At 43.6% G+C, this 144,179-nt stretch overlaps 3 protein-coding genes across 3 annotated transcripts; 1 reads left to right on the forward strand and 2 right to left on the reverse strand.

The window, feature by feature from the left end:
- Window positions 1-35,498: 35,498 nt before the first annotated feature.
- MOGAT1 (monoacylglycerol O-acyltransferase 1) lies at window positions 35,499-58,909 on the reverse strand. The gene is made up of 6 exons (XM_074153328.1): window positions 58,816-58,909; window positions 45,880-46,058; window positions 45,259-45,460; window positions 42,594-42,768; window positions 38,788-38,987; window positions 35,499-35,653 (listed from the first exon to the last, which is right to left on the reverse strand). Exons 1-6 carry the CDS (start codon window positions 58,907-58,909, stop codon window positions 35,499-35,501), a joined length of 1,005 nt encoding a protein of 334 aa, XP_074009429.1.
- Window positions 58,910-59,926: 1,017 nt separating this feature from the next.
- FARSB (phenylalanyl-tRNA synthetase subunit beta) lies at window positions 59,927-99,093 on the forward strand. Its single transcript, XM_074153073.1, has 17 exons — window positions 59,927-60,008; window positions 60,890-60,945; window positions 62,048-62,202; window positions 62,745-62,817; window positions 63,294-63,409; window positions 63,732-63,882; window positions 65,097-65,205; window positions 67,422-67,492; window positions 68,807-68,868; window positions 68,956-69,007; window positions 70,558-70,619; window positions 71,027-71,234; window positions 71,661-71,741; window positions 74,648-74,740; window positions 75,708-75,825; window positions 82,415-82,567; window positions 98,411-99,093. Exons 1-17 carry the CDS (start codon window positions 59,951-59,953, stop codon window positions 98,560-98,562), a joined length of 1,770 nt encoding a protein of 589 aa, XP_074009174.1. The 5' UTR covers window positions 59,927-59,950; the 3' UTR covers window positions 98,563-99,093.
- Window positions 99,094-105,770: 6,677 nt separating this feature from the next.
- Window positions 105,771-141,756, reverse strand: SGPP2 (sphingosine-1-phosphate phosphatase 2). Its single transcript, XM_074153820.1, has 5 exons — window positions 141,538-141,756; window positions 127,072-127,230; window positions 115,630-115,809; window positions 112,722-112,811; window positions 105,771-106,316 (listed from the first exon to the last, which is right to left on the reverse strand). The coding sequence occupies exons 1-5, from the start codon at window positions 141,754-141,756 to the stop codon at window positions 105,771-105,773; spliced, it is 1,194 nt and encodes a 397-aa protein (XP_074009921.1).
- Window positions 141,757-144,179: the final 2,423 nt, after the last annotated feature.

Genomic DNA, 144,179 nt, shown 5'->3' on the forward strand with positions numbered 1-144,179 from the left:
ATTAGAAGCCATTTTATTCTATGTGAAGAAGCATTAAAGAAGCATGGTTCTCTGCTCCGAGTCCTTATGTGTCACCCTTAAAAATAAAGCTTACAAACGCAGGTGTTGAAAATCAGAGGACAACATCCAGTGCCCACAGATACAGGCTGGAGGGGATGAAGATGAGGAGGTTCTTAAGTCCTCACAGGAGAGAATTCAAGTCAGTAGTTCAGAATCAGTACACAAATACTATGTAGGCAGATGGAATTTTTGGCAGAAGGCAATCCTGTTTTTCTATTCAGAGAAAACAAACACACCCTTAGACTCTAATTATGTAAACATGACCAAATTGTTGAAGTACCTGCCTGGGTAGAGCTTCACCGCTAAGTTTTTAAAACAAGAACATCGACCTTTTAAAAAAAAAAAAAAAAAAAAAAAAAAAAAAAAAAAAGAAAGGTGCCATAGTACCAACAGCATTTGCAGGAATTTTGTGAATATTCTCAGGCAAAATTATTTTGCCTGTGTTATACAGATGGTCAGATTAGATTAATAGAAGTAAGTCCAGAACAAACAATTAAACATGGACAGAATGTTGGTTTTTTTTTTTAATAAAACTTATTTTATTGGTAAATAACAGATTTCTGAAAACCAAAGTTGTCACAAGTTTCTTTATGATTGTCTATTTAGTTAGCATTCCTGAGCAAAATCCTTCACACCACCTTCCAACACCCCCTAACCTTTGTGCCTGGGACACTCACAGCAGCTCACAGCCCTGCTACGCTTCACTGGGAAGTGGATTCGTACCTTGTTCTTCAAAGTACTGGATGTTATCAGGTTAAGCTATTTGTACAGACTGTAAGAGAACTAGATAAAAATCTCCATAAGCATCTTTCCCCCCATGGGGGAGGAACAAAAATAATAAATAAAATCTACACAGTTATCAGCAATACAGAACTAGAAAATGTTTTCTAGGCATCTCAGAACTGTCCATTAGGAAAATAATTTCTCTATTCATAGCTTCCCTAGAACAACACAGTGCAGCAATACTTCATCAGAACAACTAAACTGCAGCTATAAATGACTGATAAGCCCTGGCAAGAGAACTTTCTGAGTAGTTTGTGGACTTAACGCTGCAGAACAGACTGAACCTGCATTTTGCCACCTAGACAATCAACCTCCCTGCCCCAGCATTTCTGGGACCGCTGTCACCCTCCAATGCCTGTTGCCTTACCTCTCTCCTCTTCAGCACCCACCAAACTTTGAGATCCTTACAAAATCTAGAGACAAAAAGAGCAGATGTATCTCTCTGTGTAATCACTTCAATCCTCCTGCGCGCTGTCACCTCGTGCTTCTCCTGTTCCCTTCTGCATTTCTCCATATCCACATAATTAAAACACAGACTATAGACATCCTCTTTACCAAACACAAATTACATCTAATTTTTAAAAACTAACCACAGATGCTCCACTTTCCACATTTTTCATAGGTTCTCTCAGAATGAGCCCATAAACATCAATTTTAATAATGGTTTGGTGAAACAACTGCAGACCGTGCTCTACTGTTTCACAGACTATATTCTGATATTATCTTAAAACTTCAGCTGGTAGAAATCACACACTACGTCTGTTCCAATATACCTAGAAAGTCAATCGTATCCTGGGCTACTTCTTAAGAATTGTGGCCAGCTGGTCAAGGGAGGTGATTCTGCTCCTCTACTCCCCTCTGGTGAGACCCCACCTGGAGTACTGCATCCAGCTCTCGGGCCCTCAGCACAGGAAAGACAGTGACCTGTTCAAGCGGGTCCAGAGGAGGGTCACAAAGATGATCAGAGGGATGGAGCACCTCTCCTATGAAGACAGGCTGAGAGAGTTGGGGTTGTTCAACCTGGAGAAGAGAAGGCTCCAGGGAGACCTTATAGCCCCTTCCAGTACAGGAGAGATGGGGAGGGACTCTTTATCAGGGAGTGCAGTGATAGGACGAGGGATAACATTTTTCAAGTAAGAGGGTAGATTTAGATTAGATACTAGGAAGAAATTCTTTACAGTGGGGAGACACTGGCACAGGTTGCCCAGAGAAGTTGTGGATGCCCCATCCATGGAAGAGTTCAAGGGTTGGATGGGGCTTTGAGCAACCTGGTCTAGTGGAAGATGTCCTTGACCATGGCAGGGACTTGGAACTCTTTAAGGTCTTTAAGGTCCCTTCCAATCCAAACCATTCTATGACCATACACACTAATGTATGATACTGCACTAATTGCTCTGAAGTCTTCTGGTCAAGAAGCAAAGAACCCACACAAAACCTTCCTGCAGATGGTCGAGGTTTCTCACATGTCTCAGTAGTTAACCTGAACAAAATGAGGCATGTTCCATACCCTGTCCTGGACAGCAGTAAGAGAAAGGCAGAAAAGTTTTTCCTCTAAAGATGCAGAAAAACTGTTTATATATAGTTTTCAGTTCATAGTATCCTTATAAATTTATCACAGGAGGAGAAAGCGTCCTACACGGACAGTAATGTAACACAGCAAATAGACGGGGAAGTCGATCTGGCAGTGCAGTACTACTGCTATTCTGCTGCTTAATCTTCAGCAAGTCACTTCTAATCTCTATTATCTATTTTCCCCTTCCTGGTCTCATACTGGTTTCATCTAGTAGATACAAGCATTCAGCGTAAGGATATTTACACAGTACCTAAAAAACCAAAGCACTAGGTTTCCAATTTTTAAGCAAAATGGGAAAAGGTTCGCAGTTTGTTATTGCTGTTTTCCACTACCAACCACGAAAATCCGTAACTCAATAATTTTCAGTAATCCTATCTTCCCTGTTTTTCAGGAAACTCATAAAACCGAGAAGCCAGCTTGCTTCATTTCACATACTGTAATTAACTAGCACATCTTCATAATTAACACGACTAATGACCACTGAGGGAAACATGACTTCCCATTGCACCTACGATGACAAACAGTCGCCGCCACCGCCTCCTCTTCCTACAGGATTATAGACACTAAGTCAGCACCTTGGCTTCCCGTGAGCTGCAGGCTCACTTAAGGAACAAGAGGACACACGTGTGAGTAATTCCTTCCCCAGGATCGGTAAAGACTGTTGCAAGTTTTGAACAGTCTGGTTCTAAAACCATTTTGAATTTTGCACAACTTTTCTCTAATTGACTTAGAAGGTAATACAGAATAAGATATGAGCTTACTTTAGAGCCATTCAGGAGGTGTGATTAGGATATGGCCTTGTCCAGGTGATTTCCATCAACATCCTCAAAATTGTTAGATCCCAAACTGTATCTCGAAGCAGAGTACTGAAACCTTTGAGAGCCCTTCGGGCCTTACTACACGGCAAACCCTGATGCACATCAGGATCTCAGAATAAATAGCAGTTCTTCCAACTCTAACTGTATAATTAAACAAATAAAGTCCTGCCATTTGAGAGCTGCTTAAGATTGGCTTGAGTGCTTGCTATATTCCTCCAAGTGTGATGAGTAAACCTGCACTGCCAGACCACATGCAGTCCCAAACAGGCTGGCTCAGAAACTTGCACTGCAACTGCTCCGTGCGCAGACACTAAATAGAGCCACGGGACAACTCAGGTGGCCTCTGGTTCAACCTCCAGGGTCACTCATGAGATCACACCTGCATTCTCAGGGCTTTACCCAGTTGGATTTTGAAAACCTCCGTGGAAGAACACACAGCCTCTCCAGGCAGCAAATCCCACTGCTTGACTGACCTCATGGTGGAAAATGCCTTATAGACATGGACTGCTCTGAATTCAATTCACACCTGCTCTCTCTTGTCCCCCCACCACGCAGCACTGAAGAACCTGGCTTCACTCTCTTGGAAACCTCCTCATAGGTGCTGGAAGGGCCCCTCAAGCCTTCTCTTCTCCACGCTCAACAAGAGGCCCAGCTCCTCTGCCCTTCCTCACACAGCAAAAGCTCACACCTCAAGACAATCTTGGTAGCTCTCCACTGAACTCACCCCAGTTTACCCATGTTTCTTTTGTCCTGAGGGACAGTACATCTGGATGCTGTATTCTAGATGTGGCCTAACGAGTGCCGAACGGAAGGGGATAATCGCTTCACTTGACCTACTGGCTGTGCTCCTGTTAATACAGGGCACACGGCTGCCCCGTGCGCAGCTTGCTGTCCACCACGACCCCCAGGGCCCTCTCAGCAGAGCTGCACCCCAGACAGGCTGGCCCCAGGGGCTACTGCTGCCAGGAAACAAAGCCAGGAAGTCCCCACCCTTAAAAAGCTGTTTAAATGGTAAATTTGCTTAGTAATCAGCAGCAGATGAAATGGATAGAAATTGAAGCCAAGTCTTCTTAGTGTTAATACACCTTACTTAGCAGTACTAAGTCTCATCTTAGGGCCATATTCAGATGGCCTAAATTCCACATAAATCCTTCTGCCTCCTATTTCTTATTAGCTGGCTTTCAGGCAGCTCCCCATTCAGCATCTTACGTAAATTCTCCGAATTGCTCTCCAAAACCACCTCAATTTCTCCACTGACTGAGAAAAGGGGCTTGAGTGGAATTCAGGCCACCTGAACTTAGTCTTTACAGGCTGCTAAGGCTGCAGCATCAGACTGCATTATTCCTTTGGTTTTGTCACCGTGGCAGTAAGTATCAGCTTGTTTGTCAGGACAAATTTTAGTTTAGTTACTCGTCCACTAGTCCAAATGGAACACATATTTTTCAAAGAAAACGTGGATTTCTAAACAACTCAGGATTCATTTCTTCCTGCTGCAGCCTTGAAGTTTACTCCATAGCTGGACCTCCTTGAACAAGGATGCTTTATCCACAGTTTTCTCACATTTTGTCTTGAGCCATGTGTGCTGCTTTGTTCCAGATGTCTTGACAATTCACTTATACAAATGTGGGCTTTAATATAATTGTGGCTCAAACCATTCACTGGTCTACAGAAAGGAAGAATAAAAGCCCTGCACTGTCATTAAATGTAGGCTGGGGGGATCACTGGCTTAAATGCTCACCAGTGCAGCAAGAGCACACCATGCTTTAAATCAAGCATGAAGACATTTCTTCTAGTTCTTCAAAGATTACCAGTTTTCCACTAAATACCATCCTGATTTTCTTAGGCTTCAGGCTGGACCAGACCTCTTGATTTGAGACATCATAACAGCATCATAAATCGAAAAGTTACCCCAATCAGCTTACTCAGCCCAACTTGCTCTCCTCAGTGGTCCTACGTCATGAGGATCCTCCAAGCAAGGGAGATGGAGCGGGGAAGACGGGAACTACCCACCAACACTTCTGAAAAGAGGAAGCAGATTCAACACACCACAGTCCTGATGCCTATTTTGTCAAAGCCCCAGAGCGCTCCAGATGCACAGGTATGGAATAGACAGCCTACCCTAAACCACAGCTGTAATCTATCCCTCTCTTAAACTGTCACAGTACAGCAACAGATACAACACTATGAAATATACCAAATAATACTGAAACTGAGATTTAGCATATTCACACTTACTCTGAGTGGAATGGGACACTTGGTAACGGCACAACTTTCAGAACCAAGGGACAGATCACTGAGGATCAAACAGGCTATTTTAGAATAAATTTGGTAAGTTTGCTTCTCTACGAAGGATTCTGTTACCGTTAGTAAGAAGCTTGCTTTCCTGACCAGCCAATAGGGACTGGATCCGTACCACAGGCTGAGCGCATTGTATGTTTCACAAGTCTTGACCACACAGATCAGCAGATCCATCAGTTTCACTCAAGTCTGTCAGAGAGCCCTCAAAAATGAACACACAAAGCAGAAAATTTGGACCTACCTCCTGTTTCTAGGGACTGACAATAACAAACATGCTGAACAAAGAAAAATAAGTCTTTCAGTCAGAATGTTTAGCTTCAACCATTCCTGAGGCATAAATCCACAGGACAAGGAGGAATTACCAGGCTTAACAATGTCTTTCTTAAATTTTTCAAAGCACACAGGACAGGTAAATACGATGAGATGTGCTTGTTCTCTCAGTGCTGCAGACAGTTATGAGTATGAAGTCTTACAAGTTCACCTAGATGACTATCATCTTTCTCTTGCGACATAGTTCAGGCCTGATAATGTATCTACCATGTCTGACTTCCACTTTTTACTCCTGGTGAAAAAAAAAAAAGTCCTATGCCACAGTGAATTTTTGCACAATGAGATGCTAAGTGCACTCTGGAAAAAGATTATTTCTACAGCAGAACGTAACCAGACAAAAATTCCATTAAGCCTTTTTGGTTTCATTTTGTGCTTTTTCTTTACAGGATGCTTAGAACAATATAGTGTAAAAACCTCATATCAACTCATATATTCTTTAAGACTTCTATAATATTCTAAAACATTTGAGTAAAAACGAGTGCCCCTAACAGACTTTTAGAAGTATTCAAAATCATTTATCACTGGTTTTGCTCTTTTTCACAAATTCTGTATTGATAACAGCACTTTCAAAGTTAGAGAGTAAGGCGATTTAAATACAAGGATTTCACATTTGGTGATATCAAATCCATTTCATAGGCAAAAAAAGCCAGGTTCTAGAATCTGGTGCTTCTAAACAAAATGCAGTACTTCTCATTAAAAAAAAAAAATAAAATACATATATACCAGTTGTTGTACATAATTATTGTGTGTTTTCTGGGGGTTATTTCTTCAGCAAATTAAATAAAAAAAAAAAAATCTAGCTGTGCTCATAAACTAGCTTACAACTACTTTTATTCAAGCCATCGTTTAAATTTTTCTGAAGCTTACTGTTTGCTTATTTCCCAGAGGTTCTGCAGGGGTGCCACAAACTGAACCTCGGGCTCTTTAAGGAACCATCCGATGTGATCTTTTAACGCTTGCTCCTCTCCCATACACTTCGAGTGAAGAACATCCCCCCCCGCTGCCTCTCCCGAGCGTGTCCGCAAAGGGGACGTACCCCAGCACTAAAAACCAGCACCAAACCCGCAGAAATCAGAACGAAACCGGTAAAACACGACTGGGAATTCAGATCCGCACCTCCGCCGCCCGTGCCGGTTTCTCACTGATCGCACACACAGACCACCAGCCGCACGCCGAGACCCAGCCCGGGCGCAGAGGCACTGTCGGTACCCAAGCCCCCAGCCCGGGAGACTCGGGGGAAGCGGCTGGGACACACCGCGTCCCCGGGTCCCCCCGCCCCGCCGGGCGGTTACCTGCCGGGCAGGCCCCGGCCCCCCGGCCCCAGCCGCCTCGGTGACTCACGCCGTGCTTTCCCCACCTCCTCGTACGTAAGAGCCGAAACACAAAGAAGAACAGAAAGACAAAAAAAAAAAAAACAAACCACCCAAACCCGCCTATTTTTGCCTATTATTTCACTAATTAGCCGGCAAGCCGCTCCCGTGCGCCCCGGGAAGGAGGTAATCGCCTGAGCACAGGGGCTGCCCCTCATGACCAGCCGGGCCGAGGCCGGCTCCCGCTGCCCCCCCTCCCCACCATCCCGGCCCGGATGGCGGCCGCACCCGCACTCGCCTCCGCTGAGGAGAGGGGAGGCCGCGAGGCCCCGCACCACCGCGCGGCCGGGCGCGGTGCCGGCGGCGCAGGGCCGCGCGGAGCTCCCCCCGTCCCCGCGCCCCGCAGCCCCCGCACTCACCGGGCCCCGTCCCCAAAGGAGGCCCGTTGCCGGCCGCACCCGCCGCCGCGGCCCGAGTGCGCGCCCCCGGGCCCGCCGCGCCGCTCCCGTGGCTGGGGCTCAGCCACGGCCCGGCCGCCCGCCGCCGCCGCCGCCGCCGCGCGCCCTCATTCCGTATGCGGCACGGCGCCTCCTGGTTGGCCGGAGCCGGGTGGCGCGCGGGGCCGGGCTCGCCGGGAGTGGTGAGGCGGCACGGGGTTACTACAGGTCACCCGCGGCGGTGGGCGGGGCCGAGCGTCGGGAGGGGCGGGGCCGGGCCCCCGCCGAGCCTCCGCCTCACTGCGCCTGCGCGCCCGCCGACCCGGGGCTGGGGGCACCGGGGCCGGGGGCACCGGGACCGCGGGGCTGGGGACGGCACGGCCACCCCTGGGCGGGGGCTGCCGGGTCACCGCCACTAGAAATTACCCGGCCTCCCCCTGCCTGGATCTGGGCGTCTGACATCTCTGTTACAACGCCTGTTAATTAACTCCCGTCCACCGTTAATTTCATTACTTCCACAGGAGCTCCCGCGGCGCCGGGCACCTGTGGAAATGCGTGGATGGTGCAAAATATTCATTTTGCCTGGGGTGCAGGAGTGTGCTCTGTTACCTGATTCTGGCTGGAGCCCTAAAATACACATAGTTTTGACCAACCTCCCCATTACCTTATTTTTATGTAAAGTGCTGAGCTTCTAGAGCCCCTCCTGAAGGGTCAGTGGGGACCGCAGTGGTAGTGGGTGGCTAGAGGGGTGGGCCGGGGCTGGGTCACCCATGGTGGTAGGAGGTTGGACCCCATCTGCGACGGTGGGGAGCTCCGGGGGACACTGGCCATGGCAGGGCCACATCCCTACCCCATGTGCCAGGGAGAGTTGTCCCCCTGGCCCCTGCCCGGCTGCTCGGGGCCCTGGTTTAACATCCAGAGCTGCCGCAGGAACTCCAGGGTCTGAGGGTGCCATTGAGATTTTACAGCGTCTGAGGTTTTAAAGGAAGGTGTCATTAGCGGCAGCCACTGCCGAGGCTTGTGACGTGGATCTCCGCTGACAACTGAACAGAGACCGCGCATTTCACATCGGCTGTCATCGAAGCTGGTGTCTCTCGGAGCAAGTTTTGGTTAGTACTGCTGGAGGCTAGGTTCCTATTTAGCAATTACTCAGGGCCTCTTTTATCAATATTGACTCATCCAGATCCTGCAAATCTTCTTCCAGAATTAAAGGTTTTAATTTAACCAGCATAATACAATAATGAAAGACAAAGTAAATGAGCACCTGCCAAAGATAAGCAAAATAAAAACAACATATGGGGAGAGGGTTTCAAAAGCCCAGAAGAAAGATTTAATTACAGGGGTTTGTGTCTGCGATGGTAGCAGCCAGGGTTGGGTTTGTTGTCCCACTGTGCGTGCTCCTCTCGCGCAGCCCTTGGGGCTGAACGGGCCGGTGGTGTCAGCTGCATGGCACAAGGAAGGGGAGAGTGGGGCTGAAAAGCTAAGGGCAGTAGTCTGAACACAACCTTTCCTACAGATCCTGGGGCACTGAGTGACTGTACCATTTATAAACTACGGAGCCCACCACTGCACACGGCGTGTGTCCCGCAAACTGTCCTTCCTCCTTTCCCCTCACAGGTAACGACACTTAGAGGAAGAAGCAGCGGTTGCATCTGTGGTCTTCTGCTGAGCCCTGGAGTGGCACTGACTCTTACTGGACGCAAATTAACAAGGTACGTACCTCTAATCCAAAGACCAAGTCAGTCACCTCGGTTACTGGAATAAACACTTCCAAGCGTTTAGAGCTGGAACAGAAGAGATTGCCACTGGCAGTTCTGGAAAGCAGGAAAACATTATCCACAGGAGTTATCTGAGCTATAAAGGTCATGAGATACCCAAGCAGAAGTGACGGTAACTGAAATATGGGTAGGAGTATCGAGAGCTTGTATTTAAAACAGTTTCACACTCACTGGAAGAAGTGAAAAAGAATAAGCACACTTGGAAGGAGAAGAAACTCATTTTTCAAAGATGGAAAATATGGGCATTTCTGCAACAGAAGAGAACTCAGATAGCTTTCTGCCAAAGGATTTACTTACATCGGTAGAGACAGAGTAAACTTAATAAATACGATGTGAAAATTATCACAAGGAAAGGAGCCCTCGATTTGCATCATGCAATCTTTCACATTTCATTCAAGACAAGAAAGGTTCAGGATAAAACTAGATAAAATTGTACATAAAGGAAGATGGGAGGTAAAGCACTGGGTAGCGCAGAGCTCATATGCTCAGCATCAGATCTCATGTTGAACTCCCTGTTCTTATTTGCTCCCGGGCAATCACCAGCAACTGAGCAGTAAATACCTTGGCAAAAGCCTCACTTTGAGAAATCCATGGAATCCACAACTTGAAATTAAATGTGACCCTTATTAAACTGCTAGATCTGAATACTATCAAGTTTTACGAGAAGATTCCAAAGAAACTTCAATTCCAAATATGGATTTGTTGTAAACTTTTTATTTCAGCTTTACCTTTATTGCTGAGTACATCACTGTGCATGCTTTAAGGTTGCCTGAACTTCTGAGTTACTTGAAATCCAAAAGCTAACCGTGTAACTAGCTATATTTATTCCAAACAGACATTTTGGTGGGTGCTGGACTGCAAGTCAGACATTCATCACAGAGCATTTGTTATGTCCCAAAAAGCTGTCCAGGTCATATCATATCTTAAGATAATTTAGTTAGGAGTAAGCCATTTAAATAACAACAAAAATACTGAGAACTAACTAGTAAATCCCAACAGGTTCTGAAGCTTTCATTTATTAGTGTTTAAAGCAATTTCTAAGGAGGAGCTAAGACTAAAAAGACTAAACTGTGTCTAATCCATTAGTCTACAATGACACTTCTTAAACGTTCCCCTGTACCGTTTGGTGCTGGTGGCTGCTGGAGTTGGGACTCCAGGCTGGATACCCTCATCCCTGGCAAGCCCTGTGGCTCCTAATTCAGCTCAGCATCAGAGGTGAAAGATTATCTGTAGCCTGCACTGATTAAGCAACCTCAAATTTAGAGACACCTAAGGTTTAAAAATGTATACATATATACACAAACAACAACATCTTGATTTAAACTGAGTATAGTATAGGCAAAGCTTTTCATGATATCATGGATTTTACCACATCCTTTTGCTTAAATATAGTTTTTTACAGAGCAGGGCTTTGAAAGATACTGGTATAATGTGTTATTTCCACTGTAACACTGCTCTTGTACAAGTCTATGCTGAGTATCCCATAAGGAAACTAAAGAATTTGGGGATTTACAGTAGACACAACAGTCACCTATATAATGATTGATAACTTTTGTTTATTATTGGAAATTCAAACTGCACAAGACAAATACAGTAGTGACTGTGGGAGACAGTGACCTTTCCTAACAAGCTACACACAACAATAGGAAATCACGAGTTAAAATAGTAGCTGATTTGTATTTTAAATAAAAAGGCACAATAGCACAATAAAGTCAGGAAAGAAGTTCCTGTATCACCCTAGAGCATTCAGGCAGGGAAGCAGTGTCTGTGAAAACATTCATGGCTCCTACCAAGCACTTTCAGGTATTCACAAATGCTTGTTTATTATTTTTTTTTAATTTCCAGAAGGAAAAGCTCATTAACTATTCTCACTTTCCCTTTTAAAAAAGTTTCAGGCATCCAGTCAAGGGGAAAAAAAACACTGCCATATGTTTTGATCAGCAATAGAAAATGAATAGCAAGTAGTAAATAGCAGGGAAGATTGCAAGTGATCTTATGAAAATAGGGATTTGGAAGTACAGTCAACTGACTCATCAGGAAAGAGAACAGAAAGCCAATGTTATATTTGGCCAATTCTAACTAATATCCACGGGGAAATAATAAAAACAAAACCACGAGCCATACTGAAAGAGGAGAGTCTATGAACGGGTAAATACGTGTGGAAGGTTGGCATTAATCTTTGATGAGCAGGCTGCTGCCTGCTGATACTCGGGAAGAAGCAAGAGGGGAAAAAAAACAACAGTGTCACAGATATAACAGATGTGAGAGCTTTTAGCTAAAAATCCCTGGAGGGACACAAACAAAATTAAGCACTTCAAGAAGGTACATATGGTTAAACTAAAACCAAATTGACTTCTTATGTGAAATAAGAGAGGCAATTAAAGATGGGCTTGGGTAGGACAAAGCTCACAGTCTGGATAGAATATATTTCATTGTAGCCTTCAAACTTGTGAAAAATAAATGACTCTATAATTAGCAAACTTTCTCCATGACTCATTAAATAATTGATCATTACAAACTAATACAGTATTACTCTAAATTAAATTAATTTTAACTAAAAAGAATGTAATGTTTTTAAACTGTCTACTTCGAACTTATTTTGCTTTAGCTACAAACAATAACCAGTTTAACAAAGGGACTCGTTTCCCTGGACATTTTTAATTAAACAATCAAGCTGGCATTGTAATATTCTATTTCTAAAGATATCCTGGCAGGGTGGCATGCCCTCTTAAAACGTAGAGAGAGCTGAGCTAATACTGAAGGGGCAGGGAGAGCCAGCTGGGATGCGGGTGCTGGCAGCAGAGACAGCTTGTGTTCCCGAAGTGATCATTCCCAGAACTGTTAATTTGGGGGTGTTGTTTTAAAAGATGGAAAAACATTTCTAGAGCAAGCAGCATGCAGTTCCAATGCTAAACAGTCTCCACGTACATATCAGTACATTTGACTCATTTTTGTCCGTGAAGCTTTTTGTTTCCAAATATAGGAACGAATGAGTAAGTTGCTAAGATTAAATTGGAAAGTAGCAAACTCTGGCAACATCCCCCAAATGATTAATTATTTGGTAGAACATTTGGTAACATGGGCATGCCCAGAGCCACTTTTCACAGAGAGAGATTGATGGCATTAATAATAAGGTGATCAAGGGTATAGTGTAAAATTTATCACCACTTGACACGGCTCAGCTTTGTTAATGCTTGAGTACTTCTTTAAATTTCTCGCTTCTATTTTCTCATACCACAGATACATTGCCAACCTACTGCGAGAAATCAGAGTGCCATTCAGGTATTAATAGTGTGACAACCCCCAAAAAACCTGAAATTTCCAACCAGGGGAAAGCATGTAAATGCGTTAGGATCTGTAAAACAAGCTGGAAGGCGCACTCTGCAACACTGCCGCACCCTGGAACCGCCGTGCTATGAGAAATTGTGTCGCCCACGGAAAATCAGAGGCAGGATTAAAAATAGAATTTATTTCTGCTCTTGAACTTTGTTGCTCAGAAGCCGCCTGTCATTTTCTAGGCCAGCGAAACGTTACAGTAGAGCTGACAGCATCAAAGGCAGCCAGGAGGAATCAAAAGCATCAAACAATGAACAGTGACTCCAGCCTGCAGGAACAAGGTGATCCTTACGGGCTCCAAAGACAGCAATGTCCTGAGTGACCAGTGTCTTACAAGACAAGTAAATCATCAAATAGACCACAAAAACATCCAAGCCCATGTCCAAGGTCCATGCCTGAGCCCTCCACACTGCTTGTACACCAGCGGCCACCCAGGCTGGGCTTGCCGGCACCTACCTTGCTGTGCACCCGGCCTTTGCTCCATGGGCATGGATGCTTCAGATGCTTTGGGCACACCGCAGCCCAGTCCACCAACACCACTTCCAGCCCTGGCTCTCCCGGGAACAGCACAGGTTTAAGATTGCTTCTTCATGAAAGCAGAACTGGCCACAGAGCCCTTTTGCTTTTTAGACCACCATAGTAAGACTCACCAGATTTGTCTAAATTACCCTGGGTCCTGATACTTGAGAAGGAAGAAGGAAAAAAGCCACTTCCCGGGACAGACTTGATTTCTTCTGCAATGCTGAATAAACAAACATGGTAAAGAATCATAGAATGGTTAGAGTTGGAAGGGACCTTAAAGATCATCGAGTTCCAACCCCCCCGCCATGGGCAGGGACACCTCCCACTAGACCAGGTTGCTTAAAGCCCCATCCAGCCTGGCCTTGAACACCTCCAGGGATGGGGCATCCACAACCTCTCTGGGCAACCTGTTGCAGTTTCTCACCACCTTCAGAGTAAAGAATTTCTTCCTAATATCTAATCTAAATCTCCCCTCTTTGAGTTTGAAACCAAGAAGTGCTGTTACAGACAGGTTCGGTAGTTATAAACCCTGGAATGCAACAGCGAGTGGCTAAAACAATCCAAGAGCACTTTCCTGTTGTAGCAGGTGAACACTGCAAAGGTTTCAGATATTTTGCTTTTATTTAATGGGTTTTGTTCAGTCAACTACTGTGCAATGTTCACATAAAACCGTTTTACAGTCTAAGACTTCAACCAGGAAACAAACGTGGCCCAGGGTTTCCAAAACAGAAGCTTAAATTCAGGCTGTTGTGCAAGTCAGATGCTTGGGGTTATTTGAGAAAAATGAGGTAAACTACCAAGTATTTGGCAGTTTGGGAAACACCATGACTTAATCAGGTGCCCGAATGTACCGGAGACATGTTCTGGGAAAAGGTCCCCTATTTACCCGTCTCCTGTGCAAACCACATTCATGATGGAACTTCTCCCTCACTTTTGCAATGTGCTTTTTTTTGTCTTGGCTGTTTAACAATTTCATGAAACAGTCACTAGTACCCCATCGTATTTGTATAACATTACTTCCAATATTTAAATCTGAGAATCCCAACCAACACGAAAAGTTCCAGGCGGAGAAGCAGAAAGAGGGCAAATGAATGCATTTTCTTTCTCTGGGGTATTAGGTAGAGATAAATAAAAAAGAGCAGACTAAATTTCAGACACAAGGTTGTGACTAAAAGTAACAGTACTGAATTAATTTATATTGAACTTGGCTATACTGGAAATTAATAAAGAGTTATAAAGGTAGGAGTGAAAGGATTTAGAAAGAAAGCTGTGAAATCGTTCAAGCAATGGGTGCATACGGTGCAGGTTCATCAGAAGATGAGCCTCTAACTACAGAGAAGTTATTCCTGGAAAAAAACAAAGGCGACTTCTGTATACAAGCAGGTAGTTGTGCTGTCTATCTTTTGATGTGAAAGAACCAAAAGTATAGTATATATTTTGGAGAAGAAAGCCATTGTAATAAGTCCCAGGTCTGGTGTGTAAAATTCGAATGGTTTGTGACTCACAGACACTAAGGTGCTGCTGATCGATACACTCAGAGTCTGATTATTCAAACTGCATTATGAATTTATATATTAAACTGATTTTGAATCCTAACACCTGCATCTGATCTCATTTTGGCATAACAAATCAATCATTTTAATACCCATGAAATTTAGTCCGCAAAAATTAAGTTCATGGAACATACTTGGATTTCCTTTGTAGTGCAGTACAGCAGTGCTTCGATGGAACTGTGACACTTCAAAAGAATGGCTTTCAGTGTGCTTTGTACATGAGGGACTGACTCCTTTCCCCTTCCAGAGCTATGGAAAGGAAGCCATCCCACTGATTTAACTAAGCTGAAATAGTGAATCCTTCAAAAAGTGATGGATATCACAAAGGTGTCAGATTTTGCAGGCCATGCTCGCCACTGCCAGGCGTCTGCTGCTTGACACCTGCAAGGCAAGGGCTGCTTGTATTTAGTGCAGTCTGTCCATCACACTTCTGTACAGCACTTTGGAGACACTGCAGCTCCACAGCAGTGGAGTAGTAGACCTGAGACAGGCTGGTAGCGGATGGGAGGGGGAAAAAAGTTAACTATTTCCTTAAAGCCTCATTTATGACATTTGTACACGTGTAAAAAGAGGCATTATTCAGGGGCTTATAGGACGTATAAGGGTTCTTCTGGGCAATGCTGAGCAGAATGTCAGATCAGCTCAATTATACATTTACATTGTTCCTTTCTGATTGCCTCAGACAATCCATACAACCTACTGCTTAAGGGAACCTTCGCTCTTCAAGTTACTCCTCTGTAATGATAAGAGGAGGTTTATTTAAGTTTTGACTGGTGGACATACTCCTTTGCTGCATAGCAATTACTTAGATATCGAAAATCTGGTCTCAGAAACAGCAGGCAAAGAAACAGAACTTTGCTAGCAGCTAGATTATATATGGCTGATAAAGAGTAATTGCAAAAGTCAGTACATTTTAACGCTATCTCACTGCAATACCAGACAAAGGGATCACTGGTTTTAAAACAAAGAAAAATAAATTCTAAATAAAATACTAATATACTTAAATACAAACTAACATTCTATTTTATATTATAAAAGCATATCAGAAATCATTTTAGAAAGCACAAAAAGCATGTAGAAAGCTTAAGAAAGCACATAGAACTTAGCACTCACAATAACAAGTAAAATCAGAAAATATACAGAAAATAAAAAGAAAATATGCAGAGAATAAAGACAGGAGGATTTAAGAGAAAGGTCTCATTTAAGAATTCATAGCTGGAGGTGCAATAATGAAAATATGATTTTAAAATCCTCCTACATCTTGGCATTAATCTGAAATAAATATAAGAAGGCATAAGTATCTGAAGACAGTGTGATCTCTTTGATGATTAAAGTGATACAGCACTCAAGTTCAGATACGGGGTGGTTTGGGTTTAGGGAAAATAGGCCAGTAATATCTGGGAGCACATGGACCATTCATCCTCACCTGACACAGGAAAGGTCTAGGGATTAGAAGGATTAAGATTAAGGAAGACAGTTCATGTGTGAGGAAGACTATTTCACAGCACATAAAGAGGACATCTGCATACCCTCTTCTGCATCACTGCAAAATGTTTGCTTCGTCAGCTAATGGATCATACGCATGTCTCCAAAACACTGCCTTCGGTACCTCTTCTCTCCTCTGATATTTCTAAGACATGAGCATTTCTAAGAAATGAAAGTAAAATATATGCAAATGTCTATAAAAATCAGAAACAACAAATACTTTGTATGTGCAGTGCATATTTTTAAGGGATTGTTCCCCTAAATCTTTCCTTTAGGAGACCAAAACTCTATTACATTTGCAGGTGAACATCATAATTCAAAGAAATCTTAAATCCTGAAAGAGTGATCCAGCTTGAACACGAGCAGTGTTTCCTCCTGAATTCTGTATGCTGGACCTTTCTGGAGAAGCCCATGCCAAGAAGTTCTAACCCCAGTCCAAACAGCCATTACCTTTGGCAAGACGACAACGAACATGAATTTATCATCTCAAACTATATAACCAAAACTATATAACTCACAGAAATAACTCACAAAATACAGTTTGGGGTGGTCTTTGCTATCCAGTTAAGCATAAGAAGGGCATAGTGTGCTCAGTACTCGGTGTGGACAAGGACCATTGCGTTCTTGTGAGCCAGCTGTCAGCCGACAACACGATAGCCCAGGTATTCGCAGACCTCCTATAAGCATAAACGCGGGGTGTTAATATATTAAGCTTTCATGCTTATGCCAGCTTGGGAAAAAATGGGCATACTTTAGCTGTTGATCACCTAGTTACTGTACATTTTTTAAACTGTATCTGCACATTGTTTAGTGCTATTTGGGTTGTTTTTAAAGGCATTTTGTCTCATCTATTTCTCTAGTTGAGACAAAACCCTGGAATTTTAAATCATCGTCATTAGCACAGCTCACCGAGGTCATGTTCTCACATAACCTGTTTTGCTCCTGGGAGATAGTTCTGAGAGCTCAATTGCATATACTGAGTCAGCTGCCTTTTCTTCCAGAATGGGATGTTAACACAGGCAACAGCTTTATTTTCGCTTGTAGCAAGGTGTTGCTGTTTACCATGGGAGGGTTTGGCAATAAATGCCTCTTATGTAAACAAGTAGAAATGAACCATGTTTTCTGGAGGCCTAAATAAAAGTCTTGTTAATTTATTGAAAATTTGCCTAGATGTAAAGTCTTGCACCTGATAAATATTGAGTCATTATATACCTAAAGTTCTATTTCATCTCTTAAGTTAAAGCAATAAGAGCAATTAGTTTTGTCGTATGCTGATGTGTTAGAAATATCTGCAAACAATGGGGCTAGTTTAGTGTACAGTATTTTTAGAATAAATTAGAGCACTATTTTTTTCAAGATTTTAAGTCTGTAATAGACAACCAGACTGCTCTGGTGATACTGTAATTAACAGTGATGTAAATGTAATAGTGAATAATGAATGTAATTACTGAAAGTATATTGTGAAATATCTAATCAATGTTTGAAATCTGGATGCCTTTAGGATATGATCGGCTGGAAGAAATGTCATTCGGTGTCATTTACTTTGTCCTGTCGAGGCAAAGAAAGCATGATACAAACCATTGAGAACTAACATTTATTAAGAAACCTATTTTAAAAGCTTTAAGCTCTTCTTCTTCTTCTTGTGCAAGGGATAACATATTTTATAGCAATATTAAGTTTCCTCTGATTATCTCAAAGGACAAAACTCCTGGAAAAAAAGATGCTTAACTGATCCATCTTTATTTCTATCTTTAACAGTTTGCAACACCAATTCATGTAGCCCTTTATACTTTTTTATTACTCTACCCATCTCCTCCTCAGCACACAGCACTGGAGGTAATGATCAACATCATAGTCATTACTCCATGAAAAAAGCAGTTATTTTTTAAGCAAGAAAAAAAAATGCAGCTTGCAGTTTGATTTTAGAAATTCACGAGTACTATTCTGCAAATATGCAAAGAATCATGTGGCGTGGAACACATTACATCCCATCAACCATATTTAAAAGTTTGATCTGATATTTAGTAATATCTGTTCCCTGGAGGAATACCAAATAGCCATGCTCTTAATTCTAAGGCACCAAATGATCTCCCAACCTGCTGAAAAGCATCACTCCCAAAGTGCTTCTAGCCCTCACAGTCAGCCTGGGGGAAACCTGTGCTTTTCTTGTTTCATTTACCAGAGTCAAGTACAAAAGAAAAACTACTCTTTATCTAAAAAAACCCTAGCAAATAAGACATCAGTGCTTGTATAAACAAAGCCTGAAATCTGGACAGGCTCCGAATCCAGAATGTAAAGGATGCAATCTTAGATTTGTTATTAGCATTTTTTAGATTTTCTGTGGTGCAAGTAAAGGGTTTTCTTTAAGCAATTTAGGCTTACAATGTGGCTTTCAGGAGACACTTAGTGCCTAGAGAACCCAGTTCTTTATTTAGGAAATATATATATGCTATGATATCATGGGAATTGGCTAATGTAAGTCCCAAAGAAGTCATGTTTGAAGTGCCGGCTGTGGAGCAGCCCAGCTGTGCCCAGCTGGAAATACAGGCAGGAGAACTGCCACTGGCATGTCAAGAAGAGGGTGTTTATATTTCAACAACATCTCTTTTAAAGGAGCACAACAAAACTGGTGCTGAGGAAGGAGAGGCCAACACAGGCAATCCTCCTGTTGAACTAAACATTTGGGTCCCCTGAAAATTCTGATTTTTCCCTTCCTGCAAGAACTGTAGTCCTCATGTACAACTTCGTCTGGAGCAGGCTGTTCCCAGGACGTAACTCACATGCTCTGACTCAGCTGCCATAACCCCTGCTCTCCATCACCTTTCTCTTCCTCTTCATGCCTTGTTGTGGTAGGTGGAACGTAGCCCTCGATCTTACACCAGTTGCACTAGACTAGGATCAAAGTTTAGAGGCTGGCAAATTAGCACGGGAGACTCCAGCCACAAGGAAAATGCCTTTTCATACTTCAAAAACAACACACATACTTCTGCTGCCATGTAACTGAAAACATAGTTATGGTTAGACACGTGATGATGAGTAACAAGGATACAGATTACTAGCTCTTGAGTGCACGGAGATGTGTTCATGCCATCCAAAATGCTGACTCTGTCAGGATTCATCACTTGCTTTTAGTGACACCTCCACCTACGTGCTTTTATTTTTTCCATCATGAGCTAAACTTTCAAGATGTGACAGTAAGAGCTAGTTATGGATGTCCTGAACTGACAAACAAGTGGTTATCCACAGAAAGCCGGATATATTTTAGAAAAAATGGGAAGTTCATGCATCTGTATCCTATCTCATCAGCACTAATTGTAGTAATAGCCCCTCTTCATGACAGGTTTAACGACCATGTCTCAACGGCTGCATTCCCTGCCCCTTAGCTGGGCTAACTGGTGGCTGACCGCTTGTACTGAAATGAGACTTACAAACCGAGCCCCATTTTCCAGCTCTTGGTGGCTCCGAGCAGCTCCTGCTGTTGGTGTTCATTCAGTCCTTCAAAGGGCGACAGAAAAGGCGGGATAGTAGGGCTTTGATGTCATTCTCGGTGGTAATTCTGGGACCTGCAGCCCATGTTGGCAGGAGGACAATTCTCACTGGGATCAGTGGAGGCACTGCTGCTCCCCAAAGCCAGCTATTTTAAGTCACATCTAAACAAGGAATTATCAGCTTAAGATCAGCCTTTCTCCCCTGCAGCAGGTTCAATTAAATGCAATACTTGGTAACTAAAAAGCAAAATTACATCCCTCGCTTGAGCCAGCCTCCTGTTGCCTTCTGTGGGAGTTGGCTCCTGCTGAATTGAAGAACTCACAGCCTGGCTGGAGGTACCTGGGAGGGTGAGGTGCCCTGTGCGCCTGTTTGCATACCTGGACACCAGCCAGGGAGGCAGGGCAGCCTCATTCCAGACAATACGCTGCTGCTGCCTGCTAATTACTGGCATCCTTGCCTGCAGGAGGGTAGGTGACTCCACACCATTTCTTGTACCACCTGCCTGGCACCACCTTGCTTTCTGGTGGTAGTTAAAATTTGCCTTCTCTCCAGCTCTCCCCAAGCAAAGATAAACAAACACGACAACAAAAACTATTGCTGGACTCTTTTCACTTCACAGCCTACCCCACGCATCCTCATTTCCTTCCTTGCTCTCCATACCCTGCATTTTCAGTGAGTATTTGCTGCTCCGGCCATCCTCTATTTAGTGGCAGCACGTCTGCATGGGTGGTTCACATTAGGTGCACTGCTATAACCCAAGCAGAGGCTAAAAGCCCCTTGCAGACAATGTCTTAGAAACATGAAGAGGCTTGCAATAAGGAAAACAAAACCAAAACGTTCTTAACACATCTGTGGCTTTTTCCTATGAAGCTATTTTATGGTGGTTTTTTTAATCCACCACTAGGTCACCTATATGGCATTATTGCATATTAAATACAAATATTTATATAGAAAACCAAAAAGACATATTGTATTTGCTAACAACCAAATCCCAACATCTTTATTTTTGCCAGGCCCAGCTCAGGAAACGTCTTACTGGTCTGAACAGCTAAGCACCAAACCAGGGTCCCAACAGACATTTATACTGGAGATACCACCAGATGGTGACAGCCAGCTCCAAAGAGTGAAGCCAGGCCCTCTTCTTCTCACTGCTGAATTACGAAAAGTATGGGCAAACCCCCTTCCCCTCACAAGTCAGAGCATTTCTATTAACACCAGTTGGGTGAGGACTTCACTCTATATTAAAATACCTCTGGAGTTCAGGTGGGTGCAGATCCAGGGCTGACACTCATGTCTTATTGACATCCATGATGTTGCTCCTCAGCTTGCTTGCAGCTTCACCAGCCCATGTCTATGGCTGCGGCTCCATGGAGCATCTCCTGCCACAAGCCAAGCCTGCTCACCTGCAGCCCCCTTCTCCGCTGCCGTGCCCTCGGCGCCGAGAACCCCCTCAGCTCCTCCAGCTCACTCTGCCTGCGTCTGTCGTCTTGGCCAGATTTCTGAAATGATTCCGTTTAGGAAATAAACAAAACGGAGCTCCCCCCCGGGGGAGAGGCACAAGCAGCAGGTGAGCAGTGAGAATGCCAGCAACCTGCCGTCACAGCCTCAGAATCCCATTACCTTACACTGCATATAATTAAGGCTGTGACTTAGCATCCTTGAATTAATTTGTTCAATCACTGCATTCAACTACATGTGGGCTTCGGCCGTGAAATCAGGTTCCAGATTTGCACTCCTCAAACTTAAAAGGAGAAAACTGCAGCTCAGACTCCTCTAGTTCTTTGTGCCCATTTCTTTAGGTGCAAAGTCTTGTTTGAAATCAATGATGAATCTGACCAGAACAGAAATCCAGATGAACTTTGTGTGTGTGTGTATATATACATATATATAAATTTTGAAAGATTTCACTAATTTCATCATTATTGCTCTACTAAGCACAATACTTTTGAGAATCCAGGTATGCCCTTCATATAAAAAGGTGGAAGACATCTAGGACTGATGGTGGGAGTGCTGATGGAGCTAATGCACATTTGAGACATAAACCCCTTCCCTTCAGTATTCAGTTGATCTGGGATCTGGTAGAGCAATGGCAACCTTCAGATTGCTTTATACACCACTGAATTAGGCTCCAAGTGCTTTATGAGACAACTAATAAAGCTCATGATGAGAAAAGTCATCATTCAAATTTTCTAAGAGCTATTAGGAGTGGAAATTAGCTACAGAAAGTTCTATCATTTTAGTGCATGCATACATGTACGTGTATATGTGTGTGTGCATTTGGAACTGCTTTTTTACTCATTAATTGACTTTTTACATCTGCCATCCATGGTAGCTCCTTTGCTGCGAGCCCCTAACCAAAATCTAGGGGTAGCTGCAAAGCCCTTTTCAAACATTAACAGGACCTGGACATTATGTTCTAGTTCTCTTTAAAATGTTTATAGATTATTAAAATAGGAGATGTAGCTAACTGTGCTGTGGAGAAATCATGTTATATCGAAACTCAGCCTGCTCTTTTAACAATACCGCTTCTTTCAATAGCTGATAAGTTAAAATGTATTGCCAGTGAACACACAACAGAAAGTTATTTTTCTGCTGACAATTTAATTGAAAGTTATCCCAAGTAATAATGGAAAACCATAGCAGCATTGGCATTACATCAAACATCAGTCCTGGTGCATTAAAAATGTACCTCTGTACCTTTGGTGCTCAGAGAAAAGATTAAACGATACAGAGGGGTGGCTGGTGGGTTTTTAGTAAGTTCTGGCAACCAGGTTACAATTCTGGACAGTGGCCAAGAGCACGGTTTTCTCTTGCAATCAAGGCTATAGCTTACAACAGAGAAGGAATCAAAGCCCCCTCTCTGCGGTCAGGGCTGGAGCCAGCAGGTGGTCATGGTGGAGCCCAGGAACCATGGCTGGGGACGGCTGTACGTTACACTCCAATTCATTTTCTTTTTTTTTTTTTTTTTTTAATGCAAGCGATTAAAAATTCAGCTGCCCATCTGCACTCCCCGATGACAGCTGGTTTTGCCTTCTCACAGATTAAGTCAAACTCCGTCAGCCTCCACAACCCATGGAGACCACTGCCTATTGATGTCAGTGCCTGGTTCAGCCTCGTTCTCCCTCCACCCATTGACTGTAAGCAACAGGTGACTCCAGTGGGCCACCACCATGACAAGTGCCTTCGTAGATAGGTCAGGCTGGGGTGGCTGTGCCTGACCGCTTCTCAACCACCACGGGTCAGATCAGCCCTCCTGCTGCGTAGATGGGGTCGGGAGTGGCATCAAGCTGGACAGGAATTGCCAATGAGGCTGAGAACATTGAACGCAACAGCCTCACCTTCGGGGAGCATCTTAAATCTCAGCACACAGCTAATGTCATGCCCTTTTACGAACACCTCTTTGCCTTAAGCAAAGGAGTTGCATTTATATCAGAAGGTGTCAAGAGGGTCTTGTGATATAAAACTTCATTGGAAGCAGAATCAGATTGCTTTTGGTGCAACTGCACAAGAAGTGCAATGGCATGTGATTAGCAATTTTACATGGAAAGAGCCAGTTTTATGGTCTTCTCTATTTTCTCCAGCTCTTGCTATCTTGCACTGTGAAATCCTACACAGCAAACATCGCAATATAGTCAAACAATATTAGAAGAATATCCTTCCAATACTGAGGAGGATCCATCACATATAACATCAGCAAAATTGACAGTACTGCCATATAAATACTAAGGATGTCAGCACTAATATCCAGCTGCCACTGCAAAGGACCATAGACAAATAGTATAATATTTGCGTACCATGCAGATACCCAAATCAGTAACCTTTTTCCCAAAGGTTTAGAGTGCCAGGCTATTATCATACACAATCAGGTGAAGAGATTCTTGTCGAAACAAGACATGGGGTTTAGGATTCCAGTTAGTAAAACAATTAGTTGCACTTCAAAGTAATTTTATGTTTACATTCATATTTTTGGTTTTATTCTTTCAAGTGTGGATCATTTTCTTACGTACTTTGGTTTTTACCAACAGTTTCACTATAAATACTGTGATGGTTTCATTTTCCCATCTTTTATAGAAAAGATCAATTATGGAGTTTATACCAACTTTTAAAACAAAAATTATTGTCTAAAGGAAGAACGTAGGAACTGTCTCTTCTGTGAGGGTAAACTTCAATGCTTAAAAAAGAAGACCCAAGTTGGTGACAGTATCATTTACTAGTTTTACCTCCACTGACAGCGTGTCCAGGCTGAGGTAAAGATCAGAGCTTTTCACACCCACCAGCGGTTTTCTTCAGAGGGAGACGAGCTTCTCAAGATACTCCTGGTAGGGCTACCCACCTTGCAGTGAGGGTCAAGTTTACAGCACTGGATTTTGAGAGACAAGGAAATTTAGCATTCACTGGGATCAGGCCACTAAAATACCTTATTCTCTTCTACTTTTTATGCCAGTCTGTGTACAGCAGGGTTATTGGAAGCGGGGGTCCCGGGTGCTGTGGGGGAACAAGGAAAGCAGCCTGTGACAGAGCCGTACCCACCGGTGAGTGCCAGCAGGCTTTGGTGTCCAGCAACACTGAGCAGTTTGCAACGGTGGACACCTGGGAAGCAGTAATGATGCTGTGGCCAAAGAGGTAAACTGAGGCACAGAGGATGAGGGCCTGGTCGGAATCCCAATGCAATCAATGAATGAACTCCAATTTGTTTATTACAAAATGGCCAGCCCTTTGTGAACCTGTTCCCTATTTGCCAACCCACTGTCCTGACTTCTGGACCACATTCAGGCTACTGCATCAGACCCACTTTTACCTGGGTAAGCGGACTGAGAAGCCAGCAGAAGATCCATATTTCCATTTGACTTTGATTTTAAACACATAAGGGAAGTTGTTGCACCATCAGTACTTATAAGTGGGATGTTCTTGAGCTGATTATCCATTAGTAGCTTCTCCCAAGGTTACTACAAGTTTTTAAGGCTGAATTAGGACTCTCTGAGGTGCTTCAATCCCATAGGGTTTGTGGCATAGCGCTGAAGTCCATCATACCTAAGGCTTCTGTTTACTTCAGCAGTTTGCATTCTCTCAACGCTGCCTAAGACATCTGGAGTCATGTGGGACTATCTGGGCGATAAGAAAACTTCAAGTGCTTTGCTCTGAAATGTCCAGTCTCTGAAGACAACGCTTCCTGAAAGGCAAAAAGGTCTTGAGAACACGTTCCTGCAAGGCGTGCAAGAGGACCCCGAGTCTGAAAGCCAAACAAACAAGAAGCCCACATGGTCTACAAGGCAGACCGGATCAGCCCATTTTCCTTGAGCTTTGAAAACTTCAGCTGACCTGCTGGTGACTCCTCACTTTTGCCTCATGTAAAACCAAAACAAGCTTCACAGGTAAGACCCAGGATAACGTGCTATCTGCTGGGGGAGTGAAACCTTCTCAAGTTTTCCTGCTGACTTCAAGACCTCTCCCCTGGCACCACATGTTTTCAAAGAAAGAGAAAATGCTTCAGTTAAATGCATTTCAGCCTCCCCTGCTGTTCAGCTGATTCAAAGCAGGACTGAATTAGCCGCATCAGACAGATTTAAGAGTTGCCGTACACCGGTGAGAAGTCACCCTGTTTTGGACTTATTTCTGTAGTGCTTCTTGGGATGGACACCTTGAAGGCTACAAGATGCTTGGTCACTGAGCAAAATCCAGAACCTGAGGATAGCGGCAGGAGGAAATTATTGACATGCCCACACTAGCATTTTATTTCACCTTAGGGATGCACATTTGAACTGAATCTCCCAAACATAAAAGTTAGAATTAGTTAAGGTTATGATTTGTGATGAGTAAACACCATAGGAATAAATTCCTAGGTACAGCTTCACTTCTCACCTGGGAACAACGTAAAATAGGACTAGAAATAGAACCATTTCTTCCACAGTAGTTTGGATTCAGTGAGAGCTGTGGATACCAGTGCCCATACTGCCCTTCCAACACACCTGTGAGATATACAGCATAGTTTGACTACTCAAAAATGACAACAGTTATTTGGGCTTGGCTGTGTGCATTTTCTTTTTCCCTCTCACTGTTGTTTGCAGCTGAAATTTCAGCTTCGTTTTCTTCTCCCCAGCTTCCCACCGTGCTGTCCCCACCTTACAGAGGCTCTGCACCGCAATATACAGGACACGCTGCAATTCAAAGGCCAAAAGTTGCTAAAGCGCTTATGCAAGTTAATTACTGTGCCTGTTTAATCCCACATAATGCAGATTAGCGCTGTCAGCTACTGTTCGGAGAGCAGTTGATGTAACAGGCTGGCCCATCAGCAGGGAAACCACTCTCTTCAAGAGCAGCAGAGTCACCTGAAGTGAGGAGATGTCGATCAGTGCTGGGAGCAGAAACCTCTCATGCTGTTCCCCGGTTGCTGTCAGGATGTAGGAGGCAGACACAAATCATAGCATCATAGAATGGTTAGAGTTTGAAGGGACCTTAAAGATCATCTAGTTCCAACCCCCCTGCCATGGGCAGGGACACCTCCACTAGACCAGGTTGCTCAAAGCCCCATCCAGCCTGGCCTTAAACACTTCCAGGGATGGGGCATCCACAGCTTCTCTGGGCAACCTGGGCCAGTGCTTCACCACTCTCACAGTAAAGAATTTCCTCCTAATATCTAATCTAAATCTCCCCTCTTCCAATTTAAAACCATTACCCCTTGTCCTGTCACTACATTTCCTGACAAAGAGTCCCTCTCCAGCTCTCCTGTAGGCTCCCTTCAGACATTGGAAGGCTGCTATGAGGTCTCCCCAGAGCCTACTCTTCTCCAGGCTGAACAACCCCAGCTCTCTCAGCCTGTCTTCATAGGGGAGGTGCTCCATCCCTCTGATCATCTTCGTGGCCCTCCGCTGGACCCGTTCTAACAGGTCCATGTCCTTCCTGTGTTGAGGACTCCAAAGCTGGACACAGTATTCCAGGTGGGGTCTCATGAGTGCAGAGTAGAGGGGTAGAATCACCTCCTGCGACCTGCTGGCCACACTTTTGATGCAGCTCAGGATGCAGTTGGCTTTCTGGGCTGCCAGTGCACATTGCCAGCTCATGTTGAGCTTCTCATCCACCACAAAAGCTGGATATGACAAACAGGTGGGTTTGAAGAAGGTATTGCACCCCTCATTTCAAAAGAAAATTGTCAGCTTTGACCCTGTGCCCCACTTCTGCATGTTCAAACGAAAAGCTTAGAAGCTTCAGAGAACAGCACCATGAAAGACATCCATATGTCAAGACATGAGCCAGAATGAAGTCAAGCCATTAGCCACTATCTTCATATCAAACTAAAAATCCCAACACGTGTTTCAATCAAAATGAATACTGATAGGCTAAAGAAAGCCATCCAGTTTGAATGGCAAGTCATCCCTACGGGCAAAAGGTGGAAAGATGTCCTGGAAACTGCAGCTTCTCTCAATTGGAGTCCAATCTAATTGGATTAATTTGCAATCATTACTCAGGTAAAACGCCCTTTGGCAGCAACGTGTGTTTTCATAGGTCCTGCTTATTTCCCAGAAGAGTGCAAATACAATGTGTTAAGATGGCTCATTCTAGAAATTAATGGCATGTAATATTTCAGGATTTCCAACAATGCTTTTCCTGTTCTGAAGGGGTAAATAATACCAGTTATCTTGATTTGTAAGTGGTAGCCAGGACTACAACATTTCATACGACACCATTGGTAACCCAGCTACGGTAATAACACCCATTTCTTCCACCCATGCATTATGTGACAGTTAAGCAAATATTTTCCATCTCAGCAGATTTTACGGTCAAATTACAGACTTTTCCCTCTCCAGTTCCCAGTTGATGGAACTTTGTTTGATGGAGGTAATAATGACAGAATATGTGATAAGGCTCTCTACCACTGGCTGAGAATCAAGGCACAGGATACTGAACTTTCATGTTTTTAAAAGACTTTCTTATTCCACATGACTTATAGGTGCAGTAAAACCAAACCATTATTCAAAAAAAAGAATAATTAAATGTAAATCACATCAATAACTTTTTTGCATTAGTTATCTAAGTCTTTTGTATTCTCATAAGTGAGATTTTGCAAGCAAAAGAGACATGGGATAAAAAGGTGAATAAGTGTCTAGAAATTGTTAATGTTGCACTCAGCGTGCTTCAGCTGTTAGCCCCGATGCCCGAGGATGGACAAAAGCTTCTCTGAAACCTGCAGCCACCTACCTCAAACTTTAAGGAATCTTGTTGCCTTAAAATCTGCCCCCATCTGTGGCATCACAGTGCTGTTCTCCCGGGATGCTGCTCAGGGGTGAACGTGCATGAGTCTTGGTGGCAGCCAGAGACATTCCTGCCCACACCTGCCTCTTCCTCACACCTCTGCCACTTGCTGCCAGCCTGAGTTTCAGTGGTGGCTTGAGGTGAGATGCCAGGCTGAGATGTGGACGTGCATCTTGTTCTACCAGCTCTGCTAAGGGAGCGCTGACGTCCATCAGGGAGATGGGGCAGGCAGCAGAGGGGTGATGTCTCAGCCACCACAGCAAGCCCTGCAGCAGCACAGGTACCAGACACCCCACTTCTCTCTGCCTATCCCCAAGGACAGTGTGAATCCAAAGAGAGGGGTTACCTCTGACTTAGCAGGAAGGCAGGCAAACGTTTCGGTTAATTGTTAGCCAAGTCACTCACTCCATGCAGCACTGGAACAGAAAGTCACAAATGAGGGAGGCAAAAGCATCCTGCAGAGACAGCGTGGCAAGTACAGGATTGCACAGCACAGGTTGGGAGAAAGGCTCAGGGATGAACACACCAAAAAAATAAACCCTGCTATAATGTAAAAAAGTTTCTAGCTACTTTTTTCACAGAGTCTTTTTTCCTTTTGCTGAAGATCAAAAAGCAGTGATATAATTCAAATAGCTTTCAGAGCAGTAACAGTTGAGATATCTTTTCTTTGCCTTCCTTCCTTTTCCCAGCCTCAGGAAGAAAAAATCTCAAACTACAAAGTCATATATAGAGAAAAAATTTTCAGTCAAAACACTGAACCTGACGGAAGAAGATGAGGTTGTAACAGGGAATGAACGCACCGGAGCAGCAGCACCCTCCTCGGCAGAGGAGCACAAACATGCCAAGCCTGGAGCGCTCCAGAGGCGGTCGCTGCATTTAACCCTATGAAGCAAAAGCCCCTGCCTTTGGTGGATGCCGCAGGCCGCCCGGGGCACGGCCGCGCCGACGCTGAGCTCCCCGCGGTGCGCCCGGCGGAGAGAGCCGTCACCCGGGACGGCAGGCTCCCCGCGGATGGGGCGGCACTGCCCGCATCCCGCCCCGGGTGTCCCCGGTCCCCGCAGCCGGGATCCCCCGCTTCCTCCCGCCCCTCCGGGCCGCGGCGCAGCGGCGCCACCTGGCGGTGCGGGCCGTGCCTCGCCGGTGCCCGCCCCCCGCCGCCGCACCGGCAGCGCCTTCCCTCGGTGCCACGGGCTTCCTCCGGGTCCTGGAACTGGTGAAAAAGGCGATGCTGTGTGACTACGGAAGGCTGCGGGGAGACCTTACAGCCCCTTCCGCTACCTAAAGGGCCTGCAGGGAAGGTGGGGAGGGACTCTTGATCAGGGAGTGTAGTGAGAGAACAAGGGGTAACAGTTTTAAACTGAAAGATGGGATCTGTAGATTACATACTTGGAAGAAATTCTTCACTACAAGGGTGGTGAGACACTGGCACAGGTTGCCCAGAGAAGTTGTGGATGCCCCATCCCTGGAAGTGTTCAAGAATCTTTGAGCAACCTGGTGTAGCAGGAGGTGTCCCCAGCCATGGCAGGGGGGTTGGAACTAGATGATCTTTAAGGTCCCTTCCAACCCAAACAATTCTATGAGTCTATGACTTACAAAAAAAAAAAAAATGCTACTTTTAAACAGCAGAGCCTCAGGCCTTTGTTTATCAGAGCACATGCATCTGGTGTATCAATCAAAGTCCCCTGAGGTGGCAGGGTAAGGTTCACCACCCACCACCTGTGAAGCTGAGCCCTCTCCTGCAGCCAAGGGCAGTCCGGCACCCAGCTGCTCTGTGCCGGCTACTGGAACTGTGGCCACCAATTCCCCCTCAGAGTCCAGCCCCTAGGGTAGGGAGTAACTTCCTCACCTGGAAGGTGTTCTTCTAGAGCTGAACCGAGGTCACGCCTAAGTCACGACAAAGTGATGCTCTGCACAAGCAAACGGGCACGGTCCAGGCCAGCCTGTTGCTCATCTTCTGTTAAGAACTACAGTGGTACAGAGTACGAGGCTGCCTTGTTTTAACTGGACTCGTGGTTTAGATTGGCCTCTGATAGGCAGGAATAGTGTGAGAAAAATAATGAAAAAATGCTTGCTTTAAATAGAAAAATTAGGTTCCACCTTGTACATATGCAGCAAACATACGTACATACTTAGAGAAACAGCACAAATTTTAGCAACAAATAAAACACCTAGGTTCTCTTTTAATGTGGACTCTTACTTCAGTGCATTTTAAAGCACGTATATGCCCATATTATTATGTCTAAGAATTAGTCCTAAACAAACTTCCCAGGAAAACACTATAATTCATGTCTTCAGAGGACAGTCTCTGCCCTGCAAATAGTAAGCGAGAATGCCAGTTTTCCAGTCAACAAACCTATTCTCTCTATTTAAATATTGCTTGCTGACTGCAGAAGGAAAAGATTAGACCACCGTGGATTCATATTAGCCAAGAAAAGCTCACAGCCAATGTGCCGGGCTCGCTTTTTGTCTGCTTATTAAATTTCGTCATAGCCACTCAAAAAGCAATGGGGCTCCATTCATATCAGTAGGAAGTTTGACTGAAAATAAACTGCACAAACAGAAGGTGTTGTCTGGCCAACAGCTGTAATTGCTACTGCTGTCCAAGACAGAAAAGGACCCAGATTAGATGTTGGCCAAACCAAGCATATACAGGCACCAAATATTTCTTGATCCCAGCACACTTTAAGGGAATCTCTTCCTCTTTGCGATGCAAAAGGCTCTGCCCAAGCTTGTGTTGTTTGTGAAAATTAGTGTTAGAGTATGGAAGACAACCATAAAGCATAGGGTTCCTCACCTTCTGTCAGTTACTTTTTTAGATGGATATACTTTTCTGGCACACGACTACATTAAGTAAATTAATTTCCTCCTTTTTCTCTTCTCTTCCTTTCTATAGCTCTATTCAGTCAGTTGCACTAAGAATAGGCAAGGGGCTGCTGGGGTCTGGAATGCAGGCACTGCTCCAGCAGTTCAGCTGATACGAAATTGATAATAACTTTAAAAAACATCAGCTGGAAAGCCATCTTACATCTTTCCGTTCACCTGATTCCCTCCAGAGTCAGCTGCTTGGGTATGGAGGTAACATCACTTACCTATCACAAGCAGTGGCGATCAGGATTAGCGTTGCCAGAGCGCTTCAAGAAGCATAAAGATTCAGTTGCTCTCCATTCCTCATTCTTCTCCACTTCTTGCTTTACCGGTATAACTTGCTCCTTTTTAGTATTTCAGCAAAAACAGGATATGATGTTGAGCCATTGATGAGCCATGACACACCTCCCACTTACAGACACGGGGGTATAATGAGACTACTTCAAACCAATCCAAGGCCACTTCATTTCTTATCCATTTCCCCCTTTATAGTATGCTGAGATGCAAGGTGGGATTGTTCCATGAGGAAAGTATTAAAACAGTAACAAAACACATACCTGTCAGTGCAGCTGTTGGTATAAACATTGCTGTACTTTTTGAAAAAAACCCAAAATACATCACTGTTTTAAGGTGGCTGATTTTCCTCTTCCCAACAGACAAACGCAACACTTTTTTACTCCAAGCAGCGATCTAGTTTCTCAGTTCCCAGAGTTCAGCAGAGCCGCTACAGGGTTTGTTCTTCTTTTTAGGCTACAGATACGAAGACTTGGACTTCTTGATGCAAGTTTCACTTAAAATTCAAACGTATCCTTTAACTTAAGTTGAATTCCACTCCAAAAGCTAATATTTCACCAGTTCCTCAGAAGAGTCTCCCACCCTCCAGTGCTCCAGCTTCCCTGCTGCGTTCCCTTGGGAGAGCGTTCCTGGCTGTGAGCTGCTGCAGCCCAGCCCTTCCCTACCACGAGTCCCTCCTTCCTCAGACCCTGGGGGGCTGCCAGCAGGAACCTGGCTCCAGGTAAGCAGCGAGCAATCCATCCATCTTCCCTGGCCCCTGATTTCTCAGCATGTTATGACCATGGCCTTCTAGCTAGTCTAACAGGACCTCTTCAGTTGAGTCAGGCTCCAAAGGTCCAAGGGATGAAGGCCTTACACAACAGCAGTGATGTGTGTTTGAATTCCAGTCAATAAAAGCACACATTGGTACAAACCTTTATTATCTCACACCTCCTTGCCACAGCCATCATTGAAACAACTGACATTCATATTTTACAGGTACCATAAAAAGTTACAAAGTGTAAAATGTGCTTTATAGTTCACAAGGGACAAATTCTTGAGGACTGATGTGTAAAGAGTTTCTGTAAACAGAATTTGGCAGAGAGACATTCACCCACACAGGAAGAGGCAGGCACCGTCAGCTTGAGCACTCCAGGGAGGCAGTGTTTGCCTGGCAGAGAGGCTTGAGCATCTACACCTCGTTGACAGATGACTAGCATCCCAGGGACTACCTGTGTCCTTAAAAGGCACAAAGAGAAACACTCCACAAAGCAGGCCCCAGTAAGTGCGGACATCCCACCAGAAATCTGAGCACTACCTGGCTCGTCTCATCGCAGCTGGTGGAGGCAGGTGTCACCATTCCTACCAGCTGCTTGCTCCTGCTTTGTCAGGCATGAATCACGACTGAAGACTGCGTCGGTGCTTACTCTAACAAACTTGGGAAGCCTCCTCGTGGCTGCAGCAATGGTCAGACTGGTGCCTGCACTAGCCACAATTGGTCTACTTGCAGGGCTGTTTTACAAATTGACATACTAACACAGATGACACTGTGCCTATCAGGTTTAGAGACTGATATTCTACTTTAAAACACTCCCAGATACACTAGACAATTTGTTAACAAGAGGCAGTTCGGAATAACCATCATAAGCAACATGCAGAACTTACTGAGCAACAATATATATTTACACACTTGGAGATTTTCTTTTTTCTCCATCTTCCTGTGTTACAAAGCAATTAAAATTTCAGTAGTCAGAGTAACACAATCCCTTCTTGTTCTGCCTGTGTCAGTTATGGATGGTACTCAGAGCCCACAAATAATTTTCTCATGGAATTCAGAGACAAGCCTGTTTGTTGGGTACCCTCTGGACCAGATATTGCCCCAGAATCAGTATCTACATGTTCCCTAGAAGTTTTAGCTAATTTGATCAACAAAAATCCATTGTTACTTCCCATCCTCAACCCAATGCTAATGCTTTCAAATTTACATTCTGAGGTCCTATATCATTAAGGTAATAGGTAAAGAGCAGGCTGAGAATGAGAGGAAATATCTCATTAGAGCAAGTGATCTAGGAGAGAGCGGTCTGACAGACTCCAAATTCCTCTTTCATGAATAATCAGCGCTACTTACCAGGGCAGGCAGCAAAATAACAAATCCAAAGGAAATTTCACACAGCTGGATAAACAAAAATGACTACTCAGGGCTCATCACTTAGTACAGTCCTCAGGACCCTAGAGACCTCTTCCCAGGTATCAAACCTGCTGTGTTTGACCTCCCTACATGCATGCCCTTCCAAGATCTGAAACAATCCTGATCTTAAGCTCATGTTAAACACAGTCACAGTCATTCCTCTTCTCAAGCCCTGCTCCTAAAACCCATTTCTGCTGAACAGTAAGCCAGCACTCAATATTTTGAATGTATACACAAGTCCTTCAGAGATCTTAACCTGGGGAAAGATGAACAGAGAGTGAGGAAGTAAGATGTCCACACCACAGTAGTCATCAGGCAGCAAAAGCATGGGAAGGGAGGGCAAGCACACCTGGAGCTGAGCAAGCTCAAGCACAGCAGAGGTGAATTGTGGGCACATTGAGCAGTTTTTCAGGGAGGAGGGGGCTACTTCTTCAGGCATCATGAATTCCAGCCATGGCTCTCAGAAAGACATCTGCATTCTAGAGAAAGTGAGAGCAGTGCTGGTCACCTCTGAAAGACAGATAGGCACTGGAAGGAACAGCCCTCCTAAGGAAACCAACCTGTTGTTGGAGGTACATCCGCTCTGTCTGGCAAGTATTTACTCAGCTTTGGGGCTTTGGTTCACTAGGAGTCCACTTCTCAGGAGTTGAGATATTTCCATCCATTTCTTTAAAGGATCTTTATCTCGTGAAAACCTTTTCTTTCCAGGGTTTTAACTTTTCCCCAAAACTCCAACTGCATTCCTTCTGAGGAAGCTGCAGCCCAGCAAGCACATGGTGTGTCCAGTGCCTCTGTGGAACCAGCACTGCTGTCCCCAGGGCACGCCAGTGCCGAATTGACCCAGCTGCGGTTAACCCAGGCTGCCCTACAAGCCTGCGCATATCCTGTCAGAGCACGTAACTGATGAAACATTCAGGCTCCAGAATTGCTTAAGGCATGTCACTTTTCAATAAAAACAGATCTACAAAGTCCTTGTGCAGATACAAAGCATTTACAAATACAAGAATTTATCTTGTAAAAAAAAAAAATGCAATAATATACTACCATTCTCTTCACATGCACCATCATCTCAGAGATCTAAGTATTTTAACCGGAGAAGAGGCTACACCTTCTCTCAAGCTTAGGCACTTGGTTTGAACACAAAGCATCCTCTGAACCTGCTGCACCCCAGAGCTGTGCTGATGTCACCTTGGCAAGCACAGCTGTGTCACATTGCAGCACAGCTTGCCACATACATCCCCACACCTATCAGTGGAGCAGAAGGCAGCATTTATCAAGTATGCTTTTCTTGGTGAAGTTTCAGAACTAGACTGAACAGACTGGGCTCCTCTTCCTTCTGTGAAAGTGCTCGGCGTACAATCATTTTTAATTTGCACAAGATGTAAAGTTCACATGATTCCCCCACTAGCTTCCTCGGTAAGCTCCTCCTGTCCTCTGCCTGCCATCCCCTCTGAGGCTGGAACTACCCAACGAAGCCACTTCATCTTCCAAACTGACACTCCAAAGCACAGCTTGTCCAAAAAAAAGTCACATCATTCAGTGCTTCCCACCACCCAGCATACACATGCACACAGAAAACTTCACATGCTGTGCTTGCTCCAAACAGAGGGTTTGCTATTTAGGGCAGAAAGCTCCTATTTATTCTTGCATTTATATGTAAATGACTTATAATACCTGAAAACACACACCTTCATTTCTGTGGAAGAGCAGCATGGTTTTTTTGATATTCAGAGAACAAGCTGATGTCATTTTTAATACATGCCTTTAAGTCTCTCAACTTCTAATCACTGATTTCTCAGATTTTTACTTTTCCTGCTCATGATCTCATGCCAGGGCAATTTCCTCTGCTCAAGCTATGGCTTGGTACCATGGTGGTAAGAACACACGTGCTGAATTTCTCACTAGCATTTCTGGTATGGATGAACCTAAAAGGACAACTCAAAACAGCTCACAGCTTTGAGGCTCACACCCTAAGGATTTTTTTTTTCCCCCCAAGGGTAAGATAAAAATCAATAAATCATCTAATAATCCCTTCTTAAAATTATTCCTTACACAAGGATAATTACAGATTGCAAAATACCGATTGCAAGAAAGAAATCTTTCAGCATACACTGTTTTTTTCCACAAAATTTGGAATTACAAATTATAATTTGCTACTCGAAGATGAGAGACTTATGCTCAGGGATCCCATAATTTCTTTTGTGCTCTTCAAATAATTTTCTTAGTTTCTGTAGGTACAATGCATGCAGCTGTTCAATCTCTTCAGCGGTGGGGTTCAAGTTCTGTTTTACAGGGATGGGGCTTCCCACTGTAAATCAAACAAAAGAGCAGCATTAGCTTCATTAACATCTCTTTTGAGGTGGGACTGCTCTCCCTCCTGTAGCAGCTCCACCACAGCTCCCAGTGAGGCAGTAGAACCACAACACAATTCTCTCGCTCCGGGGCCTGATCCTGCCTTTCACAAACCTGAGCCCTGGCTCTGGTTCTCCACTTCCTTTCGCTCAAGTTCAGATCAAATGAATTTAAACCCCCCATCGTTTCAGTTTGGCAGCAAAAGAGCTAATGAGGAAGGGGTTAAGCTCTAATTTGAAGGAGCAGTTTACACTTCAACATACAGTCCCATGGGACATGTGCTGTCTTGCCAACAGGGTAGTACTCCACAAGTTCAAAATAGCATCTGAAAAAAAAAAACCCAAAATGTACCTTCTCACCATTTTCTGTTCTGATCTGAATACTAATGGCATCCAACGTGAGGGACATGCCTAAGAGGACAGTGGTGCCCTCAAACACACAGCCACATGAACAGGACTGAAGGAAATACAGGTAAATTATGATTTAATTCAAAATGGGTATCACCGCACCAGCGCCAGAAATGTTGTTGGCTACCTCAGCCAAGGGAGCGGTAGCACGTAAAACCCCCAAACTCTGGAAGATGTCTCTGAACCATCCATTGCCCCCAAGCCTCATTCCAACTGAGGTTTTCTCCAGGCACGAGGCACGGTGCAGAGCCTGCTACCTCCTCTGTCGGAGGGAGAGCAAGAGGGAGCATGGGAGGCAATTCCACAGAAGTCCAGAGGGCAGTCTCCTCCTCCACAAAAAGCTATGGCTGAAAAGCCTACAATATGCTAAGAGAAGCTTCCCATGATCTCAGACTTCCTTGTGTTGTTCAATCGCCACAGATTTTGACAGCTGTTATTGCACTGGAGGCAGCGAGAGCTTAATAGACCCAACCGAGATTACAGAGGAAATCTGTAGAGAAACAGAGTTAAGAGCACCCTCCAGGAGCTTTTACAAAGGCACCTGAAAACCCCTTTCAGCAGATGTTGCCACTTCAAATTGGATGGTGTTGACTAAAGGGAAGGGAAGCCTGGCCAGAACCACAAAGGGGCTGATTCTGCATTTTCCTGCTGCAGCTTCAGCTGCCAACAGCTCTCGGGCCCTACACGGTGCTGAAATTCAGACTTTACATGGCTGGGGGTGGGAACCCAGCCCTGCACTGAGCAACACCTTAGTGGGGGTGGAATCCATACACATCCGATACAGGATTTCGAGAAGCATGACTAGAAACACCAAACAACCCCCAAGCCCTTCTGCAGTGGTCTCTTCTCCTAAGAATGGAGACTTCTTGTGGAATTAAGAACTACACTCACCTCTAACTTTCTGCGCAGCTTTAAGCAACCTGCTTAATTTAGTATTTTAGAGTTGATTCCATCATTTTCAGTAATAATTTTCAGGAAAACCAGAAGTATTCCACTTGTCAAGCTCAAAACCCTCAGACTTCACAGACCTTGGTTTTGCTGAATTGCATCTCCTTGCTTTAGGAATCACGGCTTCTGAACCAGTAGGAAGCTCACTGATACCCAGCCACGTTGTCACCATGGCTAATTGGCTCGGGTGGAGACCAACATGACTCTGAAGCTTTCAGGAGCTGAGCTGACACTTTCAAAGCCGCATTGAGCCATACCGAGACCCTCCCCAAGAGTCCAGGAACATAGTGATAGTTTTCAAACATGAAGAAACGGAGACATCAAAGGTAAGGGACTTCTTGAGATCATACAACAAATTCTGTTGCATGACTCTGATCTTGCTGATTTGAAGCGCTCCCGGATTTATCCATGGACCACTTCTGTCCTTGCAGTAAATACTATGAAGATTTGCCTCAAAGTGAAAGACTTTTTAAGCTTCAGAACAGTCTTGATGTCATCAGCCCAAGGAAAACTGCAGAAAATACATTGCTCTCATTCCAATGCTTTGAAAGCTTTTGGGCTTTAAAATAACTGGTATTTTTAGCCTGCCTGTGCACAATGTGGGCTTCAAAAATTAAATCTTTCCTGAAACATCTAGCTATATGCACTGATAAGATACAGAGCTGCATGAAATTTAACATTAAAATAGCTACATTTTGGTCTTAAATATTTTTATTTGATCCATACTAAAATCAAATCATCCCTCTATTAAAGGGAGGGCCTTCTTAAATGTCCCTTGGGGATTATCAGAAAAGCTTAATGTACTTTTCTGTAGAAACACACTTCATTAGTTCACTTAGTACAGAACCTAAAAGTTATTTATCCAGAATATATAGACAGCCAGCTATTCCCTTTGCATGACGCCGAGCACCTTTTTTAAAGGCGGGGTTGTCAATAGCACTAGTTAAAGTCATTAAAAATCAAAAAGACATTCAGTACTATACTCCAGTGAGAGCAGACAATCAGGGATGAAAGCTTTGGGGGAAAAAAGTCTCTTCCAAACTGCCTGTCGACATGGCATGCATGCTCTCGATTAAACATGAATGGATCTTTCCTTGGGGAAAAAAAGCTAAAGGGGAAGGAAACACTCCAGGGAGCTGTGATGCCACCTAAGCAGCAGCCTGCCGAAGGGCTGTGGCAGAGCTACCACAAGGCGCCCTCTCCCTTCCCTCCTCCATCTCTCCCCTGTCCCGATGGGCACCAGGTCAGGACTGCATCAGCTCCTTCCAGTAGCCTTGCTCTGGAGCACCACTGTGGTGGCTGTGTATCAGCTGAGACGCCCGACTGCTGCTTCTCTGCAGGGCTAGGAAATGAAGGTGCTGGGCATCTTAACTGCAGCATCCAAAATCCGCAGCAGCAGCTCCAGAGCTGTGGCAGCCCTCTGGTACAGACCGGATAAACTCTCAGGTTTCCTTGAGGACTGGTGAGGATAGAAGCCTGTGAATAACTGCAAATGAAGAATAAGATTTGGCCTGGGACAGAAAGGGGAAAGGGAGAAGAGAATCCCTCCTTTTAATTGGGGAAGGGCAGGAATTTAAAAAAAAAAAGGAAATATTTAAACTCTACATACTTGCTTTAGATGCACAGTAACCAATTGTTTCTGTTGGAACAGATGTATAAATTTGCACAGATATTAGTAGCACACATGCATTTTTAAACATTTGCAAAAGCATTAGAAAAGGTACAGGGAACTTACCAACAGTATGAATTGGTTGCCTGTAAGGTATTAAGCCAAAACTGTATTGAAATACTCCTCTAGCATGAAATAGTGGTAAGGCAAAGCCCATTATCCTTTGCAACTTCTCCTGTATGTTTCTGAGCCGTGAACCTTTGGGGTTTGCAACTTGCTTGAATAGTTCATTTTCACCAAAGGAAAACACTGGGACCAGATGAGCTCTGTAAAACAATGAACACACCGAGAACCCCGCATCAGCCTGCACTTGCGCTGTGGTTCACAGCAGCAGCGTGGAAATGGTTTCACAATAACCAACACAGAAAGCTTCGGCAGCTCTAGACTGCATCAGCAACAGGCATTCAGCTCTTCTGATATGCAGCTGCTTTGGGGGCTTGGGGTTTAAAAAAAACAAAACAAAAAAAACAAACAAAAAACAAACCCCACAAAACCCACAAGTGATTGGCACATAACTAGCAACGAGCTTTTGAACAGCATTTAGCTGGGTGCTACCCATCACAACTTTTTATTACTGTTCATAGTCATAAAAATGAATAATTGTATACATCATATTTACGATTATGATCTTATCCACCACTATTTCAGCAAGTCCACCACTGCATTTTTCTTCCTTGGCAAGCAAAGAAGCCTAACTGCTAACCTTAGAAAGCTCCCAGCTGGGTGGCGTCAAAACCAGGTCTTGGCTTTCTCCTGCCTTTTGACCGGGGTAATGCACACACTTGATTTCAGCACAAAAACCGTGATAAAAACCAGACATCCTTACAGAAACGAGTGCAATGCCAAATTGCTCTGCTGTCCAGTTCCCAGTGAAATCCCGCTTCCTCCAGACTTCTTCGAAAACACGAGCCTTAATCCTTTATTACCAGAGGTCAAATCCTACCCACAGAAATTACACTAACTCACTTTAGCTCCTGCGCAGCCTAATGAATTCCCATTCAGTTCATGAATTGGCTCGGGAGGAAAGGCCCTGACTAGCTCCTGGACAAATTGCTTCGGTGGCTGGAATCAGTGCAGTCGTCTCCACTGGGCAAAACCAACACTGTATTTAAAACTGTGACTGCAGTATGCTTTTTGATTAATGCTTAGTTTCATTAAATCGTACTCTACAGAGTTTAAAGGCGAAAAGAGCACGGTAATCCTAAGCAGTCTCTGAAGGATAGACAGGTGGTTTATTTGCTTTAAGTCTTAGCTTCTAAATCTTAGCTTCATTCAGCCCACACTATCTTTGAGAAAACCCTTACTACAAAATAGTGGCATTGCTGTAATATTGTCAGGATTAATTACTGCAGAGCTCCGAATGCCTGAGGAGGATGCATTGAGGACAGAGCTGGCTGTAAAGTACTGTGGACAATCAAAATCCACCTGTATGGAGGAAACAACTACTTCTACAGCTTCTTAAGCCTGAGGAACTCCAAAGACTATCATTCCCACTCACTACTCTGACTGGCGTCTGCTCAAAGGTTCTTTCTCAAACAGAGCATATATCACCCAGCCACCTGTAAAGGAAATATCAGAAAGCCTGGTACATACTGTGGCTGTGTAAATACTCCACATTTTACTACAACACTAAGACAAACAGGAACATCTTGTGGTGCAATAGCACCCTGAGACTGTGGGATTTAGTTTTAATCTGGCGAAGGCTTTTGCAAGATGCTATGTAGGAGGTTGGGACAGAGAAATAAGTAACTTACTATTGTGAAACTAAAGATAAGTCAGCTGATTCATCATTTCTTTCATGTCTTTAGGATTTCTTCACTTCACATCAGATAGCTGTACTACCTTGGACCAAAATGTCTCTTCCAGAAACGCAGAGGACTTTTGCTGACATATTCAGACCACATTTGACAGGCTCTTAGTTGAGGAACAACAGCTTCTCTGTGCCAGCAGTAGAGGAGCCAGGGCCAGAGAGCACAGGTCTCCGCATTACCCCTTCCCCTCTTGCTATTTGATGCTGCAGATGAGGAGCACCAGAAACACATGCAGGCACCAATGGCAGGTGGTTCTTCTCACCCGCCTCCCACAAACCTCCCTCACCCCTTTCACTTCCACCCGAGTTGGAAGCTTGTTTCACATTTTGTTAATTCTTAGAAACAAAATGTTAAAACCAGAAGCAATTACTGGATGCGGAGTCTTTGGACAAGGGGTCAGGACTGCCAACAGTGTTGCAAGAGCTGTAATGGCTGGAGTCATACTGTCCTACTGCCCCACAGCCCTGCTGGGTAGAAATGAAATCAGGATCCCTATGCTTCACATAGAAGTGGTTTTTCTTACTGGTGCTCAGACCCAGAATGACTTGTAGCCTGGTGGTTAAGGTGACCATGTGCGAGCTGTACATTTCAATACCCGCCTCTGCTCCAGTGACTTATCACCCTAGTGGAGGGCTCTTAGACAACTAAGCCTCCTCAAAGAAAGAGGCTTAGTTGTCTAGAAAAGCCTCATCTTTAAGAGGAGGAGGGCCATAATTTGAAACAAAGGATATCATTAGGAAAGAAGTGGCCATTCCTGTGTTTTGTAAGTGTCCTGATCTTGTTGTTGTGTGTTGGGGATGCTTTTGAAATCAAGACCATGAGAGGCACAAGGTGTATCTAGTTTCTCAATCCAAATCAGTTTAGATGAGAGATAAACAACAACCTTAGTGATCTGACAGATCAGACATTTATGGACATGCTCAAAAAAGGCACCTAAATATTCTCCCAAACTTTATGGTTAAAAAATAAAAACTACCAATAGTGTTAAGGATCTCACTTGAGTAAAGACTCACTTAGGCACTAAAGTCCTAATTTAAATACACAAGTGTTGTTTCCAGGTGCAAATTAGACTAAAATGTTACCTTCCATTGGAGAAGAGGTCCTTTATGAGTCTCCTAATGATGTGTGTGAGAAACCACCTTGGAATTTTGACACAGAAGAGTTTCTAGGCAAAAGAAACTTAGCATGCTGTGTGAAAAGAGAGCTCTTCTTCTCAGACTACCTTTTTTCCAGTTAATAGCTTATAAAACTGTTACAAATTTCTCAAGACTAGTGGGTTTTTTTCTCATTGCTTTGCGTGTCATTATACCATCCTGGGAGCTGCTCAGAAAGTTTTTGCAGGAAAGAGTCATTGATTCCAATATTTCCAGTATACAAGACACCTAGACCAGTTCAGCACAAATACAATAGCTTCTACTGTGTAAATTGCTCAAAAGATACTAATACCATCTCTTTGTAGTTACGCACTGATGGCTATTTGATAGTAAAAAGTAAGCTAGTCTTTCTTGAGATTTTCACAAAAAAAAAAAAATCCCAGAAACTTACTTTTGCAAATAACGGTCTTCAAAAGAAAGTAATTAGAATAAAGAAAACAAATCTTCCTAGACCACCATTTTCAGTGATTTAATAAAACAGGGCCTGGCTTTCTAAAATTTTTTTTTTGTTTGCTTAAAATGGTAAGAAAATTCTATCTTATTATAACTTCAATTTACAGAACAGAAAACAGAATGTCTGCTCCACTCAGTAATATCAGCCAAGGTTTACTGATATAATTTCATAATTCTTACACTTTGCTAGGGGAAAAAACAATTGAAACATAACACCAAGATATGCTAATAACACCTACTGCTTACCAGTTATGAAAGTCAAAGGGAGTTTTCAACACTCCCAGATTGGATCTAGGTGGACAGACTGGCTCCCATGCCAGACATCTGCACATTCTTAGACAAATAATTCTTTCAAATTCTAATTATATGAGTTTACTATATATAATCTGAACTATTTAAGAACCAATCTGTATTCAAAACACGCTTACTACAGCAGCCCAGATAAGAAACTTACCCATGTTTCAAGGCCATTTTAATAAAACCCTTCCTCTTGAGGATATTCAAAGTTAAGCTTCCAGGATGTGCATTGAGAGATTCCTCTGCTCCTCCGATTACAATGATGGATGCGTGGCCGCCTCCTTTGTTATTCAGCACGTACGAGACACTCTCCTTGGATGCAGAAACCATTCCTTTAGGAGCAAACATTGTAAGAGTGACTGCTGGATCTTCATGCGCAAGTACAGTGGTATTTAAGAAATATTTTTAAACATCTAAATGATGTTTCAAAATTATTACAGCACAGGTCAGGGTTCAAAGATTTGGGTTCAGCCCCCTCACTCTGCAACAGATTTGGTCTTCGGTAAGTCTTTTGATTTCACACTGATGAGATAAATGCTGTTTGCCTATCACAGGAGTTTTGAGATCTCGAGGGAAGACTGTGCTCTTCTACCAACTTAACTCCGCCTCAGAGAGATTCTGTGCCCGAGAACAGAAGAGCTGAATGGCAGTAGATACTGCTGAGAGGCAGCAGCTAAAGCCATACAGCAGGTGCATATAAACACAGGCACGGAGGGTTTAACAGAATGAATAGAGGACTTGTTAACTCAAACACGGATGTACGGTGCCAGGCTGATCCCCTTTACTCTTCTCAAAGCGATAAAGCAGCAGCTCCATCTAAGGCAGTGGCACGGCAGCATCAGAAGGAGCAGAAAAGGCTCACTTGTACCACTCCCAATGACTGCATCAGCTCATTCTCCAGTAACCAGGGCCTGGCACTCATCAATCTATTTAGGATAAAATAGCAGAATATATGAAGCTTTCCTGGTACTGCTGCTGATTCCAGTACTTCTAATCAGAGGGACAATGCTCTACGAGCCTTTAACCTCAACTTACACCTTGCTCTGAACTTGCTCCTCTCAAAAATCCCCTTTCTAGCCCCTCTGGAGTCCTTTGTGTCCTAAGTTTTACTTCAAAGGCTGCTTTATTTCAAAGTGGTACCATTTACCCAGGAGCCACATTATGTTGAATTAATATAGTCTAAATGACAATCTAGAGAGCAAGCCCAGTTTGTGTTGTTGGTGGTTTTTTTTACAGGGCTACTATCAAGGTGCACTCTTTTGGATACTAAGCAAAGACTTCATCCCCTGTTACCTGTTTGCATTTTTTCCCCCCTATTAGGGACATTACGATATGGATCATGAAAATCTCACAAGAAAGGGAAGATGATTGTGATCTAGTTTTGAGAGCTGGCCACCAAGAGAAATAGCTTGCTACTGGAACAAGTTCACACCTCAGTAACAAAACTACTTCCATTTGCCATATATGTCTTCACAGTCACTGTTACTCTGAAAAATGCAGCTGACCCGAGACTCACAAGTAATTTGAGTGATGCTTGTTCACCGGTTGGCCTGCATTTTCTCTGGAAGAGAAAGCAAGAGCCGCTGCCTTCCCACAGGACAACTTTACCTCCTGCTGCAGCCCAGATGTCAGCCCAGGGGCAGGGCACGGCTCAGGAGTGCTGCGACCGCTCTGCCCGATGGGGACAGCCGCAGCCCGGCAGGCTTCGGGGACAAAGGCTGGGAGACAAAACGGTGTGCTAGCAGCACGGCTTTCAGTACAGGGAAGATTTGGCAAGTGTTTTATTATACCAAAGGTACATCTGTTTTATCAGCTACATACCTGTGAAAAACGAGCTACAGTTCTGACTATTCTTTAGCATGCTTTTTACTCAAGTTATTTCTCATCTAAAAGATAAATACTTGTTCCTATGGGTCAAGCGTGTAAAGCTGACTTCCAGGCTATGCAAGGTTTAAAACTGCCATCTTCCACCACTGCCAATCCCTAAACTTTGCAAGCCTGAAAGAATCCCCTCAGAAATAACATATGCATGGAAGGGCATTCTCTGGTATGTTGAAATACACATGGATATACTATTCTGATATTAATCTGAACAACATCCTAGGCATGTTTCTGCAAATGGAGCAGTTGAATAGTGTCTGTGTTGCAGTCAGGAATAAGAGCTAGATCTCTGTCTCCCAAACCTAGTCTTGTGCACCAGAACGTACTTACTCAATGCGAATTTATTTATCTTTTATTACTGCAGTACCAGTCGTGAATATCACCCCTTTATGACAAGTGCTACTCAGAACAGAGGAAAAAAAGGATCCTGTCTTTAGAGTTTACATCTCCATTGAAAGTACATAAATTTGCAATACGGGACCTCAGTCCAGTACCTACCCCAGTAGGTAACTAACTTCTGACTAGAAAGCTATTCGGAATGAGTAGGACTTCAAGCCTTTCAGGTAAGAGATTATCCTCAATTTTTTTTTTTTTACAAGTGTCTGTGCAGTGACTAAATAACGTTATAAATGAAAATGTCCTTCTCTTCTTGTAAATAACTGTAAATAAACTCAGTACTGCTGTCTCATAGTTGACTGGAAAACCAGCAACCTTTTTTCAGAAAAAAAAAGCTCAGTGATATAGTTTAACAAAACTATTAATAAAATCTTTCAAACTGTTTTGCAAAAACAGTTCATCGTAAAACAGAGGTTTAATTTAGCACCAAAGCTGATCCTTCTGAAATGAAGTTACTTACCATTTATAGTTACAGGAATAGACCCTACATTTGAAGCAGAAGCTATAACACAGAGCAACAGCTGAGACATTCTGCTTTTACCTACCAGCACTCATTATGTATTCTCTGAAGAAGGGACAGCTGAACCAGATGGGCATGATATGAAGATATGGAGTAAGCCCAGGAAATAAATTTTTGAAACCTGAACCAGTACAGAAGTTTCCAAAGGCTCCAGCTACGAGGACCCCGTGGGGGTGAAAGCCAAGTAAGTAGTTGTGTTTTGGACTCAGATCTGAAGTTTTTATAAGCTGAAAAACAGAGACAATGGAGGACATTATAATACTTACCTCAGAAGGATTGTCAAAAACAAGTATGGAGATTGCACATTGACAAGACACAGAACTGATGACAATTCATTTCCTTCCGAGCCCTTGAAACTACTGTCCCATTTTACAGCTGGACAAAGTTTAAATAGATGTGTCTCAAGATATCATGTCCAGCATTTACTGTGCTGAGGCCCTACCTTGTGACCCAACACTCCAAGTTGAAAACCAGCCACTGCCCCTTTTTGTCACTAAATCTCAGACTTCCCACGTTGTAAAAAGAAGTTAAGTTCACCCGGGAGTAAGTATTAGAATTTTACCAAAGATGAGTCTTAGACATTTATCCATGCTCATGGCTGTCTCTGTTCCAATATTTACAGTTCTGTGAGAAACTGTTTACTCACGTGAATGGGAAAGTATTCCCTAAAGTACTTCCAAACAGTCCAGCTTCTGACCCACTGGTACCGCCTGCCCCCTGTGCATGGCGTGTCCCAGTCGAGGTAGAGCCACAGCAGGTACAGAACAGCAAGGAACCAGAAGTTACCCAGGATCAGGATCACAAAGAATCCACAGCAAAACTCTGCTACAAGAGACAAAAAAGCAACACATAGTGAGCGTGAATCCCACCTGTTTCCTTTTAAGACCTTGACTTTCAAGCCCCGATACTTTTATTAGAGATGCTACTCAAAATGCATACAAATTCAAGTTAGCTTATTCCACATTGTGTGAATGTTGTTACGCTGAGGGTGAAACACCTACAAGGGTGTATCACCTCAGTCTATATTCTTACTCTACTGCACAACTGGACAAATAAGCCTGAAATCATGCTGGTTTACTTTAATAAAACAAAAGCATAAGCTGAGAACCAACACACTTGCCTTCTCCCCATGGTGAGGGTGAACACTAATGTTTGGTAAAGAGCGTCTGGTTTACCTAAGGCAGAATGAATGGAGACAGCAGGAGTTAACAAAGATGCGATGCTCCAGTGAGCGGAAGAAGGGAGGAGAGCTAGGAAAGAGGGGAAAGGGACGCACAGCAAGGTCTTTTTTCTATTGGAAGTGGTTTCAGGCAATCATTTTCCCTTTCTGTTTCTTAATTTCTCTAGCTGTAAAATAGGGATGGGAGTTCTACTCTCTGTGACTGGCACTAGACAAGACCAAAACATTAAGAAGTTCCATTTCAGCCTCTAAACATGTCGCTATAAGTGGAAACTCACCATTGCTATGGGAAAACAACAGCAGTTTTAAGTTCTGATACTTTCAGACCCAGGTTAGTAAGAACTGTAACATCCTACCATAATAACAGTACATTGAGCTGTGTATAATAAACCCTAAAAGCCAGAAAAGGATGTTTGATTAAACAGAATATGTTACTTTGGGGCTCAACCCTGAAATAATTACGCAGAGAAACTCCCTATGGAAACGTTACCTTGGTAGCACTTGCAGAATTTTGCGCTCTTGCAGCAACTCAAGCAGCACTGGCTGGAGCTGCTCTGAGGCAACAAAGCTCTTAAGGCAACAAAGACGATTGAGGGATTGGAGCATCTCCCTTATGAGGAAAGGCTGAGAGAGCTGGGACTCTTCAGCCTGGAGAAGAGAAGGCTGAGGGGAGACCTTATTAATGCTTACAAGTATCTAAAGGGTGGGTTGAAGGAGGATGGAGCTGGACTCTTTTCAGTGGTTCCCAGTGACAGGATGAGGGGCAATGGGCACAAGCTGGAACACGGGAAGTTCCATTCAAATAGGAGGAAAAACTTCTTTACGGTGAGGGTGCCAGAGCACTGGAACAGGCTGCCCAGGGAGGTCATGGAGTCCCCTTCTCTGGAGATCTTCAAGACCTGCCTGGATGCAGTCCTGGGTAATGTGCTCTAGGCAATCCTGCTTTAGCAGGGGAGTTGGACTGGATGATCTCTAGAGGTCCCTTCCAACTCTGACAACCCTGTGAGTTGGCTGAAGAGCCATACGGCAGCACCCACTGCCCTCCCTGCCGCACACCCTCAGCAGCCTGCACCTGCCCTCCCTGGCATCAGGCTCACATATCAGAGTAATTCAGAAGGCGCTGAATTCCAGGTTTGCAAGGGAGCCGAGGGTTTAGCATCAGAGACCATCCCTGAGGAGGACTTTGGGGTGTTGGTAGATGAGAAGCTCAACATGAGCCGGCAGCACGTACTGGCAGCCCAGAAAGCCAACTGCATCCTGGGCTGCATAAAAGAAGTGTGGCCAGCAGGTCAAGGGAGGTGATTCTACCCCTCTGCTCTGCTCTGGTAGGACCCCACCTGGAGTATTACGTCCAGCTCTGGTGCCCTCGGCACAGGAAGGACATGGATCTGTTTGTACAGGTCCAGTGGAGGGACACAAAGATGATCAGAGGGATGGAGCACCTCTCCTATAAGGACAGGCTGAGAGAGTTGGGGTTGTTCAGCCTGGAGAAGAGAAGGCTCCGGGGAGACCTTATAGCCCCTTCCAGTTCCTGACAGGGGCCTACAGAAGAGATTGGGAGGTACTCTGTATCAGGGAGTGCAGGGATAGGACAAGGGGTAATGGTTTTAAACTGAAAGAGGGGAGATTTAAATTAGATATCAGGAAGAAATTCCTTACTGCAAGGGTGGTGAGACACTGGCCCAGGTTGCCCAGAGAAGCTGTGGATGCCCCATCCCTGGAAGTGTTCAAGACCAGGCTGGATGGGGCTTTGAGCAACCTGGTCTAGTGGGAGGTGTCCCTGCCCATGGCAGGGGAGTTGGAACTAGATGGTCTCTCAGATCCCTTCCAATGCAAACCATTCCATGATTCTATGATCATGTATTTATACAATGGCAAGCAAAACAGCACTTGGTCCTCACTAGAAGTCTCCATAGGCGGAGTTGTATGAAACAGGTGGTTTTCTGTGATATTTTACAAAGCAGAAGTAGTACTTTGTATGACCCACAATTGACTGGCTTTCATGAAGGCAATGTCCTATTAGGTCCTAAAAGGAGTTACATGAGCACAAGTGAAACATATTGAGCTAAATACGTAAGTAAATAGAACAAGAGTAAAACAATAACAGAAGTACATCAGGCAATAATTTGGTAAACACAATGTAAATATTCCCAGAACTGAAGACTCTGAAATAAGCAAATGGACCAACAGTAAAAACCATTCATCCTAGTTAAGATCAGCTTCATTCAAGAGAGATTTCTTGGGCGTTGAAAACTCACAGCAGATTCCCTATATCAAGCAAGTTTGAAGCTGCTGAAATCCAGAGCTTAACTTGGCCGAGGAGCACTCTTGTGTTTCCTCCAACCTGAATACTTATTTCTTCTGAACTTCACACAACTTTCCTGTGTACCTAGTTTGACTGTGCCTTCAGAGTAGAAATAAATATATTGTCATGGGATAACTGAGAACTACTGCAGAACCCAGAAGCAGACAGAGCAAGCAAAGCTGCTGGTTGGATTGAGTAGGAAAGAAAGGGATGAACAGTCCCATTTCTGGCTGTGAATAAGCAGAAAAATAGGGATTTTTATTTGCTCCGGTGAAGGGAGAAGGGAACAGCCATAAACAAACCCAGATGTAGGATCAAATCTCCTGTTTTGAAGGATACTCTGTTCTTCAGTACTATCAATACAGAAGCTCATTGCTTCCTCCTTAAACAGGCAACCCTGGTCTTGCACAGAGAAGCACCTCAGTAAGAGCTCTAGAAAAACACCAGAGCTAACTGAGGCCCACAGATCTACAAAGTCAATGTGGAAAACTCCCAAAAGCTGCAACGAGTCCTGGGGAACATCATTTTTAATGCAGGACAAGTAACAAAGGTGTAAGATGATGCTCAATTCCACTGCTCTGGAGAGAGAACTCACTGGGAACCCCAAACCAGCAACACTTCAAAATAGGGTACTGAAATATTTTGAGGAAAAGTCACTACCTGTTCTTTGAAGAAGAGATCCTGAAACTATAGAAATTTCTAGGAATGTTAATCTGGGCAGGATTCCAAGGTTCACAGTCCACATTTAAATAATCATGAGAAGATTTTAATTGCCATAAATCAATTAATTTCAAATTGTTATGCAAAAGTTGGTAAGTATTCATATTTCCTACCCTTCCTTTCAGAAGGACTTTTGGCTCAATGCAGAATCACATGTCTTTTTACTATCAGTTTTCTAGACAAATACCTGAAAAGTGCTTTGGAACAAAGCATCCTTGCTGTGAGAGCTAATGAAATTAGCAGCAGTTAAGTGCCAGATAGCACTATTTATTACTATGCAGACAAACAAACATGAGATTAACAAGCTCACTGCTTTGCTTTAGCCAGAACACGTTCCTGCATGCACATAAGATATGGGGAGATAAGTATGCTTTCAGCGTGTCCTAAGGGGAGTTCAGCATCTTGTAGGACTAAGCTGATTTATTATTGCATTTTCAATGAGACACACAAAGCAGATTCCTTTTATCATACTTCCTTATTATTTCAATGCATTAACAGCCTGCAAGAAGAGTTAAACACCAATGACTTAAAACCAATAAGTCTATAGAAGCAAAACCAGTGTTTCCTTCTTCAGAGAAGACAGTGAGCAAATAAGTGGCAACCATCTTACCTAATTCATAAACAAATTCCAGGCAAAAGGTGAATAACTGGGAATTCATCACTTTACTATATCATGGCCTCCTTGGATGTAGCTCCAGTGTGCAGTGTAAGCAAGTTTTTTTTGCTTGAACTTGAATTAAAGCTTTGAAAATACATCTGTGGTGTATTGGAACAGTGGGGATGAAAAGGAAGCAATATGAATTCACTGGTACGTGATCACCTAAGGAATCTAAAGATATACAAGTCCATGGGACCTGATGAAATCCATCCCAGAGTCCTGAAGGAACTGGCTGATGAAGTTGCAAAACCACTTTCCATGATATTCGAAAAGTCATGGCAGTCAGGTGAAGTCCCTGCAGACTGGAAGAAAGGAAACATCACACCCATTTTTAAAAAGGGAAGAAAGAAGGACCCTGGGAACTACTGACCTGTCAGCCTCACCTCTGTGCCTGGGAAGATCATGGAACAGATCCTTCTGGATGCCATGCTTGGGCACATGGAGGACAGGGGGATGATTCAGGACAGCCAACATGGCTTTACTAGGGGCAAGTCCTGCCTGACTAACCTAGTGGCCTTCTATGATGAAGTGACTAGGTCAGTAGACAAAGGGCGACCTATGGATGTAATCTATCTGGACTTCTGTAAGGCCTTTGACACAGTTCCTCACAACATTCTACTTGCCAAATTGGGGGGGATACGGATTTGATGGGTGGACGGTTCGGTGGATAAGGAATTGGCTGAATGGTCGCACCCAGAGGGTGGTACTCAATGGCTTTAAGTCCAGATGGAGAGCAGTGACTAGTGGTGTCCCTCAAGGGTCCATCCTGGGACCAGTACTGTTTAACATTTTTATCAAAGACATAGACAGAGGGATTGAGAGCACCATCAGCAAGTTTGCAGATGACACCAAGCTGTGTGGTGTTGTCGATACACCGGAGGGACGGGATGTCATTCAGAGGGACCTGGACAGGCTGGGGAGGTGCGCCCAGATGAACCTCATGAGGTTCAACAAAAGCAAGTGCAGGATTCTGCACCTGGGAAGAAACAATCCTCAGTATAAATACAGACTGGGGGATGAGGTATTAGAAAGCAGCCCTGAGGAAAGGGACTTGGGGGTGCTGATGGACGAGAAGCTGGACATGAGCAGGCAATGTGCTCTCGCAGCCCAGAAGGCCAATCACATCCTGGGCTGCATCAAAAGAAGTGTTGCCAGCAGATGCAGAGAGGTGATTCTGCCACTTTACTCTGCTCTGGTGAGACCTCACCTGGAGTGCTGTGTGCAGGTCTGGAGCCCTCAATATAGAAAGGACATGGACCTGATGGAGTGGGTCCAGAGGAGGGCCACCAAAATGATCAGGGGGCTGGAGCACCTCTCCTATGAGGACAGACTGAGGGAGCTGGGGTTGTTCAGCTTGGAGAAAAGGAGGCTCCGGGGAGACCTCATAGCGGCCTTCCAGTACCTGAGGGGGGCCTACAGGAAGGCTGGGGAGGGTCTGTTTACAAAGGCCTGCAGTGACAGGACGAGGGGCAATGGTTTTAAGTTGGAGAGGGGAGATTTAGATTGGATATTAGGAAAAAATTCTTTACCATGAGGGTGGTGGAACACTGGAACAGGTTGCCCAGGGAGGTGGTTGAGGCCCCTTCCCTTGAGATATTCAAGGTGAAGCTCGACGAGGCCCTGGGCAACCTGGTCTAGTTGGGGGTGTCCCTGCTGACTGCGGGGAGGTCGGACTAGATGACCTTTGGAGGTCCCTTCCGGCCTGGACCAATCTATGAATCTATGAATTAAAAGACAAATCACTGCCATGGGACTCTGAACATCTGATTTGCCAGCCAACATTGGCAAGTCCGTTTTCCTTCATTTCCCCATTTGCAACATGTGGATACTCATCTGTTGCAAGAAATGGATGAAAAATATTATATATAGTGTTAGCTAGCAGCACTGGCAGCCACCCTGCCCAATGCCATTTGATGCTTTGCTCATTACATAGGCTCTGAGTTTGCAGCCGTGGGCAGCAAATTCATAAAATGTTAAATACCACAGAGATAGGAAGTAGGAAACCAGCAAACTGGATAGGGAAATACAGGTGATCCCAGAAATCGGGAGCTCTGAACGCATTCGCAGTTACTAAGGAGTCAAAAATATTTAATATCTACTGTGAGAGCTGCCAAAGCTAAGACCGTCCACTAGAAGAAAAGCCTCCCGTTACTGGACAACACCTTAGTCATTTGTTTTAGTTTTAGGTAGTCTTGCGAGGAGCAGGGAGTTGGACTCTGATCCTTCTGGGTCCCTTCCAACTTGAGATATTCTATGATTTTATGATTCTATTCTCAGAGCAGCCACAAACCTTGTCTGGCCAGTGCAGATCTATCCTAAGTGGTCAGAGTACTCATCTTAATCCAATGAGCATGACCCATAGGGCCCTGCAGAGCCAAGCAAAGCAGCTCACGCTGCTTTGGAACAGAACATTGGAGGGAACACACAAAGAGAATTGCACAGTGACATTTTCATCCCTAATGAACATTTGCTCCTCTGTATTACCCCTCGAGGTACTACTGTTAAGTTCATTTTGGCATTAAAAAAAAAAAAAAAAAAACCACATTTCCCCTGCTTAGTGGATTCTTTCATTAGGAAAAAAAAAATAAAATCAACCTTAATTTCTGGAAATACTTTCTAAATTATTCATAAATGGCAAAAAATTGCATAGAAGTGTAAATGAAATAACATATACAGCAAATGAACTCGAACAGTCCCACCAACGGAAGACCTGAGATGACAGACAGCACCTGAGAGGAGGCAATCTGCAAAGGCAGGAGTAAGCAAGTTCACGCCTTTGCAGAGTACTCCTCTGCAGCTTTTACACAGAAAACCTCTTTTTTAAAAAAAAAAAAAAAATTGAGTCATGTTAGTACTATCCTGTTTAGATCCTACTAGTCTGTGCAATTCTGCCAATATACAGATTTCCACCAGAACCAGGGGAACTTGTTGCCACTTTCTACCCATGGCACATAGTAACTCCCCAGCAAAAATTATATCACCAGCAAATAACAAACTGGGACTTTATTTAAACTAACTGCATTGGAAAATTGTTAAAGTCCACGTGCATTTGGTAGCCATCCCCAAGACCAAAGCTGCAAGAAGGTCATTATTTGTTGAATACCTATCAGTCTCCTCTAGCAGAGGTCCTTTCCTAATTTATTGGTCACAACTGGGAGCCCCAACCACAAGCATTCCTACCAAAGGAGCTGTATTTCAACACTACGATGATAACAAATGCAAACCCTCAGATGCCAAGGTTTGGAAGCTGGTTTATAGGCTTGTTTACTCTGGAATTTGGTTGCAGTTCCCAAGCAAGCAGACCTTCCATTGACAAATACTGATAAACTAGAGATACGGAGTGTTAGGCACTATTGACTTGTAGAGTGGTCTGGACACAGCAAACCCCCGAGTTACTAATTACCGAATTCTGAGACAGCATGCCAAATGTAGTCTACATATTTCCCGTTTCTTTTATTTCTCCTTAGGCATCCACTATCTGCTATGTTCACATGCAGGTTGCCAAGCCAGGGCCTGATGCAGCACAGCCATTTCTCTGTTCTTGTTCTTCGGAGATACAAACATATATGGAGACATGGCTAAATTCCTCTCCCTAAGATGTAGGTAACATAGGTAGAATTCCTAGAAATACTAGTCAGTCAAGCATCAGTAAGTACCCTGTTATTCTCTGTGATTACACAGGAGTCCCTGCCCATGAGCCAGCAATCGGCTTCAGGGATAGATGAGTACAGGCTGACAAAAACAAGCAGCAACGCCAGCCAGCCTGCTAGCAAAGGCTCACAGAGCTTAGCTGAGTTTTCTTAGGTATCAAAAGAGAGGTTTTTTTTTTTTTTAAAAAAAGGCTTTGAGGAAGAACGAGACCCTTTCAGTTAGCCAGCTACAGCTGATGAATTAAATTGGCACCAGATAACAAAACATCATCATCACATTAGGCGAAAAGGTTATTTTTTGCTGTAGCATGTTACACTGACACCTGCTTTCTCAACGCTTAAATCACTTACTATTCCAGCAGCAATATTTCACTTTGTGGCAAATGTTTCATCTTTTCTATTCTTTTGTGGAAGCCAGATCCACAACTCCAAACTGTCTCCAGCCAAGTTAAATTAACAGAGCACTTCATCCTACACGCTACATGCACAGAAGCTTAATCACTAGAGAACAGGATGTACTTTAATATACACCGATGTCTTTAGCATATTATTTTGTGGCTTCATGCATATTCAAGTATACCTTTTATTATGCACTGATATCGTATTATTAAGTATTTTGTAAATAAACAGAGGGGTGCATGCACAATAGTCACTTCCTAGGTCCCCGGTAAGGAGAAGACCAGCATGCCGCTGATGAATCTAGAAAGTGAGCCACAGGAGATGCACCATTCTCCCCTACCAGCACCTTGTCTCAAAACAAAATCCTGGTATCCTTGTCGTAGGGCTAAACACTCTCATTTCCATCTCTCTTTGCCTGGACCAGGACAACACCTCCCCGCTGCCAAGTTACCTAGTTCTGTATTTGATTTTGTACATGCTCAAATTCCACTGTCCCTTTTCACATCAAATGCAGGGAAGTTGGCAGAGGAGAAGCTCACCCACTCACCTTCTAGCTTTTTCTCCAAAACACTGTAATTTGATTTGTGTACATTAGAGAGGAAGAAAAACAAAAGGCAAAAGCACCTGCAAAGCGGCATTTAAAACCAAATCTCATCGATTTTTCTTTGTTTAAATTGTTTTGCCTTGAAACGAACCCTTTGATCTACCCCCTGCCTGATATAACTGAACCTCGCCCCCAGATGCGCAGTAGGGAGGCACACACACAGCTCACCCCTGCAGGGAACTTACCAACCTAGGGGAAATCACTGCTCCGTGACTGTGCAAGAGACAGAAAACCTACGCTGGGTCCGACCAGGAGGGTATCAGACATACTATTAATGGCAGCAAAACTAATTCAGTCAAAGTTTTTACAAAAATTATTTCCAAGCTTAAAATCAAAGATTTCATGCTAAACACCGGTGACACCTGTTGCATTCATTGACGGTGACAGTTTGTATATATGTACCGTCAAACCTACAGGACAAAAATGGGAGTGATGTCACCTCTTGATCCCAGTTGGTCCAGCAGCACTTACAGGCTTGGAGATTTCATTTCTCCAGGTGACTTTCTGCCTGGGGTTGGGCTGGACAACGGCACAGAGATCCCAGAAGCAGGTATCACCTCACAGCTTGACACAACGAGGGTGCCACACGAGGGTGGAACGGGGCCAGATCTGCCCCGGGACTGTCTTCAAGCTGATGAACCTCTAATAACAGTAATTACAGGCACAAAACTACATCTATCAAAATTGTCTGCTTCAACTTTTTTTCCCCCAAAGTAGGTACTCTGAAATTGCAAAATTTTGTGTAATTGCTGTTTCAGCAGCGAAATGCTAATGACTTGAAATTATGCTTCAGCCTCAAGCTGTTCTGGATTTCTGCTTAACACAGCAAGAAACAGCATCATTTTAGTGTTTCCTGTTTTTCAGTTCTCATAGCTTTAGTTTTCTAGACTCCAGCCTGGTACCGCTCTTCTTTTAAGAGAAAGAATTGCATTTAAAACGCTTTTTCATGGAACTTTACCTAAGCTGGTTTAGCCTGCTGCACTTAGCACATCAGTAAGGAAACCATAGGGCAGTTTCAGCTGTCACAGGGTGGGAAACTGTTAGATGGGCATTTCTCTCATCTAATCCAGAAGCTCTTAAACACAGATCACAGTATTTCAGAGCTCATTTTTTGTTTCTGGTGTCGTGCCCCTGGATAACTAACAGAAGAACCACTGCTACAATTGAAAACTTGTCTTTTCTGCTGGAGGGCGACCTTTGGCAGCTTGCAGTACAGAGCAGGGAAGCACAAGAACTTACACCCAGAATCTTAAAGAGGTTCCTTTTGTATGTAATGAAATTCTGCGCGCATCTGTACAGCTTTTCTGAGGCAGAGGCATGTTTATTCTGCCTACGCTCTACTGCGGAAGCAATGTATCTGTAGTGCAGACCCAGCCCAAGCCAGGACACTGTGCAAAGAAGCCAAACTTTCTTGTTTGTAGGCTGCTACTGCAGCTATTTGTTCACTGTTTGTTGACTGATTTGCTCTTTCTTCAAGTGGTGATGAGATCCACAGTCTTTAACAGCTATTGCATATATGTATTTAGGGCCAACTTGGGAGTAGGCTTCAGTCACACAAGCAGGAGGGCACTTTCAATCAGCAATTCCACAGTCTCAGTCACCCAGCATTACAACAACACAAGCCTGGAGAGCAAGGGGCAAAGACCAACACAATGTGCTTTTAACATTAAATTAAGCTACTCTTAAGGGTCTCAGCCAGGAAGATAAAACCAATGCTTGATTTTCAGAGTCTTCTATCCAAGACACATTATGGATTCCAAGTTGTAACAGACTCGTGTTCCCCTTATGGCTTACTCTGGGTGCCATATCATCTTTTCGTATGTCACTCCCCAGATTTAAAGGGTATCGTTACCTGATTCAGTTTTTGTCTTTCAGGGCACTAATTCTTAGAGTTCTCTTACTTTATTTGTTAGTCCTATTGGTCCATTTTAGTAAGCTATGGCACCTAACCACATACCTAGATGGAGAACTTTAGGAACTAAGCCAGTACCCTATGTATTCACTGCTCTGAACAGAATCCCTATATCTACAATATGATTCATTAATTATTACACGGTGTTATCTGTTCATGTTTTCACATGCAGATATTTTTATATAAGAAAAATTGAATCTACATAAGATCTTGCTTCATATAAATTAGTTCCAGTGCAGCCATATACCAACCCTCAAACAACACCTACCCCTCCATCCTATCCTGTGATGAATTCATACTTGTACTGGGGCATCCCCTGCATGATTTGAAAGTGTCGCTTTTGAATTCAAGAGCTTAGAAACAAACAATGTTTCCATGCTTTGTCTGCTCTGACAAAAAAAAAAAAAAAGCTGAAAAATCCAGACATCATGGCAATCCAGGAACCAACTTATTTTCCCCTTGTTTAAGTCATTTAGGATACAGCCATCTGAATTTTCCTGGAGCTGAGTGAAACTTTTTGGCCAGATCACTCCAACTGTCCTCTGACTGAAAAGGTATGCCCCCGAAACGACAAGGTCACCCTGGATAGCTCTAAAGATCAACATCCCCATGAAAACACACGCAGCTTATTATTACTAGAACGAATCTGTCCACCAAAATACGAGCGTTCTTACAAACAGATTTATCATGATCACATGCACTCGCTATATTCAACACAACCAGCCGTAAGACCACCTCCTTGTTGATCTTCTTTTACATTTATTCCCAGGCAGCTCCAGCTGCAGAAGACAGCTGCCTACTTCTCCAGCTGAACTGCATCAAGTGTGGATTTTCTGCAGCCCAGTCACTTCTAGTAAGCAAAGGATGTGATTTTCTGCAGCAGCATTATTACCAACCAGGCTAGGATAAAAATTGTGTCCTTCCACTGCCACTGAACTTCTATTGCATTATCATTAGGCTGGACTAATGGGATATACCAAGATCTAATCCAATAACAGCAGCACAGGCTATTTACAAGGTTGCCACAAACATGAACTGATACAGTCCAACCACATACCGTTTAGAGGTAACACAAAACAGCCAAGTGATAAGGACAAATCTATGAAGGTGCTTCATACCCTCCATGCTTCCCCAAGGTACCCAAATCATTTACATATGGGCTAAATAACCTAAAGGCAATTGTCTGAAAGACTCGAGACCACCATCTGAATGATACTATATTTGCAAGATACACAAGGTAGATATGCGCGCATTTCTTTTCTCCTTGTAAATCCTAATGCGCAGACTATGGTAAAACATTCCAACATTTCCAGTAACACACAGGCAGTCAGTCACTTCACACCTCAGAAGAGTTTTGTTCCATAAAGACTATTCAATAACTGTTTGCCAATTTACACAATCCATGGATCTGGTCCCAGAGCACTGAGGCTTAGCTTACCTTATCAAGTGACTCATTTTATCAGGTTCAAGAAAACTGCCCATGAGAATAAGATCTGCTGCTGTGAATAAATGTTTAGTGATAGGAATCTACTAAGTTATTAGGAAATTTTACTATAGAGGAATAATGAGCTAAAAAAGTTTACCAAGCAGAACTGTTAGGAACAGTTTCTTAAAGCAAGCGAGGATGTTTTTAATAGATTCACAGAAGTGGCTGCATTTAAGCCAGTTCACTGATGATCCTTACTAGTTTTCATCAGCTAGTTAAATGAGAATTTTATTGAACTACAGAATATAAAGTTATTTTACAAAAATCAGTAATGAAAACAGCCATTAGTTATGTACCAGCCTTTACGGTCACATTCAGTAAAAAGTTGTTAGTTGCCAGAAACCTAGCGGGCATCTCAGTGAGAAGACACAGTCACTAGCTTTTTAAGATTATATTTGAAAAACAACACATAGAAAGAAATGAACCTCTCCAAAAAAAGGAGAAAAAGCCATTGAGTTTTCAAGGAAGAGAAGCCCCAAGCCCAGAAGTGTGATGCTCTTGCCCGCCCGGGGATAGCCAGGGAGCCACTCGCCACCGGGCTGCCTCTCATCCCGCGTGGAACCACAGGTGACACAGACTGACGCCCATGGGTGATGCCGGTAAAGGAAAAAGCCGATTTTTTCCCCTTTTCTCTCCGGGAGAGGGGCAGGGAGGAAGAAGGCTGTTACCCAGCAAGAGGAAAGAGAAGATCCACTGCAGCACGGCGACTGTCTGGAACCTCCTCTTTAGCGGGATGTTGATGGGGGCAAACTCGACCTTCATACTGACGGCGTGAGAGCAGCGCAGGGAGACACGGACCCGCCGGCTCCGGCCCCGCTCCCAGCCGGCCGCCGCACCGCTCTGCCGTCGCCACCCGCGGCCACCGGCTTGTGGCGCAGGGACGCGCCCCCTCCTGCCGCCGGCGCTGCCCACGGCCGCGGGGCCCGGGTGCAGCCCCAGCGGGCGGGGACGGGGAGGCGGCCGCCCCGCCGCAGCCCGCCCCGGACACCTTCCACCCCCGCAAACCCGATCACGACCGACTCTCGGCAGGCCGCTTCCAGGGCCGCGGCACCGGCGAGCCGGGGCGGGCTGCTGCCGCTTCTGAGAGCGGCCGGGACCATTTCTACCTCACCCCCGGCCCCCACCACGCCCCCTCCCCCCCCCCCCCGCCCCAGGCACACCCTCGCCCTTCAGACTCTTACAGTTAACGCCCTGACGACAGCTGGCCGAGAACGTGAGACTGCCGTGGTATTTGGGTTTAATCCTTTCGATTTTAATTACACCGGCGCGTGCACGCACACACACACACCCCCACCCACCCCACGCACATCACCTGTCAGTGACAGGTATCGGCAATAAAAAAAAATATCCACTATGGAAAAAAAAAAAAAAAAGCAACCAACAACACCCGAAAACTCGTAGACGCGCCGTCCCGGCTGCTCCCGTTTCCCCGCGGGACAGCGGGAACGAGCGTCCCGGCTGGGCCGCTCCCGCCGGCACCGCACCTGCCGCCCGCACCGCCCGCCTCAGGCCTCTGGGAGGGCGCGGGGGCCCCCGGCCAACAGACGTGACGGCCGGTAGCTGCCCGCCGCGCTGCCTGTGCTCGGCGCGCTGCCTGCCGCCTCCCCGAGCGCAGGAGACGGGCCGAGCCGCTCCATAACCGGTCGGTGGGGCTGCCTGAGCACCGTCACGGCGGGGAGCGAGGGGAGCGACGGGCGTGGGCCGGAGGAAGGGCGGGAGGCCTTCAGGCAGCGCGGCGGGAGGCGCGGCGCGGCGGGGGCCTGGCGGTGGCGCAGGCGCGGTGCGGGCGAGGCGGCTGCCGCCATGCCGACTGTCAGCGTGCAGCGGGACCTGCTCTTCCAGGCGCTGGGCAGGACCTACAGTGAGTGGCGCGGGGGGGCGGGGGAACGGCTGTCGCGCCGGGCCGGGGGCCCAGGCTTCGGACCTGCGGTGGTGCCGGTATCGGGGGTCTTCCCAGCCCCCGGCCTGCCAGGCAAAGCCGTGTGTCCTCCCTGGCCCCTGCTGCCCGAGCCCGGGTCCGCGCTGTCGGGGCCCAGATCCCTGCGGAAGCCAGAACCACGCGTTTCCACATGGCGGTGTCTGGTTGGAGCGTCGCAGTCTGTATTGGGGACCGGTGAAATCAAACAGGAGAGGGGAGAGCAGGGAGCAGGCATAGCAGAGGCGTAACGCCGTGATTTCACTCAGGCCTCCTTCCCCGGCCCTTTAGAAAGGCGACTGGAGAAGCGCCGGTTTGGCTGAAGGAGCGCTTGGGGCCGGGCAGCAGGTTGTCCCGCCCGCGCTGGAGCTGGCAGGCGCTACAGACACACAGGGATGCAAATCTCCGTGTCCCGGTCGGGGTTATGTTACTCACACGCCATAAGGTGGTTGGTGCAACCTCTGTATGACAAGCCAACTGATTTAAAAACGTAGCTGTTGGCAGAAGCTGTCCAGTTCCTCCCCCCTGCTTTCATTGTCTGTTCCGGCCGGAGTTACCCTGACAGACCTGTCTGAGGAGCTGGTCGTGACGTTGGGCTCCGGGGCTCAGAAGCCCTTGCTGTGACTCTAAGAATAACGTGTCAATAAATGCAGTATGTACTAAAGAAACTGCTCCTCAGGTGCAAATACGAGCAAAATTCTTTAAATTACTACTTTTTTTTTTTTCAAAATAGTATTTGTTATCTTGTTTGAAAACATTCAAAACAAAAATTACTTTAAAAACCTGAGGTCTGCTTATTATCCAAAATTCACCATCTTTCTTTACAGCTGATGAAGAGTTTGATGAGCTCTGTTTCGAGTTTGGTTTGGAGCTTGATGAAATTGTAAGTAACGTTTTTATTTTTTACTTTTTCAGTAGATGTAGCGTACTGACAGCATTTCTATTTGGTAAGCGTTTGTACTGCATTATTTCCAGCATATTCTCTGGGGTGTGGAGGGTACCATTCCCTGGGTATTCTTGAAAAGCGGTGCAGTGTGGACGAGACCTGAATGTTCCCTTGACCTGTACAGTCTTTCAGCAGTACTTTTTGTCCTGAAATATCCTCATATCTCTCCATACCACAAGGAAGACTATCTAACACATTCCTTTAGGTTCTTGTTATAAAATACTGTTGTAATGGACTGTTTCGAATCTGAAAAAAACCCAGATATCAAAAAATTACCATATTGGAAGCAAGAGACCCCAAGATGGCACACTGCTGTACTTCGTGGAGATCAGCAGTCTGTGCCACTTGGTCTTCAGTCTCTGGCCCCATTTTATTTAGCAGCATAAATGTGGCCACAGACCCTGTATTGAACTTATTTTACAAGATCTGTTTGGCCTTGTTTTGTATGTGTTCCTCTGTGTAATATCCACAGAAACATGTTTGTCCCGGACGTTGTTACCTAAGTTGTAACTGATTTATATTTCAGGTTTTGATTTAGATTCTGTACTTGTGAAAACTTGCTAGCCCTTACAAGTATCTCTTTAAATCTTTTCAAGTAGATCTGTTTTGCTTTTGCTTTTTAATTTGAATTAATTGATCTTTTAATGCTGTTTATCAAAAGACATTTGAACATCATATGTTACGCTTTATTTCAGAATAGACTTGATATGACAAGTCATTTGCTGTCCTATTGCCAAAAATAAGGTCTCAGTTCTCTACTGGGATCTGCTAGCCTGGAGACTCTTACTTCTATAGTATCATTTTTTAAAATTCAAGTTCTAATAGTGAATTTTTCTTTTGGTGTTATGCATTACAATCTCTGAATCTGAGAAAGATTTAGTTTTTATGTCATTTCTGGTGTGTCCATTTGCTGTATAATTCCAAATTACACTGTTAAACTTCTAATTACTACAGTTTTTCCTATTGTATTATCTCACTGTGAAACTCCTGGCAATGTTAAGATATTTCAGGTTAAAAAATTTTTTTTGCTTAATTTCAGACATCTGAGAAAGACATAATAAGTAAAGAAAAAGGTGAAGAAAAGGCAAAGGGTGCATCTGATACTGTTCTCTATAAAATTGATGTTCCTGCCAACCGTTATGATCTTCTTTGCCTTGAAGGGTTGGTCCGTGGACTGCAGGTCTTTAAAGAAAGGTAATGCAGAGTTATGATACTTTCGTGTGTTTTGTTATTTGTTTAAATATTAGTCTATTTCTAGTCAATAAACAAACTTGCCACTTGCTTGGATTTGGAGCACAGTCTCAAATGTAGATCAGATTTCTCAGATGTTCCTCTGGAGAGGATCTATTGTATACTTTTAGAAGACTAGACTTAGAACGTTACTGGGTTTTGAACCTGGTCTAAAAAGTTTTAAACTGCAGTTGCATTTGAGACTTATCCTCTAAAGAACTCCTGCAGAGGAACTTCCTTGTGATCATCTGTAATAAATACCAAAACAAATAATTTATTTCAGTTTTCTGCTATGACTTTTATCTTCTCGAGTCCTTCCTTTCTAGTTAAGTAGTCTGTTTACCATCCCATAGAAAACAAGTTTTAAACAGTTGGCTAATTTACATGCCAAGAAATGTTACTAGGAAAGTTTTCTACATATAATTTTTGCTACTTTTCTAAAGTTTCCTGCATTTGGGGGAACTTTTTTCCTTTCAGTTACAGACTTATTTCTGGTTCTATTCTAGGATAAATCTCCCTAGGTATGAAAAAATAATACCACCTCAGGGTGAAGGTCAGAAGCTGATTATCACTGAAGAGGTAAAAGTATTTACTGCACCTTTGTAAATTTATTGAGAGTTTCTGAACCAGCAAGACAGTTACCAGTACCAATTTTATAAGAGCAGTGAGACTGGTAATCTTATTTACAGAACAAGAGCTAAAGAAATGTAAATAACTCTACTCATTGTGATTTATTTCTAGGGAAGGGGAGGAACAATAGGCAAATTATTCTGGGTGAACCTAGTAGCAGATCAAATCAAAGTTTCAGATGCTCACAGTGCATTGACCTTTAGGGCCATCACACAGTGTATTAGAAACCTCCTTGTCTTTACACGACCTGGAGTGGGTTTGTTTGGTTTTTTTCCCCCCTTTTTAATTCTGGTGTTTTTCCATGAATTTTCCTTTTGATTACTACTTTAGAAAAAAGGATTTTATGAAGAAAAATGCACATTTAATTGGTTTTAGTTTTGTGTATCCTGTGTACTTGAAATTTGTGTTTCTGTTGTAAATTGCAGACTGTCCAAGTCCGTCCTCATGCTGTAGCTGCCGTCCTTCGTAATATAACTTTTACCAAGGAACGTTATGATAGTTTCATTGACCTCCAAGAAAAACTACACCAAAATATTTGCAGGTTAGTGCTTAACTTTAAAGTAGTGTGTAGTGTCTGTGTATGATTTTTTCACATGGTAATACTGCACATCCCTATAGCAGAGAGGCACTGTATTTATATTTATGTTAAGGATTGGATTTGCCTTTGACCGTTAGGTGTGTTGTTAACATTTGTTAAAATGCTATTTTTGAAAATAATTTCTACGCTTATCAAAATTGCCCTTCTACTTTTTCAGTAAGTTCTATGAATACATAGCAGTACAGGGCATCATGAGATACTGTCTCAAAGGAACTCCAAATATTACTAGTAAAATCATTATTTTGCTTGCTTTCTTTCTTTCTAGGAGAAGAGCGTTAGTAGCAATAGGTACCCATGACTTGGACACCATCTCTGGTCCATTTACTTTTACAGCTAAACCACCTTCTGAAATTAAATTCAAGCCCTTGAATCAATCCCAGGAGTACACAGCTTCACAAATGATGGATCTGTATAGGGTAAGTGGGATTTTTCAGACTTGTTGGACAAAATGCAGGAAGATAAATTTCCAAGGCTTAATGTCTCTCATATCCTCATCATTAAGAGTTGTTCTTACACATACAACACAGTTGTGTTCTGTAGTTTCAGCCATTAAGCATTCCACATTTTGCTTATTCATGAGAAAAGCATGGTAATACTTTATTTTTATTGTCCATAAAAAATACATCATGGTGTTTTGTGGTTAAGCATAACTCTTAGAAGAGTGAGTTTGATACTAACCCTCTGATTTATTAACATGAAGACTGCTTTTCATCATGCTCTTAAATAATACCGTAAAAGGGTTGTGTATTTATCTACGCTGGTAAAATACTCAATGTACAAAGCTGAGAAAAGCTTGGGGTAAATAATATCAGAATTTTTAATATAACTTTTATTTGGCCAGTTTACTTGGGGAAGATGTTGAATTATTTACCTGACTACGTATTAGGCAAGTGTAGCTGTCTAAAAGGCCCAAGTTAAGTCTGGCACTGCTCTTGGCCCAGCATCCTCATGAAACCAGGTAAATGCTAGGAAAAGATTCTATCAGGCCTAATTTTATGATGTTTATGTGAGCCACTTTAAATGTCAGCATTTGAAAATGATACTGTTATCACCATCATTACAATACCCAGCCCTGCTGGAGTGCACATGCTGGTCATAGAGATAAATAAATTCTCAAAGATCTCTGACCAAAGATGAGTAAGAGAGCTAAGAAACGAGGTATAAGAGTGACTAAAAGTAAATCATGTTTTTGGTACAGGGTATACCTGTCATTGGAACAGATGTAAATTTTGAATCAAATTTAAGCATTTATAATAGAAAGTTTTATAGTGCTAATTTTATCATTTCTAAGGAAAGTTCCTATAAATAAACTAAGGATGTCTCCCCACGGGTTTGGCAATGAAAGGTGTGCTGTGGTGAGCAAGGGCATCATTTGGACATCATGGCCTGTGCATCTTTGAGAGAATCCTTAAAGAAATAATTTTTAATGCTTCTGAAGCAAATCCAGTTATCTCTTTTCAAAATTTTCCTGCTTCTTAGAGCAAACAGCTTTTGCTAGTGAAGTACCTAGCTCTAAGCCCAATCCTTCCCTCTTTCAAAATTTCTATTAATCTCTCAGCAAAGGATTGTGGCACTATGGAAGTTCACAAGTGAGCTAATGTGAGATTTAGGTTGTGCTTTGTTTCTCCAGACTGACAGCCACCTTCGCCACTATTTACACCTGATAGAAAACAAGCCACTTTATCCTGTCATTTACGACAGCAACGGTGTTGTTCTGTCCATGCCACCAATCATCAATGGTAAGATTACATATGACTAGTTTATACTGTCTCTGCTATTTTGCATGTGAGTCAGAATGTCTTAACAGAAACACTGATGTGTAAAAGTCCCACTGCAAACCTCTGCATTTAGCTTCTCATACCATTCTAGAATCAAGAAAAGTGTTTTGTTAGGAAAGCATTTTGTTTGCATACAGAAACATTGTTCATCAGACATTGAGCTAAAAGAAATGTGTAAGAAGTTATTTAGTAAACTGCTAACTGTAATAGTCTGCTTTGTACTCCATTTGATGTGATCACAGTAGGAAGCTTTTCACCTAAGTCTTAAGCCCAGTGTATTTCTCAGCAGTGTGAACCAGGTCTTGTGGATCCTTTTGCTATCACACAAGTGATTCCAGAAGACTTTAATTGCTTAAAAAGAATAAATTGGTCTAGACTTTTTTGCATTGTTTTTAAACATGGGTTTCCTCTGAATGCAGAAGAAACTACGGGTGATTTTTAAGAACCATGTTTATTGAAGCCAATAAATGATATGGCAAGAATGACTCCTTTAACAAAGGTATTTCAGTATACCTATATATTTAGTTCAAGAATCAGTAACTTGCCCTACACTGACCAATAAAATCTGCAGTGATAATCTCTTTGGATGTATTTTTCCTAATTGACCTTATCCATATCTTAAACATCTAGTCCAAATCTCTGTAAAAGGCAGCTCAGACTCTGTGTCAGGGACTGGTAAGAACAACTGTTCTGAATTGAAGGTGGTGTCAACCGCTGTGTCTGATCCTTCTTTGTTAAGCTCATGCCAACTTTGGAGTGTTCCATGTATAAGCATTGCATATTGTTTACATTTTATCAATTAAAAAGGCTGAGCTAAATTTAATATCTGTCTCTATTTTAAAGAGCAGTATTTGAGAGAAGCTTCCAGGTTAAAGGTACTTTTTAAACAGATAATGAAATGTAAACATTTGTATTGGTTTTTTGGATTATCTACAAGCACTTAGGTGCAAAGTTGTATTTACTTTGAAGTGAGTCCAGAAACGCTGAATACATTCCATCTGCAAAGAGGCACAGCACAGCAAAGGGAACGGAATATACGATCCCTCAGTCTTAAGACCTTCAGCGCACCTCACTTTCAGTCCAGCTGTGACCTAGTTTCTCAGGTAGGAAACTAAAACACCGAAGCTGAACGACTTGCTCAGTGTCAGGCAAAGGAAGCAAGAACACCCACGTGTATCCAAGCGTGTGCTTCCCTTTGCCTCTGGTGGGGTACGTGTACTTTAGTGAATGGTGCAATGAAAGGCGAGAAGGACAAAGAGGTTGGATTTGGCACAGTCCCATACAGTTCCAGGACTGCGTATGGCCATTCTGCAGGGTTCCCAGCAAGGAAATCCATTCAAGGTGTGCGCTGCGCATCTATACCCAACAGGCAATACGGGGCAGGTTTCCCTACAGCTGCTCTAGATCGCTTCTGGCTTACTAACAGAACACCACTTTTGTAGGCAACCAATTACTGGGGGCCTTTGCATCCAATTAGCAAGAGAGACGCTTTAGGTGATGTCCCTAAGCGTATGTTCCACTTTGCTTCTTCCAGATGAGAAAACGTTTTGAGTGCATCAGTGATGGGCTTCAGTGCACGCCTCACAATTCCCAGTGCAGACACAAAATAAATTCATGCCTAAAAGGAACCCATACCAGGACCCGAGTCACCAATGTAGACAAACCCATAGCATGTCAGCAGGCAGCGTCAAGAGATCTTAGTTATTCACAGAAGTAGCTATGGGTATTCATCAGTCTAAATCACTTTTTAAAAAACACTTAATTCTTTCCTGTCCAAGGCTGCTTTCTTATCACATCACACATTAGATGCAAATGCGTTACTAAACCCAGGGGAGATGAGATGCTCTAGAGGTGCAGAACCACTTTGCAACCAGCAGATGGCCACTATTCTGCTAGTTTGCTTGTGCAACTGGATACCAAGATACCTGTAGATTTGTCTTTCAATGTAAAGCATAACCTGGTCAGTGAGTCTGGTCTGCCTTTTTCCTCTTTTTGATGCATAACTTTAAAAATAAAAAGAGCTGCTATTCTGGTAGTAATTGTGAATGTTGGTACAGTAGACAGTGGCTGCAGAAGATGACAATGATCTTTCTGAATCACGAAAGGAGCGAGTATCAGTGTCATTGCAGGAAAAGTAATAACATTTCTTAACATGTTTTTGTCTTCACGTATTTTAGGAGATCATACAAAAATAAGCTTAAAAACCAGAAATGTGTTTATTGAATGTACGGGCACAGATATTACAAAGGTAAATTAATCTTCCCTGCTTTTGATATGCTGTAATGTTATTGTTTTCCCTTTGGGTGATAGGGCTGCAATACAAAGACCCACAGTAGCCAGGCATTTACTTCATGGAGCCAACCTCCCATTTCAAAAGGGCAGGATAAGTTGTAGGACTTAACAGTTTTAGACTTGGTCTATAGTCAGTGTTGTATTTTCATTGGATTTTGTTTTTACCGTGTCTTTATGTTGACACTGTTTGGTTTGTATGGGAAAGTAATTTAAGTAAATTAGGGGCTTTTTTTGTTGTTGAACACTTTTTCTAAATCTGAAAGGTTTCAAAAAGAGTAAAATTCACTAAGACTGCCTATTTTGCCAGAATACTCTTTGTAAAGAATCTTTGTCTCCTGCTTAAAATTTGGGCTAAAGGAAGGAAGACGGCACTTTTTCTTCTTAGTTATCTGTTTCAAGCAGGGATGCTGTGCAAATAATTGTCAAATCGAAGTCTTTCCATATGCAAATTCTGTAACTCAAAAGCTGAAGCATGAAAGCCCAGCAGTTATAATTGCCTGTTCTTGAATATAGGTTGTGCATTCATGGATAGTTTCCCTAAAGTATGTATCTTGACGCTTAAGAGCAAAAACACTTTTAACGTACCCTACTACACAATATGTTAACGACACAAATTAATTTGCGCGTTGGGGAGTGGCTTCTAAGCAAACAAATAAAAAACTGCTTCTTTCTACTGCTTGCCTTGGTAGTAAAAATAAAGATAGTACTGTTGTATTTACATGAAGGAAATTATACTGTGAGGCATCAAAAAAACCCAAACCCTTGTAGATTGAGAAGTTGATCTAATTCTCATTATTATGTTCTGTTATGCTAATGTCTTAAAATATTAACTGTAAAACAAAAGATATTGCAGATAAGGTTATTTGATAATATATTACTAAACAACACACAGTGCTTCAGCCTCTACATTCTCACTTGAATTTCAGTGAAACGACTCATTGGGCTTAAGGTTGGGAAGACCCAATTCCAACTGGTAATAAAGACCCTGTGTACCTTCAGAACAGAGTTTAGCAAACATACACAAATGCTTCAGAACCCTGAAAACCAAAGATTCCGTATTTTTGCATAAATGTCTTTGTAGCGGAGAAAAACATTTTTTAAAAATCCAATCTAGTATTCTAGACTGCTAGGATTTGGTTAAGTTATTAACTAGAATAGAATGAAGAGAGTGTAAGACAAGATTTTTCCCCCATTTTTTGTTAAAATATTTTGTCTACTTCAACACAAGTAGCTGACAGTTTTCAATGTGACTATTATCTTTATTTTGCAGGCAAAAATTGTTCTTGATATTATAGTCACAATGTTTAGTGAATATTGCGAGAAGCCATTCAGGTGAGTATAAATCTCCAGTTAGAGAGACATTGCATTTGGGCCACGTAGTTAAAAACATTTTTACTTCTGTTTTTTTGTTTCTCTCAGTGTTGAAGCAGCAGAAGTCGTTTATCCTAATGGGAAGACCCATATCTATCCGGTAAGCATAGTGATATGATATCTCAGTATCCTCGGGGAAGGGTTTTTATTTCACAGAGTGCAGTAAGAGTGACATTGTCTTCTTTTTCGACAGAGGCAGTATATAATCGTTCTGAGATCTTGTGTAAAAGCTCAGCTTGGCACTGTCTGTATATTAGCGAGTCAGGGCCTTCTCTAGCCCCACGAAAAATAACTCCAGCTCTAGCTTCCCCTTATCTAGGAAACTCATTCTGAAGCTCCACTAATTTATGATAAAGCTAAAAATACAGTCTCACTGCGATAGCCTGATACTCCAAAAAGAAGCGGAGGGGGGTAGGGTTTAAAGTTACGAGTGGTAACCACTATTGTGGTTTAGAGTTCATGTGATACGAACTTTTTCAGGAACAAGTAAAGATTGCAATCAAAGGTCATAATCTGTGTCTAAAGCCTTTAAAACCTATGTGTTCCAAATCAGGAAAAATGAATGCAGGAAGAGGTCCTTCAGGCTTAAACCAGTGGACAACTGAAATCAGCCTCAGCATAACTTACTTATCAGATCTGGAAGCTGTAATGCCCTTCAGTTAAAATAACCTTGTAACACTGGGGTTTTCAGCCTTTCACTTTATAGATTTCAACTGTATAAAGGTCTATAAGGCAGGATGTTGACTTCAAGTGCAGGTTTGCCTGTATTTGGGAGTCCCAGGCAGACCTCTCTGCAGTAATGTACTCTTACTTTTTTGTTCTCTTAATAAGTATAAAGAAAACAATTCCTTCTGTTTCCTGAAAGTAACCGAAGACAAACAGATCTTGTTGAGTTCATAAAATCAGATGTTCAAGCAAGTACAAACTGTTTAAAGAGAAACTTATTTTTACTGAGAGTTTTTCTAGTGGTATTTTAGCTTTTTCTTTTAGTAATGTCAGCTTTAATCAACAGAGGAAAGACCTAGAATCCTGAAGAGATATCCAACAAAACAGAAATCTCTGCAGTAACCAAAGTATCTTCCCTAGATAAAATAGAGAAAAAAATCCCCAAAGTTCAAGAAGTAGTTTAGAAACACCTAAGTAAATACATACAAAGTAACTTCCTTAAACATGTTGCAAACTTTCGAAGTAATATACCAGTAGATATTTCTGTGCCAATACAGAAATAGAAAGTTTTCTTTCCTTTTCCTCCTAAAAGTCATTTGATCTGTACTAGACCATGAAAACTTACACATGACCATTCACTGCTTTAGGACTTCGACTTAGGATGAACTGGTGACTAGAAACTTTCAGCAACTCCATTACTTGCATCTATCAGAAATTATCAGAAGTTTCAGTAACATCTCATACTGCATTCAACCTTTTAGCTGAACTGAGAACAACTTTTGCATCATGTACTATAATATGTTTTCAAGAATCCTGTTACCTTAAAATATTAAGTATAGCCTAATATTCCACACTTGTCTTCTGTGGATGTCATTTCAGTATCGTAATTAGAAGCAGGTAGATTACCAAGATGTCAAAATTCAATCCTCTTGGGTAGCAATGGCAGGCATTGTGTACGCTGAAAAGCTTTGTCTTTCTTTTTAGGAACTGGCTTACCGAAAAGAGAAGGTGAAACCTGAACTTATTAACAAGAAAGTAGGAATCAGGTCTGTTATTGCAAATGAAAATTAATCATGAAAAAGATACTAGAAAACATTGATTATTGCATCGTTTTAAAAATGTTTACACTATGTGATTTTATTTTGTTAATTTAGCAAAAATTCAGGGGTTATCTTGGGTAATTAGATCAACACTATAGAACTTTTTCCCCTGCTTTCGAGGAAAGTGAATGATTCTTTATGGCCTCACGCAGCTGTTACGAAGTAAAGAAAAATGACCATCTCAAGTCAGAATCTGTGCTGTTTCTGATGGAATGCTAAGTCTATATACAGTCCATAAAGCACTCGGAAATTCTTCAGGATAGAAGGCAATGCAGCAGAAACATTGATTACTTTTAAAAGTCAGTCGATATACTGCAAGATCTGTAAATTACTACTCTCTTGTTTTGTTTCAGTGAAACTCCATCAAGCCTTGCAAAGCTGCTGACTAGGATGTGTTTGAAGTCGCACGTCATAGGGAATGGGAACAATATAGAGGTTGAAATCCCTCCCACCAGAGCGGACATTATCCATGCATGTGATATCATAGAAGATGCAGCAATAGCTTATGGTTATAACAACATTCAGATGACTATTCCGAAAACGTACACCATAGCTAATCAAGTAAGATTGCCCCTTCAAATAAACGCTCTGTTGTCAGTAAATGACTAGTGCATGCCAGAAGGGCTTTGGGGAAAACAGAACCTAGGAATTAAATATTTTGACATGCTTTGCCTTGAGAAGTATTTACCATGGATAGGATACAAAACAGATGCCCCACTGATTTGAATAAGTCCAAGACCAGTGGTGGCTGGTACTTGAAAAAAGACAGGGTTTAAGTAGGAAGCCCATATTAAATCTCTAATTGGAAGATTCATTTCCTCAGGCAAACCTAAAGGCAGCTGGCTCACGCTTTCAAAAATTTTAAGCACACAAGCCTAGTACCTCCCTAGTGAATTCACCATAACGTAACAGACAGAATCACCTCAGGAAAGAATAGAAAAAATGTTTTTAGATGGAAGTTGAAAACTATTTTTTGTTTCATTTTAGCTCCCCATCAATAAACTCACAGAACTTCTGAGACTGGACGTGGCAGCTGCTGGATTCACTGAAGCACTCACTTTTGCCCTGGTATATTATATTGATTTCCTATTTTTCTCAGTTGCATGTTGAAACAGCGATGCAGCCAAAACTGCAGAGGATGGTCTGAGGATATGTTGTTGTATAAATATACCAGTATTAACCTTTACTGTTTTGGCAGGTGATTGTTTGCTAGAGCTTTGGAATTACAGTATAATATTTTGTGAGTTTGTAGGACAGAGAAATTGAATGAGTCACCATTAATGTGGCACATAGTACTAAGTATAGAGGCAAAAATAGCTGCTGAAGTACTGGTTTTAGTTTAACTTCATAGGATGAAATTATAAGACAGCAAGTCTCTCTTGAGACTGTGATCACCAGATGTGAAATTCATCGTAGTTTGATAATCTGGAAAACAAACATAAGAATTTAGTACTTTCTGGTGGCTATTACTTCAGTTTAGAGATTACCCTGTTTCTATTTGTTTTTTTTTCAGTACTGTCACTTGCTCATGATTCCTTGCATTAGATACCAAGCTGATACGTAGTTATTCAGTCAGCAAAGAGTTTATTTTAAGAATACCTATAAAAAAGTTATAATGCACACTAAGGGACACAAATTCCTCTGTAAATTTCACCACAGGTGGTTTTTTTTTTTTTTTCATGGAAGAACAAATAAAAATATAGTAATTGTTGTTAGCACTGGTTGCACGTATTATTCATATTATTTGTTACAGCCATGCCAGTAGTCTTTTGCCAAGAACCAGGACTCTGCAACAGCACGTGCCACTCCAGTACTAACAGCTGGCATCATTTCTAATACTGAAATTTTGCAGCAGCATTGTTTTATTGAAATAAAATGTTCAGAAGGAAAAACCATCTTTGTTGTGGCCACTTGTTAATACCCCTTTGCCATAGCTGTGAACTGGATCACAGAACCTGATCTACTATGGTAAAAAAAAAATTTTAAAAAAGTTAAGTACACCCCCATGCCCTCCAAATGTATATGGTAACTGCCCATATGTGGTGATTGGCATAGTCAGCTATTGAAAATACACTATACATTTTAGAAAATCCTTTCTGTTTCAAGATCTGCTCAAAGCCTTTGCCTTAAAGTGCAATTTGTGGACATTTTAGCATATGGGGAGCTACGATCATATATTCTGTTAAAACCCCTAAGAAATTCCTAAGCCTTTTACTGAACTTAAAACTTACTAGATGGCCAGCACTGTGTGTCCCTGGAAGTACACCACCTTTTAAGAGACAGTTATCTGATCACAGATTATTTTTTGATAACTTAGTCAAAGATTTTAAGACATGATCATGCAGGCTCCTAAAAAACTTCTACACATTTGAAAAGTTCAGGTATTGCAACCAAAGTTGGTAATCCAAATGGACTGAATAAAATTTTAACACCTTCAGATTTCATCGAGTTTCAAAAGCAAAATTTGGACTAATTCTGAAGTCTGGAAAACATAATCCAGTTTTCATATTTTGTTATTAACTCATTTAAGTAACCAGGACAATAACTAGTATTACTTCCTGCAGTGCTAGTATTTGACAAAGATATTCAGATGACCTGTGGTAGTACCATGTTGGGGAAATAACATGTATAACGTGATCACGCTTGTGTAGATTTTCCTTATTCATTAATAAATATAATGCAATTTTTTCAGCACTGAATAGGTAACATGCTTAAAAACTTTGAAAATATTACATCATTACTACTGAGGACCTTTATGAACTGCAAGAGCAGAATTTTGTAAGATCAGGCACTATATCATGTTATTACAATACATATTTGTATTTCTGCTGTGGCATGATGAAACCCACAGTCTGCTGTGTCACCAACACTTTATTAAAATGTCAGTGTGAGGCCTATGACAAATACTGTTTATGCTACAACATTCTGTAGTCCAGTGTTATATGACAAACACTGCTTATGTATTTGTGCATATAATCTGTTTCTTGGTTTGAGCCCCAAATTATGCTTGTACACAATAACATTGCTTTCTGGGGGGAGCTCCAATTTAGCCAAAATGGATTTAGTTAAATCACAGTAACATACTGTAGTTTAGATACACATCTGAAAACTGTTTAACACAGTTTTCTCCTCCTAAGGTCAGCCTTCATTTAAGATATTTTTTTTATTCAATAATCTACTTTTTCAGATGGTATCATCTGCTCATTTTCCTCACATTTGGTCTATCTGCTTTTCGGAGCGCTGCCAGTGCAAAGGGAACACTTCTGGGAGACTGCAGTATACCAGCAAATCCTCAATTACATGCCTAGTCTGCTATTGGTTTCTTTAATACATTAATAAAGCTATAAATTCTGGAAATCTGTAGCGTGGATCTTATCAGTAGCATCTGTTGCTGTATGTGCCCAGATACCGTCTGAGCCTGATAAAGTGCATGTGTATTGCTTTACTGACTAGCTTAAAAATACAGCTTGAGAATAAGGGCTTTAAAAATACTCCAACTCAAAAATAATGAGAACAACAATGAGAACTATGAGAATCCCGTGCGGCTATCAAAATTGAAGGCCTGGCCATACGACCCGAGAAGCCTGGGTACCATTCCCCTTACAAGTGCTACTTTCAGAATAAAATACTTTACCCACTGCAAGTCCGGGGGCAGAATCTGAGGCTCTTATTTTTAAAACAGATGATGGCAATCCATGACAGAAGCCTAAATAAACACTTGCCTTTTTTTTTTTTTTTTTAAACTAGCTTTATTTTGATTAGTAATTAACATTGGTAGATAAACCAGTTTGCCTACTTTTAAGACTGAGGCTTAATTTTTATTATGAGTGGGTGTTGCACTTGACAGCATATATTATGGGGCCTCAGAACAAGTGCTACAATTGCATTGTTCATTCTTGGTATCAAATTTCATTGCCTTACTGTCTGTCTGTTCAGACTACTTGACCTTGGTGGGTTTTGTCTCTTCCTCTCAGTGTTCTGAAGAAGACATTGCAGATAAACTCGGCATGGATATCTCTGCAACTAAAGCAGTGCGCATAGCAAACCCCAAAACTGCAGAATTTCAGGTGAGAGAATTCAGGTCAAGTTTTGAAAGCAACATCGTCACAGGTTCTATGTTTAAAAAGGAAAGAAAGGAACCAACAGGAAGTAAAATCTATAAACCGTAGAGCTACTTTTCCTGCATAAAAGAGGGTGTGCCTCTTTATGTGCTAAACTTTGCTAGCAGTCATTTTCTGTTACTCCTTCACTGAGAAATGCCTTATTCGGTGTGAAATACTATTGGCTTTTCAATAAAGTAAAATATCATGCTCTGTATGACAGCATGTGGCAAAATTGAGCTGTCTCATTACAGAAGAATCCCAGATGATTGATCAACTCCTGCATTACAAAAGCAATCCAATATAAACAGAACTAGACCTGGAAGTCTCCAAACGTCCTGAGCTATAGATAGGAAATGTTTTTTTTAAAATTATTAACCATTATTACTCTTTTGTTTTAAAATTCTTTCTTTTTAATTCTGACTTCTCTTTAAGTATTTTAATACCCATTTCTAGATCCACAACTGCAATCTGAATATACCCATTTCTGTTACTTACGTTCTGCCAATATCGATTGGTATCAGGAGGTATCAAGAAAATATTCAGACAGCGTTTACTATTTCCAAAATAACACTTAGTATTTATCTTTTTCATAAGTGAGATTAAATTTATGGGAATTTTTTTTGCACTTTTCTGTATTGTTTGTTTTTCTACCCTGTGCTGCAACTCAAGCATCTGTGAAATGATACCTATCCTTAACCTCACCTACGTGCTTTTTCAGAAAATGCAATATAAAGAACATGTAGAGAACATACATTTTCACGTTTAATAATTCTAAAACAAAGATGCTCAAATATAAAGAGATTAGTGCACTATTTTTATCTGACTACTTTTAAACTCATGTTACAAGTAAGCAAAACAAAAAATAAAAAAAAAAAATCTAACTGCTATTTTGAAAGGTTTTTCACTTGCAGCAACCATCTTTGTCCTGCAGGTGGCACGTACAACCCTCCTTCCTGGGCTACTGAAAACTATTGCTGCTAACCGAAAGATGCCCTTGCCTCTGAAACTCTTTGAGATCTCTGACATTGTAGTGAAAGATCCCAATGCAGGTAAGAGAAGGTTCCTCAAAGTCTTTGGTAATGGAAATATGTGCTTGCATACTAAATGGTAATAGTAAGTAGTTCTGTATTTCTTTAAAAATACAATAGTCTCTACTTATTACATTCTGGTTTTAATTTATGTGCAAGAGCTAAGAGGCTAGATTTTAGAATGGCTTAGAGATACGATTCTCAGAAGTGCAAGTGAGTACCTTGTAAATATTTTTAGGCATCAAAATCTCCATTAAAATCTGGCAAGAGTACTACAAGAATCCAAGGATAAATGCAAGACAGTTTTGCACCAAAAAAGAACCTGCTCCAAATTGCTTATGTTGATGCACCTATTTTTACTTGCTCTTAATCTGGTGCTCCTTTGCATTCTTATCAGGGCTGTAACTCACGAGAGAAACTCCCTGCTGGCAATGTTTTCAAGTGGCACAAACCTTGGAAAGCAGTAAATACGGAAGGCAAGCTGCTTTTGCAGTACTGGAACCTGTTTAAACTGCTGCAGTCTCAAAGATGCGCTGTGCTGTGCCACCTGAAAAGCAGTATATCTCCAGCCTGCGGAGAGCAGGGTGTACTTGCAAACTCTGTTCTGGAGAGCTGTAAGTCAGAAGAAAATATTGGGGTCAGTGTGTCTCAGCATGAATCCCTTTTCCACCTTTCCGTCCTCTTTAAACAGGATTGCTTGTATTCGTTCTCCAAAATTCTCTTCTGGAAAACTGACAACCAATATGAAGAATTAGATTTGTCCCACAGATACAGGCTAAAGAGCGGAGCAAGTCCGTGTATAAAAATGTATAAATAAATAAAAAGCTCAACAGTATAAAATTTCCCCTCTCATCTATAAAAAAGATCTTCCTTATCTTTCTACTTCATCCAACTATGCAAAGAAAGCGTGGCAGCCTTTGAATTGTTCCGTAACCTTAATTGCGTTAGTGAAACAGCCAAAGCAGCCAGTTCACTTTTCAAAAGCTTCAGTGAAATCTTCCCTGTGTGATGGGGCCTCTTTGCACTGATTTCACTGGACAGCATCTAAATTTAAAATTATCTTTTTTTATCTGGAAAAATGTATCAAAGTACAGTGGAGTGGAAAAACAGATTTTCAAAAAGTTAACAAACATTTTTCTAAAATTTACTGATTTTTTTCTTTTTTTTTTATATGGTATATTGGGGAAAAGGAGGGCACAGCTACAACTTGCAGGAGGAAGTGTAACACTTGAGTTACAGCTCTGAGTGGAGTTTTGCCTCTCAGTGAAAAAGGGCTGAGATTACTTTAAATTCAGCAGCAGAAATCATCCTGTTTCATTATCTGGTTTCATATTTTGGTGGTTGTGTTTAAGGTATCTGGGATCTGCAAAACAAAGATTTATGTAAGACATAAACGAAATGGCAAGCAAATTGCTTTGGTGATGAATTTAATTTGTAGATTACTTTTTTTTTTTTAAGGAAAAAAAAGCCTTGCCAAGCAAAATAAGCAGTTTTAGCAAACCATGTAGAGTATTTTTTTTTTTATTAAATACAGACAGTTTGGTGGTGCAGCTCATTCCTTGTTAGCTAGAATGCAAAAACTTGGTACAGATGGCAGAATAGCATCAGCATCCTCCAGAACCATGAGGAGGGCTGTTTACCTTGGACTACGGAGTGCGTTTATTCTGGTTTATAAAATTTGCAAGCTAAATTGTTACTTCTATTTCATGTGAGTTAACTGTAGCTCTTGGAAGCTTGTGTTTATGTAGATGGCTGCTTAAGTCTTACCAAGACTGATTTTGTTGCGTACTTCATTTTGGTGGGAATCACTGCAACAGATGAAAGGGAAAGACTTCTGAGGCAGCAGCTTTGTACCCCCTGCTTCTGGGCAGCCCTCTCAGGGGTTGAGCACTTGCAGACTGTGAACAGTGTCTGAAATTGGTTTTAATGTTGTGTTTAGAATAACTATCATCTTCCCCAAATTTACTTCCAAAATTAAACTTGGCTAATAAACAGTTTGAAAGGGGAGGGGATAAAGAAATAACTAGTAACTCCGCAAACACTGAAAAATGTGGGGTTGTCCTCTCACATATGGAATGAGATTTCCTGCAGAAGGCTTATGTCATCAGACTGACTAATTTAATTTTATTATTTCATGATTTTGGCATGCAGAATTTCCAATTAATAATTTAAAAAGTATGGGTCAAAAGAGTACTGACATTAACTGTATTTGAAATGGCATCTTGTAGTCATTCATGTGTGAATGAACCTAGCTCTTTTAAACACGCTGGTTTTTAATAAAATACCTTCTTACACAGAACTCATGCTTACCAAGGTAGACTGAAAATATTTCTCGTCAGACATATCTGGCAGAAAGGTTTGACGTACTAAATTAGCAAAACGTGTGCCAGATTTAATATAACTAAATGAAACCAAATCTGAGCAAAAACATTTCTTCTCAAGGCAGGAGGAAATGTGCTGATTTTGAGTATGTTACACAGTATTTGTGTGGTTAGCTTATAACACTAGATAGTCACTTCTGGTGGGATAGTTACACTAGTTCAGTGTATAAACCATCACTTTACACCACCAGTCTTGACAGAGAATACCCTCTCCCTTACCGCAACAAAAGAAATGAATCCATTAGAAAATCACCTCTGACCAGTGATCTTGGGGAATCTGGCAAGCTTATGGTAGCACATATTGAGCACAATTTACATCATTTGTGAGTACAGCTGCTGCCATGTTTTGGAGCGTTTTCCAAACTGTGTGGAAGCATTAGTTACATGCAGAAACTCATTCGGGATTTTTATGAGGCCGAGAGACAAGTTTAAATGAGCAGGTGCCCCCTTTCAGATCACCAAGTCATTTTTCTGAAGCATCTCTAATTTGGAAGGGGGCAGCATACAACACTGCTTTATCTTCCTCTGCACTCTTTTGGCTCACATATTCCTAACCAGCTGCCCATCCTTTGGATTGTTTTTCAACAGCATGCCCAGGAAATGCTTTGAAGTCTCAGAAATATATATATATATATAATTTAGGTTGACATACTTGGCAGGCTCGTTTAAAAAATAGAATTGTTTCATGGCATGACACAAGAGATCTCTTAAGTGAGTTATAAAGAACTGAAGCATTTCTAACATCCGCCAGCTTTTGCCTACAGTTCCTAATACTTTTTTTTCTTCCTATGGGCTGTAGTGAATGAACTTCTTGTGTTGTAATATAACTCCGTAAGGGAGTAAGTTTTATAACACGGCTTTTTGGAATGCTTGAAATCCTACCAAGGTTTTCTACAGTTGAAACCATGAGGTATAAAAATGGTTGTGTATGTTTATTTCTGATGCTTTAGTTAAGAATAGCGGTCTGAAGACACCATTGACTGTCTGAATAATAATGAAATTAAAATTTGGATAGTTGTTGCAAATTCTGCTAGCATAATGACTCACAGAATAAAAGGAAATCATTCTACTGAAAGTCTAGCCCAAAGAATGTGCTGTCTTAGGGAAGGGGAAAACATTTTCTTCTATTCTGTTGCTCAGTACAACATGAAAATAAATTATCTTCCATTCATGACTATAGTACTGATTGGTATCTGAGTAGAGCTGGGAAACAGAGACAGATAATGATGGCACGGAGCAGCCAGTGTGCTCAGTCCAGGAATCAGATGTTGCATTTACGGATGTTTTCTCTGTGGCCTTTACTTTTCCGTATTGCCATTTTAACTTCAGAATTAGATTCTCCAGCATTATTTAACACTGCAAATTATTACAATGACAGGAAAAAGATCCCAAGTGACAAAACGCAGACTGACTGCCACAGTAAGTTCAGCTTTCAGTGACTGCTGAGAGAACTTGCAGCTGTATTGCCCTAGAAGTGTTGAATGACTTTTGGCTCAAAAAGGCTGTGCTTTCATCCTTTGTGCAGGCTCTTGCTCATGTATTTTGCAGTCGTTTTTAATCCATGTATTTCTGGTCACTTGGTAAATGTTTTCCTGTTCAGTGTTTGGCAGACTTTTTGTTACTAAGTGGTTAGTTGGAGCAAGTAACAACAGGTAAATTTAATTTAAAAAAATCTCTAATTTCTTACGCAGTGGGTATTAACAGTTCAGGGAACACTCAATGAGTGCTAGGTACAACTGCTTGTAGTTAAGCTCACTGTACATCAAGCACAAAGATCAGCTGTGGTGGGTCAGACCAAAGCCTCGTTTAGCCCAATAACCAGTCTGTAACGCTAGCTAAAACTGGTTGCCAGGGGAAAAGCACAAGAGCAGGTAGGCATATATAATATTTCCAGAGTGCTCCCCTGTTCCCTGGCCACAAGTAGCTCAGGGACTTCCTGACTCAAACGTGGTTCTTGGTCTGTAGTAACAAGTAATAGACTTATCTCCTGTGAACTTCCTCTGCCTCCCCAGAGCCGTGTAAACTTCATTAAACTTTCTCCTTTTGAGCTTGGCTCCTGTCGATTTTGATGTCCCCTATTTCTTGTATCAAATGCAGCAGCAACAACTGATGCCTGTAGAAAAGAAGTGCTCGATTCTGACACATCCAGAATTATGTGGAAACACAATTCAGACTGTGGGTGCGACTATAACTCCCATGAAGTCACTAACCATTAGAGATCTTTAACCACACTCTTTCTATAAGAAGTATGCAGTGCAGTGCCTTTTTTTCTGGGAACACTAGGTCCAGCCTAGATGTTTCATGACCAGAGGTCCTGACCTGCTCCCTGTGAACACAGGCTGACTGTGTAAAGAACGTAATTCACCCTAGCATGTACCAGATTCCACGTGCCTTTCTTTTGGGTAATTTCTGGAAAGGAACATGAAAGCCCTACACGTGCAACTATGCCATACGGTGCTGCCGTACCTTAACTTGCAGACCAGACAGACTTGCTCTTTTTACTCATTCATTCTTCATTCCTTCACTACTGAAAAAGTTATTCCCTCTTTTCCCTAAAATATTGCAAGTATTTATAGATCAGAAGGATTAATTTTTAAGAGAACGCAATTGCTGTCAGTAAAAACATTTGCTCCTTATATCTAATCATCATTAAGTGGAAGAGGAAGATGAGAACGTCCATCTAGACATGAGCAACCAGGAGACTACAGAAGCCGGAGGATGCTCTAGAAAGGGAAAAAACTGGTGCATGAAAATCAGGCTGTAACTTGGTGCTCTCTATGTCAATATTCCGAAGTAGTGGAGCACTACTCCAGAAGTATCTCTTCAAGAAGGAGATCAGCTGATGACTCTCAGTTCATGCTGTATATCCTTTTGACTAGCTCTAGTCCGATTGTGTGTGCTGAGCGCCCTGGAGCAGTTGCAGCTATTTAGGTGCCCTTCTGGAACACTTGTCCTACTGAGTCAAACTGAAATGAGTTTGGTTTATATGCCCCAGGGTCGCTTTACAGTGTGAATAGAAGCACAGTAAGGGGGGGATAATCAGGAGGTCTCCTTCAGAAGTGCAGGTCGGGTCCGAACTAAAATGCAGTGTATATACTTAAGATGCTTTCAAAGCATATAAATGCCCAAGAGCAGACGACAGTCACGTTAAGAGTCATTCCCTGGTTTCAGCAAACTTTGCCCTTGTGTACACCAGCCTTGCTGAACACAGGCTTGCACTTTAGCCTCGAGAAGGTGAAGACCTGAAGGCAATAGACAAGTTCACTACATTAATCAGTATACTTTTTGAATTTCACTGCTACTAATTGGCAGCTGTGACAATAGACTTGTTACTCTGTTCCTAGATGGTTCCTCTCAAAAAGTGACAACATTGAAACCCACAGTGAATAAAGCTTTGAAGTTGGCCACAGGAATCCTAGAAAGAGTATATTGGAATATATTGCAATGGTGTAGCCTAAAGGTACAAGTGTAACAACATACTACTACATATTCATTTTGAAAGTTTAAAAAACAAACAAACAAAAAAGTATTTTGATGAAATCAATAATGTAAGAAAACTTAGAGCAAGGAGAAGGCAGGGGTTTGACTTAAGGAAGTGTCCAAAGTGGGGGACACTCATGTCAGTCTTGAGTTAGTGAAGTGTAGCACATTTTTCATAGTCACTTGGCCTCAGGGATATCCAAGATGATCATGAAAATCATCAGTTGTGGTTTAGAAGCCTGTTTGTGAATTTAGATCTTTTCACAAATGTCCATGCTAACATTATTACTCATTTCAAGTTGTTGGCTAGTTGTTATGTACTGGTAGTTTTTCTGCAGCTGACTTCTATAAATATTCAGTTTTTCCACCAGCATCACTAGTTTCCTGATGCTTACTGAGTGTTTGCATTTTGGTTATTCTGGTTTTAATTTCTTTAACACTCAACTATAGGCTGGGTACCTGGCACTGTGTAGAAGATACTTGTATTTAACAATCCTGGTTTCTGCCCAAGGCATAGGATATTTTAAATCTTTCTTTACAATTCTGACTGTGAGAGTTCAGTGGGTTAAAGAAATGCCATTATTTCCTCAGATTATGTGACAGGTGTGTCAGAGAAGCCATTTTACATACTCGTTTCTCCTTTCAGCCACAAGTGCCTCACAGTCCAGCAGAATAAAACTGATGCAAAAGACAAGGTTGAAAGTGCGATAAAGATTCCCAGATAACATAATTCTTTCCTTCTTCTTCAGATGTAGGTGCAAGGAACTACAGGCATTTCTGTGCAGTTTATTACAACAAGAGCCCTGGGTTTGAGATTATCCATGGTTTGCTGGACAGGGTCATGCAGCTTCTTGAAGTACCACCAAATGAAAAGAATGGCTACACAATCAAGGCAACTGAAGGTAAGGAAGGCAGAATTGCAGCGTACAGCAGAGGTTGTTCTGGAGCTTAAATGCTCCCCTACAATCTGAGGTAAATTTTTGGTTGTTCTCAGCAGTAGGCACTAAGAATTACTATTATTTTATATATGCTATCATACTGCGGTATAAGTGAAAAGACATTTACTGATTGTAAGATGGGATTGCTGTCTTTCTGTGAGCTATTCTGAGTAGTTTTATATAAATTGCAAGTTGACAGCCTTTTTAGGAGACTTATAGTAAAGCGTATGCCATGAGCTTCATGGACTGTTTATAATTAATTAATCTGCTGATTGCAAGGGTAGGTAGGAATTCACTGAATTGATGAATATGCCAGATACCCACTGTATTCTCTTTGGCTAACAGTGCCTGGAAAAGATAACTCCTTATACCTGATCTTTTAGTTTATAGCTTTATCTATAGCTTTTATTCATATGTACCTTTTATTTATACATTCATATGAAGGTATATGCTTTATATATCTCTTATTCAAAGACCTGCTGTCTTTGAGACTGAACCTGCTGCTTAGACAAGTAGTTGTATAACAGCCCTCTTCCTTCTCCATACGGGGTGAGCTGCACATGAATTAAAAATAACATCCTTAAGTGCAAAGCCTCCTCTGTGTATATGCCTGTGCCTGTAAGAGAGAAAGCAGCCAGGCTGACCCCATTACTTCATTGGGAGAGTGTGGGTTGATGCAAGGGAGCAAGCATCAGCAACTAATCTATTCTGCTACCTAAAATAACAGCGTAGTAAATACAGCATAGAAAAGCAAGACTGCAGGGATAGTAGCTATGATTCTACTTATACATCACGCGTTGGTGCTCAAAGATAGGAGACAGCGACTCAAACTGACTCAGCTTGATGAAGTGCTTCTGCTCTGCACGTGCCGGAACAAGCAGCACCAACAGAGAGTCCCCGACAGCCTGACCGAGCTTGCCTATTCATAGAACATTAATGAAAAATTGTTAGATGTCTCCCTGTTTTGCAGTGTGCTGCCAAGATGCCAAACATAACACTTCAACTAAGTGGTCTCCTAGCACTTTAACGCACATTTGTGTCATATTGATGCTTTTTTCCCCTCTCCTGTTTTTTGACAAAGCAGTATTTTGCTCAGTATTATTTAGGCAGATTTTCAAAGGGTTTATTAGAATATTGTTAATAGGATCCCCAGCTTGACCAGAGGAACGTTTAAACAATTGTACTACTTGTTCTAATTCTGCCAAGCACAGAGCAGATAGTAGCAAAGCTTTTTGTTTGGAAGGGGGAGATTAGAAGAGCCTGTAGGAGCTAGGTACTCAGCTGTCATTGAGGTCAAACCGATCCGTTAGATCCCTTTCCCTTGCTTTTGAATAGGCATATCAAGGATTTGGTTTAGTACTGGAAATATTTGCAAGTGTTTCATATTCTGTACTGTAGCATTTCAATGATGTATGGCTGGCTCTGAGAAACTGGAAAAAAGAAATCTCAAAAAATAATCCTAACGCAGTGAAGAAGTTATTTCTAGATACTACTGCTGCTTAGTATTCCCGATGCCGAGGGATTTGTAACGCCCATTCAAAATCCCTGCGTTCCCATGACATTACTCCACAACACATTTAGTGTAAAGGATGGATTATGCCTTGTCATATGCAATATATTACGAGCAGTTTGTGGCTTTTGGCTACAGGCAAAAAAAAAAAAAAATAAAAAATTAGTGCCTAGTACTTTCTGTTTCACCAGCGATTCAGCAGCTCTCCTGGGATGGCATGTGGATTCCTTGCAGTTCTCCTGACATTGGAATTTAACCTTGGTAACAATGCAGATGGTAGATACTCTAGTGACACTGCATTTGCAGTGGCACTGCACCAACTTACTTAAAAGACCTTGACTGCAGAGATGGTTAGAAGTCAAATTAGTTTGGGGTATTTTGTTTGGTTTTTTGTTGTTTTGGTTTTTTAAACTTGCCTCACAATCTGTCAATTAAGCATGTGTGAGAGAAAAAGTGTCAGCAGATGATGGAGTCTGGTCAATTGCTGAGTGGACCAAAAAAAAAATGCAGCACACTGAAATAATTCAGAAGAACAGTGCAAGTTACTTCAGAAGTTTTAAATAGGACATTACACACAGCATGGACTTTTAGATGCATCTTTACAGAGCACTTTTTTTTTTATTGCCTGTGTGAAATTAAAATTTATACAGTGAGAAATGGGTTTATCCTATGACTCCGATTTAGAAAGGTCATAGGTACTTTTTCTGTATGTGATCTTAAGCAAAACTTAAGACTAGTAAGCAACACAGTGTAAAGGGTTTAGTCCAGTTTTGTGGGTTTTTTTTTATTCCTTATATAACTGATCAAAATAGTTCCAGTGATTATTGAAAAACAATACAGGGGAAAAAAAAATGTTATTTTAAATGAGCAACAAAGAATAGGTAGAGATGTATTGGGCACATATTTGTCTCTTTCCCAAATGCACTTTGAAAAATGAAATGCCTGTACTATAGTCCTGTTTGGTCCATATGTGCAAATCATGGTTATTTAAGCTCCTTCTGTTCTACCAACACCTAAGTGCCCTGTGATTTGACCTTAAGGTCAGACCCTTTTTGCCTTTATAGCAACACCTGTGAAAAAAGTACAGATGCTAGAAAATATGGGTGAAATCGTGATGTTCCCCTGGCCTTTGCACTACGCTTTGGTGTAATCTGAGCTAGGCAATAAACGGAGAAGAGCTGCTCAGAGCAGCCTTAAGGAAGAGAGGGTTGTGAGTGACTGAACTCAAGGATTTCAACATACATTTGGCATTCAATGCTTTTCAGTTTCTTAAAGTTACTCATGGAACCATTTTTTTCTTCTTTTTACCACTAAATATACAAAATTATAAAGTTCTAAAGATAGAACTCTGAAATGCTACCCATTGTTTTAAAATACACAGAATGGACTTTTTGATATGTTAGTGAATCCTACAATTACTGGCTTAGAAAAGTGTTTTGGTTTTTTTTCTTTGTTTTATAGCATAGGCATCCGTAATCAAACATAGATTGAAGAGAGTACAATTATTGCATCGATCCTCAACTTTTTATGTGCTCCATAATAAAAAATTTTGCAGAAAACTCATGAAGTTTTAGCCTGTTCCATAGCATTAATAAAATATAAAAATCAGTATGGATGTCTATGATTAAGAGGTAAACAAGATAAAAATCAGACTTTTAAAGAATAAAATATGGGTAGAAAGAGCCCACAAGTTTGGTCATATATTGTCAGTTAATTTAGTAAAATTATTTATTTTTTAGTTCACTTCCATTGCTTTCAGTTCCCTTGAATTGAAAACTAGGGGCGTTCTGAAAATTATATTGGAAGGTATTCTTAATTTCAAGTTTTAATTTCTGCAGGAATGGGTACGTCTTCTGCGACACTTTGGTCATCTTGCGCTTCTAGATGACTGAGATGACTATTTTCTTGCAGAACTCAGGACCATGGTCACAGGAGGTGATGTTAATTATGGGATTTGAGTCCATAGTGAAGTCTTACTTAGGCTAAAAAGAATAAAACCAGCTTGGTAAATAGTGGCAGTAGATTCTATATCATAGTCTTCAAAGGAGTGGTGTGAAATGTAAGGTATAATTATCCTCACTCACGTTATAGCTCTTGGAATGACTGTCCCTTGTTTAAGAAAAGAAACCCTAGTTTTGGGGCACCTTCTGAGAGTCTCTACTTTGCAAGTGGAAGTTAATTGGGCACCAACTGTTTGAAAAGGGAAAATAATAGTCATATTTTATGAAAGTGAAGCAATTTGACAGGTTCATAGAAAGTGTTAATGGTAAATCTGTGCATTGATACTGCTTCACTGTTTGCCCCACTGCCTTCCGTGACAAAAGTGCTATTTGATGAAACAGCATTCATTCATGTGAAAAAAAACAATCCCAGAATAGCCTGAGCCTGTGACAGGAGATACTTTTTTGTACATTGTTGATTCTTGTGAATTTCAGCTAACTCTTGGATTTATTTATTTTTTTAAAGTAAATATGTTAGTGCCATTCATTCTTTTAAGGTAATCAACAGCTTATTAAAGCTGGGAAGTCATCCCCTTTGTGTTCAATATAAACATGTACTTAGTAGATGCATACTAAGTCTTGCTTCCTTCAGTAATTGACAGCTGACTTTCAAAAGAAAAAAAAAAAAAGGAGAAATTGCACTCTCTTCTTTTTACTGCCCTTATTTAATTAAATGAAAGGTGTGGTAAAGTGTAGAAAATTCTCATTCCACAGTAAATCATAGTAATAGCTTCTCATTTAGTAAGGTTTAGCTGTGAAATTAGAGGTGTAATAGTTATCTCCATAACTAAGAACATCAATAAACATTTGCTTTTATAATAATAATTATTATACAACAAACCACAGTCTAAATCTTCTTTTAAAGTTAACCTCAATTCTCAAGACAAGAGGAGGGAAGTCTGGGACTAGTTCTGAGTTACATGTATAGAACTGAACCCCGGCACCTACCTCTGGTGGTCATTTTAGGTGGAGACTGTAATATACACAGTATTTAGTATCCATGTTGAATTTGGCATTATTAATACCTGTTATTTCAGTTGCCTGTCTTTGCAGCCATTGCATTGGTCATGAATGTCAATAATTGTGTATTTACTCACAGATAACTAAAGGAAGTGTGCCAATTTTACTGCGAAGCCTCCAAATATCATTTGTGACATACTAGAAGATATCAGTGAATTCTTAATCCATTTAATTGGCAAAAATAGATACTTTACAGGTGCTATTGCATCCTTGTGATTTTATTTATCTACCAGACTTGTAATTTGAAAGACTAATCGGATTTGACAACATCCCTTTTCAATAAAAACATATCAGCTGGTAATTGACTGCATTCTAGTCCTCTGAACTTCACATTTGCCAATTTGCAGATAGGTTTTTTTCTCACCCAGGATCAATCTAGATCATCCACTGACACCATGTTAACATTTTTCTAGTACTACAGAATTTCCAGTATTCTTACTATAGGTTAACAGCAGCAGGCGGGATATTTGCTTTGAGAATTGCACCACAGTTCTCATGCCTAAGACTCCTAACATCTCAGAAATGTCCTATTCCTAGTAGATGTAACCAAACATATCCTTCATTTTTTCAGTGGACTGAAAGGCACCTTATTATATTCAAGAATACTCTTTTTTTCCCAGATGAAAATAAGTATTTATTAAAAACTTACACATTGCTGTCTCACATAGGGAGTTCAATCAGTCTCTTTAGCAAATGAAAGCATCTGTACCTACAATTTGTTTCCGCTGTTCTTGAACATCTTCCTAATGCTGTCTTTACTGCTGCCAGACATTAATCTTTCCTAGTTTATTCAGTTTCCTTGATGAATTTTCAGCCACTGTTATTAATCACATTTTATGAAGTGCAATTTATTTCTCTCGTTTTTGTCTGCAAGTGGCTTTTCTGATTTTTGGCCACTTTCACTTCAGCACTTAAATATGGATAGGGTTTAGCCAAAAGCCTTCACAGTTGTTGTTGTGAAACTAGTACTACTCATTTATCAAATAAGTTGTGCTTGAAGCTACTCCACTCCTATTTTTCTCTTTAGTTCCGCCCACCCCCACCATAGTCAGCTCCATGAATTAACAACACTAAGAGGTAAGGACAGGGTTTTTTTTAAAATCCAATTCTAGTACTTTTAAATGTATTACCCTAATTCTGCAAGTGGTTTCAAGAGTTCGGCACTGATTGTTACAATGCATTAATTATAAGTAATTTTGCAAAATTACATGTTTGTCACTAGTTCTTGTGGCTTTCCCAGTATTTGCCACTACTTTGAGATCTAATTAATTTCTAATTAATTTCTCATCCTTTTCTCTTGAGCAGTTTTCCCTCCAGCGTCAAGGGAGCTTAGAACTGTAGTTCTTCACATAACTAACAACTCAAAATTAAATTAAATGATCTAATAAAATGGGTGTGGCTGCTCACTTAATGTCCCTGTAATAGTCTTTTATCGCTGATTTTTATTTCCTTCCTGTAAATACAGGACTTTTGATTTATAGGAACTAAATCCCTACAAATTTAGGCCACGTTTATTTCTGTCTTACCAAGTATCTTCCCATAACAGTGTTGATGCTTCAGATTTGGTTGTAACCATTTAACACCCAAGGAACACCAGGCAAAGACATGAACCAGACAAGCTGCTTACATTATTTAATTAGCCAAAGTGGGAGTCTCCAGTGTCTAGAGTTTCTCCAGATAAACCTGATTTATCAAAATTTGACAGCCCACTGTACCATGGTTGTACAGCCCGCTGTACCATGGGACACCTCAGAGGTGTCATGCTGTTGCAAGTGATGCAGTTATGGCAAGCACCACTGAAGCAGTTTGTGGCAAACCCCGTAGTTTGTTTCTGGAAATAAGTCTCATTTCATTAGCTTTGTGTTATACAATTGATCTACAAAAGCCCTGAGGAGGGCTTTTTCCTCCTATGGTCATTTCAGCTCCTCATCTGGAAGTTTTTCAATGTTCCTTCCCACTATCTTTCAAATATAATCTGTTTGCACAAACCTTAACACCCACAAAAAAAAAAAAAAGGGACGTATCAGGTTGAGAAAAAATATATTATTTTAGCACCACACAGGATAATAAAAGGTTTGACAGGCTTAGACTTCTCCCTTTTAAACTTTCTTTACCAAATTACCTTTGACATGCTTTTTTCGCCCTACATAACAAATTAAAAAGTTCAAGACGAGAACAAAGAAAATATTTGTTTCTCAAATTTGGAATATTATTTCAGAAGAGAAACTCCTTTGAATGGGCTCATTTAGAAGTATGTTTCCTAGAGTATAATAGTGGGAGAAAAAAAATGGTAACTGCAAAAATATTCTGGGGAGGGGTGTCAGGTCAGCTTGTGAAGAGACACAATCTATCTGCTCTTATCTTCCTCTTTTTGCAAGTACTAACTAATAAAGATTACAATATTTTTCTTCCCATCACTTTTTATTCTGACGGATTAGGGATGCTCCAAGAAGTAGCAGCATTTCTCCTGCCAGTTAGACTTTTCATTTTCTACCAGTTTTTGTCAACTCCCAGAACCATCTAAAACATTGGCATTTGTGTTCCTGAGCTCAAAGTGTTAATTTCTTCTCCCTGACGTTAAGTTCCTTTACTGAGAAGGCCTCTTCAGAGTTTAAGTCTTTTTGTGTCCCCCCCGCTCCAAAGGCAACCATCTTTTTTAATCATACATTATAACATTATAACAATCCTAACATTAAAATCTTCCTCTCGTCAAGAGTTTTGAAGGCCTGGCACAGCTTACGTTATATAATAGAGAATTAGGTCATTTCCATTTTTTTTTGTCTCCTTACATTTTAAAACAGAAAATTATTTCTTAATCATAAACTATATTTCCAATGTTGCAAAGTCTTTTCTAGAACAGAGATGATTCATCCAAGCCAGCAGCAGAAATAGCAGCACACCTCCTGTCTCGGTGAAGGGGGCAGTGATCTAAGCGGTGAGGGTCAGGGAGCAGGTCTGGTTCTCTGGGAAAGGGCTACACTGGCCTGGTGCCACAGCTCCATCCTTGGGTTCTCTTTTCACCTCCTGCACAGCTTGCTATGGCCGGAGGCCAACTAAGTGTCCATATGCTTTCCTTTCCACTACAGTATTAATATTAATGCTAGCAGTCGTGATCATGTTGAATTTATAGCTCATAGTTAAGCAGTTCTCTGATCTGGTTTGATTTTTGAACTGTGATATGGAGGCAGAGAGAGGGGCAGTACTTCAAATTTAATCTTACATATATTTTCTAACATTTATCTATGCAATAAAATTTTAAAGAGGAATTGGCAAGATTTCAGCTCAAACTTTTGGATCAATGTGAATGCAGGATCCCAAGATCAGTATTTCTGTTGCCCAGGGTGGAGGAACTGACTTTAGCTTTTACCTTTGCTTGTAGCATCTGGGTTAGAAAACAGTAGATAGCAAAGAAGTGCTGAGCTAGTGCAGGATCAACCCAGTACACGTGCTGGGCACAGACCCTCCTTGTTTGGGTCCAGAAGCCAGAACGTGCTACCCAGAATAGCCATATTTGTTGCAGACCCAGGATTGCTTCTGCTCCGGGGCTGGCTCCCACTCATCCAGTTCAAGCATTCCTGTCCCTGGCCGTGCAGCCACGTGCTTCAGCCACAAGGCGCTGGTTTGCAACAGACATCTTAGTTGCTAAAAACAAAGTGATTAACAGTTCCAGTGGCTGCTGAGTCTCATCATTTAATTATGTATTATTCCATGCTAGTTTGTCAAGTGATTTTCTAAAAGGCATGAAATGTGGTCGCTGTGGAAGCATAACATCAGGTGGCTGTTACTTATCTCGGCAAGTAATGTCAAGTCGTTGGGAGAGGAGGACGACTTGGTCTAGGACATGAGGTGAATAAACAACATGCAAACTAAATATGACAGACTAAAGTAGACTTCTAGACTGACTTAGTGCTGGTCCTTGTTATTCTCTAATGCTTGTATGAAAGTGAAGCCTAAAAGCTAAGATCTGCTGCCTTACTGTGCATACAGAGTATGTTATACCCCCTGCCAAAAAGAATACGGTTTATTGTTTCCTAGTTTCTGACAGATTCTGATGTTTGCAAGGATGAATTATTCCTTTAGCTAGTTAAAGAGGTATAAATTTCTTTCTGTCCCATGACTGTTTTAAGTTTTTTAATATTCAAAGCTTTGTTTTCCCTAAAGTGAAATAGCAAGACATCTTAAGAAATAAAATAAAAAAAAAAATAGAGCTGTATTAGGAATTCTCTGGTTTTATAAATAGCTGTGACACAGTATCAGCTTAGGTTTGGGACTTTTAGACAGGATTGAAGTGTAACATTTCAGATAAATCAGATAAAACTGGCCTAAAAGCAAAGAATAGCTGTGTAATGGTAACTCTACAGTGCAGCTAAACTCCAGTGTAGAATTGCTTTTTCTCACAACTGCCACACATACACAAATTTATTGAGCTTTATGCACAAATACTGATTTCTAGAAAAATACGTGGAATTTGATAGATTTCTTTCTAGGTTTCCTACACAAGTTTTTCTGTACACATTATTTAACCATCACCCTGGTACTCCAGCACTGAGTATGTGAAATCCTGTTACCTGGATCAGTGACCCAAAACATCTGCTTTCCTTAGCCTCAGCATCCACCCAAATATTACCTTCCTTTAGGAAAGGCAGGAACACAACGATTTTACCCAAATAATCTTAAGTGTCTGACACTGCTGTAATCGTGAGAATAACACGGGTGAATAAAGAGGAGCTCCAAACCTATTACAGTCCTGAACCGCGTCCTGAGATCCAGCAACACCAAACAGCCTCTGTTAAAGCTCCTGGGGCTCTACAGCAAGAATGAAAAATGAGTGTAGCGTAAAAGTCTGTGTTGGTCTCTGTTCTCTAGGCAAGGGAAGGAAAGAGATTGCTAATTACACCAGTCCCCAGTTCATCACTGCAACATTCTTTAACGCGACTAACAACAGTTGACTCTGGACCCAAGCAGTACAGTGATTATTTCCACACTGCTTACAGTATAGTTCAGTTTGTATTTGTAAAACAATATCACTGATCCCTAAATAGTCTTAAATATAGTCAAATGCAGAACAGAATATATTCAGTTGGAGAGTTGTATATGAGGGTTCTTATGAGATAGAAGAGTCAGTTTTTCTTCACATCCTCCTCGAGATACACATTAATAAAGATGCAGCCATTGACTCAGCTGTAACACGAGAAGATAAATTGACTGACCACTGCAAATTTGTGGATAATTCTCCATATTCCCTAGCCTCATTGTCTGCACAAGGACTCTAATATTCAGTTCTATTTTTGGATATCCAGTGGACCGGGTAACTAATTGATTGTCCCTTTACCCTCTTTTGCTGTGCCTGGTACGTGGAGGCTTTTGAAAAAACATAGGAAGAAATGAGAATGAAAGATGTCCTTTGGACAGAGGACATAGTCGTTCATATCATACAGATATTTCTTCTGTTATCTTTTCAAGTGTTAATTATCGGGGGGGGAGGGCAGGAATAAATCTGAGGCACTTGCCTTAAATTTCATTGTACAGATATGCATTTCCTAACGTGTCATTACAGATAGGTGTGATCTGGGGAGTGGAGGTTGTTCTGGCACAGGTTTAGTCAGGAGTTAAAAATCAGGAGACTAAGGTTAATAAATATCCCACTGATCCCAAAGTATGTTTTTTATGGAAATAAGAGTATATGGGAGAAGAACTGCTGACAACGTGCAACTTAAAGAGCAGTTTGTCTCTTGGTATGTTCCAGAAGTAACACAAGATTTGAGATGTCTGATTTTAAAAATTGGCTGAAGGGATGTCATCTCACAACAAGACAGGATTGTGAGGTTGCCGTTGCGTTGCATAAGGTTCTGGGAGCCTGACTGCACTGTGTACACCGGCAAGAAAAAGGAGTTGCCTTTTAAAATAGACTGGTCTGATACTGCCCTGGAACTTTGCATTGGAGTGTATCTGCCAAAAGAAGGAATTAATCAAAAATGTGAAGAATCTGATCCTAAAGAGAAAAACAACCACTAGCCTCACAGAACTGAATTCCATCCAGTGTAGCACAGGTGAGTCAGGATGAGGTAGTGAAAGGGCAGCTGGAATGACTCAGGGGCTGGAGAGTTAAGATGAAAGACTTTCGGGGCCAGATGAGCTCTGCTCTGTTACCTTCTTAAGCTCCAGCTTCCGATGTTCCTTCAAATTATAAGAACAAACGAGTGGGTTTGAAGGCTTAGTGCAACTGTAGGCCTGTAATACTACTTTAATCTATTTCTTTTTGAAAAGGAGGGAGAGTAAGGCAGAGAAAAGAAACTGTGCAAGGTGTTTGACAACAAAGAGGGCAGGGAACTCTGAGCTCTTTGAGGGTCAATTAGCCAGAAAATGTGCTAAAGACTACATGCTCGATTGGATTATTGGCCAAAGAATTACCCCAAAGCAATCAAAGTCGCCCTGTTGCCTGAATACAGAGAGGCAATTACAGATTTTGAGGACATGCTACAGAAGCTTTAATTAAAGGTATTATTTCTACATCACTGAACATTGGAAATTAAATTCTTGCTTGCAGCCACGAGAAGTAGCTTTTGTCTTTTGCTTGCGTGTAGTATGTCAGCCTAAGACATGACTGGCTTTGGCATCTCTTCTTTAAGAATGCATATTGTGTTTCACCCCACCCCTTCTCGTAACTACCAATTATAATGTTGACATATTAAGAGATGAATTTCCACTGCTAGACCTTCTGGCTTCCTCTGGCATTGTATAGGTCTCTATCAGCAAGGACAATATGATCTCAGACCAGATTTCAAGGTGAAGTTTATGAAGTGCTATTTGTGTGCAGAGCAGAAAGGATTAACTATATGAAGAATGATAAATTTATTATCCTTAAGGTGGACAGTATAGTAAACTGAAATTTTTTTAATTAACTCAGGCTGTCTAGGTACTCGGTGGCACAACCAACCAGACTACAAGAGCAGCCTTTCAATATAATTGCACCACCAGCAAACACAGCCCCTTGCTAGTATGCTTAGTGGTAACGGTGCCTCCAGGTGCACTCTGGTGCCTAGTGAAAGCTTTACTCAGGAAGACCATGCTCTTCACAACCACAACCACACAGTTCTTCATGACGTTACGTACACAGATACAGCAACAAACGCTATTCTCAACTTTTAACTCCTGCTCCAAAGTTGGAGGTCACTAACACTTTCTTTTCTGGGAAGGTGCCCTTTAGACCCCTTTTGGCATCAAGACTTTACTGAAGCTTAAGAGCACTGGGCTTCAGCTTATGGTGCTCTTTTTTCAAATGAAATAACAGTCTGTGCATTTTTTGCTGCTCTCCATACACACAAGTAGTGTAAGTACACATCTTTCATACAGCCTGGACTCTCATCCTGAAGTTTTATACTTTACTTCACAAGCTGACATGATAGTCCAGTCCATAACACAAGCTTCACTAGAAGCCTAGACCACCACTGCTATTTACTCAATAATACAAGAAGCACCGGGTAAAAAAAATATTTACCTTTGTTTCCTGGTTGTTTTGATACATCCTCAGGTTTGCTGTCCTGCTCTGTGAGTTGGTCAGGTCCTCCTCCAACCCACAGCTTGTCCTCAGCAGAAGTGAGGTTTCCTTCAGCTCAAGTCTCCTTTTCTAGTCACGGTTGGTCCCCCAGTCAAAGCACTCCCCCCGGCTGCAAAATGCTACCTTCTCTTTTCCCCCCTTCCTGCTCAGATTTTTGCATGCTTCTTCTGAGTTTTGTCTTTTTTTGTGTGTGTTTTTGTATGTGCTTCCCTTTCAATATCTGATTTTTTATATCTGAAATTTACATTTGCTTCAAATTCTGGTGCCCTGGACCAACACCACCCAGTCTCAGCCATGAGCCAGCTTCCTTCCCTTACCACGTATGTGGGCAATGGGGGAGTCACTAAAATGAGGAAGACCTTAGATCCCCCATCTGCGGGACATGGTCTGGAGGCCCCTTTGGCAGGCGGGAATATACTTTGAAGCATTCTGTAGTGCAGCCAGTTATCATAATAATAGTTTCATTATTAACCAGAGTTCATAAACTCTCTGTAAACCTGTTCCTCGGCTCATGTTTCTTTGGTGCAAGAGCCAAGTGTTAGCTGGGCAGATGGGGACCCTAAAGCTCTGAACAGGTTCTTTGCTTTTTATTTGCTTATTGTCCGATGTCTCCGGTCGCAGAATAACCCCCTGCAAGTGCCTGCAAAGCACCGGGCACACCAGTGAGTGTAACCAGCGTTTCATGGTTGGCTTCACTGGAAATGGAGAGGTGATTTGACGGGCCTGCTTCCTGCACTTTGGGGAGCTAAGTGTTCCCCCTTGATATTAGTTGTATATTTACCTCTTCGCTGCAAGAAAGTGCAGAGTAAAATAAATAACATCATGGTACAGCATCGCTTGCTGCACATGAGATGGAAAACGTGGTCGAATGCATATTGGGTGGCCCGGAGCAGCGTATTCGGCACCACACTGAATGTATGGTTTCATGGTAAAGGCTTCAGCTGAATCAACAGCTTGTCCCACCCTCCTCCCCCCTCCAGGTGGAGAGACACCACCTCCCCTTTGGCAGTGGTGATTCACTGACTCAGTTCACTTGTAGTATGAAGCTGCGCTGTAAGCTCGTGGTAAGAAAGGATAAATTTTATCGGTGTTAAGATTCTAACTAACATAACACTTCGCTTTATGCCGTAATCACTAAGCCATTTCATAGTTTCCAATATAATGTCATGAATTGCCATCTGTTTCCAAAATTTATCACAAGTGCATCTTATTTAGTTAAATGCGAGGGAACTTCTGCTGAAGTTTACCTTCTAGGGAAGATCAATAGTGGTGGATGTGAGGGGTGGGCGAGGCTTCAAGCCCCCCGCCGCCTCTCCACCGTCTGCCTAACTTCTGACCAGGAGACCGACAGCTGGTGATGCCCGAACAGCAGAGCATTCCCAGTGCCTGAAAACATAAAATTATTTCGCACAATGGCAAGCAGCACAGATCTGGGAAACTGCCCTTGATAGATTGACTGAGTGCAGTATTAATTTAGACCCCGTCCAGATGTCCAAGACAAGTTTAAAAACAGTTAAGTCTCATGATATAACTGGGTCTAGATGTGCGAGAAGATAAGGTAACTTTCCCAAGGCTACACACAAGGCAGCTCAGAAGCACAGACAAGTCAGACCCCACAGCCTTTTAACTAACCATATTGTCAAAGCTCTTTTTTCCTATAATTTTATAGTGGGATACCGTGCCAACATTATTAACTTCTGCTTGGTTCTTGCTCTTGTGCCAGTGTGAGCTTACAGTCAAGTTTCTAAAAGAACGTCACTGTGTGTTGCTCACATCCATGGTACAATACCAGCTTTATTCACAAACAGGAAGGCCTTTACCACTAACTACAAGGGTACTTTATTTTTAGGTTATGTTTTCACTCACAGTCTGCAGAGTGATGTGTATGTGTGGCATTTGTTTCTTTTCTATATTTGTTTCATCGAGTTTTGTTTTAACACTTGTTTCGAATAGCGCAGCTTGGCAGTGGCCAGTGTCTGTTTGGCCAGAGGAGCCACGTGCCAGTAACGCCCAGGGGCTGGATCATTTTGCTTTTGGACAGCCAGTGTGAGCACTGGGTTTGTGCTTGTAGCAAAGACTGGAACTGGGTGAGTCGAAAGAAACCAGTTCTGAATGGCTTTTAAAACAGCCTTTTACATAACGTTGCTGTGATCATTTACTACTGCCGTCAGATTTCACAAGGCAGCCAAAATTGAAGTACCCGTTTAAGTTAATTTGTATTTCAACAAGTTGGACAAGAAAAAGACCTAATTGCTCTTCTTATTCTTGTAGCTGCAAGTTATGACTGCAAACCTCACAGGAGACACTTCTTAAATGAACTGTTTCCACTGAGGAGCTTACCAAGAATGTATCTCTGGGCTTGACCACTAGCGATCGGTGTCATGAAGAAGTTCCTGAAGTTTGAGGTTAATTTGGCCCTTTATTGCCTTTTTTAAATAGCTACTTGTAAATGCACTAAAATGTCCTGGGCTGATCCTGAACTTTAAATAGCATTTGGAGCAAGCAGGAAGTAAGCTGCCCTTAGGAACTTCTTGCGATCTTTCGCAGGATGCGGAGGGCGCTGCAGGGCTGAGTGCTGTGCCGGGAGCAGGACTGGAAGCAGCTCCTCAGGTGTTGCCTTCACACTGGCACAGAAGCAGGTAGAGCAGGGACGTTTCTGATCCGCACTGATGCAGCCTCACACATTCCCAATAACCAGCTCTCCTTGGAGAAGATGCTTTGTTGGATTTTAGGTTACTGATAAAAAGGTGCACAGCAAGGGGTGAGGGCAGGGGAGCCGACTGGTCCCCGATGCTGACCCTGCCCCCTTGTTTAACTTCTGAGTGGGAATCTAGCCCTTCCCTCTCTGCAAGAGCAGTACCATTAAAAACACAGTGGAGGCAGCTTTCTAGAGGAGGATCTGTAGGGTTCAGTGGCCTTGTTCCGTCCTCTCCTCTTTCCTCCTTTGAGTTCACAGCACCATCTGCAGCGCTACTCATAGGCAGTCCTGGGCACTGTGCCTTGCTTCCACACACTTCTTGTGAAAGAGGTGGCTTCAGAAGGAGCAGCTTGCTGGTTTGGTGTGCTTTTATCTTTTGAAGGGTCATCAGGTCAAAATGCCACTCGCCTCAGGACAGAGACCAAAAAAATGCAAGCGTAGGTGCTGTAGACAGGCTTGAACGTACTGCTGGTGTAGCCACCACCATGCACAGGTAAACGTCCTTTGGGTTGTTCTTTGTTCCGCAGTTTTACAGTGTGTATGAAACTGCTTAAAAGCTCTTCTCCAGATGAGGAATGTAGGGTGTTTCTAATTATGTGACATGTAATCAAGTGTGACATGCCTACTTACCCCTTAGATGACAGCAAGCTTTATTTCCTTAAACAGGGTAAGGTGGGAAACATACAGGTGTTAAATAGCCTACAGCCTGCAAAAGTTCTTCATTTCCGTATCCCTCTGACTTGACTTATCTGCGCTAATTTCTATTACAGCAGTAACTCAGTCAAAACAACTGGAGTGTGAAAAATGCCCATGCTTTGGGCTTCACATTTTATTTTTAACTCAGAGTGTTTCCTCATTCCCTATCAATCACGACAACTGTTAATGCAAGAAAGTGAGAGCCCCTTCTTAGCATCGCAGCACAGAGAAGGGCTTAATACTGAGAGCTTTGTTCTCCATGATAAATGCCTATTGACTTCTTCGGCCCGGAGAAATATTGATTTTTCTCTCACTTTCTTTACAGGCTCTGCTTTCTTTCCTGGTCGCTGTGCTGAGATCTTTGCCAAAGGTCAAAGCATTGGGAAACTTGGAGTCCTACATCCCGATGTTATCACCAAGTTTGAGCTCACCATGCCATGCTCTGCCCTAGAGATCAATATTGAGCCCTTCGTATAAAGACAGGACTTTCATCCTCCTACAGCCATCCACTGTCACATGCAGCACCCTCTGTTCTTTTGTCTTTCTCTGCGGGGGACATCCGCTTGTGCTTTTATATTCCAATAAACTAGAAAAACAGATCCTGGCTCCCTGGGTAAATATGTTCCTTACAGTGCAGTTTGGCTAGCTTCTGTAGGGTCTGAACGCGGCAGCTCGGACTAGAGCCTGCCCTCGGTATTTTTAAAGGGCTGAGGGGGAAGAAACAAGTTGGGTAAAAGCCCAGTGTTTTACAAGAGAAATGTAATGGCAGAGCACATGATTAGTTTTCAAAATCAGAAATGTTCCACAGACACAGCTTCATACTGTAACTGATTATGGCTGCATAACAGGAATCTCATTCTTTTCTTATTGCATGAAATAAGATAATTGATTAGAGCAAATGTTGAGTGAATGTGAGCAGAACTAAGGAGTTGAGCTTTTATTCTGTACGGTTGTCATGTGCTCATCAATGGCTGGGGGAGGAAAATAAACTTGTTTCATGAAAACCAGAGCTATTTTGTAAGCAAGATGTGTGTAATATCTGCTTCCCTACTCCAGACATAACTGTTGATCCTTTATCATTCTAAATTCAGAAAGGGGAGGGGGTGGAATTAAATTTTTTCATGGTCGCTGTAAGCTTAGTGGTTTTTGAAGCGCCAAAGCAAATTGAGGAAATGCATTTAAGAGCATATGCCAGTGGTCTTTTGCATGAGGAGCTGAAAAATATCAAAGTCTTTGTCTGACTGAGGCTGGCATATTTGTCTGCAGAAGTTAGTGTGGTCCTTGCACTCGCTTGGCTCCACCAGTGGCTTTCTGGACACCAGCTGCACAGCAAGGACCATGGGGCTCTCAGATAGTTTTTACTTCTCTTGCAGCCTTGCCCCTGACAATCCATGAAAGCCTCTCGTGGGTCAGGCTTTTCCTCGAGGGGCTTCCGGGCAGCGGTTGTGCTACAGCCTGGCACGTTGTGCCTCTGCTCTCGCAAACGGAGAACCTCCATCCCACCCGCCGATGCCCGAGACATCCTCCTGGTGTAGTGTCACCGAGTGGGTGGCCAGCTCAGTCTCAGTACTCTTAAGCAAGTTCTTTACTGGATTGCTCGTGAAGCTGTCTCTCCCTCATTTGCAATATTACAGCAATTGCTGATGTTGCCTGCTAACTATAGTGAGTATTTTGCATTAGGCGAATATGCTGTGGCTCGTTTCCGTTGTGAGAGCCAGATAGTCACGGATCCCAGGAGGGGACCCTCGAAGGGTGGACGCCTGGGTGATGCTGGAGAAGGGTGTTAGATCTCAAGAAGAGAGATGTGCAATGGTGAGGGCAAGCTCTCGGTGATATGAGCTGCATGTCTGCGCAGACCCCTATCGCTGGACCCACAATGGCTTCTCAATGGTAGCCCCATCGGTAATCTTAACAGGTGGGAGGGCAACAGGCAAGGCTTTTTGGTGCAAGTGTTAATCCAGTATGAAAAATGCACTACAGTTACCCATCTGGAAACCCTACGGTTCCCCTCAGATGGAAGTGTAGATTTTAATTATCTCTGCATGACAGACGTGAAATGAGAATATAGCTATTGCCATACGTTGCACGACTGACTCCAGTGCCCACAGAGAGTGAGAAAACTGCAGCTCACATTTTAAAGCCTCCCAAGGGATTAGCCAGCTTGTCGTTTGCAGGATTTATCTCTCCGTGATGCCTACACAACTGTAACCAAGCAAGCTCTCAGTGTGGGAAGCAGTCTGTAACGCAGATGGTAAGTATTAAACCCCCCTGTTTATTAGTGTGTCATGCATGGGGCTTAGGCGACAATAAGGCAGATTTGCATTTCAGCAGAGTACAGGCATATTTGCGTGCACTAAATATATTTCTCTACACAAGATTTTCTGACTCTTTGGGTGTCCCAATTCTCCTGTGAATTTACTGTCCTTCGAGTGTAAAGACGAGATTAAGCTGGGACTAAGGGCTTGAGCTGCAGTGGTATGTGCTGCGAGGCTTTTAGGGATCACAGCTCCTCTTTCATACCATTTGCCCATGCGTCGGTAACTTAAGTGCTCCACAAGAGGGACATCAGCTCTGTCCAGAGGAGGTGGCATTACTTGCTAAAAGTAGAGAAAGAGGATCGAGAGAAAGGTTGAAACGCCTCTGCAGAGCCACCGGCCCCTCTCGCAGCGGTGCCCGCAGCCTTCCAGGGGCTGCTGTAGCTCTGAAATCCGAGCTTGGCTATAGTGCTGTGCTCAGGATGAGCTGGGAATCCTGATGAGTGGGACACTCCATACAATCCCAGCATATTTATGGCAGGGCATTGTCTTTCCTAGCCCCAAACCAATTATCTGATACTTACAGCTTGCTCGTAGCTGCACTCAGTAATGGAGGTATCCAACACACAGCTCTGTGCTAGGGAGAGCCACCCTGAGCACTGCTAGTTTGCTTTTACCCTTTGCTATAGCGACAGCCTCTGGCAAAGGAAACATTGCCTGCTGACGGTGGGGACTTTTGGGCAATCTTTTGAACGTTGAGTATTTCTTTAAGGAAGAGTTGGGAGTTAGATTTTTCACTAGTGGTCCCCAATTATTAATTACTTCTGGCCTGCTCCTGCTGGCTGGGGGTCCCAGGTCATCTCTCGAGAGGTGAGCACAAGCATAAAAGGCTGGAGAACCAGTGACAGAGTGGGCAAAGCCCATTTTGATGTGCTGTCTGGGTGACTACTGGGTTCATTTCGGCTGCACACAAGGGCTGACTTCTGGGTTTATCCTTGCTGTCTGTCGGTGCTGCAAAGACGCTTTTCAGGACGGCAGGAACCCCGAGAGCCTGGCCGCAGCCGCCGGTCTCTGCGCTGGCAGGTCACTTGCTGTCGCCTGGGAGGGTTTATGTAAAGGTAACGCGTGGGACTGTTTCCGTCCCCAGCTGGTTGCTCCTTGCTTGCAATTTAAATCGTTCTGTTTGGCGGGCGAGTATGGAATATGCCGAGCAAAAGCCACAGGTGCTGCCAGGAGGCTGCTGGTGGGATCATGGCCACGGGCACACACGACACCTCTGACCGCCTGGCGACCTTGAAACCGAGCCCAGCATGAGGGTGACAGTGGGACGGCGGTGGCCACAGGCTGAGCAGCGAGCATGGTCCCACACAGGAGGTGACCTGCTCTGGCAGGGACAGGAGCCAGGTGGCAGTTCACGAGGGTTGTGCTTAAGCGCGTTTTAGCACGTGTGCCAGATCCCACCCGCTGCCGAGCCGCTCTTCCACCCCGCTCAGAAGTGTGCCCACAGTTCCCAGCTTCTACTGGCAGCAGGCATTTGAAGGGTTAACACTGAAACTGAGACTGTTTTCTTCTCTTCCCTCCCCTAAATTAAATCACCTGTATCCAGAAAAGCAACCTGCAGTCTGACTTGCAGTTTTACATAGAAATTTTAATGGATTAGGAGACTGGGGTCATGACAAAGTTACTGCTGGAAAATTCAAACAGGCAAATTCGGTGCTTGCTGGTTTGGTTTTTAATCCCTGTGGAGGGGTGCGACAACATTTGGACATTGCCAGAGAGTAGCTGGTTCCATGCTGGGGGACCGGCATCCAGAGGTGCCCTGTGCCAGGAGGCAGCCCGGTTTGGCACCAGGCATCCAGGAAGGGGTTTGCAGAGCGAGCACCTCAGCAGGAGGCAGCCTGAAGGCAGGACAGAGTGGACTAAGCTAAGAGTGAGATGTCTGCTACATCCTTCTTGGCAGCAGAACAAAAGAAACTTAGAAAAAGATCATTTTGGCACCACCCCTCCAGCTGCAGAAGGCCACGGGATGCAGAGCTGTAGCACTGGACCAGGATGTACAGGACAGTACTACTGAGGAGAAGTCAACAGCCCAGTATCCAAGGCTGATGCATCCATAGCAGGAAGTTATCTCCTACCCCGTTCACATCAAGAGCAGTGTTTTACTTTAAAAAATGAGCAGACATGTTCAAGAGGACCCAGCTGATGCCTTTGTGTTCCTGAGTACAGAACAGGACCAGTAAACCAGCCACAAAACCTCATTTTCTACCACCACACTGGGGATGCAGAGGCACCTGAACTGCAAGAATGAAGAAGTGAGGAGCATTTCCAAAGGCAGCAAAGACACAATAGGGTTTGCAGGAGGACCTGGTACTTCAGGTTAATAAAATACAGGAAGGTTGAAGTGTCTTACCTTGTCAGAGGACTTGCCTTTTCACGCCTGACCCTCTGGGAATGGCTGTGGTCCTGGGAGCATCCCGCAAGCACAGCCTCAGCACAAAGTCCAGCTGAAAGCCTTACCTGGTCCCAGTGGCACAGAGATGCTGAAGCAAACGGGGCTCACCCCAATCAGCTGTGGGCACTTGGGGGGGCCTATGAGCACACCACTTCCAAGCAGGACATGATGCTGAGGGAAGAACATGGCCCTACCTGCTTTCAAACTCACATCCTCGACAGCAAAACCTTGTTAGGCTCCTCAATGAACATGAAATAGTCTGTGGTTTATGGGTTATCATGCTGTAATTGCATATGTCAATTTAAAATCACATTTAGCTTCCAATTAACTGTTTAGTCTATTAGAGGTAGATATTGCCGGTGAAGGAGATTGCAGGTGCCCAGGTGTCCCCCATCACTAACGACATAGCAACTCACGAATTTCCACTTGCAAAGGATGTGACAGGATGTGACAGGTAGTTGTGAGTGTATCCCTAGTCTTTTTTTTAATGTTTTAAAAAAAGCAGGCTGCTGCTGCTAAGCGCTGGGGAGCCGGAGCTTGTGGCTGGACCGAGCAGGGGATGAGGGACCACAAGAGGGCCAGCTGGGGAAGAGCGTTGGGTGGCTGCATTGGGGAAGATTTCTAAACTGTGACTCATTCCCCTTGTAGCAATCATTTACAAGTAGCAACAGAGGATAAAGAATGAACAGAGAAACACCAAATTTTGCAAAATATGTATATTTTAAAATTTGAACCAAGTACAGTTTGCATGTATTGCATGAGTCACATGCAGGTGAATACTATAAAAGATAAAAATACTTGTGCATGTACTTTTATAAATTATATATAAATGCTTGGATTTACAAATCTTCATAAGCATAAAATAGCTGTGATTCAGAACAGAAATTTTACACATGAAACTGCATGAATGTCCCCTTCAAACCATGCCTTTCTTGGGACTAACTGGTTCCACCCCACAGCTTGCACACACAGCTTGCTGTCAGATTTTTTCCCAAGTTTGGTCCCATTTTCCCAGTTTCCCTGTGGCACCTCCGCAGGGCTTCAGCTCTGCCCTGCAGCTGTACATCTTAAAGCACTTCGACAGAAAGTGTTTTAAAGGTGTTTTAAAGCCTGATGGCAGCACTTCTGTGGTGTGTGGGAAGGAGGGGGACGGAGGACGGGCCCCCATGGCTTTGGTGGCACATGCTGAAAGACTGGTTGAAGCTGTTTGCATGCACATGTAAAGTCCACGCAGCCTAATTTGAAACAGTTTATCCACAGCCTGGGCAAATCTAAAAATGGTTAAAATTTCTGCCTGCATTTCTTCTGGAGACCATCAACCTGGTTTCAAAATCGCACAACTCTTTCACGTGCATTCCTCCCCCTCCTCAGACAGAACTCCCAGTGACGTTTTTGGAACTTGATTATATTTATCCAAGTGGTCAACTGATGGCAAAGCACCTCCTTTACATTCTTCAGCTTAATTTTTCTTGCAGCCAAGCAGACAAGCGTACATGGTTAAAAAGCTGGCTTTCACTGTACATTCTGCCAGGGAAAGGCACAGGGGCCATGCTTGAAGCTCCATGGTCATGGTGTGTTACATTTTTCTAGCCAAGCAGACCACATTCACCGCTGTATTTCTCAACAGCTCATTGGTCCAACAGCTGATATATGTATTTTTTTAAAATAAGCAGCCTGAGTTATAGCAACGACCCTCCTATGAACACTCCTCAACTTCTATTCTACAAGTGTATACATGGTATTGCAAGATGCATGGAAGACCAACCGTAATGCTGTGCAGCACCAGAAAACGATGGCATCTTATCATCGCCACACGTTGCAGTCACCAGAGTCACCACTCAGCTCCTTCCACAACGTGGTTTAAGGACACTACTTGTCACCCCTGCACGACAGGAAGGACTTGTCCATCCCCTAGACAGGGAAGGTAAATCAGAGTTTGAACACAAATCTCAACATTGTGGTAACAACTCTGTTCAATTGTATGTAGACAAGGGATCTTTTAGTGGAGGCCTTCTTATTGATATCCAAGATAAATTTGTTACAAATATTTAAAGCATTTTGTGTTGGATTTTTCTTTCTTCTGTTTCACTTCTTTGTTTGGTTTTTGTTTGTTTTTTTATTGTTGGGGTTTTTGTTTTGTTTTTTTAAGGATTGCAGTGCATAAAACCATACACACAGAACTAGCAAGTTCTGGCAGTGCCTTCAGAAGACACTATGACAAGCAACAAGTACAATAATCACCAGATTTCTTTAGGAAATGCTGAGCCATACCCAAGTGTGGCCATCTCTGATCTCTGCTGATGCTGGTTGCTGAAGAAACCTGCTGGTCTTGGCCAGCAGGACACCCCTACCAAAGCCCAACAGTGGAAAGGTGCCAGCACTCGAAGAGCCTCCACATCACCTTCCCATCTTCAGCCCCTCTTCCTTCACCCCTGGTCCCCAGGGGATAGCATGACGCAGGCAGAGCTCTGCATGCCCCAAGGACAGCACTTCACTCTTGGCTGGTTGTTTCCTCCCCCACCCCACCAGCTGCTCGGTCCCCCATGCCCCAAACACAAGCCCGCCCTTGGCTTGTTCTCCTACTTCAGCAGGAGTAAACCCATGGCCAAGCAGGTGGTTTTTCAGCCCAGGGAGCCCCAGGGCCGGTGTCCCACAGGCACAGCCACGCTTCCTGGCACCCCCAACTCCACAGCAAACAAGCTGCTGCTGCCGCTCCGGTAGGGATTTTGGCTTTGTACTCTTGGCTTGTCATCTTCAGTCATCTGGGCCAGGGACTAATTATGGGAAAAAGTAGGGTCAGCACTTTCTAACCCAAAGTTATTCGTGTACAGGGATTGCCGTGACTCTTCCATATCGGGTATTCTAGGCCAGTGCAGAAAAGCACAAAACACCTTTTGGTCAAGTTACCAGCCTTGATTGACTCATCACATCTCTGAAATGGTGGTGCCACACATGACGTTGTGAGGAAGGCGCTGCGCTCACATCAGTCCTAACAGCTCGTGCAGCAGCGGCACAAGCACAGTAGCACAGAAGCCAACCGAGGAGTATGTTATAAATTTATACGGCACTTCGACTTCCAGTCGTCTCCGGGCTTCCAGGTCGCCAATGGGAAACTTGTACCGATAGCCCAGCATGCTGAGGACCACACTCTTCATGAGCCGGCGCGTCAGTAGAACAATAAAGATCCCTACGAAGAACCTGGCTAGCACGACCACCACTAATTTACTGGTGATCAGAGGAAATCCAAGCTGAAAATTTTCACTGGTGTAGGCTGGCGAGGCATACTGGTTGTTTAACCAAAATCCCACAGTTGCTCCAGCTCCTGCTCCTAAGATAGTAGTAGTGTCTCCCCTGGTGGGGCTGTAATAGTCTAATTTGGGGTAGTTGTAACATAAGACAAGAGGCACAACTATGGAAAGCAGTGGACAGAAGGGACTGGTTAACAGCAAGTGATCTATCGTGTCCCACGCAGGGTACAAGAGCACGAGCAGCACAGCTGAAATCAGCGCTCCACCAATCACATCCTGCAAAGACATCACGTTTAAGGGCTTTGTGAGACCTGGGAGGCAAAATAAATTCTCAGGTGATGGTAAAAGACCAACATGTGCACTTTTGAGCCGGCAGCAGTGGGGGAACACCCTGAATTCACAGAGACAGCACTGTCCTCGCACAGGGACAACTTGAAGCCTGCACTAAACAAAACGTGACAATCTGTGACCCCAACCTTGTCCGTGTGAACATACCTATTGACTCACATTTTCTCCTGAACAAGTGAGATTCTTCCCCTCACCTGCTTTCATGTTTTCAGGACACTCTCCACCTACAACCTCTGTGGAAAAGGCACAGGCACAACTCCATCTCAGGGACGATATCATGGCAAGCTGCCTTCATACATAATCCTACAAGTAATTTCACCATATCAGTAGGATTATCGCTTCCTTGCTTTGCATAAGTGGGAAGATGCTGTCTTTTGTCAGAGACAAGCACCCAGTCCAGAAACACAGGCTCGGGGGGAGAGAAGCCGCAGAGCTGCGGGACATGCTGTGTGTGCCATGATTTCTGCCTCGGAGAGAGGTAGGCACCGCTGGGCAGGAATACATCAAGGAGAAATTTGTTGCCCAAGCCTCTGAAATCCCTCTTGTAGTCAAGTGCCCGAGGCAAGCACATAGTTAAAACCTAATTTATTAACAGAGGCAAATAAGGTGTTTTAAGAACTTGATTGTTGTCAACCGCAAGGCTGGGAAGGGAGACAAGAGGTAACCCCTAACAAAAGCCGTCTGTATGACAGCAGCCAGATAAAAAGCGATAGAACAAGTTTCCCTGTGCTGCTCTCCTGGCATCGCTCGGGAGGCAGCAGAATTTGTATTCTGACCACGAAATGCCCTGCAAAACCTGGAGTTAATCACAGGCAGAAATGTCCTCTTCTCAGGACTGTATCTTTTTCACTGAGTCATGAGAGTTGACTACTACCGTGCTTGGTCACAGTCTAAAATGAATTATTTATGAGAACTTCATTTATGGTTAGGCGGGAACGAGGAGACTTTTTCACAACAAAAATATTTAATGACTTTCTGGTAAATGCATTACTCCAGCATGGCTGAACTTTAGCTGTTTACAGCTTCCAGGCAATAGATTCACAGCACGTTTGGTTTTAAGCAACTCCCAGAGCCATTCTGCATATTCCTAATACAAATCTCCACCCACATTTATTCCCTCATTCATGACATGAGGATAGCCATGGAAATACACAAAGTTGTTCACAGGTGTCTAATATCTAAAATACCATTAAGTGCCAATATTTCACAACAGCACAATAATCCATCTTTTGACAGATACCAATTTTTAGGTGATAACTTTACACATAAAGGTATGTTCTGGCCCAACACTAAGTAACCGCCTCAACGCAAAAGAGCTGGGGGTTGCTCCCCACACTGATGCTCAGAAATCCCACCACCACTGTGCACCTCCATTTCTCACCCCACTACTTGTCCACCTCATATTATAAGAAAAAGTCCGGACACCTCAATACCCCCTCCCATGTGTGATAAGCAGCGAACCTCAAAAGCTGTTCATGTGCTTTTCCGTTCCAATTAAAGACATTTAACCAAGTGCTTTGTTCACATTTATCCAGCTGACTCCAGCAGTTCCCGGCTGGGGCGCAGGCAGCCTCTATTTATGTACTTGATTAAAGTTTTCTGAATTTCATTATCCTCCTGTTCAGCCCAGTAACACGACTCCTGTAGTTTTCAAACAGGACCCAGATAACTCTGCTCCCAACCAGTGGCTTATACCAGTGGTCTTCAAAGTGGGTGCGCAAGACAACCCATTGGGCTGTGGAAAGAAAATATTTTTTGCAGCACTAGTAAGTAAAATAAAGTATATATATGTATATTTTTAAAGTAGTGCTTCTTTCATCCTTATCTTTTTTAATTTATGTTTTTGTGCATGTTTTATAATGTATGTATCAGTGCAGTAGTACATGTATGTAATTCATAAATAAATATACATACATTGGGACTGCATGCTCAAAAACTTTTAATGATAGGGGTGCACAATTAAAAAAGTTTGGACACCAGTGGTTTATTCTGTTTTTTCCCCCCATCCACCAATATATGGGCTTCTCATTTTGGAGACTTCTTACTAGAAGCTGCTGGAGAGCACGGGACATCCCCGGCTGCAGCCGTCAGTAGTGACTCCCCTTGGTTCTGGTACACACGGGCAGCGGTCTGGTTTTCCTGAATGCCCAGAAGGGGTGGGTGAGTTCAAGACCAACACTTTGTAAAGACATCTAGCAGTGCAGAATTTATCATTTCCACCCACCCCCCACCCCTCACCTGTTAAACCGAGAAGAAGTTGGGATGGCTCTGATTTCTGTGAGAAAAACTGCTTTTCTAGACTCTCCTGACTGCACTCAGGAGCAGGACCCTAGCTTTTCCCTGTGGTGGAGTTGCTGTTAGCACTCCCAGGAAGCACATTCTTGCCCGTCTGCCTGTGTAAACAGATTAACCTCTCGCCAAACCCGCAATTATAAAGGAATTTTTAAATGAGGGCAGGCATGAATTTTGCTCAAGGTGCAGCACTACCGGCAAAGCTTAAAACCTCCCGTTTCCCTGCTGAGATGCCCCAGCTCCCTCAGCACGGACAAGTCCTCCCACAGGCTCCATCCCTCCCAAAAAAGCCCCCCATCACCACTCTGCTTGGCCCCGCTCCTGCACAGCACCCCCCTGCCTCCCCCACGCCACCAGCATCTCCCCGGGTTCCACACAAGGGAGGCCTCTCTCCTATCAATTTTAGCTAGAGAGCTGCCATTTTGCTGTGCTGCCTAGAGAACGGGCCAGTGTCGGGTTTCTAACACTCTGCGAGACCTTCAAGTCATTTTCCTGTGCTACAGGTACATAACGAGAAACAAGGGAGGTGAACATCCAGCTGCATGCGATGGCTGGGATGCAGGACTGGGATGTCTCGGAACGCTTTCTGCCCATCACCGAGGGAGCACGGTCCGTGGGTACTGGAGCCACTGCTGCCGCTCTTGTGTTGGGCTGGGTTTTTTGTTTCACAAGGTCTTTGAGCACGATTTTTTTTTAGGGTTGCAAAAGCGTGCGGTCTGGCTTTCTGAAGGCAAGGACCTTCCATGCTCTTCCCGTTGAAACTGCTATTGAAGTCGCACGCACTCACAGACGCTACTCACTCTCCTCACCAGAAACCTCTTCTTTGCCTCCCGCTCCTAGAGGTTACTCTGTTTCATCCCACGAGGACTGTACTGGCACAGTGCATAAAGTGATGACAATACACTGTTTGCTTATCGGTTTTAAAATATTCGAGGAAATTTCAGAATTAATGGTGGTGTTAAAAAACCTGAGACCCAGCACAGCAAAGGAGCATGGTGGGGGTTAGAGAGCACCCTCTCCTGAGGGTGCTGTAATCGGCAATAAATGCATCAACACTGAATCGGTATCTCAGAGGAAAAAAATAATAATAAAAAAAATAATAAAAAACCCCCAAAACAATTTACTTCGTTTAGAGAAACAACTATCAGCTTTCTTTTTGGTCATAAAAAGTGACTTTTTAATTTCTCCCTGTATCCTACCACCCACACCGGCCGGCACAGGGCACTAGCTCAGGACAGCCCCGGTGGAAGCTGCGGTACCAGTAAAGCCTGTCAGAAGGTCGGCCGTGGCTCTGGAGTAACTGGTTGCCTCCCCAAGCCCCGCCGCTGGCTGGAGACAAGGGAGACCCCGCTCTGCTGCCACAGTAAATGGCAAACCTATCAGCTTGGTGCATCAAGAAATTCCTACGGCTGGCCCTGAGGGGTTAAAAGAAGGCTAAAAGCCTCCCCTCCTCCCCCTGCTGTGGGGGCCGACCTCGGCTGGTGAAGTTCTTCCCAACACGATTTGCGATTGTCTTGCTCGCATCTTTTTGGAATGCTGTGCACTCACACGAACACCATCGCTCATCGTTTCAAACAGGAGATGACTCAGACATGCTCCAGCAACAGTGAGGCAGAAAAACTTCTTAATCTCACGGAGACAGGGATCAAAAATTGGGCCAAAGTTTTAAGATGGGAAGTTAAGGAATATTTTCTAAACTACAATTGTCTGAGGAAAAAAAAAAAAAAAAAAGAACAAACAACAACAAACCCCAGTCCTAGTGTCTCCAATTGCTTTTTGTTCCTTATAGATAATCCCTAAAATGCTACAGGTTCTCTGCTTCAAAATGTGTCCAAATTTTCCCTTTGCCCTTTCCAGGTAACTCCAGATTCCCTCTTCACCACATCCTCAGACTCCATCATTTAAGACCTAGAAGGAAGAACCCTGCCTTTCCCCTGCTTCTCCCCAAACATGGGATATTCTCGTGTTATGGTGGTGAAAGTGGGTTGCTGTAATTAAACTATCTCTCACCAGTGCAAGTGCTTCCATCCCTTTCTCTGGCTGGGTGATGCTCTCCTGGTAACGGCCCAGGCAATGGGTGTTTATTCCCTTTTCCCTAATCACAGTATTCATTCTGATACGGCTATCATGATGCAGATAGCTCTCATACCGGCTCAGTGCACCTCCAGAAGGTCTTTAGTCGTAACATCTCTTCTACTGACATGAATGTGCTTTTTGAGACTGCTCCTGATCCAAGAGCAACGCCCGCAATGCTGAAATACGGGCTGATTTGTAGAGCTGGGGCTACAGCAGACGAGTCCCTGCACCGGACCTTCAGCTACAGCTGTAGCAAAGCATGGTGCAACCACCCTGCCACCCTCCTCTGGATCCTCCAGTGGGAAAAATTCAGTTACATTAATTCGGTGGATATATTTTACCTGTTCGTTTGCCTTACTAAAATATTATGATCACTTAATACATAATCATACCCTGTCACTATTCATTTTCTATTGAGACCTCAGTTAAGAATTCATTAGATAGAGGCTGTTTCGGCTGGTGGCTTGGCTGAGCAGCCCCTGCACCTCGGCCTCGCAGCATCTCGTGAAGCTCAGGCTGGAGCCATCCCTCAAAGTGCAGCAAACGGCTCTGAACCACACTTCTTCCCCAAGAAGAACCTGTCACTGCAGGTGGGAAGGACGGGGCCGCAGATGAGAGGGGCACTGGGGCAGCTGTGATCACCAGGCATTTCCCCAGCTCCATCCCCACCGTGGCACGCATGGGATGGAGACCCCACCAAAGTACGTTGGCTCTTTTGAAAGGCAGCATTGCTCACAGCTCAACTGAGGAGCTTTTTTTATTTTAAGGCCCTTTTTTATCACGTCAAAGGCACAAAGGCTTTTTCTTCTTTACCCTAAAATCTATCTAAATTTAGAGGAGTCTTTCATTACGATGGACCAGCAAGGGAAGTATGTGAAGAATTTTTACAGATTGACTTAAGGTCACTAGCCAAGGAAGGGTGTCTCCAGACTCCATTTAAGATATTGTTTTGATCCCCTAGGCCTGGAAGGGAAGGTCAAGCTATATTTTATAGATAACTTAATCTCACAGGGGCTCCCTTTCTTACATTATTCAAGCCTCCTTATTATAACATACATAATTACTACTTAGTAAAAAAATGTAACTATTTATGCATGAGCAACCAAGAAACAATGCGTATCAAATTCCTGTGGGGAAGTAGCCGGGAGTTTTCACCCATTCTTGGGAAGCTGGACCACCCCTCTGACCTCTCTACGTAGCAAATCAATAACGTTTCCTCTCATCAGGAAGGAACCAGCTACTGCCTAATCAGAGTCACACTGAAATCTGTTCTTAAAGCAGGGCTGACATCTCTCAGCAACTGTGCCCAATGAGTCTGTCATATAAAGTCACCGATATTTTATGATTATTTTCAGACAAAGTATTCATGCATTTCAATCCTTTAAGAATGAATTTCCTACCAGGGGAAAACAAGAATCTTGTCATAATATTTTTTTAAGTGCCATGTCCCTGTATGGTAACGTGAGTCTCGCTGTCCCCCAGTCCCCCAAGGGCAGCTCACTTGTCACATTTTACCCTCTTCCTCCTCTCTCTGCTGGTCGCCGGCGTGACTCACCAACCTGCTATTCCTTCCCTGACACTCCCGTGTTTCTCGCTTACAACAGTGATACTATTGCACAAAAGGCTTGGCTAAGGAGCAGCGTCAGTTGCCCAAGCGCATTCCTCGCAATTAAAATTTCAAAATAGAGAAGTACAATTCAGATGCCACACCGACCTCACCCGGCTCCTCAACCCACGCGTGCCGCTGCTTCCCTAATGGTATAAATAATTCCCCTGCAGACTCAAATAGCAATAGCCTGAGGGTTTCCTTACAGCTGCCTTTGAATGTACAGCCTGAAGTTTAGCGGCATGATTCCTATATTCCAGCAGTGGCACAGCCAAGGCGGAAGAGTGGGAGATGGGAATGGCTGAAGGTAAGGGGAGCTGGAGGCATGACCGGCACGGGGCGATGTGGGGCATCCTTACCAGGACTGTGTGCATCCCCGTGTAGAGCCTGCTGAGACACACCAACATCGAAAACACAAACGCTGCTGCTAGGCCTAGTTCAAATGGATACTGTGAAAAGGGGGAAAAAATAAAATAAAATACACACATTACACCATTATCCACTTTAACATCAGTATATGTCTGAAATAAAACATCCAAGCGATGGACTGACGTAAGGATCTTGCACTGGGAAGTGGCTCCTGAGCTCTACTTTCCCAAAGAGATTAACGTGACCTAAGAGAAGACCTCACATCGGCTACGTGCAATCCTGCCAGAAGGTTGCTTCATTATCTGTGGCACCCACTTTTGTGAAGGTCCAGTCTTTGCGTGGGGAAACCTGGGAAACAGACGGTATTTGCAGAGTTTTTCCCCCCAACATCCACCTGCAAAACCCATGTTAGTGCTGAAGATCTTCGGGAAGAAAGGCACAGCATGTTGTGCAAGCGATGCCCGAGGTTGAACTGCAGCCTCAGATCACCCAAGGGGAAGGCGACAGCCGCAGAACCTGACCAGAAACGTGATCAATAGTCCTCGAGCAGCGGGCTGGGAGAGGAAAATCAATGTCTGGGCTGAAACCACAGTCCAGCTATTGGAGCAGTCAGGATCACTCTTCCCTGTGATACTTAAGGTTTAATTGTCATCTTGTAAAGCTGCTTTTGCTTAATTGCCTCTCCAAGTTGCCTATGAACATGGAAAGAAGTATTGAAATAAATCAACATTTAAAAAGGAAGAAAACTCCACACATTTGTCAGGAAGTGTAGTGACAGGACAAGGGGTAATGGTTTTAAATTGGAAGAGGGGAGATTTAGATTAGATATTAGGAGGAAATTCTTTACTGTGAGGGTGGTAAAGCACTGGAACAGGTTGCCCAGGGAAGTTGTGGATGCCCCATCCCTGGAGGTGTTTAAGGCCAGGCTGGATGGGGCTTTGAGCAACCTGGTCTAGTGGGAGGTGTCCCTGCCCACGGCAGGGGGGTTGGAACTCGATGATCTTTAAGGTCCCTTCCAACTCTAACCATTCTATGATTTGGCAAAGAATAATCTTAATATATTAGCCCTTAATCCACCCATTCAAACCCTGAAACTGAGTGGGCTGGTGTGCTCTTTTCAGTCTATAAAGGACATTTTTCTAAAAAAAATAAACCAACCCAAAATATAGTAAATGAAATTAATTCACCTGATTTGACACAAAGACTCCATCTGCTGCCGAGAGGCTGATGACTGACCAGGGCAAAAATGCTTCTGTGGAAATGTTAAGCATAACAGCTCCCTTCTGACTCTCTTTCCCTGGCATACTCTAGCCCCCAAAATAGAGAGCTCAGGCCCGGCTGCAGATGTCACTCCCAGTTCATAAAACACTATTTTTTCCTCACTTCTCTAAGCCTACAGAGGATTTATGCCCACTTTATTCCCTCCTCAGCAGGCAGGCTGGGAGCTAGTCCAGGTCAGTAATTGATGACTAGGGCAGCTTTAGAAGATAGCAGCATAATGTACTGGTAGATTTTTTCCTTCTTAATAGAGGCAATTAAATCATTTAATTATTTTCCAGCAGCTTTATTGTTTCATAGCTATTTCCAAGAAGTATGAGACAGCCCATGAAGAGCTGTGTGTCCCACTGGTAGCTTATTGATCAAGGAGGAGGAGAAAGTGCTGCTGACCAGGTCTTTGTGGCAGATCTGACACATGAGATGGAGCCAGCCTTCCAGGGCTGACAAATGTCCCATCCCATGGCTCCTCCTTTGCATCCCACTGTCAAGCTGCTCTGACCAGTTACCATACCATTACCAGGGAGCAGGAGGCTGGTGCTGCAGCTATGGGTGCCACTGACCTGCTCAGGGCAGGAGCAAAGCCCACTGCTTCATGGCCGGGATCGGAGGAGGCTGGCAGTTAAATTAACTCAAAGATCCAGGTGTAATTCCAAGATCTCTGTTTCTATGGGTCACACCCCCAGGACGCAGTACCGTTCATCAAACGGGTGGCCACCCTTTGTCCCTGCACACACGCTGGCACCATGGGGAGGACACCCAGGGACACTGTGACAGTAAGACCCTCCGGCCATACTGTGACCCGTCTTGGTTACACGCGTTTATCTTTGAAATACACTTGAGGAGGCTGAGCAACACACTTAAATATGATGCAGCCAGGAAGTTATTATTGCTAGAATACAGGAAATACACGTTTAGATTCATAAAATGAAACATGAAACTAAAATAATCATCATAGAGAAGTTAGTTTCCAGGAAATAAACCTTTTAGAAAGATAAAAGGCTGAAGGTTTGGGGAAAATAATGATGAGATCTCCCCAAGCAGCCTACAGCTCCAGTGCAGTGAAACCGCTCTTACTTCTCTGACAAACAGGCTCTCAAATCATGTTATATGCTCTTAGCCTAACACAGGCCAGAGCCAGGGGATTTCCAAGGATGCTTTTCCTGCATCAAACGAAAGCCAGGCAACACAGAGCTCCTTTGGTTTCCCTGGGAGCTGGCGTTTCCCGACGTGCAGCGTTGGCTTGGCAGGCACAGGGAGAGCACAAAACGCTGGCACTGAGCATCTCCCACAGCAGCACCACGGCTCCCTCCAGGGTCACCCACCCACCTCCACCCCAAAAAACACAGCAAACCCACCAAACCATGGCAGGGCAGGGCAGCTGCCCACAGTTCTGAGCAGGGCTCATGGTAAAGAACAGAGATTCCCCCTAAATTTCTTCTTGTGTCTATTATCAGCCAGCTACGGGCAGCAACAGGGAAAAATATACACCTGTGAAAAGAAATACAGAAGTCCTCTGGAAATGGCCACGGCTTTGGATTTGCTAGTTTTCTGCAGCTTGCTGGAAGCAGACACATGGGTTTTTTTCCTTTTCTCCCCCCCCCCTCTTTTTGTACCCCCTACCTTGTACTGGTTTGTGGTTGCAATGAAAAAGGAGAAGGAGATGGCAGTGGCTGCCATGGCGTGGGTGGAAGGCATCCCGTACTCTGCGTCCGTCCTCAGTTCCAGCTTGACGACAGGTGGCGAGAGGGGCCGAGGCCACTTCAGGATGTCCTTGGAGACCTGGCCTATGTACATCACTATCTGGGGAGAGGAAAGGCCACAGGGCTGTCAGTCAGTGTGGGCAATCCCCACTCAGCCCACCCAATAGAACAATCTCTATTTCTATGCTTTTTCCTGCAAAATCCACCACCCCAGGTGCAGAATTTATCCCCTGAATTATTAAAGGGGTTTCCATTATCCCAGTTAGTGAAGGAAGCGGTGGTTTTACTGCACCATGTTGTAATCTGACCAGAAGTGGGACCAAAAGGAGGGTTTACTGATGAGATGCATCAGTAGAGGATGGCATGAGGTGGACAGCTGGCTCCAGCCCCATGCTAGAGAAGTTTTAAGTTTCCCCCGTGGCCCTTACAACCCCTCTCCTGCAGAGCCAAGAGCTATAAGAGGAATTTTTCTGCCACCACCTTCAAATCACTGCATGCTTCCCAGCTCCACACCACAGCTCTCACCAGCTCTCCTGTTCCCTGCAGCTCCCACCCACCGCAGAGGTTGCTGCGGGGACCCTGCGGGGACGCACGCCAGCGCGGTTATTAAATAATAACCTTGGCATCCTCGGGGAGGCAGCAGAGAGAAAACTGGATGAGCAACATAAAGTACCAGTTCTCCCGCCTGACTCCCCAACAGCAAAGAGCTTTTACGCCCTGCTCGGGGTACCAGAGGTTTAAGCAGAGGCTCCATTAATTAGCTACTGAGTATGAGTGATTTTGGGGGGAAACGTTGCATTCTGGGGTCACTGCAAGCAGTAGCAATGGGAAACAAAGGCAAGAGGCAAAGCTGTCTAGCATCCCCAAGAGATGCAGCCCACCCAGCAATGCCCAGGGCACCCATCATGCTGACACCCTCTGCTCCTCAGCATCCTCTTCCCAAAGGCAACATGCTCTCAGCATCCACAGTGAGAAGGATGTGAACAAAAATCACCCAGGCCGTCCCTGGAGGATGTATTTGCTTTCTGTTGCCACCCTCCTCCCTTTGGATAGTGCAGCCCGACATATGCAAAGCAAGCTCTACAAAACAAAGCAAACCTTTTTTCTTTTCTTTTTTTTTTTAAATACAAAAATCAGGTTAACTGACATCTGCCATGAAATCTCAGTTGCTGTGCGAGACGGCTCGCTGTTCTGCTTCTCACGCTTCCACAAGCAAAGGAGGGGTCTTAAAATAGCATCCTTCCCATGCTGGTGTTAGCCATATGCCAGAACATTAAAAGACAGACGTCATGATTCAGGATTCACAAATCAGAACCAGGAAAAAGCCAAAACGTCACGTTCCTTCGTCCCCCTCTCTACAGCAGAGGGCATGCTGCGGGGAGTCCTGGGTTTACAGCCAGTGCCAGAGCCTGGAAAAGTGACTGCTGGTGCCTTTGCGTCCTTTATCCCTCATCACATGAATCACATCACCGCCTTATTATCGTCGCCACCTGTGGCACGCCTGGCTGCTCCCTCTTCACCCTGATATATGGGGCATAGGGCAGGCAGCAAACACCCTGCCTCAGCAGCTCACCATAAACAAAGGCTCAACGAACAAGTATCTTAAAGAAACCACTGAGTGGGTTTATTTGGTTAATGCCACCAGTCTCCAAATGGATGCAGGAACATCTTTGGAAGTTAATTAAATTCCAGGGTTGAAAGCAAAATTACTCTCTCCGACAGAACATAAAACGTTGAGGCGATACCGTCTGAGAGGCAGGGTAGGATGAGCCAGTTTATCAGCAGTCCTCTATAATAATGACTTCCACTTGTAGAAGTATTATTAGCACTAGCATGTAAGAGAATTACAGAAAGGGAAATGAGTCATCTTTGAAATGAAGGCTGTGCTAGGACTCCTCTGATGGTGAAAAACAGGCTGAATGTTGGAGGTGGTATGGGTAAGCAAAAATACCAGGCATCCTCACAACACCTTCTTTCCTGGCATTCCAGATTAAATTCTAACCCTTCTGTTTTTAAAAAACACATATTGTATAGACATGTACAGTAATGATAGATGAGACAGCCTCCTTAAAAGATGAAGAGTCCAGAATGCACGAGTCTAAGCACTGCCCTCTGAAGCACCAACCTTTGCCTTTAGCTTATCTGCATGCCGTGCACGTGGTTTTACATGCAATATCCTGGATTATTTGGCAGAAGTGGCAGTTGTGGGTGTGGTAATGCATCAGCCGAACCAGCAGCTTCCCTGAGAAGGCAAAAGATGACGAGTGCACCATTGCTAAAAGCCACCCAGCAAAGGTGTTACTCTGCTTCGCCCACCTCCTCACTTGCTGCTCACAAGTGGCTGGAGGAGCACGGGACTGCCCAGGCTCTTTGGCTCGCAGAATGGCAAAGCAAGTGGCCCAGAGCTCCTGCCAGCTCTGCCTGTGGTGGGCATAGGGGTGACCTCCCCAGGGAGAAGACCCAGGGGATGCCTAGAGCATCAGTCAGTCCTGCTGGGGACCACCACACAGCTGGCCACTGAGGGCAACACCCATGCGTGTGTACCAGGCACAGACTCCCACAGCTCAGGCACAAACAGTAAAAAAAAATAAAACAAGCAGGGGGTCACCACTACGTGACAATTGTTGTGCAGAAACACGCTCACAGCATTCTATTTAATTGCAGGATATATCTGAATGGCACTCTGCCGCAGCTCTCATCTTCTGAGGAAGGTAGGAATCTGCCTTGGTTAAGTGGCATATTCTCTCTCAAGCCACATTTCATTATTTCCTGACCTTATTTCTCTGTCATTTTGGATTTACTCTCTAACAGTCCTGGGAAAGAAAGCAAGCAGCCCAAAAGTTTTGGCCTGTTATCAGCTTTTTTCAACCTAGCAGATGAGAAAACTCCCATAATAAACATTGCAAACGATAAACACTGAAGCACGGGAAAGGAGAAGATGCAGAGATGAGCGTGACGGACAGGCTAAAGATCAACACTGAGCTAAGCCTCACCTACGCTTGACTTGAACTACGTATTTGCACAATCCCAGAAATCTTTGATGGCCCTGTAAATAAATTTAGCATGGCAGAAATTACCCCAGGTCTGGACCAGCAGGTAACTTGGGATTGCTTAGGTCGCAAAGCCCAGATCACAGGACTGGATGATTTTGCCGTGATTTCAGCTTACCCTAGGTAAGCCGAACAGCACATTCGCGATGGCTTTGGACAAAGAGGGGAAGGTAGGTTACGGCTTGACCCAGGAGTGTGTCACCCTGTAGCCACTGATCAGCAGCAAGATTCTGCATTTCCAAGTCCAAGGAAGGCTGAGCCTCAGGGCTTCACCTAACTCCCCTTGCTTCATGAGGGCTGGGAAGGTTTAGGGAGGAAGGGGGGCCTAGGCTCAAGCCCCACTAAGATTTAAATAAAAAACATTCCAAAAGTCTTTATCTACTCATGGGCTTTTCCAGCTGGTGGGTCTCCAGGCCCAAAGCTGAATGTTAGAGAGAAAAGGGAACAACAGACCCTTGAACACTGAGCGAGCAAACACAGCTTGCAGTCGTGTAGACATAGCAAAGAAAAACCTTGAAGCAAATAACTTCTTCATACCTTATTGTTCTGTTGCTTCTTCCCTATGTTACTGACATTTTTTGCCTACCTAGAGTGCTATATTATGGCTCTCAGTGCTATTCTTCTGTGTTTATTTCTAGCACAGGCTCTCTTCCACTCCATCCAAGTGACACAGATCAAACAAATTCTCTGCAGTTCTGGTGGCAAGCAGTTTGCAGACATCTTCAGCATACATAATTTTAATTTGCACAATAATAAGTACCTCTGTCTCTGCATGGGGAATTTGTCTGAACCTGGAGACTTTTCCATTACGGAAGCAACAAAGTCAAAGCCGTGATGGATTGTGTAGGACACAATTAGCTGGAGAAGATAACTACACAGAAATGCAGGAATTTAGTTGAGATTTCACAAAAGTTGATGGGATGAGCGTTGCTAATTCTCTTTACTCTGAAAGCTGACAGCAGCAGCTCTAACTACCATGTAACTCAGACTGTTCGAACTTTCCAAAATGAAACTTAACTGTTTCAACACTCAAGTTACAAAGAAGTGTTGGCAAACAAGAGGAGCTGCTCGGGCTATCAGGGATGGAGGGGAGCTGGGGCTCAAGTTTGGGAAAAGGAAAAGCACCCTTGGTCAGCACTGCAGCCTGCCTGGGTCACTGGACACGCACAAGCAGGGCCCAAACCTGGGCAGAAGTGAGGCGATGCTCCTGGGCATCAGAGGTCTGTACCATCAGAGGGTCTCACTCCCAGACCCTCATGACAGCTTCCCCTGGGAGTGCTGCGTTAGGGGAGGCAAAGGGACTCGGCTCTGCCCCTGTATGTGCAAGTCCTACAAGCTACAGTTGTGACAAATGCCACAATATGAGCCCTTACTAAAGAAACGATGGCAAAAGCAAGTTGGATGGACCATGGCACGGGAGCAGAGATTTGGCGGAGGGGTCACTATACAACCATATACAACCTATATACACACTATACAACCACCATACACAAACATAATGTAGGGAAATGCTGCTTTCCCTTCTGTATTGAGGCAAAACACAAACCAGGTGCTTCATTTATGTGGCTGAACCTGTGAGCTGCCCTCACAGGTGGAGGAGAGCCCAGGGCCAGGCTTTTCCTCCCTGGGGCTCCTGCCCAGCACTGCAAGGGAATATATTACCCACGTCTTGTTCTGCTCCAGAGTGAAGCAGTAAGCAGCCTGGCTCACTGATCCACCCTTGAAAACTTGGGTACGGCTACCCTGATCTGTTCAGAGTTGAACCAGCCTCTGCTGTTTCTGCATTACCAGGTGCCACCGTATCAGCTGGGCACGCAGTGGCCATGCCAGGGACACGATGCGGCACAGACTGCACCGAAGCTGCCATCCCTCCCAGGGGTCCCGCGTTCGTAACCGCACAGGCTGAACACGCGGCCAAGGCAGCAACCCTGACACACCAGTGCATTTGTCTAACCCCCAGCCCACAACACCATCATCCAGTTTGGGATTTTCTGAATTTCCAGTGCTATGCAGGTGACTCCGAAGCCTTCAGAATTAAACCCTTACAACAAACACAAGAAGCATTTAAAAATTACGTGAGTAAAGACTTCTTACTTCTTGTACACACTTGTTCCCCTCTCAAAGGGCTTTTCTGTACTGCTGTAAGCAACTTAAAAACAAGACTTTCCTCAAACCCTGGTGCCTACCAGTACTGCTGGGGCAGCCTGGGCTGCGTGAGGGGAATAGCAATCCTTTCCAGCCAAGGCATCAGGTGAAGGAAAGGCAAAGCTTTATTGCCACCATGGGTCAACAGCATTACATCTTACTACATGAATGTAATTAGTAGTTGCTATAGCAGCACAATAGCCTTTTCCTGAGGGTTTCCTCTGAGTCATATATATGGTCCATCTCCAAAATTACATCCTCACCTGGGGCTTTGCACTGGGGTAAACAAGACAAATCTGTGTGTTTTAACAGATCTTGCTTTAGTGAATAGTGATGAATCAAACTCAAGGCATTGGCATCCACATAAGTCCAGGTGCCAGCACATTTGTTCCAACAGCTGCAGGGGTTCCCTTTGGGGTGAGGGGCTGTTCATTTCCCTGTGGGCATCAGAGACCCACAAAGTGACCTGGCTCCTTGACATTCACATAATTCTGGCTTTGCTTCAATAATTTAATAAATGGTTTTGCTCACCTGCAGGTGTTGCCTGGCTCTTTCAGCTGTTTTCCCTCTCTACTCTTGCAATCACTGTGGGCAGCACTTTTGTGGCAGGAAGCAAGAGACCTGCCCATATTTAGCACCACAGTGCAGACACGGAATCATAGATGGTTTGGGTTGGACGGGACCTTAGGCATCTATGAGGGCTCAGAGACAAACACAGACAACCCAGCTCCATATGCAGTGGCATGGGATTTGTGCCTCAGGAGGCTATTTCCCTTCCCCTTTGGAATATTTACACAGCAGCTGCCCAGACACTGAGATGGGCAGGTTTTAGGAAACAGGCTGAGTGCTGCAGGTGAGCTGCGTGTGGCACGTCCTCCTCACACACCAGCCACCTCTCCTCCACCATGACCACCACACAGGGACAGACACCCATGACCATCCCACAGGCTCACAAAGGTCAGGAGGAGCAATTCTCTTTGCACTCTGTAATATTTCAGCTAACAAAGGTGAACCAGAACATATTTATTTTCAACTTCTGAATTTTCAGCTCTCCCATCTGAGCTATTGATCTATTAAAAGAACAAGATGAAATTCTAGAGAAGACATGGGGTCAAATAGCATTGGCGACTTCTTCCCTGAGGCTTACACCGTGGCAGCCTGACTTTGAATCTGCTGTTTTGGCTCCAAAACAGAAATTCTATAACCTGGCTTTAGAAACCCTGCCCTGAAATAGTATTTGTCATCTTCCCAGAAAGGAAATTTACAGTTTGAAAATTATGTTGCTTTTGTTTTTATCATAATCTCTGTGTCACAGACACGGAGGAGTCACAGAGCACATCAGGAACACTGGAAAGAGGGGAAAAAAAAAATGCACTATTAATAAACTGGCATTAGCAGATTAGTCAAGTAGAAGCAAGGACTGTATCCTGAAAGGGCCAGCTATTTTTCATGGTTCTCGAGGAAGGCGCGACTTGGATTCACCATACAGAAATTAAACCAAGCATCCCATCCGCACTGTTCACAGCTGCTATTCTCAGCATCTCCCAACTACGGTTTAAGCAAGCAGATAACACTGCAACTGACAGTAGCTGTGGCTGTGCCCCTCAAGCACCACTTGGTTCACAGTGAAAGAGGAGCAGAGCAAGGAAGACTATGTTCTTCTGGAGATGCTCCTCCTACCCCCAAGTCAATGCCAAGAACTAAGATTTGGCTTCAAGGAAATTACCATGAAAGTCACTGAGCAGCACCGCTGGCAGCCCCGCAGAACCCTGGGCACCCCAAGCCACCCTCTGATCACATCCTTCTCCCCATGTCCTCCCTGAGCCACCTGGATGCCACCCACACACAGAGCTGCCAACAGCGACCGCGAGGCCGGGCACCTCCATGAGTCACCCACACCTTACAGGAGAGGGTAGAGCGAGGGGAACTCGAGGATCTGCCACCTCCAAAGTGGTCATTATTTTCCAGAAAGCACATCAATCCTGTGCTAGCTGCATGGGAGCTTTACGCAATGTTAGCCAAGGATTTGGTCAGGTGCAATGGGACGTTCAAGGTCACATTAAGCTGGTGGGATACTCCACCACTTGTGTTGTCCCAGCCACGAGGTGAGCAGCACCTCCAAGAGGAAGGTCTCCAGCCCACCACAAGCAGTGCCTTGCTCAGCAGCAAGCGACAGCACAGAGTGCATGTCATGGCAAGGGGCAGCAGGGGACAGGAGGAGGGAAGGGACAACACAGACAGCTTCTTAAAAATATATGTATTTGTATAGGAGGGAGGACTATGGCTCTCTCAAGTCAGACTTCAGAAACACAAAACCAGAACAAGACCAAGACAGCCTTGTGCCTCCAGAAGTATAACCAACCAACATCCTAGGACATCTACTCTGTCTTTTAAAGAAGGCTTCAGACAAGAAATAAGGTAGTTGACTATCTTATGATGGGTTTAAATAAGACAAATTTGGGCCTAATCTCCTGGTAACAGGGAAAACTACTGTCACATTGATCTGGTTTATCCTCTAACACCTAAAACTGCAAAGCTGTTACACCTAGGAGTTCTAGTGAAATACAAAAGGTTTCCAATTTAAACTTCACCTTAAATTATTCCCAGCTGGTCTGAGTTATGAAAGCCTCACTGGCACTTTTTCTTCAAGGGTAGAGTACAGCTACCAGCACAGACAAAATTCTCTTTCAATCAACACTTTAGCATCTTGCACATAGCATTTTCTTTTACGGACCATTTATTTTTTTTTATTCTTACAATTTGCAGTTACTTACATGCCTGACTAGTCTTACATGTTCTTATTCACTGCAATATAGACTTTTGAGTGACTGTGTTTACCAGCTGTTCCAAGCTTGTTTTGGTGAAATGTTGCAAAAGCACCAAAACTAACAAACACATAATAATCACTAAACCCAAAGTTTGCTGCAAAGTGAGCTTTCTAAGCAGCATCCAGGGGTTCAACCAGGGCACAGTAATGTCCGTGGCATCTTGACTGCAGGTAAATTCCTGCTGGTTAATTAACTCCTGGTTACCCCGAGAGCCTGAGTTCAGGAATCATCATTCCCATGTAATTAAATGCCAACAGCCTTTGGAAAACTGTTCCTCTGAAAAGCAAGATGGGAAACTAAATTGCCATGGATTCAGATTCAGGACCTTTTTGGCCTTGCTGAAGATACCTGCGCCTAGTGCTGCTCGAGGAGCCTGGCAGGTGCCCACCTGGCACCACCAGCCACCCAAACTCTGCCTTCCTTCCGAGATGCCACCTTCACCTGAGCCAGCAGCTATTGCTGTCATACAACGACAGCTTCCACACCTGCCCTGACAACATCCACGCTGGCCAGCTCTTACTTATATTGTATAAATTAAAGTTCTTTAGGCTCAAAAGAGGTGTGGATACATTGTATGTCCAAGCACCCTGAAAAAAATAACCAGGAAAATTTTTTTTTTCAAGGAAAATACTGGATAGCAAGCAGAAACTGTAAGGATTTCTTTTGCAGGTCTCTACCTTGCTTCTGAAATTCCACATCAAAATAAAGCTTTCAACCTTGAAGGGGTGCAGAGATTAAAAAAATAAACTGAGCTTTCACTTCTTGAGCCAAGGTGTGCAGTAAATTTAAAGTACACTTGCATTGATGTGAAGTTATTTTTCATCTCTGCACTTCCTGGTGGAAGTAGCAAGAGTCACAGGCATCAAAGCCTCATCTCTGCAGATTCAAAAGCGTTTACTTCAAATTGCTGGAGAACGGAAGCACTGACCCAGCACCTTGTTCAGAAGTTTCAGGCAGTTATTTCCCTTGTCTATCCACAAAGAGAAAGATAAAGCCTACGTATATACTTGTGAATCCTCAGAGGAAAGGCACCTCAGAAGCACAACGTGCTGCTTTAAGCTTCTAAAGCATCTGGATGTGACCACAGCCAGTGTTTCCCAGAGCCATCCAGCTAAACAGAAAAGCACAAGCAGCCAGTTTTGGGGACCCAGGACTGGAGAAGACATCCCAGGGCACCAAGTCCACTCCTCTGCTGCTGCTGAAATAAAGTCTCTTCATAATTTTTCTTACTGCCCTTTGCCCTTCTAGAGCTATTTCACAACCTTTGGCTTCAACTTAATTTAGTTATGACTGCCTTATGCACATTTCTTCTTGTGACTATCCTTTCATTTTAAGAAGCTCTTTCCTTCTCCTGGTGTTTACAGCCAGCCCCGTTCTTTCTCTGACTTCATTTTGTTAGGGACTTATCTAAGCTTTCAGTCTCTGCTCAGGAAATATCCTGTTCCCTAATCATTTCTGGCCCTGCTCCAGTTTAAATTTATCTTTCTCAAATGTGTGTGACTGGCTCTGCATAAACTACAACAGATAAGATGGCAGGAAGACCTTGTAAACAGCATTAATACAGCTTTATTTTTTAAAGGGAAGAAAATCCCCTGGGACCCTGACTCTGGCATTTCCAACTTGCAGCAGAAACTCAGAGGTGTGAGTCCCCAATGGCACAAAATGAAGTACCACTCTCAGCACCACCTCTGTCTCTCCACCGGGGTGCCTGAGACAGACCAGCACCACTTACAGCACCCGGAATGCTGATCCCTCTCCGGCAAAGAAGCCACCCAGCTGAGTTTGCCATAACATCAATGCATAGCCCACGTGGATGTTTTCAGCCTTTTCACATTTACATATAATTAAAATGTTTTTAAAACTACAGATTGTCATAGGTCTGTGTATTTAAAACAGCTTCTCCTTTTCAGTTATAAAATGCAAGTCCAGAACTTCCTAAGTCAAAGAATAATATTAATAATCATAACATCACATGCTTGAATGCTTTAATTAAACCAGCCTAGATCTGGCCGGTACTCAGATGGACTCCTTGCAAGGTAAAGGCAAGGCAAGTGTGCAGAAAGGCATGCGAGGAGCTCTAAAGAGTCATTTTTTGAGCAATATGCAAACCCAGAAGGCAGTGACTACCAATTATCATCTTCTGTGGCACGCTTCCAGAAGCAGTAGGTGTACTCCTGGCCAAACCCCAACTCTAATTATACAGTGTCCACCTACTTCTAAATTTCATCTGCAAGTTATTTTTCATGCTCTCTTTATAAAATGTATTGACTGGGGTTACTGGCACAGAACAACTGGTGCCTTCTGTCCAAGACAGGGTGCATTTGAAGTGTGTGACCCAATTCAAATTGTTTTTATTATTTCTCATCATAATATTCTGCCTATTGTCCAAATAATATTAGCCAAAATTGACTAAGCCAAGGAGAAGCTTCACTGTAAAGAAACAAAGCTAAATACCACATCCAAGTTTTTACCAAGCTTCAATTTCTTAAATCAATGTAGATTGACAGCTAAACCTCCAGGGTCTGCCATCTGCCAGAGATGCTTCCTACCTCCCTTCTTTGTTCTAAAACGGTCTTATTTGGGCAGCAAAGATCTGATCAATACCAAGATGAGCAATGGCGGTGACAAAACGACAGCCATTCCCAGACTGAAGTGCTTGGTTATCTTCTGGTTTTCACTGCCAGAATGGAAATATATTATTCTGAATACCCCAAACTGCATTTGTAAAGCCTGAAGCAATGCTGAAGCCAGTTAATTTGAGAATGCTCTGGTGTTAACAAAAATCAATGCTTTTAAGCCTTAGCCTTCAACCGAGAATCTGATTTCCACCCCCACCCCTCTAAGTGACTGCAGAAGCACCTTGTTTATTCCACTGCAGCCTGCAATCCCCTTCCTATTAGATGTTTACTGATTTCAACTGAGCCAGAACTATACAAACAGGTTATCCAGAAGAAATCAGGGTAAGAGAAAGATTTCCTACAATGACAAAGAATGATCCTTAAAATACCATGATACTTCAGGAAGGAAGTGTTTTCCCAACTGTTCTGTGCAAACTCCATCAAAAGCAGCTAAATCAGTTATTATGCTGAAAAGAATAAGTCAGTGCAAGACGTAAGGGAGATGAACAGTCATGGTGTGTCAGCTAACACCTCTCGCCTCCTCTCAGCGCCGCAATGCCTCTGCTTCCTGAACACACGAGTTACACATAAATAATGATGGCTTCTTTTTGGCTCGAAGGGATTTTGTTTGTTTGAAGGGATATTCTTACTCTTAAATATTCATTTGCTACAGTAAAAGAATTAACAACTAGACGTTTAAATAAGTCATAGAAATACTTACAGACCAAATAATTATCATCCTTCTAGACACAGAGTGGTCTATGTTCCAGTAGATAAATGGAAGGAAAGTGATATAAAAAATCTCTTCACCCAGAGCAGCGGAAAACTTGAACAAGTAGTAGTAGAAGTAGTTCTTCACAATATACTTCTGCACATAACCCTGGAAATGAGAGGATTTTAGAAAGCTTTAGTGAATTCACAAATTATATCAAAGATTTAAGATATTTTAACTGTTACAGTTCTCAGCCCTTAAACCAAATAATTTGTTGGAAAAAGTGTTAAGAAAGGAAGTTCAATTTTAATAATACAATGAAGACTACAGTAATAGCTTGATTACACTCTCTGCAGATAAGAAATCTATTCAAACTAATTAAGGGTAGCAGTCACATTGACAAAGATTTTCACAAGATCGGATCAGTCTTTCCTCCAGGGAAAATAAGTCTATTTAAGAAAGGGTACCGATGAGTTAATTTTGAAGTTTCTACATCTGTAGATAAAGAGAGCCACTGTTGCTTTTTCTGGAAATGTGTCTTGAGATGGAAAAAGTAAACTGCAATTACTGAACCATTTCATTTACAACTTGCCTCATTATAGCAGGCGAAAATCACCCTGCTAGTCCCTGGAATTTGCTGTTGGGTGCCACTGGCAACAGCATCCCCTGCACTGCCCTCGACAGCGGGCTCTTCCACATGCTCCCCATGGCGGGATGCTCAGGGCATCGCTCATGGGCTGAGATGCTGTGGCTGCAACCTACAGCCCTTACACGCGAGTTGGCTCAGCCATCCCAGCTGCATGAGCAGATCTGGGGGAAAACAAGGCTGCGAGCGGGCAGAGAGAAGAGTTGCCCCTGTCAGCACCAAACTTTTTCTCCAATATCTTTAGGTAACAACCACCAGGTTGTCTCTTCAAACGTTACCAGCAAACATATTGCAAACAGAATCAGACAACACCGTTTAGGACTTTATTCATTTTGTTAAGCTACAGATTTCACTGCTGTCTGGATTTGGCAGCTAGATGATTTTATTAGATGTACCCCACCTAACATACTCATTTTTTTTCTTCTGAAAGGCTGCACCTAGCCTGCCGGAGCTGGGAAGCCACACAACAGCATATATTATTAAGACCATGACTTTGGTCACTGGTGGCAAGGGTTGCTCTTTCTGCTGTTTGGGACTAGAACACCACTAAGAAGCCTCCCACCCTGTTAGCAGGAGCAACATGTAGGCGAATCACATTTTATATGAACACCTGTACACTTCAGGAAAGAGGAGATACATACGAAGAGGATTTTTGATTTGGGTGCAGGAGCAACTGAGCCAGCCCACTCTCCATCTCCCTCCCACCCCCCCGAAAAAAAAAAAAAAGGAAGTTGGCTGTGTAAATATGAGATGAAAGAACTTGAAGATGAGAGCTGAGAAGGCATCATGAAGGTTTCAGCAGAGAAACACTGAGTTAAGATACAGCTTTGACATAAACTTCTAAAACTCTTCTAAGAGGAAAACTATTATACTTGGACTTGACTCTGTAACTAATCTATCAGAGAGAAATTCTCATCCTAGTTGCTAGTGAGAAAATGTAAAAATCATCTAAGGAGTCTAGACAGCTGTGACTCATTGTAAAAGCCATTAGAAGTTCCAGTCCCTTAGTCTGCTTTCATTAAGGAGATGAGGCAAACTCCACAAAGACAACAAAAGCAAGAGAGAAAGAAGTTGCATCCACTCATCTATCACAGGAAAAAAAAAAAAAACAACAACTTATTTAAGGTGATTTTTGCATCAATAAACAGAAAAGATGAGTCAATGCTTTTGAAACACCAGGGTCGCAGGAGTGTTCCCCCATGTATTAGTAATAGAGGTCATAGATCAGTTGCTGGCATCCCTCTAAGGTAACTCAGCAGTGTGCTACAGCTGGCAGGGTGACAGAGCAATCAGTCTAAGTGTCTCAGGCCTCGTACACCACTTAGAAAACACCCCCAGTGCAATTAGCAACTCCAATGCTACTGTCTGAGATCCTGAAACCATATTTGGTCACACTTACATGGCCCCAAAGAAAGCTCTGCTCTGGCATTGCTAATTCCTCAATTAAGCATCAATCTTCAACGTATTAGGAATTATGTGCTCATGTGCTTTAGATCAAAAATGATCAGACATATCCCAAAGGTAACTCTTTTATATTTGGAATCTCGTGGGATGAGGGATAAAACTCTCTAATTCCAGTAATCTGTTTTGTGGGGAGAAAAAAAAAAAAAAAAATTTCAGGTTCTAAAAGAAATCTGAAGTTAAAAAATATTTCCAGGCAGAAGGCAGGGCCAAGTCCTTCCACATGATTTTTTAAATCATTCTTTTTCTTTCTTCTTTTTTATCAGAAATCACTCCCCACTTGTTTAGGGGGTTTGTAACTTTTTTTTTTTTTAAAAACACTGCATCAGCAGTTGTGGACAGCCCAATGTGTGAGGCAGGGGACAAGCGGATCGCAGCCATGACACAGGATGGTAACGGCCACGTTAGGCACGCAAGGTATCACAGAATCGTTCCTCTTGATTTTAGGGAGTGTCTGGTAATAAAAAAGCAATGTTTTAGTTCATTGTGATCCTAAAAGCATTGTAAGTACAGAAAGTCCATTCCATGCACCTTTGCACCCTGGCCCACGAGAGGTCTATGTTCGGTTGTAGCAGTTACCTCACATTTGCCGTTTATACCCATTATTTCTGCAGAAAGCAAAGACTGCTGTGCTTTGTGAAGCACCTCCCCTTTTTATTCTCATTCTAACCCCAGTGCAGGAAAAAGCCATTACAATTATTTTGTGTGAATGTTTAGTGTTTCCTAACACTCTGAGAAGTTTATTCAATCTCTACTTTTAAATAACTCTGATCTTTGGAGTTGTTTATATTTAATGTACTGAAGTGATCTGATGCCTTCCTACAGTCTCTGAAGCTCTTTCAGTGAGTCAGCCCCACCATCCATCTCCATTACTATTTGCTCTGGATCAGAGAAGCTTTAATAAGCAGTAATTAAGGCTGTAGAGAAAGTCAGAATTTTAAGAACAGTTCAGAAGCAAGGCGTAAGAAGCCACGATGTTCACAGCCACAGAGGACAGGTAATTTCATACAAATGGCCCTTGACATCAACTATAAAATATCTATTTTGAAAAAAAAAAAAAAATCTTAACTGCTTAAATGACAAGAGACTCACACATTCATTTGAGTCTCCATAAATTAAATATCCACCTGAAGTATTGGCACAGAAAATGGCTATTGTACGTCATCCTAATTTCACAATCTCTTCAAACTGCCCACGGGGGGGAGGTCACCCACGCCAGGGCTCTGAGTGCAGCCCCTGCGGTGCCGCAGCACCCACCCAGCCTCCCCCAGAGCACGGGAGCACCCCCAAAGCCTCTCCACAGGGTGGTGATGACAGGACCAGCAGAGAAGACCACATCACTCCCATGGTGACTCTTGGGAGACACTAACACAGTGACACAGTATAGCAGGAATCTGTAATTTTAGGCAGTCCATACATAAAGAATATTTAGCCTTTATAGCTGAATTAAAGGAACAGCAGCTCAAACACTAATGCAATGGATTTAAAATATATATTTTAGGCAGAGGTATACCCCGCACAAGACAAAAAGAAATCAGCTGCGTAAAGATACTATTCCTTCCAATTCCTGCAGGATCTCTCTTGTCAGAGCGCTCAACAGGCACCGGCTTCCCCTGCCCTGTCTCTGGAGACAAGCTTTGCAGCATCAGACAGCAAAGGCTCAGAGTCTGACCCAGAGATACCATTAACCAACATTTTGTTCTCAGCTCTCAATTATTTTGGATCTTTCAGAAGACGTGCATGTTTAATTAACGTCCTTGAACTCCCTTGCTTCCCTTCCGACAGAATTGCTTCTGATCAGGAATTTCCCTCCCAAAGCCTCTAGTTAATACATTGCAATATTTCTCACTTAAGGAAGGGGGGGAGGGTGGTTTAGAGAAGCCACCAAAGACCAGGCACAAGAATAAAAAGCCAAAAATTACCAACTAGGTGCTGCTGTACACAGAGGCAATAGAAACCGGACAATTCAGTCCCACAGTGCAGTACTGAGTGGAGTATAACTGGTGGGAAAAAAGCCTTCTGTATCGCAGTATTCTGTATAAGCAGTCAGTTTTATGTCACTTCTGTGTTTGTGAACTCTACCCAGCTAATAAACCTATCACGTCACAACCAAAATTAGGTATCAGCGATCACATTTTGGAAAATAAGAAAGAAAGCAAAATCCCTGATATCAAAAGCTTCAGCTCTTCCATCCATCAGCACAGCCAAATGCCAAACAATTTCAGAGTTTTCTGAAGATGCACCACACAGCTGAGAGCAGCCAGTAACATCTTCAGCACCTACAGATCCACCTCTCCTGGGAGCACCAACGCTAGAAACTCACTGCTCCAAGGTGAAAGGGCAGGGTGGCCAGGAAAAAGGGGCTGTGCCCCAGTGGGAAATCCTGGCCTGGCCGTGAGCCCCTCACAGAGAGGGGTTTGGGGGCACAGGGCCAGCGGTGAGGAAGGAGGCAGCAAAGGAGAGTTACAGACACTTGGAAGAAACTGCAGAGATATCAGAAAGACAGCAGAGGGGAAGGCAGTAGCACACAGAGCCTGCAAAATGCACATAAGGAGCACCAAGCTTATCTAACCAAGCTCATGTACATGTGCAGTTTCCCCGCTTTGTTCAAGCGCTTTTAATTAATTATTTTCTTTTTCTACCACCCTCTCCAGAATGTGATGCAGCCAGTTAACAAGAGCTGTCCAGGTTTATATAGCGTCCTTGTTGGATAGACCCCTAGAGCTAACAAACCTGAGAAATGTGGGGATGGAGACAGACAGAAATCACAAGAAAACTCTCCTTCAACACTGTGAAGTCCTGACCAATTCTGCGATTAGCAGAAAGGGCTTGTTGACTACTCCACAAATAGGAAACATCCAACTCGCAGCTGTTGCGCCCACATTTATAGTGGCATGCACTAATGACATAATGATTAGGGACATGGCCTTCAATCATCATTTGATGCAGAAGCAATACAATCTCTGCATGAGAAATAACAACGCGTGAGATTCAAGCCAGACAACCATAACGCTTTCAGTAGTCTCAGGTAAGGAACAAATAAGAAGTCTAAAAGTCAGGCAGGCTTCTGGTAGCATTTCAGTAGTTTCTTAATTAATTCAAAGCACCAAAAAGGGCTATTATGGGAAGCTCTCAGGAAAGTACTTCAGCAGAGCAGTGCCGCACAGCCAGTGGCACCAGGGACGGCTGGAAGCTGTCAGGCTGAAACAGGCCAGGCTTTGCAGGACCAATGGCTGTGACCAGTCAAGTGGGAAACAGGAAATCTGCATCCAGAACACCCACCAGTGCTGCCACGCTGGGCACAATGCTCGCCCAGTCAATGTCACAGCATTCATCACATCTTACGTCAGTGCATCTTCATCCAAAGTTTCTCCTTCAGTCTGTAAAGGACGGTCAGCTGAGACAGATACACACATCTGCACAACCAACACACACCCAGCGCATCACTGCTGCGTCCAGGACAAATCCAGGACATAGTTAAGACACCTTAGTTTATCCCAGAAGACTTCATCTTTTAATCTGCAGATTATTTTCCCTTCTACTCTGATTAGCACTCAGGAGATAGACTAAATTATAGGTTATATTTCTGTGCATTGCTCTTAAAGTAACATAATTAGCCCTCCTTTCTTCTGTTGAAAGAACACAGGTAGATGTAACAGAACCTGCCAAGTCATTTAAATTTAAAGGGGAATAAAATAAGACCAGATTTTACAAAGCCCTTGCTTAGGCAATTAATAGGAAGAATCAATGAAGGAAAAAATAGATTATGTCACCTTCCTAAAAGAAAGTCTTCTTAATTATAAAAAGAAAAAAGAAAAGCCTTTAAGTGTCTTTCAGAGACATAGGGGAATAGCCGCTAACAAGACGGAGATTGCTTGTGAAGGACTATGCCTGCATTCAGCTGGAAGGACAGCCCCGTGTTTCCTGAAAGACAGCCTAACCGAAGTCTAGTCCAGCTTGTCCACACTCCCATCATTCTGACAGAAGTTTGTCTAACCTGTCCTTACTGATACCGATGGTGGAGGCTCCACTGCTTGCTCCAGGCGATCTCTGTGCGCTTTGCTCTCCCTGACACCTACTCTGAAACTTTCTCACTGAAATTTAAATCTATGACTATTTCCTTATCTACTGCAGACAAGGAATAAATTGTTTCCTTCCTCTAAAGGCTGACATGGGAGAAGCTTCTTACAAGCATTCAAAAAGGACATAACTGTCCCCTCTTCTACTGCTTAATCACCTGGTATTTCTTACAGAAGATATTTAGCATTTTCCAGACACAGCACCTAACAAGCCTGCCTTGAATTACCATGCCCAAAGATCAGACATGAAACAGCAAAGCTGAAGGAATAGTCCTGCACAATTTCATTCATTTTGCAGGCTGTTTTCAGAGTAGCATTCCACCAATGAAGCATGCTCAACCTGTGATCTCCTCTAATAATTTTCCTCCTCCATGAAAGCACTACCAAGCCTATTGTTTCCCATTCTGTAGTTGAGCATTTATTACATCTGTTTGTTCAATAGGTACCTGCACCTACTCATCACTTTCCACCAAAAGGTGTTCTTTGTGGCGCTCAAACTCACAGGACATTAAACTTCATGTATTCCTTTCTTAGCAGATGCCTGGAGAGTTGAAATCCATTATTTCTACCAGCTCATACGCTTTGGAGCTTGTGCTAGTTGCTAATAAAAAGGCAAGATCATCTGATCTTCTCCACACAGTGGTTTCATGGTATCAGAATGATGTTTCAGCCCTTTTCTGCCAGTACCATTCAGAGAAACCCAAAGAGGTCTACCTTTCACCATGGTCTTCAGACTTGTGAGCAAACACCTATATACCCATTCCTGACACAGAGGGTATTGCCTCGGTCATTATTTCCTTGCATTCTCTTCATGGAAAGTTGTCCCTCTCATGGTCATTCCAGTTGCTCGAGTAACTCCTCAGACATCCAGTTCTTATGCTTTTGTTTTTAATCACTGATGAGTGCCAACAGCAGCTATCTGCCAAGAAAGCCACACAACGCCCGCGTAAGTAGGGCTGCACGCATCTACTTCTTGATGAGCTCTGTGAAGGCAGCCCACCTCCTTCATCCTCTCAGCAAGTGACCAGCCTTGCTTTGCTGGCCAGAGCCAGAGCAGGTTGGACATGGCTGTTTCAGGTGCCCCCAGCAAAAGTGGTGGATGAGCTCCACATGAGCTTCAGCATCCTCCCACATTCCAGGAAGAGCTGGCTGATTTGTGCAATAAGGAAGTAACAGGGCAAGAGAGAGGCGGGAGAGGGAAGGGCAGAAAAGGCTTCCTTCCTCCCTGATTTACAGTGGGAGAACAGGTTTGTTTAATTGCATTTTAATTTGTGAGAATTAGATCACAATTTTGTGAGGTGCACCACAGAGCCTACACCTGAAAGGGTCTGAGGAAGTCATTTTAAGGGTTAGGTAGCTGCAATGTCTGCGGACAGAGGAGGGAAAAAACTTGAGTTAAGAAAGTAAATTACAGAGAGCTTAGAATGACAGAGACTCCTGCTTTGAAACGGAGATCAAAAAATTCCTCTGAAACTGAACCATTATTTCATATCTCCAAAGGTTGAGTGCTACTAAAAGTGGTTTTGGACAGAAGAAGGATGCGTCACACAACAACAGTTTTCAAACTGCACTGCATTAGACGGCCACCCTGCCTACACACCAGCTCCCTGCAAGCACCACCACCTCTTTTGTTTCTTGACTTCCTGCCAAAATGCATGAGTCAGAGCATTACTAGGACCTGCATGGCTGCTAGATACCCAGGCTGCTCTCCAGAGATCTGGAGAAAGAAGAGTGGGAAACTCCTCAATCTGCTTTTCCTCCAGCATGCCTGGGTTTGGAGACCTCCTAGCTGACGACAGCCTAACCCAACAGAAGCATAGAGGAACAGTCAAATGACCAAGGACTTCAATATTATGTTTCTTTTCAGAGCAAAAAGCTTGTTTTCATCTTAAGTCTTAGTTTTAGAAATTAACTATAGCCTGGAAATTTTACACCATCGATTAGTCACGTATTTCTACCAAGCAGCATCATGAACCTTGTCAGCCTGCTTCTGCACAAAGATCATTTCCAAGGTAGAGGTCTATTTTGAGAGGCATGGAGCAGCAAGGCTTCCGGAAAATAAATGGGCAGGGTAACACCATACCATTTTCAGACTATTCAATTTTTTTTTTTTTTTTTCAATCTGTTATAATAAGGCAACAGCACAGAGAGAAGTGACTGTTACCCCAGCACATAGTCCTAGGATTCAAGTCAAAGAGCAGTTTTCTAAGGTAGCGCTGAATAAGGCTTCAGGTTAACTATCACTGCAAATATACCAGTCCCAGGTAAATGTGCTCCTGGAAGGCAGAGGCCACTGTAAACAGGAAAGGACACGGTGTTCAAATTGCAGCTGTGACTGTAGACAGGCCAGCTGGGGGACACCTCAGCAGCCAGCCAGCCCCTGGGGACGAGAATCATAGATAAGATGTTCTCAATTCACTTGCTGCCTCATTATTAGTTGCAATTAGTGCAGGCCATGCTGATGCCAGCTCTGTTTCTGTTGGGGAAAACGCACAAGGACACCAACGCGTGACCCAATGTCACCAACAGGCACTGTTCAAGGAGATGGCCAGGATCCCTTACGCAGCTGTGAACAAGCGTGGCTGAAGCCCCCTTGTCACCCCAGCAGCCTCCACGCACCAGCACGGCTCAGCACAGTGCTGCTGGCACGGTTCAGCAGCTGCTTGCAAGGTTTAACACTTCAATCTGTGCCGGTTTGCTATTCACCCTGGCACCTCACAGGTAAGGGCGACATTGGCATCGCAGCCACCCTGCCATGCACACCCCCTTCCCCTCCCTAGACCCCTCTTACAGTGTTTTGCTTATTCTGTCCCCTGCTTTGTGCTGTACACCCTGGTCCATGGGCCTTATATTTGTCAGGGAACAGGTTCCCCGCTGCTAATGCCTCCGAGCCCTTTCCCATGCAAACATTTGGTCTTTGTGGCACAACCGAGGTTGTGCGACAACCTGATATTCTCTGATACTCTCCTGGAAAATACAGTATCTCAACGCTCTCCCTTTGCACGGAGAAATGTGAATAAGGAATACTGAAAGCGATATACCCAATTAAACTCTTTAGCATAAGTAAACAGTTATAATTATGTCGTTATAATTATGTAGCTGCAAAGGGGATAACAACAACCTGGTCTGCTGTTAGAGAATGACCACACAGCTCCATGTGTACCAGAACAGCAGGCTCAGGGAACTCCAGTAGCAGTAGTTTGCAGCAGCCAGTTGTCTTCAAAAGGAAAGATTAAACATACTTTTTTTTTTTTAATATATATCTAGTAATAAATATTCACAAATATAGCACTAAGATAAAATAGTAATAAATTTGCAATGTGACCCTATATTAAAGCATTCACATACCTTTAAATCTAGTTCAATAGCCTGGGAACCTTGGAGCCTTGGACCAACCTTGGAAAAATAAGTTAAAGGTGCTAACTACATTGAACTGATACGAAGCCCTATAAAGCAGTAACCTGAATAACCATTTTAAATAAAAATCTCATGGTTTAGACAATACTACCTGTACATTCTAGACCTCAGATTTACTTGCCATAGCAGTCAATAGTTACCTTCCATTGCCCAGATGACCCATAAGTATTCCCTGCAAAGCATATACAGGAGGTAAAGTAAAAGAACTGGTTGTCCAAAGGAATTTTCCAGGGAGAACAGATTTTCTCTGGCTCCTCGCCCATTAAACCTACCCGTTCTTCAGAGACCCAAAGGAGAAAAATGACAGCAGATGAGCTTTTATTCTTCTGGTTGATATCTGAACTAATGGCCTAAGACATTCAGCAGAATTATAAAACAGTAAATGGCTCACCTCCAAGTACTGGAATTAATCCTAGGAACCTGACAGCTCCTTCTTATGAGGTCCAGCAGACTCCAAAAAGATGACTCAGGCTGTGAGCAGGGAGTGCTGAGTCACCAAGCACCTAATCATCAGCATAAGGACTTGGGCTCCAGCGTGGCCCCTTGCACCCCCCCTGCACCACCACCCACCTCGCCAGCAGCAGGCACTGCACAGCCATGCAGGCTACCTAAGCAGTGAGTGAAGTTTCACAAACTTTTATTAGCATTAGGTGTTTCTGCAGGAAGATATAGAAGGCGACTAGACATTGGTAACAGCATGGGCCTAGCTTTGCTGCCTGTTCTCCAGAGAGGACACTGGTCTTCTCACTGAGGAGCAGGCAAACCCAGCACTAGCAGATCTACACAGGTTGGCCATGCACTATTTGAAACTTGGATGTGACTGTACTGTCATATTCCAAAGCACCATCTCTCACAAGGCTGGCCAAAACCACCCAATGAAACCATCTCATTCATACAGATTAACCATGACCCTTACCAGCTGCTTTTCATGGAAACCTTAAAACAAAAGTTGGACACATGCAAGACAGGCAAGCTCCCTCGGCCACCACACCAGGTAGGGGAGAGCTGGACATGAAGTACCAGAGCCATGAGAGCAATGCTGAGGAACGTGAGCCTCCTGCTCAGCCCATAGAAATAAGAGACTGGATCTCATGTTTCTCCAGCTGCAGCTCCAAACTGAAGAACTTCCAAAAGTTCAGCTACATTCTCTAGGACGACAAAGCCCCAGCACCTGAGGCAGAAATGCCTTGCTGCCAGCACTCTTAATGGTGCTCAGGGGCTTTTCTCACTAGGGTTTGTCCCACCTGCTGAACCCGCCTCAGCTACTCTTAACTTAGTGCTGCACAGAGAAGGGAACAATGTGAAACCAAGTAAGCCAGTAATATCATTTAAAAAGGAAAAGCAAGACTGAGGCTGATACAAAAATCTATGCAAGGGAACAACACAGAAGAGAGACTTTGACTCAAGCTCTAGAGCAAGTCTACTTCAAGGTACCGCACACCCCATCACAGCAAAAGCAGTGCTGTTATCTGTGTCTTGCCAGTAATTAACTACATTTTTGGGGACTGGAATGCATCTGAGATGGATGTGCAGTTTTTACCTACTTTTTCCCTTTCTGTCACCATCACGTCACTGTTATGCTGGTTATTAGCCTCCTCACCTAAGGCACGAGCAAGAACTATACAACCACTAAATGTGATTGGGCAGTTTGTAAACACAGCTCCAGTTTGGAGCAGTTCTGACAGTTAAGGTATAACCACAGAGTAAATACAAACTGTACTCTTTCAACAGCAGAAAGATAGATCTCAACAGATGATAAAGCATCTGGGAAAAGGAAGAGTGGAGAAAAACAAACAAATCTTTACAGAGAACTTCGAATATGAGATTATTTTCTTCTTTGTTCCCTTTAATGCAGGCTATCAATTTCAGGAGAAAAAGTCCATCAGGAGGTTACAGATAAGCAGAGCTGTGCTTTTTCAATGTATGTGACATTTATTTGGCCATTTACTAAAACACTGGACAAGTCTCCAGAAAGTATTTTTAAGCATGCAACTCAAGGACTTCATACAGAGCATCAGGAAAAGATATCTTCCAAGAAGTTTCAGAAAGAACTTCCCTGTGAAACAAACTAATATTATAAAGGAGCGCAGAAAACAAAGAAGTATTAGCTAGAGACAAAATAATTACAAGAAGATACTGTCTTGTCTTCCATAGTAATAAAACCCAACAGTTCCTTCACTAAAAGCCCATGGGTTCAATATTAAGTCCAAGCCAGGGCATAAATCCAGCTGGTGTGTCAGACTAGCACCATTTTGTATCATCCTCAGATACCCGAATTTTCACTTGGAGTATTAAAAAGTGTCTCTAACTTATCTGGTAACCAAGGGAACATCAAGAACATGAGCTAGGCAACTGATTCAATATTTAAGAAACACATGCAGCCCTCGCTGTCACATCTACGCATTTAATTCCTTGTCTCATCATCTCAGGGCAGCTCCTGTGGGGCAGGTGGGACTGAATTACAAAGACTCAGAAATGCAGCCACTCATTGTGCTGCTGACCACTGTAATGAAGCTTTGCTGACTTTAAAAAAAAAAAAAAAAACAAAACCAAAAACAAACAAACAAAAAAAACCCAAACCTAAACTGCATGTAATCTGCAAGTTATACATAAAAGAAGAAACTGATACATCACAAGTAGCACTGCTGGCAACAAATGCACATAGGTAATTAAAGGCCTCCTTCTCCCAGATCATGAGCTGTCCTGTCTCATTACCCTCAGGAGGGATTCCCCCTTCTCTCCATGCAGTATGGCATCCATTCCTACCAGGGAAGTCCATCCCCTCTCAACCCACCACCAGCTGCTCGCCCTCAGCTCCCTTTCCGCAGAGTGCCTCAAGCTGGGCCACCTCGGCACACAATCCAGCCCACTTCAGATGTGGGGGCCTGAGAGATGACAAAGAAGAAAGGGGAATGTCCTGGGGAGGTGGAGCTGTGGCAGCCCCAGCATCTGGCCAACCATTCATGTCTTCTTCACTCAAGCACTCCATTATATACTCTGTTTTCATAGATATAACCTACTAATCGTTCAAGAACTTCCATAGGAGAACCTGAAAGCTTTTAAGACTACTGCATTGTGAGAGTAAAGTCAAAGTAATGCAACCTCATAGAAACCTTCTGTCCTGATAATACAGACTTTGAAAGCCCCCAAGCTTCAGATAGGGATGCTCAAGCTGAGCACAGAGCCATCCAAGGTCCCCAGGAGTGAAACGCAGGGACAGCGCTAAAGCACCTTTCTGCAAACGCCCACACCCAAGGGCAAGAAACCACCACTGTCCATAGAGAGTTTGTGGTCAAAGACTTTGCTACATGTATTAGACTCTCCTACTTCTTTGCAGATACATCAGGGTGTCCCCAGTTTGCTTCGCAGCAGAGCAGTGAGTATGATTTTTGGCATGAGGAAGATCCAAATTCACTTTCTGCAGCTCCCGGCAGGTTGCAGAAGACCCTCTTTGAATAAATGGATTTTCACAGGAGCAGAGAGAGTCTGTCTTTATAATCCAGCACTTCACTGAAACATTGGTCAAGTCATTACTCCCATCTCTGTTTTCTTTGGATTTGAACCCAAATTTCACATGTTTCAGAAGTGAGTGTCCTAATTATGTGGAAACAAACTCTTCTGCTTTTATCTCCAGGTCTCAGAAGTCTTACCCAGGACATATTCACCCTTCAAGTAAAGGCAGTTGTTTCTTATTTTGTGAAACCCAAAACAATTGCTCCAAGTGAAGTGAATGGCTCCGTTTGTGGAGCACTTACTTGGATAGGATTTTAATATCAGAACTGTTACATTAATCATGTCTCTGTTCAAAAGCAAGTAGTGAAAAATCTTTTAGTGAATTATCCACATAATTTACTGAAAATAGTTTACTGTAGTTGAGAAGTAAACAGACTGAACAACTACCCCAATTTTCCTTATCTTCTAATTAAGAAAGAGTCAAAGAGTGGCTGATGAAGAATTTTAGATGCTTGAAATAGGAAACCAAGCACTAGATGCAGAACAGGGAAGGGCAAAATAGCAGAAGAGAGGAGGAGTGGTAGGGTTGTGGCATTCACCACTGCCCTGTGTTTATTTTGCAGGTAGAGTTTGGAAGACCATTATCAGACCTCCTTTCCAAAAGGCACCACAAAGTGATCTGCTAATGAATTCAAATCATTACAAGTAAGAGAAAAAGCAGGTCATCCAACCTGTACACATGGATTGCGTCATGCCCTTCCCTGTTCCTTTCAGATACACAACTGAATTACAGACCGTGCCACCGAACGCCGTGACCTGCTTGGCCCGAGGGAAGCGCAGGGAGCGCAGCCGATCCCCACCGGAGCCCCCGCTGCAACGAACGGCCAGGATCCCGCACAGGCCCGGGCAGCCCCGGCGGCACAGCTGCGGGCACAGCTCCGGGCCTCACCCCGGGCGAGAGCGGCCGGGAGCCGCGTGTCGGCGGAGCATCCCAGCCGCCGTCCGCCCCCCCTCCCCGGGTGGGCAGAGACCCGCGGGAAAAGGCACTCAGCGGTTGCCCACGGGAAAATGCGCGTGCCGGGGCGGGGCAAGGGACGCTGCGGGCAGACCCCCGCTCACAGCCATTATCCCATTTCGGGGGCGCCAGCGACGGAGGAAGGGGCGGGGGGGAGGTAAGCGGAGAACCCCAGAAACGCCCCCCCGGCGGGGCCGGGATGATGCCGGGCTGCGGCCCCGCGCAGCGCTCCGCGGCACTGGCGTCCCCTCAGAGCCCGGCCCCTCCGTCCCTCCTCCCGGTCCCTCGCCCGGCCAGGCGGTGGGATGGCGGGGGGGATCCCCCGGGGAGCCCCGGCGCGCACGGCCGCGGGGGGCGGCTCTGCTGAGTCACGGCCGGGCCCGGCCGCCCCCCGCGGCACTCACCTGCGGGCCGCGGCCGCTCCGCACCCCGTTGCGGGGGCAGCGGCCGGCGGCTGCCGGGCGGCGCTGCGCGCCCGCGCCGTTGCAGGCGCCGCTTTCACCGGCCCCCTCCGCGGGGTCGCCGCCGCCGCCGCCCTCCTCGCCGGCGGGGAAGAGCCCGCAGCAGCGCTGGAAGCGCGCCACGGGCTGGGAGCTGCGCAGGGTGCCCAGCAGACGGGACATGCTGCCGGCAGCCTTCGCGCTCCGCACCGCGCAGCCCCGACCCGCGCAGCGCCCCGCCGGCCGCGGGGCCGCGGGCAGGTGAGCCACGCCCCGCCCCGCCAGGTGCGCCCGGCCACGCCCCGCCCCGCCCCACCCGCACAGGTGCGGCGCCCCGCCCGGGAGCGCCCCCTGCCGGCCGGGCTGTGAGACACCCCCCCTCCCCGGCGGCAGTAGGAAACTCGGCCAGTTCCTCTTTTTTTGTCATTTTTCCTCCCGGGGAGACTGTGATAAAAAAGTGCGTGTGGGCTGGGTTTCGATAAGCACTGCCCGCGTGCTTCACCTGGGCGTGAAACGCCCTGAAGCTCACCGGGAGCCGCAGGATTTCCATGGAAAACAATCATAGAATCATAGAATGGTTTGGGTTGGGAGGGACCTTGAAGACCATCTAGTTCCAACCCCCCTGCCATGGGCAGGGACACCTCCCACCAGACCAGGTTGCTCAAAGCCCCATCCAGCCTGGCCTTGAACCCCTCCAGGGATGGGGCAGCCACAGCTTCCCTGGGCAACCTGTTCCAGTGTCTCACCACCCTCACAGTAAAGAATTTCTTCCTGATATCTAATCTAAATCTCCCCTCTTTCAGTTTAAAACCATTACCCTTCGTCTCATCCCTGCACTCCCTGATAAAGAGTCCTTCCCCATCCTTCCTGTAGGTCCCCTTTAGGTACTGGAAGGGGCTACAAGGTCTCCCCAGAGCCTTCTCCAGGCTGAACAACCCCAACTCTCTCAGCCTGTCTTCATAAGAGAGGTGCCCCAGCCCTCTGATCATCTTTGTGGCCTCCTCTGGACTTGCTTCAAGTCAATGTCCTTCTTATGTTGGGGGCCCCAGAGCTGGACGTAATACTCCAGGTGGGGCCTCATGGGAGCAAAGGGACAGAATCACCTCCCTCGACCTGCTGGCCATGCTGCTTTTTATACACCCCAGGATGCTGTTGTCTTTCAGGGCTGTGATCACACGTTGCTGGGTCATGTTGAGCTTCTCATCAGCCAACATCCCCAAGTCCTTCTCCTCAGGGATGCTCTCAGTCTAATGGGTGCCACGAAAAGGGTGAGGAGGCCACCAGGGAGAGCCCCTTCCCCTCCCTGCACGAGCACTACCACCTCTGCTTCTACGTGTGGAAGGGCTCCCTGGGGTCCTCTCCATTAACCCCCTTCCCAGGTGTGAAATGTACCCTGGGCTGGCCCCCATTTCATCTTGTCCCATCCTGGAGCCAACATCTATTCTTCCCCCTGAATATTTACACCTCTATACTGCGCAGATGCACATGTACACACACACATATGAGCACACACCTATATGAGCACACACCTCTGAGTGTTTTGTCCCATAAATACAGCTATGGACTTTCCCACAGAAAGGGAGGAGTTATCACTTGGAAGATACCCCTCAAGCCCTGGGGCTGCAAAACTCACCCTGGATGACACTTGCTGATTTCTGCTCGTGAAACATTAAGGACCCTGGTTTTGTTGGTGTGTTTGATTTTTCAGAACGGTCCATTTCTATGCCCAGAAACATATTTTGTACAAAGATTGAAAAATCATCATTTTTCATCAAGGAGCTCAATGCAGGCTCCTTGCAAACGTGTTACCTTTTTCCCTCTCTCAGATACCCCAGATTACCCAGGATTGCATCCAGGCTTTTTTTTCTAGAGCCATTGAAAACCAAAGCCATGCTCCTTTGCTTTTTAGAAAGTCAGTTCGTCCCTGTGCCATTGCTTGTGCCAACTGTGGGAGATGCTCACCCAGCTTCTGTGAGCGCTCTCAAGGTGGCAGGGTCATCTCCTTACCCAGACCTAGCTCGGGCCAGCCCAGCTCCACAGCCACGGGCAGGGTGGCCTCCACAAGGAACTACAGGGACAGGTCTCCTTCACTCCCGCCCTGGCTCTAGGGCGGACTCCATAGATCCCATCTAATTGTTTTGTGTGATTCATTTTCTTTTATCTTCTCAAAACGTAATCTTCTATCACTCGAGGCTTGCCCAACCGCAGCTCCAGGTGACATCACGTTTCAAGTGCTTTCCTCACTGCTTGTGGGCGCACACACTCATCCACGGCGTGATGACAGGCCTGCAGCTCGCCTGTTGGCAGAACCAGTTCATGCAGACTGGGGAGGGAGGCTGCCCGCTCCAGCTTGGTTATGTGTTTATAGTGTTTACTTGCAGGAATTAGTCATTGTTTGCTTCTGGTTTTGTTTTTTTTTTTTTTTTAATGGTGGTATAACTTATTAGGTGCACTCATAAGTACCCAGAAAGCTTTTCTGTTCTTTTCCCTGTTTCTCGAGTATGTGAAACATCCACAAAGTGTGGAATTGCAATTAAAAGTTGCATTTATATTGCTTAATTCCTTCTACATAGACTGACTTCAGCAGAGCTGGATGAGTTCAGTCC

Source organism: Numenius arquata, chromosome 9 (genome assembly GCF_964106895.1).
Source record: "Numenius arquata chromosome 9, bNumArq3.hap1.1, whole genome shotgun sequence".
Classification (NCBI taxonomy): domain Eukaryota; kingdom Metazoa; phylum Chordata; class Aves; order Charadriiformes; family Scolopacidae; genus Numenius; species Numenius arquata.

What these genes read in the sequence shown, in the direction of transcription:
- MOGAT1 (XM_074153328.1), bottom strand. Translation starts at nt 58,909, where the DNA reads ATGAAGGTCGAGTTTGCCCCCATCAACATCCCGCTAAAGAGGAGGTTC. An exon ending in CTTCTCTTTCCTCTTGCTGG is followed by an intron (nt 46,059 to 58,815) that starts GTAACAGCCTTC and finishes TGTCTCTTGTAG; the next exon opens with CAGAGTTTTGCTGTGGATTC. An exon ending in GGGAATACTTTCCCATTCAC is followed by an intron (nt 45,461 to 45,879) that starts GTGAGTAAACAG and finishes TCTGTTTTTCAG; the next exon opens with CTTATAAAAACTTCAGATCT.
- SGPP2 (XM_074153820.1), bottom strand. Translation starts at nt 141,756, where the DNA reads ATGTCCCGTCTGCTGGGCACCCTGCGCAGCTCCCAGCCCGTGGCGCGC. An exon ending in GGAGCGGCCGCGGCCCGCAG is followed by an intron (nt 127,231 to 141,537) that starts GTGAGTGCCGCG and finishes TCTCATTTCCAG; the next exon opens with GGTTATGTGCAGAAGTATAT. An exon ending in CAACCACAAACCAGTACAAG is followed by an intron (nt 112,812 to 115,629) that starts GTAGGGGGTACA and finishes CCCTTTTCACAG; the next exon opens with TATCCATTTGAACTAGGCCT.
- FARSB (XM_074153073.1), top strand. Translation starts at nt 59,951, where the DNA reads ATGCCGACTGTCAGCGTGCAGCGGGACCTGCTCTTCCAGGCGCTGGGC. An exon ending in AGCTGATTATCACTGAAGAG is followed by an intron (nt 62,818 to 63,293) that starts GTAAAAGTATTT and finishes TGTAAATTGCAG; the next exon opens with ACTGTCCAAGTCCGTCCTCA. An exon ending in AGTGAAAGATCCCAATGCAG is followed by an intron (nt 75,826 to 82,414) that starts GTAAGAGAAGGT and finishes CTTCTTCTTCAG; the next exon opens with ATGTAGGTGCAAGGAACTAC.